General features: G+C 39.0%; 1 protein-coding gene and 1 pseudogene across 1 annotated transcript in view; one reads left to right on the top strand and one right to left on the bottom strand.

Moving 5' to 3' along the window:
• Positions 1 to 135,443: 135,443 nt before the first annotated feature.
• On the top strand, positions 135,444 to 136,124 carry LOC149242436 (protein DMR6-LIKE OXYGENASE 1 pseudogene; annotated as a pseudogene).
• Positions 136,125 to 142,842: 6,718 nt separating this feature from the next.
• LOC149242437 (abietadienol/abietadienal oxidase-like) overlaps positions 142,843 to 144,179 on the bottom strand; it is a 6,690-nt gene continuing 5,353 nt past the window's right edge. Inside the window, exons 2-3 of the mRNA XM_089370833.1 lie at positions 143,426 to 143,578; positions 142,843 to 143,094 (exon numbers count right to left, since the gene is read on the bottom strand). Coding sequence (XP_089226959.1) covers positions 142,843 to 143,094; positions 143,426 to 143,578 — 405 coding nt within the window. The remainder of the gene's footprint in view (positions 143,095 to 143,425; positions 143,579 to 144,179) is intronic.

The raw sequence follows: 144,179 nt of genomic DNA on the forward strand, positions 1-144,179 counted from the left end.
GTCTCATCAGCTGAAGGAACAAGTAACAAAGGCTCAAAAATCACCTAGAGGTATGCATGGAGAAATCTACATGCCCGCTTACGTTCTAGATGCAGTCTGTGCCCAACAAGAGTTCTCGGGTTTGGAGTGGGCATGGTCACTCGCGGAGATTATTGTGAACACATATTTCAAGGTGTTGTCCAAATGCAGCTTCAGAGGAGTAATCACACGACTGTCTGATAATTTTTCGCCCCTACGTAGAAGATGGTATTCTAATAGGATACGCCCTATGTGTCAAATGAATAGATGGAGGCATTGATAGGCATTGTAGATTGGTATGCCTCACCGTACAACGCCTTCATCTGAATGTTCAATGTGGAGAAGCCTCTACATGTTCTACCAAAGTTTTCCTTGGACGTACTTGTCATGGAGGAGGTAGCATATCACATATTGGTAATATTGATAGCTAAACTACACCAGAAGAAGAAGGCACCTTGGCCCGCTCTCCCATTGTAGATTGGGTTATATGAGATTCAAAGTATCAAGTAAGAGGATGTTGAAGAAAAACTGATGAAGAAGTACCCATTCGAGATTTGAAGCTACAATCAATATGACCCACATTGTGTTTTGAAGGATCCCTGCATGAGAGTTCAGTTCAAATGGATCCATGGGGCATGTCATTGGGTCGAGGAGGACCCATGGAGATATTACTATAGTTTCTCTGGACCCAATTAACCGGTCGACTTTGCTGTGGTGTGGTTAGTGAAGAAACATGAAGTAGTGTCATGGAGAGCACCGACAACACCTGTAGCAGAAGTGCCAGCAGAGGCAAGCATACTAGTGAGTGACAAAGGTAAGAGGAAGATTGTCGATCGCATGGAGGAGGAGCAAAGTTGCAAGTTTCGAGCAGATCCACTTGTAGATCAAGTAGCTATGGCTATAGAGGTAAAGAGGCACCAACGCGACAAGAAAATCATGAAAAGGAAGATGGATAAGAAGAGAATGGAAGAAGTGGAGAAGGAGTTGCATGAGCTGAGGGAGAAACTATGAAAGGAACAAGAGTTGTGCAAACAGGAGAGGGAAGCATAGAAACAACAGATACAACAGGGTGTGAAACATGTGAAAATAGATGAAGTAGCGCCTGTACAAGTAGTTGATTCATCAGAACAACTGGCATCAGGAAAATAGGGTGAACCATCATAGGGGAAAGACTTCACTCATGAGATAGAACAAGCACTTCAACACTTGGATGCAGACATGGAGCATCAAGATTTGGATCAAGAAACTGACCTCATGCCTCACCACAAAGAGGTCGACTCACCCATTTCAATACATCCAAATGATGAGCTAGTCTCGAATGACAAAGGAGGCACTAAGATCCTTGGCAATCATCCGGAAGAAGAGATGCACAACATCTCGTTCTATGAATCCCAACATAGAGTTATGTAGTCTCAGAGAGTGTCAACTCTGGAGGATCATACATCTCCTGTGCAAGTTGAGGAATGGGTGATTGTGATTGATGTGCACAAACATCTGGCTACCTTGGTTGATGCAACCAGAGTGTATGCAAAATCCACTAGCTCAAGTGTTTGCTCTCTAATAGATGGGAATGAGCGAATGGCAAAGGAACTACAAACAACCAGACAAGGAGGAGACTCGGTGACAATGTTCGCTTGAGTTGAACTGAAGAAGGCAATACTAGATGAAGTACTATCTCTTCACACAGTTATGCAAGAATTGTACTCTAAGATTGGTACCTTGCACAAGGCAGTCGTCCATATCAACGGATGGCAGTAGCAATGTGCTAGAAGAGCACGCATCTTGATGAAATTGCATGGTGTTGTTGATGACATGGAAAAATGGATGATGGAGTACAAGGGAGCCCCACTTCACTTTCCTAAGATGATCTGGAATTATGAAGATCTCTTGCAGTTCATTACTAGCATACAAGATTCCCATGCATGAGTATTCAAGAGTATGGATGTTGTGGTGCGCACACATGTGATCCCATCAGTTGGGACTCTCCCCCAGGTGAAGACAAAGAAACAGGTTTAGCTAGAGCTTCACTCATACTTCGACAAGTTGATGTGCTTTTCCACTAGCCCAGACTTGCCCATCAGTGCAGGAATCATGCACAAGTATGTTGCTGGTACGACCACATTGAAGACAATGATGCACATGCTTTCAGATGAGTTGGATAGAGACTGAGAAGTGTACCTGTATGCTATGGAGGCAAGAGTCAGGTTTTAGACGTATGACACCATGAAGCACATGTACACCATCAAGGACTATCGATCTTGGTATCAGTATGTTACTGTCAATCAACATGAAGATGTTGAGGAGTTGGACATCCATGGTTGTCTAATTCAAAGTGATATCTAGCATGGCTTGCTGAAGCCATTTTTTTTCACATGGGTACATGTGCACTGTAATGTAAAGTCATGTCAATTGTAATTCAAGTGTCAATATTTGGATGTAACAGTCATAGAGTAGGTGAAGATTCATGAGGGTAGTTGAGCTGTCATAAAGGGGAATGTCAAGGGTCACCCCACCCTTTTTTGTAAATAGTCCCTCATAAGTCATTGTAGAGGTTTTTGGTTAGCCAAGTTTTCGATAAGACTATACTAGAGAGAGCTTGGATAGTATTGTAACACACCTTGGCTTCTCCACTGCACGGAGCTAGTACATCTCTTTGGAGGAGCAGGTGGATGTGGCTGTAACGTTCCACTATTGGAGCTAGTGGTTGGACATGGATGTATTGTATGACTGGAACTTACACTTCTTTATATAATAAGAGCCATCACGTTTCATGCATATGTTGTACTGTATTCGAGGTATCTTTTTTACTCTATATGGCATATGTATTTTCTTTCTTATGCATGCATGTATGGAATATTTTGTATGAGTATGTATGAGTCTTTCTAAAATGTGTTGTTGGTTCAACCATCACTTTGGATTTCCAACTAACTTGCTTTCCATCTTGTGATGTATCTTCACTCGTGTGTTCCCTTCCCATCTGAGTACTATTACAGGTTTCCAAGGGGAGCACTCATCTCAACCCACATGTGTTAGAACCTCTCATGCACCTTCCTTGACTCACTGAAGTTGTCACACCCTTGCTACCAACAGAGTTATCTTACTTTCCTTTATGCGAAATTGTGGTCAAGGCATTACCATACAACACGGTGTTGGGACTCCTACACCAAATGGTTTGAGGTATAATTGGGACTTCTTACCAGGGAGATCCCATTGACATCTTGGCGGGTCCATCGTCATCAACATTTCTGGCCCTAGGAGGGCCAGATGACAAGCCGTGCCCTCTCATCCGGTTTTGAACCTTCGCATATCTTTCATGGATTCTTGCATACCTTTCACGGATTCCTACACTCTTCTCCCTCCATGATGTTTTTCGAATCATGAAGATGTCACCATCATGAGGGATTTTTTCGATCCCTTGTCCACTTACACATATGATGGTGAAGGTGAAGTGGCCTGGCATGAGTACTTACATGACTTTCATTCCATGCTTCCTGAAGAAAATGGGTTTTCTAACGAACAGGCTAGTTTGCTGCTTGCATACACACTTCACCAATCTCCACTTCTACGGTTTTGTTGCCTACTAGCTAACAACGTGCACTCACTTGAGCACTTTTGTGATATCATTGAAGACACTTTATATAATTTTGATCGAGACCATCTTGACCGAAAATTGTTACAACAATGGAAGGCTCCACATGAATCGATCATGGATTTTTTACAGCGCTTCCGTGACTTGCAGTTTCAAGCTCCGAGGAGATAGATGAAATTTTCCTATCTTTGGGACTGATTCGAGTATTTCCTTAAGAAATTTACTCGTCCCAAGAAGAATCTTGAAATCAAGCCTCACTCAACATTCTTCACTGATGGAGTTGCGCAATCTCATGTGGATGCGGTCACTGTCTCAACTAACTGTCCACCATCCCCTCATTCAATAGCTCCACCACTGTCGAGTGATGTTGAGGATCATGCTCACACACCTGTCCAGGTTTCACATCCTCCAAACATCACTTCACTTAATTTTTGAGCAATTTTGGTTGTGAGTCCTTCGAGTTCTCATATGCATTCTGTTCCACGACCTCCGTCTTCGCACTCGGTTGTTCCTCTGGATGATATTGTCTTGTGTTCTTCCATTTCAAACTCTTCACTTGTTGTGAATTAGGAACAAACCATTGACGGAGTTGGTGTTGCACAACCAACATGCGTTGTCATTCATGAAGAGTATGAGTGTGAGCTTGAGCATCAACACTCGGTGAAGGATGACTCCCTTCCATCCAAGCCCCCTCCATTCTCTCCTAACATCTTTGGTGAACCTTCCATCCATGATTTCGCATGTGTATCTTCATCCACGGATGCACCCATTATTGATCACTTGCAGGACTCACTGGATGTTGGTCTGTTATTCAACAATGGAGAGGACAAGTTATTCATTGAAAATCCACTGGATCTTTCATCTGTCTTTTCAGGAAACATGGTGGATGAGTTTGTTCAGTTTTCATCTACCCCTCTATTTGATTCATCTGTTCATGAGGATGCCGATGAAATCATTGATTTTTCTGATCGTGGTGGTCGTGATCCATTTACTTTCATATTTGATCACGATCATGACTCTACCATAGTTGATCTTTCGAAGCCACTAGTTTATGATGATCTATTGGATGATGAAGTTGAAACACCTAAGAATTTCAAGGAAATTCAGCTCGAGTTGATGGTTATGTCAAGTCCTCGTTCTCTTGGGGTTAGTCTCACTTCCGATCAGGAAACTGTTCAATCACCCAAGGCTCCTTATCACTCATCTGTATGCATTGAGGATCAATCTCACACACAGATCATACTTCCTCCACTCAAATTGCACAATCCCATCACTCATGCATTGGAGGAATCTTACTTTGCAAGCACTCATTCACGACGCAAGATATCTATGTTTCTTTCATTTTCTCGCATGTCAGAGTCAAGGGTGTGCTTATGCTTCAGAGTTCCAGGTAGTGCCACACAAAACTATGATAAGTCCAAAGACTGCTCGTCATGCACTTGCACTTAGTTATGTCTTGTGGACACTTTGAAACACGAAGTGTGGTTGTCTTCATTGTTACATCTTTCTTGCTTGCTGGTTTGCACAACTGGGTTTCTCACTGACCAAGCCTTCACCAACATGGGTCAACCAATGCGCCAGTGGCTGCATTGGAAATATCACTTCACGTGATCAGGCTCATGCATCGTTAGTGTAGGAGTAGGAGTGTGTTTTCTTTTAGTCAGTTTTCTTGTGTGCTTGTTTGCTTACATGCTTTGTTTGTTTATTTGTTTGCTTTCTTGTTTACTTACTTGCTTTGCCTTCGCTTTTTCTTCTACTCTTGCTTTGCTTTGTTGTTTGTTAGTTTTCTTGTTTCGTTCGTATAGTTCGCTTGTTTCGCTCGTAGGTTAGTTTTGCATGAAACAATGTATGATTCTTGAAATGAGTTGGGTAAAGTACAAGAGGGCTTGTACAACTATCACTACTTGGTTATCTATCATCTTTCCTCTATATGAATAACTTGTTACTTTTATTCCATGATACGTCAAAGGAAAATACGTATGGTTCAAAGTGAACCTTGGTGAAAACACAACGCTTGCGCGCTAACTTGTCTCATCTTCTCTAGTCGGTTGTTTTTTGGGTTAACCTTTTTCAGCTCAGTTAAGTAGAGTAAGGTGAGGGGGAAAACATTAAGAGGCACATCAGAGACATAATAAACTACTTCTTTGTTGGAACAACCTCTTCTACTCTCAATAAGTCGGGATCCATCTTCCACCTCTGAAATGAATAAGTGCTATACACAATTATGAAAAATGAAAAAAATGAAAAGTGAAAAAATTCAAATGGAAAATGAATAAGGTGAAAGAAGAGAAAGGCTTTCTACGTAGGGAGGTGATGCAAGTAACTCTGTCGGGGTACTGACCAGTCTCGCTGGTAGCGGAGCCATGCTTGTGTTCCTATGTGACTTCGTCGGGGTACTGTCCAAGACTGTTGGCAGCGGAGCAACACTAGAGATGAAACTAAGACTCTGACAACTATACTGCTTGTGCACCAATATACCCCTCAACCCCAATCGAAACAACTATATTTCCTTGGTTGGAAAGTGTGTCAATCGATGAAGATTTTTGTAGACGCTACATCTTACAATCAAGCTAGTGTGAAACCAAGATGAGCTGAGAACTGAACAATACTTCCGGAGGTGTTAGACTTGCTTTTCATGAACAAGTTCCATTCAGAAAGCTAGAGTTATACCAGTGTGTCGCCAAGTGTTGTAGCAGCTACAACCACCCTCCAAAATTTTTCCTTAGCTTGATTTTGGAGCCTCCCTACCAACCTTTCATCGCACCTTGTCTTGCTTTGTCAAGTACACAAGCTTTAGTGTTTTTCTTGCACAAAGGCACCCTGTCAATCATGGCTTGACGCATTCCCCTCATAGGGTGATCACCCGGACTTGGTCCAGCTGCAGGATGAGAAGCTCCCCCAAGAAATTGCACATTTATGGAGGGAAACCAACCTTCCCTCCAGAAATTTCACAATCCTATCTGGCAGCCTGCTCAGCTCCAGAATTGTGCAATTTTTCTAGTCAACACTCAGAGTGAAAATTGCACAATTTTCCCCAACATGAATGCTCAACCCAGAATTGCGAAATTCTGCCAGTCAACACTCACATTGAAAATTGAAAAATTTTCCCTAGCATGGATTCTCAACCTAGAATTTGCTCAAACATCCTAGGCAGCTAGCTTGGCTTTGAGCCAGAAATGTGCATTTCCTTCAAGCATTTGAGCAGTTGCATGCATGAGAAGTTTGGTTGACCAATTCCACCCGAGACCGAGGTGACTTGCATGCATAGCTTTCTTTTCCCCTGAATAGCAAAAGGAAACATGCAAAAGGAATCCCATGATTCAAGGAGTTATTTTTAGCAGTTGGAGGTTACATGCAAATTTGTTTTAGAAACTTTCCTGCAAATGTCACTTTTTCCTAGATTTGTGACTTGTGCGTCATGATCTCAAAACTTATTTATTCGACGCATCAGAGCTCATTCTTTCACATCAATCTTGGAGCTATGACATCCCACAGCACATCCAGGACTCTTCAACACATTCGACTCAACTATTCATGGGTAAGTGGCCTTAACTTGTCTTTTTTAGCATTTCTATCGCTTGTGTGAGTGTTGTTTGCTTGATTTCTTTGAACGATTGATGTCATTTACATGTACAATAGCTTGTCCTAGCTCTGTTTCAGTTTTCATTTCTATCTCAGTGTTGTCGCATGCATGAAACTGTTTTGCACGAGTGGTCGCAATTCAGCGACTCGCTTCACCCACATGGATGTTGATCTATTTACTGAATCTTTCATTAATGTTTGCATGCATTTTCAATCACTTCTACTTTCACTTAGTTTCACCATGAATGCATTGTCATATTTGATTTTAGTTGCTCGTCGGTGATTCAGGCCAACCTTGGCCCGAACTCTGCCTTCACTGAGAAAACATTGCGCAATCTGGAGAAGGAAGGCTTTGCCTTCCTCTCTAGAAATGTGCATTTTTGCCCAGCATTGTCCTCCATGATTTTTTTGTGCATTTATGAGGGACAATGACTGCTGGCCTAGAAAATTTCACAATGCAGTCCCGAAGTCGATTGTCACTCCTAGTTGGAATTCCGCATTGTGAAATACCAGTAGTCAGCAACCAGTTTGGATTGTGCATTGTGTAGATCCAACGGCTAGTCGTTTCTCCCAGACAACCCAGATTTCCTTTTGTGCAGTTCTGGCAGCCAGTCACCTAGCCTACCAGAAGAAATTGCACAATCTTTCCCATCAGCTTCCTAGGTATCTGCTATGTCATTCCCAAAATTTTCTTTAGTTTTCGCTAACATATTTCTTTCCATGCATGTTTCTTGTCACCAGATATTTTAGGTGTTCATCCATCTCTTAGCTATACCATATCAGTGGCTTCCAAGAGAACAGGATCACAGGACACTGATGGAAATTCAGCTGGAGTAGCAGCTGAGAGATTGTCCTCTAGTCTACCGATCTATGAAGACACAAAGTTGTATCTAGACAGGGGCATCAAACTGAAGTGGAAAGAGGTCAATGAAACATTTGCAGGCACTTTTGAGGAAGGTCTCGAAGACCGTCAGGTGTACGTGAACATTCAAAAGTCCGGCTTGTACCAGATTACATGTAGATACCCCACGTTCCCATGCACAGACACGATACACTAGATTGTCTCTCACACTGATCCCAAGACGATGAGCTTGAGTAGTGTCAGTGGGACGAAGCTTGCAACCTTCTGGGCACAAGATTAAAATGAGATGTATCAGATGTCTGAGCCCATGACTGTCATGAAGACTCCATTCAGCTTACCCAATAGAAGTGCTAACTCCAGAGACATTCTAAAGAACTGGGTAAAGGACTCAGCTCGATTCATGTTGACACCCAACCAGATCTATAAGACAAAGATGTTGAGGAAGGCCTACCAATACTTGATCATATTTCATTGTCGACTGTATGGTCAAGCAAGCACGTAAACCTTCCCACGAAGTTGAGTGATTGCACTGGACCAAGTGGCTAGAGAAGGAAAACCACGTAACTGGTCTGGCATATTGGCTCATCAGCTGAAGGAACAAGTAATGAAGGCTCGACAGTCACCCAAAGGTATGCATGTAGATATTTACATGTCTGCCCACATCCTAGATGCAGTTTGTGGTCGACGTGAGTTCCTGGGTTTGGAGTGGGCATGGTCACTCGCAGAGACAGTTGTGAACACATGTTTCAAGTTGTTGTCCAAATGTAGCTTCAGAGGAGTAATCACATGACTGACTGATCATTTTGTCACCCCTGTGTACAAGATGATATTCGAACAGGATCCACCCTGCATGTCAAAGGAAGCGATGGAGGCAATGATAGGAATTGTGGATTGGTATGCCTCATCGTTTGGCACCTTCATCCAAATGTTCATCACAGAGAAGCCTCTGCATGTTCTACAGAAGTTTTCCTTGGACGTACTTGTCATGTAGGAATTAGCATATCACATCTCGGCAGGATTGACATCTAGACTACACCAGAAGAGGAAGGCACCTTGGCCCGCTCTTTTCTTGTGGATTGGGTTATATGAGTTCAGAGTATCAAGCAAGCGGATGTCAAAGAAGAACTGATGAAGAAGTACCCATTTGAACTTTGAAGCTACAATATGTATGACCACATTGTATTGTGAAGGATCACTGCATGAGAGTTTAGTTCATCTGGATCCATGGGGCATGTCATTGGGTCAAAGAGGACCCATGGAGATATTGCTACAATTTCTCCAGGCCCAATGAACCAGTAGACTTCACTATGGAGTGGTTAGTGAAGCAACATGAAGCAGCATCACGGAGAGCACCAGCAACACTCATAGCAACAATAGCAACAGTGAAAGTAGAGGCAAGCATACTAGTGCGTGAAAAAGGTAAGAGGAAGATTGTCGATCGCATGGAGGAGGAGCAAAGCTGCAAGTTTCAAGCAGATACACTTGTAGAGAAAGCAACTATGGCTATAGAGGCAAAGAGGCACTAGTGCCACAAGAGAATCGCGTTAAGGCAGAGGTATAAGAAGAGAATGGAAGAAATAGAGAAGAAGTTTCATGAGATGAGGGAGAAACTCTAAAAGGAACAAGAGATGCACAGACAGGAGAGGGAAGTGCAACAACAGTAGATACATTAGGGCGTGCAACATGTGCAAACAAATGAAGCAGTGCCCATACAAGTAGTTGATTTATTAGAACAACTGGCATGAGGTGAACAGGGTGAACCATCATAAGGGCAAGACTTTGATCATGAGATAGAACAAGCACTTCAACAATTGGATGCAGACATGGAGTAACAGGAGTTGGAACAAGACACCGAACTCATGCCTCACCACAAAGAGGTTGACTCACCCCCTTCGATGCATCCAGATGATGAGAAAGTCTTGAATGACCAAGGAGACACTGAGATCCTTGGTGATAAACCCGAAGAATAGATGCAAAACATCTTGTTCGACGAATCCAAACATAGATTTGTGAAATCTCATAGATTGTCAGCTCCGGAGGATCATAAATATCCTACGCAAGTTGAGGAATGAGTGATCATGACTGATGTGTGCAAACATATATCGGCCTTGGCTAATGCAACCAGAGTGTATGTAGAAGCCACTAGCTCAAGTGTTAGCTCTCTAATAGCTGAGAATGTGTGAATGGAAAAGGAACTACAAACGACCAAAGAAGGATGAGACTTGGTGACAATGTCTGCCTGAGCTGAACTGAAGAAGGCAATACTATATGAAGTATTGTCTCTTGACACAGTTATGCGAGAATTGTACTCCAAGTTTGGTATAATGCACAAGGCAGTCATCCATCTCAATGGATGGCAGCAACGATGTGCTAGAAGAGCACGTATCTTGATGAACTTGCATGTTGCTATTGCTGACATGCAAACATGGACGATGAAGTATAAGGGAGCCCCACTTCACTTGCCTAGGATGATGAGGGCTAATGTGGTCGAGCTGAAGGCATGTATTCAGAGTCAGATATGGAATTATGAAGAGCTCTTGTAGTTCATCACTAGAATATAGGCTTCCCATGCACGAGTATTCAAGAGTATGGATGTTTTGGTGCGCACACATGTGATCCCATCACTTGGGACTCTCGCCTAGGTGAACAGAAAGAAACAAGTCCGACTAGAGCTTGACTCGTACTTCGACGAGTTGATGCGCTTTGCCACCAGCCGAGACTTGCCCATCAATGCAGACATCATGCAGAAGTATGTTGCTGGTCCGGAATATTGGCTCATCAGCTGAAGGAACAAGTAATGAAGGCTCAACAGTCACCCAAAGGTATGCAGGTAGATATTTACATGTCTGCCCACATCCTAGATGCAGTTTGTGGTCGACGTGAGTTCCTGGGTTTGGAGTGGGCATGGTCACTCGCGGAGACTGTTGTGAACACATGTTTCAAGTTGTTGTCCAAACGTAGCTTCAGAGGAGTAATCACGTGACTGTCTGATCATTTTTTCACCCCTGTGTACAAGATGATATTCGAACAGGATCCACCCTGCATGTCAAAGGAAGCGATGGAGGCATTGATAGGAATTGTGGATTGGTATGCCTCACTGTTTGGCACCTTCATCCAAATGTTCGTCACAAAGAAGCCTCTGCATGTTCTACAGAAGTTTTCCTTGGACGTACTTGTCATTTAGGAATTAGCATATCACATCTCGGCAGGATTGACATCTAGACTACACCAAAAGAGGAAGGCACCTTGGCTAGCTCTTTTCTTGCGGATTGGGTTATATGAGTTCGGAGTATCAAGAAAGCGGATGTCAAAGAAGAACTGATGAAGAAGTACCCATTTGAACCTCGAAGCTACAATATGTATGACCACATTGTATTGTGAAGGATCACTGCATGAGAGTTTAGTTCATCTGGATCCATGGGGCATGTCATTGGGTCAAGGAGGACCCATGGAGATATTGCTACAATTTCTCCAGGCCCAATGAACCAGTAGACTTCACTATGGAGTGGTTATGAAGCAACATGAAGCAGCATCATGGAGAGCACCAGCAACACTCGTAGCAACAATAGCAGCAGCGGAAGTAGAGGCAAGCATACTAGTGCGTGACAAAGGTAAGAGGAAGATTTTCGATCGCATGGAGGAGGAGCAAAGCTGCAAGTTTCAAGCAGATCCACTTGTAGAGAAAGCAACTATGGCTATAGAGGCAAAGAGGCACCAGTGCCACAAGAGAATCGCGTTAAGGCAAAGGTATAAGAAGAGAATGGAAGAAATAGAGAAGAAGTTGCACAGATGAGGGAGCAACTCTAAAAGGAACAAGAGATGCACAGACAGGAGAGGGAAGTGAAACAACAGTAGATACATTAGGGCGTGCAACATGTGCAAACAAATGAAGCAGTGCCCATACAAGTAGTTGATTCATTAGAACAACTGGCATCAGGTGAACAGGGTGATCCATCATAAGGGCAAGACTTTGATCATGAGATAGAACAAGCACTTCAACAATTGGATGCAGACATGGAGTAACAGGAGTTGGAACAAGACACCGAACTCATGCCTCACCACAAAGAGGTTGACTCACCCCCTTCAATGCATCCAGATGATGAGAAAGTCTTGAATGACCAAGGAGGCACTGAGATCCTTGGTGATCAACCGGAAGAATATATGCACAACATATTGTTCGATGAATCCAAACATAGATTTGCGCAATCTCATAGATTGTCAGCTCCGGAGGATCATAAATCTCCTACGAAAGTTGATGAATGAGTGATCATGATTGATGTGTGCAAACATATATCGGCCTTGGCTGATGGAACCAGAGTGTATGCAGAAGCCACTAGCTCAAGTGTTAGCTCTCTAATAGCTGAGAATGTGTGAATGGAAAAGGAACTACAAACGACCAAAGAAGGATGAGACTTGGTGACAATGTCTACCTAAGCTGAACTGAAGAAGGCAAGACTATATGAAGTATTGTCTCTTGACACAGTTATGCGAGAATTGTACTCCAAGTTTGGTACAGTGCACAAGGCAGTCATCCATCTCAATGGATGGCAGCAACGATGTGCTAGAAGAGCACGTATCTTGATGAACTTGCATGTTGCTATTGATGACATGCAAACATGGATGATGAAGTACAAGGGAGCCCCACTTCACTTGCCTAGGATGATGAGGGCTAATGCTGTCGAGCTGAAGACATGTATTCAGAGTCAGATATGGAATTATGAAGGGCTCTTGTAGTTCATCACTAGAATATAGGCTTCCCATGCACGAGTATTCAAGAGTATGGATGTTGTGCTACACACACATGTGATCCCATCACTTGGGACTCTCACCTAGGTGAATAGAAAGAAACAAGTCCGACTAGAGCTTAACTCATACTTTGACGAGTTGATGCGCTTTGCCACCAACCCAGACTTGCCCATCAATGCAGACATCATGCACAAGTATGTTGTTGGTCCGACCAAATTGAATACAATGATGCACATGCTTTAAGACGAGTTGGATAGAGGATCCCGATCAGTGTACCCAGATGTTATGGAGGCAAGAGTCAGGTTTCAGACGAATGACACCATGAAGCACATGGACTCCATCAAGGACTACCTATCTTGGCATCAGTATGTTAATGTCGATCAGCATGAAGATGTTGAGGAGTTGGACTTCCATGGTTGTCTAAGTCATAGTGATGTCTAACATGGCTTTCTCAAGCCATTTTGTTTCACATGGATACATGTGCATTGTAATGTAAAGTCATGTCAAGTGTAAGTCAATTGTCAATAGTTGGATGTAATAGTCTTAGAGTAGGTGAAGAGTCATGAGGGTAGTTGAACTGTCACAAAGTGGAATGTCAAGGGTCACCCCACCCTTTGCTATAAATAGTCTCTCATAACTCATTGTAGAGACTTTTGGTCGGCCAAGCTTCTGATAAGACTATCTTGGAGAGAGATTGGACAGTATTTTAACGTGCCTTGGCTTCTCCACTGCACGTAGCTAGTACATCTCTTTGGAGGAGCAGGCGAATGTCGCTGTAACGTTACACTATTGGAGCTAGTGGTTGGACATGAATGTATTGTATGAATGGAACTTACACTTATTTATATAATAAGAGCCAGCATGTGTCATTCATATGTTGTATTGTATTCGAGTTATCTTGTTTACTCTAAATGGCATATGTATTTTCCTTCTTATGCATGCATGTATGGACTATTCTGTATGACTATGTATGAATCCTCCTTAAATGTGTTGTTGGTTTAACCATCACTTTGGATTGCCAGCTAACTTGCTTTCCAGCTTGTGATGTATCTTTGGTCATGTGTTCCCTTCCCATCCGAGTACTATTACAGTTTTCCAAGGAACGCACTCGTCTCAAACCACATGTGTTAGAACGTCTCATGCACCTTCCTTGACTCATTACAGTTGTCACACCCTTGCTACCAACAGAGTTATCTTACTTTCCTCTGTGTGAAATCGTGGTCAAGGAATTACCATATGAACCACTACTGGGACTCCTACACCAAATGGTCTGAGGTCTAATTAGGATTTATCGGGGAGATCCCCTTGGCATGTTGGTGGGTCCAGCACTGTCAACACTTCCCAAGAGATATTGTATCCATTTAGCTAATGAGTCTATAACAACAAGGATTTCCTTGTTGTATGTAGACTTGAGACGTTATTTCTTATTGAGCTTCCTTCTTTCAAACATGATTGGGTGGCCATCCTGCATTAATACTACTCCTATGCCAAAAATTGAAGCATCACAGTCAATTACAAATGGTTTTGAGAAGTCTGGAGTTACCAATATAGGGGCATTAGGCATAACTTCCTTCAAGTCTTCAAAACACTTTTTTGCTACATCATTCCATCAAAATGATTTCTTCTTTAGAAGGTTCGTTATGGGTGCGGTTATATGGGCATAGTTTTTTATAAATCTTCGACAATACCCAGTCAATCCTAAGAATACTCTTAACATAGATATATTAACTGGTTTGGGTCATTCCCTTACAACCTTGATCTTATTAGGATCTACTTTAATGTAATGATTCAAAATTGTAAATACACATGATAAGAACAAATATTCTATACAACAAAATACAAAAACGAAATATTCATCAAGCACCCACACAAAAATTACAAATGAAGAACTTCTGAGCCATTTTATTATAATACTGCAAGCCAAATTCAATATATAATGGAATGGTGCACTTGGGCTTGTATTAATAGACAAGCAAGACCAAACCCAGGTAGGAAAATGGTTGAGCTAAAGGATACCCAGCTACTGCACCAATCTACATTGTGTTGCCCAGAAAACTACTACACTACTGAAATTTGACTAGCTAGAAAGTGCACTAAAACCACCCAGAAATTTGTGTGCTTTTAACCTCGAACTACTTGGCCAAAACCCAAAAAAACCCATATGGGAATTTGGCTGGTTTTGACGTCTATTTTTTGACCCTCTTGGAGCCTCACCCGAGCTATGGCTACCGAATTCGACCTGCTGGAAACAGCCTACAAGTCCCGCTGCAAACTCCTCCAAAATTTTGGATTTACCCCTTCTATCCAACTCCTAACTACCCGGATGACTCTTAGCCAACATCAGCTTCTCCCAAAACACCACGAGCTTCTATTGGGTGGCCTCTGTGCTATCCCTCTGCTTAGAAATGTGAATTGCTGGTATGTTGACTCAGCTAGCTGCAAACTCCAGCAAAAATGCCTTCACTATGTTGCTTCCTCAGCTTCCAAATCTCCCAAGAAGAAATGAGTCTCCTGTTGGTCTTCAACTCCCTCTTTGTGTTTTTTGGCTGCCCAGAAATACACACTTCCCTCTCTGCGCTAATGACTAAAGTGTTTTGCTGCCCTTGACTCCATGGTACTCCCATAGTACAACCTCCCTAGGGTGGGCACAGATGGTCCCCCGAAGTAGAGGTTGAATCTCCCATGTGAGAGATTCATGACTAAATAACCGGTAAACTTGCTAAACAGCAAAGCATACAAGTGAGTGTTTGTTTGCAAATGTAGAAGATGATCCAAAATGAGAGTTGCTCCCTACTCATATTCCATTAGGCATCCTTAGGCTCATGTGGGCCCCTCCATCCACACATTCAATTTCCCTCCAATTATATCGAATGGCAAGTTCAAATTCCCCTGTGTATGTGGCCCCCACATTCCACTAGCTGCTAAATAAAGTTGAATTCCCCAAAAGTTCCTAAGTTGAAGTGTGGAGTCCTCTTCCTAAGTAAGAAATGTGCCAAAACTATGTAGCTACACCCTGTTACTAATGTTTGTGAGAAGGGACAGGAAAATCCTCCCGTCCCAAATGTTGCTTTCCCTCAAGAAACCTCAAAGTTTGGTGCTCCAATATGTCCTCACCTTCCCAGTTGGCACCCTCATCCAACAAGTTCTTCCAGTGCCTTAATATCTCCATGATGGTCCTGCTCCTCAGCCTCCTTTCCCTGCTCTCCAAAATGGCCTCTAGTTCCAACACCAAGTGGCCCTCATTATCCAGTGGCGGTAGATCAGATACTACTGATCTGGATCTTGGGGGAGGCCCCAAAGGTCTAAAAGATTGAAATGGATTTCGGGGGAGAGGCCCCCAAGATCTGAAAAAATTGAAATGCCAGAAGAAAAAGAGGAGAATGTCCAATAAACAAAACCACAAATAATTTTTTTATTAAAATGGAGAATAACTGTAAAACCTACATTGTGGCAAACAACCTGTCCTTTTACAAAATGTGACTTGTTAGTTTAGTATTTTTCAGTTACAATACCATGGGTCAATTCCATGGGTGAATGAATACCATGGGTCGATGTCACAATACCGTGGGCTAATACCATGGGTGGATGTCACTTACAATACCATGGGTGGATTCCACTTACAATACCATGGGTAAATTCCATTGGTGAATGAATACGATGGGTTGATACCATTTTCCATTCGGATCATTCCTCCCTCCTTAAGAAGCAATGGTCCCCATTGTGGGAAGTTCCCTCCTGTGAAACCTTTGTTGAATATGAAGATCCACTGAAGAGAAGGTTTTTATGTGGTTAACCCATAACCATGATGAACAAAGATCCGAGGATAGAGATACCCTATAATGCTTGTGACCAACTATGATACTGAAAGTGTGTGGCCTAGCAAATGGACTTCGATGAAGTGTGGGTTTGTGGATGACCCATAACCATAATGAACGAAGATCCGAGAATAGAGATACCCTGTAATGCTTGTGACCAACTGTGATACTGAAAGTTTGCGGCCTAGAAAATGGACTTCGATGAGGCGTGGGTGTGTGGATGACCCATAACTATGACAAACGAAGATCCGAGGATAGAGATACCCTGTAATGCTTGTGACCAACTGTGATACTAACAATGTGCGGCCTAGTAAATGGACTTCGATGACAAGGATTTTGTGTGGTTGACCCATAACCATGATGTTGGTTGTTGATGAAGTAGCAAGTGCCTACATAGCTTGGGGTGGGAGGGCACGTCTCCAAAGGGAACCCACTCCGAATGCTGCTCCAAAATTAAAATGGACATAAATCAGTCAATATAACTCAGAATATTTATTATAACCTATTTTTGGAAACAGAAGCACCATTTTTCATCTTCCCATGTGTTGGAAATCCTTATCTGGACACTCTAGAATCTCAAATTCACGCTGCAACTTTTTCATTGTCACAAAAGTTCTGAAAAAGCAGTTAATTTTAAATCAGCCATATCTCCCACATCCGAACTCTGATTTGACCCATTTTTTTTTTTTGAAATTGAAATTTTTTTCAATAGGAGCTCAGATATACAATCACTTTTATGAAATTTTTTACCAAAATTACAAAAAAAAGATAGGGGAGTCGCAGTCCACGAATTGTGGTCAGAAACATTTCTGCAACATAGCTGATTTTAAATCCGCGATTCCCCCTCATCCGTACTCCGATTCGGCTGGGTTTTTTTTTTTTAATTTGGGTATTTTTTGGCAAGGAATTCAGATATGTTATTGTTTTTTTGTAAAATTTTCACCAAAAGTATCAGATCTGATCTGCAAAGTCTCCACCCAAAAACATTCCTGCAAAAAAATGAAAAAAGAAAAAATCTTCCTGCTTGGCCCAAGAAAATGCTCTATGGAGGACGTAGCACAGGCTTGGACTTTGTTGAATATTGCTACAAAATTTGAAATTGAAATATGCATCAAACCATCATTCCCATGGAATCATAACCTGGTCTGATACTGCTGATCCGAATCTTGGGGGGTGGCCCCCAATATCTAAAAGATTGAAATGGATTTTGGGGGGGAGGCCCCCAAGATCTGAAAAATTTAAATGCTAGAAGAAAATGAGGAGATGTCCAATAAACAAAAACACAAAGATTTTTTTTATTCAAACAAAGAATAATTGTAAAAGCTACATTGTGGTGGAAAAATTGTCCTTTTACAATATGCGACTTGTTACTTATAATACTTTTCAGTTACAATACCACGGGTCAACTCCATGGGTGAATGAATACCATGGGTGGATAAATACCGTGGGTGGATAAATACCATGGGTGGATGCCACTTACAATACCATGGGTAAATTCCATGGGTTGATGAATACCATGGGTTGATGCCATTTTCCATTCGGATCAGCTGCCGTCACCTGTTGTCCCAACACCTTCTTAAGGCATGAGACATGAAAAACATTGTGGATCCTACTCCCTTGAGGCATTTCTAGCTCATAAGCCACCTCCCCAAGTCATCTAGTCACCTAGTAGGGCCCCTAGAAGTGTGGTTGTAGCTTCTTGGCCCCCTTCTATTTCAGTGTAGACTTCCTGTAAGGTTGTAGCCGGAGGTATACCAAGTCCCCCTCCTCATGGTGTCTCTTTGTCTTATGCTAGTCTGTGTAAAGTTTTTCTGATTTTGGGTTGTCACCAAATTATCCTTGAGAGCCTTGAGGATATCTTGCCTCTCTTAGACCTAGTCTTTGGCCTTTGGGGCTCAAGTGTCTCTAAAAACAATATCAACAAAAGTTAGTGCATCATATCCATAAAGGGAACTAAAAGGAGTCATACTGATGCACATGTGGTGCATGGTTTTGTAGCAGTACTCGCCTAGATGCAACCACAGAATCCACGTCCTCTACAAACCTGTCACATAGTTCCTTGTGTACCAGTCCAACCATTGATTAACTCTCCCCATCTAGCCATCTATCTGAGGGTGATAACTGGTGTTAGGAGTGAGCTCCATCCCAACCAACCTGAAGAGTTCCTATTGAAATCCACCAATGAATCTATTGTCTTTGTCGCTCACTATGTTCTTGGGGAGCCCATGTAATTTGAAAACCTCTTGGAAGAAGAGCTCGACAACCTTTGCAATCGTGTACCTAGTGGGGATGATGAAGAAGTGGGAAAATTTGGTCAACCTTTCGACCACTACATATATGCAAACCTTCCCCTATATTGTGGGGAGCCCAGTGATGAAATACGTTGAAATACTTTTCCATTTCCCCTTCGGAATGGGAAGTGCCTGTAGCAATCTTGCAGGGTGGGTCAGCTCCCCCTTGTTCCACTGATAGGCCTCACACTACTGTATTGATATGAAATGATCATATTTTAAACTTAAGTAGAATTTATTAATGCCAACAATGAATTGAATGTTAACTTAAAGTGCTTTAACCATGAGAAATGTTTGAGAGGAAAGATTTTACGATAGATGAGAAACATAAGAAAGATGTAAACAAAAGTGAAAAGTAGCAAAAAAACAGTGATACTAGATAACAAATTGATTATGGAGTTCGTCCCTGATGGACTACGTCTCTGAGTCCGTTTTCAAGATGGGTGACAACTTTATTAGGATTGAATCCGAGGGGGTCAATTACACAACAAATTAACCAATTTGATTATTCATGCATTCACTTCTAGTCATTGTTACAAGAAAACTCTCTGAATTAGCTTTCCAATGTCTGTCACAGTTCCCAATTCCGACTCTTGATGCTCCTGTTACACTGAAAACAAAACTACCTATAACCTCCAGAATCTGCATACAAAACTCTAAAACCACTCTAATGTCTTCTTCATGACCAAAAGGATGAATTTAAAGGGTTCAAGGTTATGTTTCGAGCTTCCATGGCTAAACATAGCATTTGTTTAAGTATTAATCCTCATATGGTCTTAGTATTACCACTAGAGGACACCATAGGCTAATGGTCCATGGTGGTTGAATGAAAAATAGTAAAAAACGCAACTAAAAACCCAAAATGGACTTTATAATTACATTTAACCACTGGTGGTCACATTGACTATGCGGAGTTGGTTGACCACCCATATGAATAGGCTATAGTCTAGCCACAAAAGTCCACAATCACCTTTATCCCCGGTGGTTCCGGCTATTGACGTGGTTGTCTACTTCGCATGTGACAACGTGCTTCGTGGTTAGTCTAACCACCTCTCCACTTCATGGTCCCGATGATGTTTAAACATTTGTTTACATGTCAGAGCTAACCCTGACAGTTATCCCCTGCCTGACCGTGACTATCCACCCAAACAGCGGAGATGACACCCCTGACTGTGGTCTTTTGCCTTGTTCACATGACCTTCTCCACGTGGTTTAGCTCCAAGGTTAAATCCTCATGGTTTAGGACTATTTTTCAATGTTTACAAAGGGTCGAGAGGGTTTTAGACTTAGGAAACAACACTTTTAATGCATTTTTTTCACCATAGAATTGTAGACTAGGTGTTAGGCTTAGGTTTAGTATAATGTTTGAATGCAAGTCTTTTAGACTTGGTACATCAAATTTAAAAAACCCTTTTTACAATAAATTGTCACAATGTGACATCAACCCAAAGACCACATCACTGAACCACACATTACTGACGACGACTGAATGATGCCCATGAACTGCATGTTGATGATGAACTGAACCTATGCAACTGATATGATGATATCCTCCTGGATCAATCCTCTCCACTTGAAATCTTCTGGACCAAAAAGTTTTGATTTTAGGCAGATACTAGGTGAGGTTACAGTTCCCTCATTTTTCTATCTCCATCCACCTTTCCTTCCTCGGATTCATTCCCTTGAGTCCTACTCAATGATATTCAACATCTCCACACCTTGAAGATCGAATCTTCCTGTCCAAGATGATATCTTCCTGCAACTCATTCATATACTCAGGTGCCAAATCATCAATATTCAGAATCTGTGTATTTTCCTCAGGATCCATGATCATTAGAGGTTCATACAATTTCATATTTTCCACATTTACAACTGAGTAAATTCACATGTAAGGAGGTAAATTTAATCGAAATGCATTATTTCAAATCTTTTCCACAATCTTGAAAGGGACATACCTGATAGGTTTCAGTTTCTTACCTTCTCCTTTCAAGCTGTCTTTATTGATATACAACCATACTTGATCGCCGACCTGAAAATGATGATCGACTCGATGCTTGTCATGGCACATTTTATACTTGGCCTGACTCTTCTTTAATTGATCCTGCACTTCTACATGTATTTGTTTTATCCATTAAATGAACATAACCGCTTTGTTTGCATCATTATGTTCACCGACTTTATCCTCTTCATCAAACATGAAATCCATTGGTGACTTCGGTAGATACCCAAAACATGTTTCGAATGGCGATCAATTAGTTGACGAATGTAAGGCTCGATTGTAAGCATGTTGCATGTAAGGTAAAGATTTATCCCACAACTTAGGATGTTTACCGCAATAACATTGGAGAATATGTATGACTATCCTATTCACCACTTCGGTCTATCCGTCGTTCTGTGGATGAAAAGCTGTGCTCTTTTTCAGCTCTGTGTTCATGAGTTCCCATAAAGTGGACCAAAATTCTCCTACAAAACGAGTGTCTCAATCAGAAATAATGGAAGTAGGTAACCAAAAATGAACCCATACCTGATCGAAGAACATATTTGTAGTCTATTTAGTTGTCACTTTCTTTTTGCATCGAACAAGAATACACATCTTGCTGAATCTGTCAACCACAACATACAGGTAATCATGTCGTCTCCTGGACATAGGAAGCTCTCCGACAAATCCATGGAAATATTGTTGCATGGTCATAAAGGAACTGGAAGTGGCATGTACAAACCAATATTTTGATTGCTTGGTTTGCTGGTCAAACACATCACACATCCTTTAATGTATTTAGTAACAGTTTCATACATACGAGGCCAGTAACAATACCTTTGAACTTGTGTCATTATTTTGCTTACTCCAAAATGTCCTGAAATGTGAGAAGAATGTGCTTCTTGGACAACATGCGCCCTTTCTGTCTGCGGTATGCATAACTTACCCAGATGATATAACAACTTGTTATGAACATGATAATTGATTTCTTCCACCTGAGCACCATGAGTTAGTGATTCATAAATATCTTTGAAATCAACATCTGTACTATATTGTTCTATATAGCTTTCATGCTTTAAAGAACTACTATGTACCACTACTGAAGCATTCAAATATGGTCTAGACAACATATCAGCTACTTTGTTTGTGACACCTCTCTTGTACTTAATTACTAAGTGAAATTGTTGAAGAAATCTCATCCATCTGTAGTGACGAGATTGTTGCAACTTAGTTTGAGACTGAAGGTACTGAAGTGGATGATGATATGTGTGAATCATTGTTTCCTTACCCATTAAATAATGTTTACACTTCTTAACACTTTCAACCAAAGAAAACATTTTTTTATCATATGTCGGATATTTCTTTACTTCCTTAGAAAAAGTTTCTGAATGAAAACAAATTGGTTTCCCTTTTTTAAGTAAGACTGCACCCATTACATAACCACTATCATCTGTTTCAATTTTGAATGGCTATTGAATATCTGGTAAATCTAAGATTGGTGCCGTGATTATTTTCTGCTTAAGTGTATTAAATTTTTTGTTGTTTTTTACCTCCCCACTGAAAGGGAACTTTAGAACCTCTTAAAGCATGTAACAGTGAAGCAATCAAAGAAAACTGAGCAATAAATTTTCTCCAATACTGAATTGTGCATATAACACTTCTAACCTCAGTCACATTCTATGGTCTTGGCCACTTAACAATCACATCGATTTTAGCTGGATCTATTTTTAAACTTCCACCTCCAACTATGTAACCAAGATAATTCAGTGAAGTTTTCCCAAACTCACATTTGGAAAGTTTAAGGTACAACGTTTCTCTGTGAAATACTTCAAAAACTTGCTTAACATGCTTAACATACTCTTCTATACTAGAACTAAAAATCAGAATGTCATCTAAGTATATTTTGACAAATTTATCAATGTATGGGTGAAAAGCATCATTCATAACCTGCATGAAAGTTGTTGGTGCATTACACAAACGAAAAGGCATTACTAACCATTCAAAGAGTCCTTGCCTAGTTTTGAATGCAGTCTTCCAGATGTCATATTATGCTATGCAGATTTGATGATACCCACTTCTTAAACCCAATTTCTTAACTTAATCTTCAGATATTAAATTTCCCTGTGATCCACTGTCAAATAATATATCTATCTTCGTGTGCTTAGAAGTTATCCTTATGTGAAATAGTTCAACCCTTTTATCCTCATTTAGATGATTTCAGTTTGAAGAAGGTGCAAAAGTGCTAGAACTTGAACCAATATCATATGTTTTACCTATTGAAACCATTGCGTTTATTTTGCCGTCATCACCTGAGTCAGAGCACAAATCTTGTTGGATTGCTGCTATGGACTTATTTTCACCTTTCTTCTTCTGGAAATTCTTTGGTCTTAGTTCTGGGTGAAGGTTCCAACATTTGGACTTAACATGTCCAATCCTATGGCAATAGGTACAACTAGGTCTTTCACCTTCCTTCTGAGCCGTCGTTGATCTCTTTCCCTTCATATTTCCCTTCTTTTTGTTGTCTTTGCAATCCTTGATTTCCAATTCTCTAGATGGTTTCTATGAAAAGTTGAATGGTCTGCCACTTGATTCAACATGTATGACTTGAACACACACTTCATTAAAATCATTAGCAGTAAACATCAATAATGTACGCTGCAAATATGAATGTAAACTACTGATGTATTTTAATAAATTTTCATGTGTATCTAATGAAATACCAAGCACAAATTCTTTCTTTCTAAACTCCTGAACACTCTCCCCTTTACCTTGCCTCAAGTGCTTCCAATCAATAAAAACTTGTTGCATGTATCCTAAAGGATATAATTGCTTCCTAAGATCTTTTAAAAACTTAGACCATGAAGATATGACTTTACCTTTCCGCTTTACATCTATTTGAGTTTTACTTTCCCACCATATTAAAGTTGTTCCCCCCATTCTAAGTGTAACTAACTAAATTTTTGTTTTATCGTTAGAAATGTTCTGAATACGACAATACACTTCTAACTGCTTAATCCAGTTAATTAACTTTTCAGGATTCACTTCACCATCATAAATAGGTAACTCAAATTTTACATCAAGTTTCAAAAGAGATGTTTTCTTAGGTTTCTTTTCTATTTCATATTCTGAACTAGCAGAAGAAGAAGAAGAATATGATGATGGAGATGATGGATGTGAAGGAGGTTTATCATCATTGCCTTTACCTTTGTCCTTCTTCAATGTCTTTGAATAAAAAGCTTCATCTCTCGCCTTCTTCTCTTCATAAAGTTATCCCAACATCTGCTTCATACTCAAGAATTCTTGTTGAAACTGTTCCTCGCTCATCTTAGTTTCAGGGGTATCAAATGCATCAGATCCTCTCATGGTTGGCTTATGAGTGACTATTCGCTTTCCAATCTCTAGATCAATGTCGTCAAGGATTCATTATCCATGTTGCGACTTTAACCTGGTTAACATTCACTAAAAATTCTACAAACACAACCTGCTCTGATACCAATTTATATGATCTGAAATGATCATAACTGAAGTAGAATTTATTAATGCCAACAGTGAACTGAATGTTAACTTAAAGTGCTTTAACCATGAGAATTGTTTGGGAGGAAATAATTTACGACATATGAGAAACATAAGAAAGATGTAAATAGAAGTTAAAAGAAGAAAAAACATAGTGATACCATACAACAAGATTGATTACAGAGTTCATACCTGATGGACTACGTCTCCGGGTCCGCTTTCAAGTTGGGTGACTACTTTATTAGGATTGAATCTGAGGAGGTCGATTACACAGAAAATTAACTAGTATGATTATGCATGCAGGCACTTCTGGTCACTGTTACAAGAAATCTCTCTGAATTATCTTTCCAATGCCTATCACGGTTCCCAATTCCGACTCCCGATGCTCCTGTTACACTGAAAACAAAACTGCCTATAACCTCCAGAATCTGCACACAAAAATCTAAGACCACTCTAACGCCTTCTTCATGAACAAAAGGATGAATTTAAAGGGTTCAAGGTTTTTTTTCGAGCCTCCATGGCTAAACATAGCATCTAGTTAAGCATTAATCCTCATATGGTCATGGTCTTACCACTAGAGGACACCTTAGGCTAATGGTTCATGGTGGTTGAATTAAAAATAGTAAAAAATGCAACTAAAAACCCAAAATGGACTTTATAATTACATTTAACCGCTGGCAGTCAGGTTGACTACGCAGAGTTGGTTGACCACCCATGTGAATAGGTTGTGGTCTAGCCACAAGAGGCTACAATGACCTTTAGCCTCAGCGGTTTAGGCTATCGATGTGGTTGTTTACTCCGCATGTCACAACTTGCTCCGTGGTTAGTCTGACTGCCTCCCCACTTCGCGGTCCTGACGATGTTTAAACATTTTTTCACATGTCAGAGCTAACCCTAATGGCTATCCACCACCTAACTGTGACTGTCCACCCAAACAACGGAGATGACACCCCTAAATGCAGTCTTTTGCTTTGTTCACATGACCTTCTCTGCGCGATTTAGCTCCAAGGTTAAGTCCTCACGGTTTAGGACTATTTTGCAATGTTTACAAAGGGCTGAGAGGGTTTTAGACTTAGGAAACAACACTTTTAATGCATTTTTTTAACCATAGGATTGTAGACTAGGTGTTAGGCTTAGGTTTAGTACAATGTTTGAATACAAGTCTTTTAGATTTGGTACATCAAATTTAAAAAACCCTTTTTACAATAAATTGTCACAATGTGACATCAATCCAAAGACCACGTCACTGAACCACACATTGTTGACGACGACTGAATGATGCCCATGAACTACATGCTGGCGATGAACCGGACCTGTGCAACTAATCTAACAAGATTCTCCTAGATCACATATGTGACGCACCACATCCTCCTTGAGGCCCTTCCATGTGAATCTCTTTGGAACAGTCATATAGGTTTTTTGGAACCGTTGGTTTCGGACAGTGGTAAATCATGAGCTTCCTGGAGTATGCTATCCATCAACTATGATTTGGTCACTAAGTAAATGTGCCCCTTGCAATATATGATCTCATTCGTCACACGGTAATGCTCATCTGCATGTGTACCCTCCAATAACTCGCATGCCCTCCTATCCTTGGAGTAGTCCACCAACAATCGAGCCTTCCAATCATGGGAGATTCTCATGAGAGATAACTCAGATGGTCTCTGAGATAGAGCATCGGGCACCACATTGTGCTTCCCCCACACATACTCTATGTTGAAGTCCTAGGCCTACACCTTGTTGACCTATCTTTGTTGCCCCATGAAATGTCGAAGACTGTTGTGATCAGTCTTCAGTCGGAACTAGTTTCCCACCAAGTACAGGTGGAACTTGGCCAATGCATGCATAATAGTGAGCATCTCCTTGTCATATATGGAATATGATAGCTCATGAGGTAGGATATTGCGACTCTCAAAAGCTATGGGATGCCCCTGCTATGACAATACTACTCCAAATCCTACCTCGGATGCATCACACTCCACCGTGAATGGCTGGGAAAATTCTGGAAGTTCTAAAATAGGGAAACTACACTTCACCTCCTTGAGGTGATCAAAGGCGACCTATGCTCCATCAGTCCATGCAAAGGCCCCCTTCTTGGTCAAGTCAGTCAAAGGCATTGCCAACTGTGAGAATCCTTTGACAAACTTCCAGTAGTAGGTGCAAATTCCCAAGACGCCCCTCAGCATAGTCATGTCTCGGGATACTGACCAATCTCGGATGGACTGAATCTTCTCCTCGCATACTTTCACCCCATCTGCTCTAATGATATGCCCTAGGTAGAGCATCTTTGTCAACCAAAACTCGCACTTGGAGAGCTTGGCATAAAATTGTTGCTCCTTTGCGCAATACCTCCTCTAAGTGTTGGAGGTTCTCCTCCCATGTCCGACTGTAGATCAAAATGTCATCGAAGGAAACTAGCACGAATCTCCTCAATTGTCACTAGAAGACATGGTTCATGCATGAGTGGAATGTGGCCGAAGCATTGGTCAGCCCAAATGGCATGACCAGAAACTCAAAGTGCCCATAGTGGCACCAAAAAGCTGTCTTAGGGATATCCTGATCCCTCACCTTAATTTGGTGGTACCCTGAATGTAGATCAATCATAGAAAAGTACTTAGCTCCTCTAAGCTCATCCATCAACTCATTAATGTGGGGAATAGGGTACCGATTCTTTAGAGTCTTCCGGTGAGGGCTCAGTAGTCAATGCACATCTGAAGGGTTCCATCCTTCTTCTTCACTAGCACCACTGAAGAAGCGAATGGACCAGAACTTGGACTGATATGGCCCAATGCAAGCATCTCTCGAATGGCCTTCTCTATTGTTGGTTTGTGGGGGGCTGACCCAGGTTCAATTTTAATTAGCCAAAAAAATCCCTACACTATTGGCCCTTTCGGCATCAGCCGCAGAGCACGGACTGAAGTCTCACCTGAAGTAGTATGGGGGGATGCTGGAACCAAGTTTCCGCACCCTGAGATGGTTGTGATGTCGGTTGATTCCCTCTATTCCTTCCTTCATGTAGGTCACTTAGCACTATGGCTTGCCAAACTAGCCCTTTATTCTGCCCTTTAACACCTCTGCAAAATGGAATTATTGAACTTCGCACAACCCTAACCTGTGGCTCAGGTACTTTTGCGTTGCTATGGCAACATATCGTACAGATTCCCAATCTAGTGTAAGTTTTTTACTTATCTTATTAGACAATCATAGTTAGCACCGTGTAATCAAATGTTATTAATTGCATTCACTTAACTTAAATGTAGATACATATATTCGTGCATCATATAAGCATTATAAATGAAATTCATACATAACATGTCAAGATGCAGTAACTGAAAACAAAGACACATAATTGCAAAATAATTATCTTTATTGATATTTTCAAGTAATTACATACTCTATCCGCCCTGCACACACAGCTGCAAGGGTCCTCGCACTCAGCTGCGGACTTCCACCCTAGGCCTCTATGCACTCAATTGTAAAGCCTTTACCTATGTTATGACCCGACACTTAGAATTCTTACTTCATAACTATGACGAACTTCTTCATCCCGTGACTCTAAAACTACTTAGAGCTTAGATATTTTTATACAATCCCATGGTTCGCGTACGATGGGTAGATATTTTACAGTCGACTTTACTTTACAAAACTAAGGGAAGACAACTCTTTATGACTTATGACACCTTCGTGCTCCACGAGCACAAAATGTAGAGACTTTACAAGCTTATTACAAAATTTGACCAAAACATGGGCTTTTTGCCCCAAAATTGTCATTGGGGGATCTCGTTCCCAACAGGCCCCCAACACAAACATCGTGACTCGCCCTTGAGTCACTCAACAGGCATGGAGATCTTTGCGTGAATCCCTTCCAGCATAACCCGTATGATGGAAACCTTGGCCGTGTACTGAGCTTCCACCTGCTATGCATCTTCGACCATCTACTTGGTCACTACTCCTGTGCTGGTGGCCTGAAGCTTTTGTTGCATTGCTTGCAGAGTCGCAAGCTTGCCTTCGATAGATCCTGTTACTATGTAAGCCTCATCTGGCCAACGCTTTGGTCTCGCCTTCAAAACTGCTTCCTGTGTAGAACTGCATCCATCTATTCCTTTAGTTGCTTGGCCTCCTGCAACTTTGCTAGTCTCTGTGTCAGCACGATAGTTCACGTTGTGCCCTTAACCTCATCATAGCATTGTTGTAGCTTGTGTGCTTTCATCTCTAGCCGTTGGACATTGGGGTCCTCCTGCAAGCTTGTCAGGACCTCAAATTACTGCTCAAAAAGTTGCGTGTAGTCTGCTATTGCACTATCCACCGCCGCTACTGCTTCTATAATAGTGGTCATCCGTTGCTCCTTTAATTCTGGCAGAGTCAAAGGCTAGACCCTCAACTGTAACTTCGTGATTTGTAGGTTCAACTCCAACTGCACCCAAGCCATCTCAATATGAGTGTCACGCACCCCTGTGGCTAGTTTGCGGATGCGTACCTCGACTGCATCCTCCTCTGGAATGGCCAACTCTAGGACCATTCGGCATGCCTCTTCAATGACCTTCATAATGCACTTTCTCTGATTGGTCACCTCAGTCTCAGCGGCAATGGCATCATCTCTCTATAATGCCATCTACAAGTTTATGATCCGATGTTCACTGATCACCTAGAGGGCGCGGTGCTCATGGGACCTCAACTCTGCAATCACTCCATCCTGCAAGAGGTGGAGCGCTTCATGCAGGAGCGTTGCTAGGTTCAAACCTACTCCCTTTAGGGCACTGATAGTGGGCCTATCAGCCTCATTCTCTATGGTCAGTGCTCCATCAGGCATCAATATTACATTGAAGGCCTTCACGCACAGCTTATCAGTAGCCTCTGAAGTGCCGATAGTTAGGTTGGTAGACACCGTGCCAACCTGCGATGTGCGGGACTGCAGCTCCTGCAACCTTGTTTGGATAGCCCCTAGGATGATCTACTATTGCTGCTCAAATTGTTGCAAGGCCTTCGCAGTGACATCCCTCACTATGTCACTGATATCATGTAAGTCACCCTTTGTTAGTGTGATGGGGTCCAGTGATGTCTTGGTTGCCTTTGATTTCTTCCTAAGCCTCCTTTGTCCTACTCCCTTGGGTGATTGATGCGGGCGGACATCTCCTGAGGGTTCATGCCGTGCTATTCTATCTCCTCCTCTGTCTCAAGTGAAGGTGACCTCGCACCTTTTTCAGAGCGCTACTCTATCCCACCTATCTATTTCATTGTCTTTTGCGCAGCCTCGCGGTTTTCCTGGGCCTTATTAGTGGCCTCCTTTTTCCTCTTTTCCGCCAACTGTGTCATCTTAAGCTTGGCCTCCTCCTTCTTTTTTCTGCGTGGTGGACTTGCTTCCGCCCACCACCAAGTCGGTGGTAGCGCGCCACTCTGCCGACCATTAATCAAGCATCGCATCAATGGCATCATCCGTTGCCAAATAAGGCAAGTTGTACCATTTCTGCGCAGGGTTCTTCTGGGCCTTGATAGATACACAATGGAAGTCTACTTTAAATTCTACGTAGCCCTATAGGTTGGTATACACCATAGGCAAAAATCATGGTTTGCAATTGATAGCCATGCAGATATTCATGTCCATGAAGATCCAGAAGATCTTGCTATCCTTAACTCGCTGTGTGTCCTTGGTCGTCCATAGCGAAGAGTACTTTGCTGCTTTTGGGAGGTATGGCATGATCGAAGGGAACAGGTTGTCCTCTGGTAGATCCCACACTACCAGCCCAATTGATAGCAAGAGCCATGTGTAGTGGAACGTCTTGCTGAGCTCCTGTGCTTTGTGACAGTTTTTCAGGAACTCCCCACAAAGGTAGTCCAACCAGTTGAACTAGACTCCTTCAGCACATTGGGCTGCTAGCGTGACGACAGGCATTGAAACCTCATCCGCGTGACACTTCCTCATCACCTTCCCTACTAGGATTTGCATGGCTACCTTCACAGCAGGGTCACAGATGCTGGATATAAAATACCCACGTGACTTCTTCACCAGTTTAAATGTTTCTTTCATGGATTCTGTGAGAGCCTACTCGCCACCTTTTTTGCTAAATATCATGGATAGATTCTCTCCTGTATACGACAATCACGTTATCCGGTGAATGAATATATCCATGATGGGTATCGACTCCTCCAGCCACAAACACCGATCATGCACCAAGCACAACAGCTACTTGATGACTAATACTATCACCATGGTGCAGTTGTAGTGCGGCACCCAAAGCAAGTTGAGCAATCATGCGTTGTCTACTCCCTTGAGCCACCTCCACGACTCCAATGCAGCCATTTTGGTATTGGTATAAATGATGCGATGCATCAGTTGCTCAGTCACTACATATGGGAACTTCTCGTGGTCAACCAATTCCAAGTCTTCAAGTTTCAGCAGCGGCACTCATGCCAAGCGCGGTCCGTCGAAAACAATTTTGTTTGGTAGCAGAGGGGTTTGCAAGGGGGTCTTGCTCTCATCGATGTCCTTTGGGACCTTGGTCTTGGGCTTGCATGGAGGAACACTCTGATAACTGAGTAATAGGGTCCGCACCCTGGGCTTCAGCCTCCTCCACTTCAACTCCCACATCCTCATCATCCATCGGGATGTCTTCAATGTATTCCTCCTCCGGCTCCAAATTTATGGCCTTGCCTTTCTACTATGTGGTTGGTTTTGGTGGGTTTCTCCATGGCGATGTGCGCACCGGTATGGCAAGATGCTTGCCCTTTTTATCTCTGGTGGTCTCATTGGTGGGGGTCGGCTTTGGTATCGGCATCCTCGATGATTTAGGGACTTCGGCTAGCACTTCAGCAACTTCTGGAGCAGCTACTTCTGCCTCCATCTCAACTTCTGGCACTGATTCTTCTACTTCGGTATCTTTGGCTTCTATGGGTGCCAACATAATGCTTTCTAACAGTGGTCGTGACATCTTTGGCAAGTTTACGAATGCTGGAGTTTCTTTCAAAGCCTTGAAGAATTCTTGGTTCATGGGCGCCTAAGAGCTCAACAACTCAATTCTCAAATTGCCAAGTGTTTTTACCTGGGGATCCACTTATAATTTATAGGGCATTTTGAATTCAAATACAACCATTCCCCCTAAGTTTGGTTCATAAATTCCAGATTGGGGGCAAATTTTCAAGGATCTGAGCCATAAATTTCATCTTAAATGCTAGTCGTCCGCTCCATTTGGCTGCATTTAAATCATCAAATCATGAACAGTGACCTTAACGGTCACTTTTCGGCCGAACTGCGCAATTTTTCCGTGGGTAGCGCAGCTCCCTTCACGCTGTTGCAAACCCTGTGACACTTACTTGCTTCGCGTAATCCTCCAATCGCGCAGCTCCCCAACCTGGGCAGAGTAGTTTATAGTCTCGCACCTCCTTTTAGCTGCTTGGAGTGCTAATACTTGCTACGTTCATCTAGTCACATGGTTGGATCACCGGTGTATGGCTTCATCCGATTGCCATTCACCTTTTCGGGGAAGGGTTCTCCATTAAATTTGACCAGTTGTACTGCTCCTCCATTAGTAATTTTCTTAATGACATAAGACCCTAACCAGTGCATCCTAAAGGTGCGCAACTTAATGTGTTGATCATTCCATGCATTTTCGCACTACTTTTGGACCTATTGGTGAAATCCATCTAGAAATCTCACTTCCACAAGCTCATCCAACTGTGCGAGCCTTTCCTCCATGGCTGTGTGATCCATCATACCTGTGAGCGCTGCTATGCACAGAATAGGCACAATATATTCCATAAGCATTACCGCTTCAACACCATAGACAAGCCTAAAGGGGGTTTCTCCAGTCAACTTCTTGCATGTCATTCGATAAGCCCATAGTACTGCAGGTATGCGTAGGTCCCAATCACTTCGCTGAGCATTGAAAACCTTGTTCAGCTCATTCTCCAACACTTTATTGAATGCTTCCACCATCCCGTTATCCTGCGGGTGATAAGGCGTGCTCTTCTGGTGATATACCTGAAATTCTTCTGTTAGTGCGCCGATCGTCTCATTCAGAAAGTGCGTACCGAGATCACTCATCAAGATCTTTTGACAGCCAATTCACATTAGTACATACTCAAAAAGGAACTTTGCAGCAGTCATGCATGTGCAATCCTTCACAAGATGTCCCTCCATGCAACGAGTCAAATACTCCATATCAGTGATAATGTACCTCGCTCTCGTTAGAGGCATCTCAAAATGGACTCCTAGCAAGTAGTGCCTAAACTTTTGGAGTGCATACACCATGGCTAATCCTTCGCGCTCAGTGGTGGAATAGTTCCTCTCCACCTTGGATAACCTTCTGCTTGCAAACGTGATAGGATGGTCCAAGTCTCCTCATCCGGCCTATGTCAGCACTGCTCCCAACGCTATACATGATGCATCGACATGTACATGAAACTCCTTCTTCCAATCCGGGAAGACTAAAATTGGTGTGGTGACCATCTTTTCTTTCAACACATCCAAAATCCTCTTACAGTCCTCATTCCAGAAGAATGTGACATCCTTCTTCAATAATTTCTCCATAGGCGTGGTGATCTAGGCATAGCCTTTTATAAACTTTTTGTAATATCCATTATGTCCTAAGTTAGTGCATAGTTGTTTCACACTCCTCGATGCTTCTAATTTCAATATCACCATGATCTTCATGGGATCTACCATTAGTCCCTACCTGCAAACCACATGACCCTACAGGGTCCCAAAAGGAACACAAAAGAGACACTTCTTCAGATTGGGCACGATTTGGTATCTTCGACAAGTGTCCTGCATTAGGCGTAAACTGGTGGCATGGCATTTCACCAGCCCAAACACGATTCAGTCATCAAAGTATACTTCCAAGAAATTATGAATAAATTCCTTGAACGCAAAAATGATTGCGTGCGAGAAAATCGCAGGCGCATTCTTCAATTCAAATGGCATTACAGTGTACTAGAAACAACCCCACTTAGTCGCAAAGGTTGTCTTGATCCTATCCTCTGGTGAGATTTTGATCTAGTGGTACCCAGAGAACCCATTAGTGAAGGGATATGCTTCCTAGCCACCTACATTGTCCAACACTTCATTAGTGAATGAATTCGGGAAAGGATCATGTACACAAGCGTCATTAAGCTTTCTGAGATCCACACATATCCTTATTTCATCCTTCTGCTTCTTCTTCTGTACCACCATTGGGCATATTGAGCCAGATTCTTCCACAAGTTCAATGATGCCAGCCGTGAACATCTTATCTAGCTCTAAGCGGACCTTCTCCTAATACTTCGGATTGAGAGGGTAAGGTCTTTGCTTAACTATATTCGCGTCGGGTTTCAATGTGATCTTCATAACGCCTAGGTCTCTAGTTATACCTTTTAGATCCATAAAATTGGTAGGGAATAAATCTTGGTATTCACGGAGTAATTTAGTGACCTTATCCACTATTGCGTCATCCCAGTAATCTACAATATCTGTGAATTTGGGTTCAGCCACCGTACCGATGTTTACTTGTTTTGTTTTCAGCGGTGCAGTTATATCAAGATTCTCAATCTGTGGTCCTTCAACCTTGCGGTGACCTTCTGTTTTAGGGATGTTAATCTTTTGTGGAGACTGATATTTTTCTTTAGTGGTCATGTTATAGGATTCTAGCGCATGACTCAGCTGAGTAGCCCACTCCAGTTGAATCAGGTCCAAAGGATCATGCGGTATCCTAAAGATTGCAACTTTCACCTCTTGTAGCACCTCATCAATATAATCAAACCTGTCTTTAAAACTGAATGTCATTATGAATCCCTCACACAGAATATCCCATTCGCATGTACCATGGTGAAGCTTTATTTATATGTACCAATTCATTGAGACGATATCCAGGGTATGACAGAACAAGTGCACCCATTCAGGTTAGGGCTTCTCTCCATAAGCCTGAGCCCATTTGGCCAAATGCGCGTGGGATCATCCTTCCCATCATAATTTTCTATCATTTTCATCTTCAGCTTACCAAAGCATGTTCTCATCATCGTCATACATTCGTACCGATCATCAAAGCTTCCCTTATGTGTACCAGACCATCTTCCGGGTGTAGTGCACAGTGCCCAGTCCAATGCTTGGAAGCGCTGCTTTTTTGGTACCTCCGTCTCAAATGCATCCAAAATGATATCTACATTATTAAAGCCATAAAAAGTAGGTAGATTTCTTACCTCTGACGACGCACAGTGCAATGACCAGGTCATCATGTTACAACTCAGTGTAGTCACTTCATGTAACTGATTCTGCTAGCACTCTAACTCTTCATCAAAGTCCAAGGTGCAGGAACTCTCGGAATCCCATGTAATTCATCCATCCACTATTGGATTCACCCAATCTTGGTCTCACATTACTATCATATAGATATAGTCCAGATCATCATCACTCTCATAATCGCGAACTGGTTTATTGTAGCGCAATCCTTTAGCAGGATCTAAGGTACTATTACACGTATCGATTTGTTCTCACATATCATCTTTCATTTCTTTATATTGATTACCCCATTGATATCAGTAGCCCAATCAATTCTAAGGAGCGCAGGATAGGGGTTGTTGTCATCCACTATATCTATTACTTCAAAGTCAACTAGCACACTCGCACCTTTGATATCTATAATCACCCCCTGCAGCCACCCCATGGGGATGATCTTTTGCTGGTTTGCCATCCTTAGCTAAATCGGAGACCATTACAGTGTGGGTCTCCCTATTCGTTCCGAAGTCTGCTTCGATAGGACGTTCACATCTAACCCCATGTCCAAAATAACCTAATCCATTTCATACTCTCCTATCTGCGTGGTCAGTCTCATATCCCATCTTGTCCTTGTTTTATGCTTGCTAATCTTTCATACTATGCGTGGCTCACACAGAGTGTTTTTGGCGCATCTGTTTATGAGCTCTTGTAACCGCTTCACAGCCTTACTATCGCGCAGTAACTTCATGCAAGTCTCCAAGAATGTTGTGAGCATAGAAGGGCCCAATTCCTGATTAGGCTTATCCTTTCTTCCCAGGGTGGAGGCCTCAGCAAAGCTCTTCTTAGCTTCCATGAATTTTTCACATGCACGCTCTATATCGAACTTAGCCTCCTTCGCCGGAGCCTTGCAAACCGTTGTACTGTCTTCGGGTTGTTTCCCTTTGTCATCTCCTGTTGTGATTCCACTCTAGAGAACAATATTCATGTTCAGGTCCTCTTCGTGTGGCTCAGACCTCATCATCTGCAGGTTCTTAGTCGGCGGAGGTGGTAGCACCCCTTTGTCACATATCCTTGCTATCAGCATGTGACAATCTTCCATTTCATGATCAAACAGAGTGAAATACTTGCACCACAGATGTGTTGGGTTAGTGCAATCACGGGCGTAGTGTCCTGGTCCTCTGCAATTGTAGAAAATCAACTGTCCTCGACCTCTGCCAGGTCCTCCTCTGCCTCGGCCTCATCCACGCCCCTGAAATCCTGTCCACACCATCCCTGCGCCCTAGTCAGGGGGATGCATTTCTGTCTGAACCCTATAGGCAGGATTTCTATCCATCATCAATTGATAACTTTTGTAGTTACGCTCATCATGACCTACTGACCTACAAAAGTTGCAGAACAGTTTTTGCGATGTCTGTACAAACTCTTGCAACAAATGACAATTACCCGTGGCATTTTTTCCTGCTACCTGACATATAGCACACCACAAGGTAGGCCTCGTGCTCAGTGCTGCTTGAGCTTCTAGCCTCAAAGGCATCGGTCCTCCTCCTGCAATATAGTTCACAAAGACTTGTCAATAGTCTTTGTCATGCCCCTGACCCTTGCATTTTAGGCAACATACCTCTTTGTGCACCTCTGGTCGAACTGTCCTGTCTTGCTTCAAATTTTGCATCTCTAGGCAAATATTTTTCAACTGCGCATGGATATAATAAACCCCCAGATTTGGATCTTGCATCGGGGTTTCATGCAGTCTCATTGCAAATTCCAAGGCCTCTGCCTGAGTGGTTATCCTCTGTTGTGACAACGCAACCCTTAAGTGTGCAGTAGTGAAGCCACAAACCACTCGTGATCTTGCTCATCTATCAAGTTCATATTAGCTTCATGGATTTTACATTTCAACCTCTGATCTAATTTCCAAGGTGTCTCACCTGGTTGCATTACGATTTCTTTGAACCCCACAATAGACTGTGCTTCAGATTTAGGCCTACTGAATTCTTTGTTCAACACTGTCTAGATGTCTGTCACTCCAGCATTCATGTTATCATTATAGTACTTGATATACCAAGTTAGCACGTGATCCTGTAGAGCACTAACCAATGTCACCTTCTTCATGTGATAATCTGTAATGCCCTGAGCTTCCCATACAACTTTCACAATGAACCAGAAATTGTCCAGGTCCTCATTTCCAAAGCCCTTGAACAAAGGCATCTTCACTGAATTTTTCATATTGAACTACGGTGGAGGTGGAGGCGGTACAGGTGAAGTAGCAAGTGATGGTGGTGAAGTTGGAGGTGGTGTGGGTGGAGGTGGAAGTCACAGGAATCCTTGTCTTATTAACAAAATAACACTTCGCGGAGATGCATGTGCTACTCCCTCTTTTTTACCTCGTGGAGGTGAAATCAATGGACTGTATTCAAGACCATTTTTTCCATCACTCCTGTAAGTTTTTCCGCTTCGCATAGCTCCAAACATCAAGGTAGTTGCATAACTTGCTTTTCACACAATAACATTTTAATCCAGGTATTCAAAGATTTCAAGTACTTACCTCGCAGTCCTTTGAAAAAGATTCACTTAACCTCATTTTAGCTGACTGAAGTGTCGACCGTGAATTGAGTCACGAATCCTCCTATGATGCAATCGAGCCAGTGATCAACAACGCGGGTGATCTTATCCTTATATGCTTCCAATTTTTGTACTAGCTTCCAGTTGTAAACAATAGGACCGTCAATTTTCCACCTTCCTTGGCTATCTGCTAGCTTTGTGATCCACTCATATAGCTCATCTGAAAAGGAAAAAAAAGGATATCTCATGGATTTCTATATACAGGTACCTGTCCAGCCATTATTCCTTTGTCAGTCGTGGGTTTTTGTTCTCCTGCACAGCGAATTCTTGGATATTCTTATCCAACCAGTCTCTAATCTCTTTCTTAGTTGGATTCCAGTGATATGACATCACACATCTCTTATGCAGATTCTGGTCTCTGTAACAAAACCATTTGTTCGCTTGTGTGTTATAGGCATACTTGGGCACTGTAACCCCAATTGCATATGTCCATAAACCAAGGGCTTCTAAGTCCCTAAAAGTGTTGTTTCATACCCTAAAGGAGCAAGGTGAGCTGATTACATCATCTCCCAGAAGTTATCCCTGAAAAACTACTCAGAACTGGTCAAAATAGGACCATACAGACTGCTCAGTGTTAAGGGTGCGATGCATCTCACCTGCCACATGCAAAAGTGCAATGCATACTAAAAATCCCTTATGTACGGTGTGATGATCGAGAGCAGACAAATGGCAGAGGCAGTTGGCTAGGTGGAAACCCAAAGAATCTTCTAGAAACTGTCCATTTCACACTTGCCTCTCTGAATTCGCCCAGGGATGAGTAAGAGATCATGAAATCTCCAAGTGGAACCAAGAACTATCAGAGAGATGACACTAATCAAAATCCTAGAAGCTGACTCACCCACCTGCAAACATCTATATATGGATCCCTCATCCTAGAGATCTAGAGGCTGGAATCTTGTATTTTGTAAGGAAGTGTTGTTGGTTTCTTTGTGTAACATTGTATTGTTGGGTGATCTAAGCTTTTGATGAGTTGAAGAGGGCTTTCATGCTGGGAGGATGGCGCTGAGTCAGACCAATGGGTTGTAATCCTATCTTCTACTACTTCTATCAATAAAGCTATTTGATTTTTCCTCCATATTTTTGTGTATCTCTGAATCTTGTCTTGATATATGCATTTGTATGGTTAATATATATCTGATCCTATATTGTTTATAGTCATAGATCTCTATGCTTTGATGGTATCCTGCTACTTTGACTCCACAGGTGTTCTTTGAAGTAGGACAAGTGAGGAAAGAGTGGTGGATTTCTGTCAAAGGGGAAAGGAAACAAGAAAAGAGCCAAGTGAAAGACTAAGGTTGGTACTCTCTACTTCTTTCTCATCTATATCTCATAAAGGAAAACGCAAGTAACTTTAGTTTTTTTGTTTCTAAGATAGCTACCCGGCTTAGTGGGACTAGTAGCTATGAATGGACACTAGTTTTCCCGTTAACAAAATGGCGACTTCGTTGGGGAGCGAATAGTTTGATTGCCTGTCTCTATTTGTTTGCTTCGTAAACTACAGACGGAACCTGAAGTTAAGCTAGCTAGCCTTCGAACTGCATTTGTTATGCAAGTGCAAAGTAGATCAATGCTGCTTCAGTCAATCTCTGGGTTTGTTTATGAACTGAACAACTGACTTGCAAACATCCTAAGTGCCCTGGTGGTAGCTCAAGTAACCTCATTAGATCAGCCCCTATGCTTTGTGTTTATTACCTATCATTAGGTCAGCCTAAACCCCTGAACTTCGCTGCAAAGTGTGAGAAAAAACCAAGCTCAGTCTCATTCCTAGATGATCGCACTATCTCTCATTGGCAGTCTGGATGCATCGCACCTCCCATGTGCTATAGGTGAGATGCATCCATGTTTGCCTATGTTACAAGTGCGATGATCAGATAAGACTATTTTTACCTCCAGATTTTGGTTTTTCTTCATTTTCTTCAGCTTTATTCAGTAGTTTTGCTATCTATGATTAGTATACCACTGTTGAAACTCCCTTCGTTTGCATTATTTAGCCTCCATTGATAAAGAATTGTGAATGTTTCTATGTACTTTTCGCCATTTACAGTTCTCCTTTGCAAACAGTAGCTTAATCGAACTGTCGTCTTTTGATTTGAAAGTGTCGCAAGTGTCATTTTCAGTGAAAGAAAAGAACCCTCCTCTTTTTGACAGTTGATTACATTTTTTCTCTTGTGTTTGATTTGAATTAATAGTATTTCAAGTGTCGAAAGCAATTTTCAATTCAAAATCGCAAAGTGTCGTCTTAGTCTTCCTTTCGTTTTTTGAAAAGAAAATTGTTAGTACTGTCGCTTTGAAAGAAGAATAGTTCAGATCTGTACTTAGCATTCTTTTTGTCATTCACACATTAAGAAAGTAGAAAACAAATACAGGCATGTGAATTTGCTTTTAGATTACTTGTTGATATTGATTTAGGAAAAGTGCATCTAGTGTGTGCTCTCTGCTCTATGTTGAAAGAATTTTTCTTCTCTTTCCTTAGTAGCTAGGATTTTCATTGCAAAAAGAAAGTAAACGACTGTTTATCATCTTAGATTGCATATTTAGGATTTGTATATCTACATCACGCAGTGAACCTTAAAGGAAAACTTCTTAAGAAAGATCAACTGTAAAATAAATTTCAATGAACATAAAAACGCTTTGGAACCTAACGCACAACATTTAGAAGTCTAGGCTAGAGATGTATTCTGGCGTCATAAAGCCTGGTAACTATCACTTTCATCGTAGGTTGGGTGATTCCTCCTCTTTGAGATGACAAGTGCCAGTACATACTTGTGCTACCATGTACCGTCAAATATATATTGGGAGACCAAAATAGGCTATATCCTATATCCTTAGGAAGCCATGTCTGCCGCCCTATCAATCGCAATGCGTTGAACACAACGTTCGGGAAGATTGACTGCCATACCGTAAAAAGTATTCTACAGTTTCGTGATTGGTTTGGTAATCCCTCTGTCTAGATTTCCAGAGTAGCCACTTTCGTTCCTTTTCAGACTCCTTAAAAGAAAAGGTCCATCTGAGCACTTGTCACTTCAGGCTCATTAAAAATCGAAGGCGACTAGAGTCATCTTTAGCTTTTTCTCGACTCTTAAAAATTGAAAAAGCAAGTTGTGTCAAAGCGTCATAAAATTCATTTAATTCGGAATAACATTTTCCCCTTTTTTATTTTTAGTTGATCAAGTAATCCGCAATTGTGGAAGAAAGTCAATCAAAACCCCGTCGTTCGCGGAGACTAACGAGTCAACCATCTTTGACTCCGGAAATGAAACCATTCTGGGCCAAGCGATCTTGTTTAACTGGGTCAAAGTCTCCTGGTTTGTTTGAAACTTGTGTTTCAACATCCTCAGAAACTCTAGTTACTCCAACTATTTCTGGTATCCCTGCCTCTACAGAAGAAGTTCCACAGTTACAAGAGGACACTAGAACTGATCCTACTGTAACGGTAAACACATCTATTCCTAAACTAGCTCCATCTAGAACTGATTCGGAAAGTGTTAACCCTCCAACATTTGTCGCTGCAGAGTGTGTACCTTCTTCGGCACCAGAAATATTATACGGACTTGAAGGTCTGCCTCTTCCACCTGGACTGATTGCAATAGAAGAGATTGTGGAGGATATTCCATCCAGTACTCCACTGCATTTTGGAACTGGGATCCACCTATATCCTTCTAATTCAAAAGATATTCAACCTTCATCGCAAGTTCCTGTAGAATTGCTAGGAAGTCTTTTAGATAGGCTCAATATGTCTGAACAACCATCGACATCTAGGACTGTGTCATCCCACACAGTAGTAGCAGAACCTCCTGTTGCTACTCCAACAATGTTCGCTGGTGTACCATCTGTTTTGTTGCTACTCTAGAAATGTTCGCTGGTGTACCATCTGTCCCAACTAGTTCTCAACCACTAGATGGAGTCCACCTGGGGACTGTTTCGACAGTATGGTCTGTTCTCGTTTGTTCATCTAGAATAATATTTGGAATTTCTTATGTTGAGTCTCAGCAAATTGATCCTTCGCAACAGTATCAATTTGGGCAGTCCCGTCTCTAGAGGCCAATCTTTCCTTTGAACACTGGATTGTCGCCATATGGGGGGCAGTATGCCTTTTCATTGATCCCTACATGAGAACAACCATATGAGAGTTCACAACAGAATGCGGGTCAAGTTGGAATTGCATCCAGTGGTTGGGTGCCAACATTGCCTCAACAGCCAAGAGTTGTATATTCAATGCAACCAACTCTACCTGTGTCGAATATTCCCACTACACCAGCCATTGTAACAGTGTCGCAAGTACAAGTGTTGCCTGTTGTATGTCAACCTCCAGTCTCTCAGGTCGTAATACAACAACCTCTTGCCTCAATGACTCAACTACAATCATCGATTAGTGGCTCCTTAACTGAAGTGACTCAGGCTCAAATGGGTACTATCACCACTTATCTTGGTCAAACATCCCGTATTGGACAACAACAAATGGTTTCACAACCATGGCTGGTGCACTATCAACAACCACATTTCCAGTAAGCTTATCGAGGACCTGAGCAACAAAGTTTTGTGGGTAATGGGCAACTGTATATTCAAAATGGTCACCATCAATCATATCATAATGGTTATGCCCATTAACCTTATCAAAGTTATCAGCATCAAATACATTATGCTGGTATGCAAAGACCCACTGCTCAAGCGATCCCATCTTATCCTGGGTACACTTCACCAAACCTAAATCAGCAGTTTCCTTTCATCGCAATGTTGGAATTACTAGATCTGAATCGGCTAATAAATGATCCAATTACTTACGCCCCTTGGTGGTCAACGATTCCTCATAAACTTCCGTTAGATATTCCCAAATTCAATGGGAATCCAGGTGAAGATCCGTCGAGTCATGTGATGACCTTCCATCTGTGGTGTTCATCCAACACTCTCAATGATGATTCGATTAGGCTTCGCCTCTTTCATCAAACGTTAATTGGCCCTCGTCATGACCTTTTTAACCCATTTTCAGTTACCCATAAGGTACGAAATAGGAACGAAGCTTCTTACCAATTTTAAGCAAACGACAACCACTCATATATCTGATCATATTCATGAGCGGCGACGCCGTCACCGAATGGTAAAAACATATGTTCCTGATCAGCTGCTAGCTAAATGGTTTATTAAGTCATTGTTACCTTCTATTACAGAAGATGTGGCTAAGGGGGGCGGTTGTCACTAAATAGCAAGTCATTGCTCATGCGCAATATCTAGACTTGATTTATACTCAGTCTGGCATGCTCTACGACAAAATACCTGACACTCCTAGACCAGAGTTTTCCGTTCCTCCTCCTCCTAAATCAAACAAAGACTCTCATGCTGGTGATGGCGTGATAGGTATGACTAGCACGAAAACCACAAAGGCTACATATAAGAAAGCCCGTACAGTGTTTGGTCAAAATACAAATGAAGAACTTCTTTCCTCAGAGGTTAATGCTGTGTCGACCGACAAAGGCAAAGAATCGAAGCAACCAGGGGGAAAGAAGAAAGGGGAAAGAAAAAAGAAGAAACAAGATGATTTGTCTCTTGAAAAATCTTCTGCAAACCCTTCTGGACAAAAGAAACCTCCTTCGGCATGTCACATATGTGATGAAGACCATTGGATGAAGGACTGTCCATATAAAGTTGAGATTAAGAAATTCTTTAAGAGTTCAAAAACCTCAGCAGTATTGACCGATCTGTTTCCAAATCCAGAAACCAATATGATTTCTAGCAACAATTCTTCCCCATCCCAAGTTCTTATGTTGTCCATTTCGAAACAACAAAATGATGCTTTGATATTGACAAGGAATAAAGATTACGGGAATCCACAACTGTCGAACAACAACGCTGCAGATCAACCTAGTAGTTTGACAACAACTTCAACTGAAGTTGTGGCACCCATCATTCCTGATCTAACAATAAAGCCACCAAAGGGAGTAATACACAAATCGACATTTAATCTGCATGCCCGAGCAACACAGAATTATAATATAGTAGAGGATCTGACCCAATCGTCGTCCGCTATGTTGACACTTGAAGTGCTGCAAAATTACCCCTCCCAAAAGCAGGCTCTATTTTCAGCAATAGGTGGGATTGACCCAGCAGATTCCAATCTTGTGGCCTTTAATCATAAAGGATATGAGACTTAGTTACCAGCTCAACTCGCTTTCCTCATTCAAGTGAAAGCCCTCAACAAAATTGTTCATCGAACAATTATTGATGAGGGGGGATCTACATGCATTAGGTCAATGAGTTGCTGGAAAAATATAGGCTCACCACCCTTGTCGCGATTGTCAATGACATTAAAAGCATTCGATGGATGAACATACACCCCATATGGTATTTTAAGTAACTTGAGAGTTGAACTAGGGTGCAAAACAATAGAAATTGATGTCGAAGTTATTGATGGAAACCTCGATTACAACATCCTACTAGGAAGGCCCTGGATTTATGCTATGGAAGCTGTTGTGACAACATACTTTAGAAATATTGCATTTCCTTCTCAAGGAGGAATTACAATCATTGACCAACAAACCTTCCTCCCCAACAGTTCACAAGTTACGTGAAGCATTCCAATGATCCATGGAAGCTCTCATTCGCTTCAAAATATCGCAGTAGGCCTCCTAAAAGACCCTACTTTAATGGGTACTTTTACCCTACCGCCTCCGAGTAATCTGGCGGAACTGGCCATGGTGGAAACCTGCAATATGATATCTTCTATATTTAAAAAATTCAGAAGATTCCTGAACATTTTTCAGCATGGATCGTCGCTAGGTATTTCCCCCAAGCCCAATAGAAATATTGTAGCAATCAATTTTCTTGGCCTGGGGGGCAAACCCAAATCAACGCTCATCAAGTGTTTGGATAGATAAGTCTAAGGAATATGGCACCTCTTCAGATCATTGGTCGCATGTACATTCTACAGACGAAGGAATCATTCAGTAAATGATGATAAGAGAGGCACCATGGGAAGATTACCACCATCGTTCCCATCTTCCAGATTTCCACGAAGATTATTCTAGTGACCTTAATCATCCTTTAGTTTTTTATTTTCTATCAAATACTGTAAATATGGTGGATTCTGAGGATGGTTCCTATCCCGTGTCAACCTCATTAAAAAATGAATCAAATCCCTTTCCAAATCTAGTCTTTGATTACAATATTGTAAAATCCAAGTCGAGACTTACAAAGATCTCGAAGGTAAACCTTCATTCCAACCACCACATTGAATGCAATGAAGCTTGGGGGGCATGCACCTCATTTTGTGTCATTATGCTGGGGGTATGCGAACTTATAACAAGCATATTTTTTTGTTTTAAGCTTGTATAAACATGAAATAGAACACGAGTAGTTTTACGCAAAGTTCAAGCTCATTAAAAAATAAACCTCGCCATGAGTAGTTTTATGCGAAGTTCAAGCTCATCAAAAAATAAACCTAGCAATGAGCAAATGTTTCCATAGAGTTCAAGCTCATTAAAAAAAATGAACCCCACCTCTGGTAAATAACCATTTTGATCGCACGACTATCAACTTTTGAACCTTGGTCGTGTTCTTACCATCACCTCCACTCTTTTTTAGCCAATCATATGCCTCCATTTTATTTTTTACCCTTTTGAGGAACAGTTGTGATGAGTGATTCTATTAGCCACCCTCTTTCCACTGCCATGATTGGAATGTTCCAAACCTTACCTGGAACTAGTTGCTATCCAAAAACATCACTCATTCCTCAAAAAAAGAGTCTCGTTTAAGCTCTTTTCATCTGAGTTGTAAAATATGAAAAGATTGTCGAGCAATTGGCCTCTCCAGCTCGTTAAAGCGACTGGAAGTGTCATCCCTCTTCTAGATTTTAATATTTTTGGACCTAAGGAATTATTACACAAAAAGATCGAGCGCTTGTCTTGTTCGGCTCGTTAAAACTATCGAAAAGTCATCCCTTTCGTATTATTTCACACTTTTTCAGACTTAAGGGATTACATTATGAAAAAGGACCATTGGAGTTGCCTTTCCGTCCCTTTTAGACTCTCTAAAATTGAAAAGGACTGAGTTATCTTTGTCATTAAACTTGTTAAAACAATACTGACAAACTTTTCCATGTAGAGAAGAGCAAGTTTCACCGTCGCTAAGTTCATTAAAACATAGCGACGGGTTTGCCTGAAGGGAAAATTATAAAACAAGAATATGTTATCCTCCTCAAGCTTGACAAAAATAAAGAGGTACTGATCATCAATCACTGGGGAAAAATTGAGAAGAAAACTTGAAGAAACTTTATTGGTAGCAGGTCGCTCTTGGACATGACACTTTCACTCCATCACCATGATTGAGTCAGGTTGGGTTATTCCGTTCACCGGTCATATCACCATGGGTCCTCCATACCATCCATTTTTGGGATTAATACTACCAATCCATTTCGGTGTTGCCGATATGTTCAAGAGAAGTCGCTCATAGAATTCACCAACCCATCTTATGTCTCATCCGCTGCAATACCTTCACGCTTCGTTCTTTCATGACCACCACCTTGAACCTTGTATCATCAGATCGTTTTCACCTCCACAAGATCATTTGCTCCATTCTGTATCGTAGATGTGGGATTCATTAAGGCCCTCCTACGACGGGTTGCTTCTTGTCGACATCAGCTCATTATCCAAGAAGTTGACTTAGGAACAACCTTTTTAGTACTTTGAAGCTTGCATGCCTCAATGGCAAGTTTCTCACTTCCAGCGACAGGTTTACATCAATGGCCTTCGACCGAAAGATTTTACGTGGTGTTCGACATCAATTGATGTATTCGCACCACGTGAATTGTACTGCAGTACCTTGAGGGTCATCATCATTATCAGTGATTCCTCTCGCGCCTAACTACTTGCATCATTGGCTGGTAATCAGGTGATGTCTTTCCATGTTCGACATCAAACATCTCTACACATGGATCGACTTGTACCTCAGGCGAAGATTGAATGAGTTTGAAGACCCTGGATCTAGTTTCATCCATCTGGGCTGTGATATATTCAGGAAAATAAAGACATCAAATGTACATCATAGCTCTACAGATAATCATCCAAACTAAGGGATGATGTCTCTACTAGAATCATCAGTCTGCCATACAAACGATTGTCTGTCCTATGTACATGAAAATGAATTTATAAAGCTGAGCATGGGAATGCCTGCCTCAACTAGATCATGAAAATATTATGAAGATAATGTATTGTATTGTATCTTATTATAGGTCACCTTCCAATTCGAAAGACCTCAGATCCTCATGATAAAGCATTTCACCTGACATCAAAAGATTTACGACTTCATGCTTTAGGGGGCAACTATTATAGACACATTTGGGCACTGCAAACCCAATCGAATATGTCCATAAACCAAGGGCTTCTAAGTCCCTAAAAGTGTTGTTCCATACCCCAAAGGATCGAGGTCAGCTGATTACATCATCTCCCAGAAGTTCTCCCTAAAAAACTACTCAGAACTGGTCAAAACAGGACCATACAGACTGCTCAGTGCTAAGGGTGCGATGCATCTCACCCGCCACATGCAAAAAGTGTGATGCATACTGAAAATCCCTTCTGTATGGTGCGATGAGCAAGAACAGACAAATCGCAGAGGCAGTTGGCTAGGTGGAAACCCAGAGAATCTTCTAGAAACTGCCCATTTGACACTTTCCTCTCTAAATTCTCTTAGGGATGAGTAAGATATCATGAAATCTCCAAGTGGAACTAAGAACTATCAAAGAGATGACACTAATCAAAATCCCAGAAGTTTACTCACCCACCTGCAAACATCTATATATGGATCCCTCATCCTATAGATCCAGAGGCTGGAATCTTGTATTTTGTAAGGAAGTGCTATTGGTTTCTCTGTGTAACATTGTATGGTTGGGTGATCTAAGCTTTTGATGAGGTGAAGAGGGCTTTCATGCTGGGAGGATGGCGTTGGGTCAGACCAATGGGTTTTAATCCTCTCTTCTACTATTTCTATCAATAAAGCTATTTGAGTTTTCCTCCATATGTTTGTGTATCTCTGAATCTTGTCTTGATATATGCATTTGTATGGTTAATATATATCTGATCCTATATTGTTTATAGTTATAGATCTCTATGCTTTGATGGTATCATGCTACTTTGACTCCATAGGTGTTCTTTGAAGCGGGACAAGTGAGGAAAGAGTGGTGGATTTCTGTCAAAGGGGAAAGGAAACAAACAAAGAGCCAAGCGAAAGACTGAGGTTGGTACTCTCTGCTTCTTTCTCATCTATCTCTCATAAAGGAAAATGCAAGTAATTTTAGTTTGTTTGTTTCTAAGATAGATACCCGTCTTAGTGGGACTAGCAGCTCTGAATGGACACTAGTTTTCCTTATAACATTGTGGGGGCCTGACCCAGGTTCAACATTAATTAGCCAAACAAATCCCTACACTACTGGCCCTTTTGGCATCAGCCCACGGAGTGCAGACCAAAGTCTCACCGGAAGTAGTATGGGGGGATGATGGAACCAAGTTTTCGCACCCTGATATGTTTGTGATGTCAGTTGATTCCCTCTATTCCTTCCTTCTTGCAGGTCACTTAGCTCTAGGGCTTGCCAGACTAGCCCTTTATTCCACCCTTCAATACCTCCATGAAAGGGTACAATTGACCTTCACGTAACCCTAAACTACAACTCAAGTACTTTTGCGCTGATATGGCAACGTATCATACAGATTCCCAATCTAGTGTAAGTGTCTTACTTATCTTATTATACAATTGCAAGGTGCATGAGATTGCATGCAGGATTTCCTTTACAGTTTTGGGTAGATTTTGTAGATACTGCTATTTATCTAATAAATAGAGGGCCTTCAAGTTCCTTGGATGGTGGTGTTCCAGAGAATCATGGACAGGTAAAAAGTTAAACCACTCTTTTTTAAAGCCTTTTGGTTGTGAGGCCTTTGTCCATATTGATAAAGAAAATAGAACAAAGCTTGAGGCAAAGTCAAAGAAATGTACCTTTATTGGATATGGTGTCAATGATTTTGGTTATCGCTTATATGATTACAAAAATCACAAAATCATTAGGAGAAGAGATGTAATATTCAATGAAAAGGTCTTGTATAAGAATCAGTTGCAGGAAAAGAAACAAGAAAAATAAAACAATGAATATGCAGTTCTTGATGAAATCACTAAAAAAGTAAAGGTGCCTGAAAATAATAATAATCAACAACCACAACAACATCAACCACCACAACAGTAAAAGGCACCCCAAACACCTGAGAGTGTTGTTAGAAGATCTACCAGGATAAGTAGACCCCCTGAACGATACTCTCCTTCATTATATTATTTATTGTTGACTGATTCTGGTGAACGCGAATGTTATGAAGAAGCAATGCAGGTTGAAAGCAAGAAGAAGTGGGAGGTAGCCATGGAAGAAGAGATGGACTCCTTAATGCATAACCAGACTTGGGACTTAGTCAGGTTGCCTGCAGGTAAAACTACATTACAGAATAAATGGGTTTACAGGCTGAAGGAAGAAGATGGAGGAAAACAAAGGTACAAAGCTAGACTTGTGGTGAAGGGGTTTTCACAGAAGAAAGGTATTGATTTTGATGAAATATTTTCTCATGTTGTTAAAATTACTTCAATCAGAACTATTTTAAGTCTAGTGGCAGTTGAAGATTTGCATCTTGAGCAGTTAGATGTAAAGACAACCTTTCTCCATGGGGATTTGGAGGAAGAGATATATATGCAGTAGCCACAAGGATATGAGGTAAAAGGGAAGGAGAAACTAGTGTGCAGGTTGAAGAAGAGCTTGTATGGTTTAAAATGGGCTCCAAGGGAGTGGTATCTAAAATTTGAATATTGTTAGGTAAACTTGACTCAAGATAGAGTCAAAGTTGACGAGGTTAAATAGTGATGGTTTTGCGGCACATGGTATTGTGCACCCATGGTATTCTGCCCGTGGTATTATATGTAATGGAGCTTATAAAAGGCTAGAAGGAATTCATTGTAATGCAAGACCCGGAGGTGAGCGATGAAGGCTCACTTGGTTGGATTGGATAGGGTTTTGGCCAATGCTAATTGGATATTATTAGGTTGGGTTTTTCCCCGAATTTGGGGTTTTCCCAGATAAACATTTGTGTTTATGTGTTTATGGTTGTTGCTAGTTACTTTTATATTTGTTTCTCTCAGTAACTCTCTGTAATTAATTTGTGTTCTCGGGTAAATTTCTTAACAACTGGTATCAGAGCCAGATACTAGTTTCAAAGGGATTCTTTGATGCCTGGGGTTTATAGTGCCTGATGAGATCAATGCAACCTTTTTTACAGATCTGGGTCTGGAAAATATTGGTGGAACAATCGTACGCAGAAGAACTTCGAGGAGAATGTGCAAAAAATAGTGTCGTAACTGCCAGGGATCACAGTGCATTTGTGATATTTACCAGTTTGGAACATGCTGACGAATTGTTCAGGATTCATGCGGCTATTTAAAGAAGGTCAGCAAAAGAAAATTGTTCATGCGGCTTTGAAAATTGTTCGCTTTCTGCTACATGAGGCCATTGGTGCTGGAATCTACGAGGTTCTCGTCGGGCTCGCAGTTGGAGTGGTTTGATAGAAGTTTTTGAGAAAATCAAATTGAGAGAGGATGGATCAGAATCGCAGCAGCAATAAACAAAAAAAAAAATTAATGAAGTCAAAATTATTGCATGTAAATGGGCATACTATTGTAAGACCTGGTAAGGCATGTGTACCCCTCAGTGATCACTGGTAAATTCTGGGTTAGACCTAGGTGATAGGGGGATGTCGGGTTAACAATACCCTAAGTAAAAACTTTGAGGGGGATAAGAGCTAGAGTGAGCGGGATTGTCTCACTTAGCATGTTCGGCTGGAGTTAGTCAAGGAACCCCAAGTCAAGTTTAAGGGGGCAATTGTTATGTAAACTTGACTCGGGATAGAGTCAAAGTTGACCAGGTTAAACAGTGATGGTTTTGGTGCACATGGTATTGTGTACCTATAGTATTTTTCACGTGGTACTATATGTAATGGAACTTATAAAAGGCTGGAAGGACTTCATTATAATGCAAGACCTGGAGGTGAGCGGTGAAGGCTCACTTGGTCGGATTAGCCAGGGTTTTGGCAAATGCTAATGAGATCTTATTAGGTTGGGTTTTCCCCCAGATTTGGGGTTTTCCTGGATAAACATTTGCGTTTATGTGTTTATGGTTCTTGCTGGTTATTTCCTTGTATATATTTCTCTCGTAATTATTTATGTTATGTAGTAAATTTTTTAACAATTATACAATCATATTTAGCATCGCATAATTAGATGTTCTTACTTGCCTTCACTTATCCAATGTAATTACATATATTCGCGCATCATATAAGCATTATAAATGAAATTCATACATAACATGTCAAGATGCAGTAACTAGAAATAAAGACATAGAATTGCAAAATACTTCTCTTTATTGATATTTTTAAGTAATTACAGACTCTATCCACCCTGCACACACAGCTGCAGGGGTCCATGCACTCAGCTGCAGATTTCCACCCTAGGCCTCTACGCACTCAGCTACAGAGCCTCTACCTATGCTACAACCTGAGACTTAGACTTCTTACTTCAAAACTATGACTATCTTCTTCATCCCATGACTCTAAAACTACTTAGAGTTTAGCTCTTTTTATACAATCCCATGGTTTGCGGACCATGGGTAGATATTTTACAGCCGACTTTACTTTACAAAACTAAGGGTGGACAAACCTTTATGTCTTATGACACCTTCGAACTTTGCGACCACAAAATGCGGAGTATTTACAATTTTATTACAAAATTTGACCAAAACATGGGCTTTTAGCCCCAAAAATGTCCTTTGGGTATCCCATTCCCAACATCTATCTCATCCTTATAGGCTTTTGGATGCCTATAAGGAGTAGTGATCATTTCCTGTACACCCAGCTCCAACTCAATGGTGTGCTCAAATCCTCCATCTGGTGGCTGCATTGGTGGAATGTCCCCAAACACTACTGCATACTTGTCCAACAAATCCTATACGTCTTCTAGTGGTGGTTGCACTTGTCCCCCGACCTCTGAGATCCTCAGCTCAAATTCCCATGCAATGTCCCCATGGTGTAAGTTTGCCTCCATCCTGTGGTCCAAAACTATCTGAGGTGGATGAGACTGCATGCCTTTCAAGACTACTAGTTTTCCATCTGGCCCATTGAACTCCATCTCTGGTTTCCTCCAATCCATCGTCACTCACCCAAGGTAATACAACCACTGGACACCCATCACCACGTTGGTGTTCGACACATCAACCACAAAGAAGTGGCCCATCATCGAGTAGTTCCCCATAACTATTGTCAAGGAGGGCACATATCTAGTGCATTGGATGGTATAGTCACCTGGAACTAGGACTGATGAGCCCTCGAACACTGCTGTGGTGAGGCCCCTCCTCTGAACCAATTGGGCATCTATGAAATTGTGGGTAGCCCCACTGTCCACCAACAATGACACCCTCTGTCTTTGTACAGTGCCTCTGATCCTTAGTGTAAAAAATTAAGGAATCTCGCATAAATAAGAAACAACTCCTCCTGTTGGGGCAAGAGATGCCCCTCCCTGTGGAGGTGGTGGTGGTGGCCCTTTGTTTGTCAGACTCTCTGCATCTGTCCCACCGTAATCCTGGTCCACCTCATCCTCTCGGACACTGTCAAAAAAGACCTCAATATAGTGTGCTCTACCTAGAGTGCACGAATGGCCAGGTTCCTAGGGCTCTCTGGATGTGAAGCATGACTTCCTCCTCCAGAGGTCCTTATGTGTCTCCTCATCTAATTGCCCCCTCCCCTGTGTTTCCCTTTGTGATGGGGGTCTAGTCGCATGTCCTTTCTGTGGGAAAGGGGTCTATGTAGGAAATGGTGCTCTAGTCTTGGGGATGGCCCCTTGTAGATCTCTAATGCACAAGACTACTTCATGCAACATAGAGGGTTTGCATGACTTCACCAGTCCATGCAGGGGCTCAAGAAAGCCCTCAATGAAGGTATACACCCTCCTTGCGTCGGATAGATTCGGGACCATCAATGACACCTGCAGAAATTTGAAATGTACTGCTCTGGGTTTCTTGTTTGGCGCAGTTGGGTCATCCCTCTGAAATAATCCTCTCGATTCCTATGATCAAATGGCTCCACCACCCTCTGGGTGAAGTCCTCATAAGAAACTATATGGTCATGCCCTAGGGTGGTCAAGCCATGAAACCACCAATCATGGGTTTCCCCCTCCATGTGTAGCGTGGCCATTTTAATGGCTTCCTGCTCTATCATCCAGTTGAGTTGGAAGTAGGTGTCCATCTTTTCAACCCAAGCCCTAGTTGTTCACTTGACAGTGCCATCAAAAGTAGGAAATACATCCTCCCTATGGTTCTCTGCAACTCATAGTTTTGGGTCCTTTGTCCTCCGTACCCCTTGTTCTTCTCACTCTACTTGAGCTTGCAGTAATCTATGAAGGAGACAGCTTCTTTAAAGTCTCCATCCATAGACTTCCACTCTCTGAGGTAATCTCCCATGTGAGGAGGATCTTCCTCCCTTGCAGGCTCGAGTTGTGCCACAGGCATGAAGGAAGGTAGTGTAGCCCGAGTCGGCACATTGACTGAAGGGCATTGCATGCTAGTGAGAGATGATCGAATGGATGAGAGGCCCCAGAAGTTTCCCCACATAGAAATACTCTAGGCATGGTTATCTCACTGTTCTATGACTTGATCTCCTCCAGCATGTCTTTCTGCCCCTTGGCTAAGTCACTCAAGGCCCTCAAGAGGCTATCAAAAGCCATCTACTCCCCGCTCTTGGGCTCCGTCATTTCCTCCTCTTCTACTACTGCTTTCCCCTATCCTTCATGTCCGGAGTAGTCTCTAACTCTGTTTCTTTGCTCCTGTGTCTCTGTCTACTGTAGGTGATGTTCTCATGGTCCCCTTATCTCATAGGAGACAATCCCCACAGATGAGCCAAGAAATAGGCTCTGATACCACTATAATGATCCTAAATTGAAATACACATGATAACAATAATTATTCTATACAACGAAATACAAAAACGAAATATTCATCAAGCACCCATAGAAAAACTGCAAATGAAGAACTTCTGAGCCATTTTATGATAATTCTGCAAGCCAAATACAATATATATTAGAATGCTGCACTTGGGCTTGTCTCAATGGACAAGAAATACCAAACCTAGGTAGGAAAATGGTTGAGATGAAGGATGCCTAGCTATTGCACCAATCTACATTGTGTTGCCTAGAAACCTATTACACTATTTAACTTCGAATGGATGGACAGTGCACTAAAACCATCGAGAAATTTGTGTGATTTTAAAAACGGACTCATTGGCCAAAACCCAGAAAAGCCCAGACGAGAATTTGGCTGGTTTTAACTTCTGTTTTTTGATAACCTTGGAGCCTCACCCCAGTTATGGCTGCCAAATTTGGACTGCTGGAAACTGCCTTGCAAATCCCTCTGCAAACTCCTCCAAAATGTTGTATTTACCCTTGCTATCCAACTCCTAACTACCCGGATGACTCTTGGCCAAGATCAGTTGCTCCCCAAACACCACGAATTTCTACTGGGTGGCCTCTGTGTTGTCCCTCTGCTCAGAAATGAGAATTTCTGGTATGTTGGCTCATCTAGCTGCAAAATCCAGCGAAAGTGCCTACATTATGCTGCTTCCTCAGCTCCAGGATCTCCCAACAAGCAACGCGTCCCCCACTGGTCTTCAACTCCTCTGCGTGTTTTCTGGCTGCCCAAAAATTCACACTTCCCTCTCTGCACTAATGAAAAAAGTGTGTTGTTGCCCCTGACTCCTTGAAACTCTTGTAGAACAACTTCCCTAGGGCAGGCACGGATGTTCCCTCGAAGTAGAGGTTTAATCTCTCGTGTGAGAGATTCGTGGCTAAATAGCTGGTAGAATTGCGAAGTATCAAAGCGTACAACTGAGTGTTTGTTTGCAAATGTATAAGATGATCCAAAACGAGAGCCGATCCCTCCTTATATTCCCTTGGGCCTCCTTAGCCTCATGTGGGCCCATCCATCAACCCATTCGATTTCCCTCCAAGCATATCGAACGGCCAAGTTCAAATTCCCCCATGTGGGTGGCCCCCACATTACACTAGCTACTAAATAAAGTCGAATTTTCCCCAAAATTCCTAAGTAGAAGTGTGGGGTCCTCTTCCTAAGTAAAAAATATGCCAAAATTGTGTAGCTGCACCCTGTTACTAATGTCTGTGAGAAGGGGCATGACATTTAACTCCTTCTTTCAATATTATATGTCCGAGACACTCTACTTCTTTCCCAAAAGTGCATTTGGACTTCTTGGCATAGAATTGATGCTCTTATAATATAGTAAGGACTTTCTCCAAATGTTGTAGGTGCTCCTTCCATGTTTTAATATAAATTAGAATCGCATCAAAGAACACTAACACAAACTTCCTTAGATATGGATGGAATAACTCATTGATAGTAGCTTGGAATATTGTCAGTGCATTGGTTAAACCAAACAACATTACTTTAAACTCATAATGACCTTCATGTGTTTGGAATGGAGTTTTTTCTATGTCTTCTAACCTTATTCTGAGTTGGTAATACCCTAACCTTAAGTCCAATTTTGAGAAGTATTTAGCTCCATGTAGTTCATCCAACATTTCATCTATGAAAGGGATTGGAAAATTGTTTTCATTTTTATTTTGTTTAGTCCTCAATAGTCGACGCATAATCTAAACATTCCATATTTCTTTTGACTAATACAACTGGAGCCACATACAAACTTCTACTTTTTGTGATAATACCACATTTTAAAAGATCCTGGACTAATATTTCAATTTCTATTTTTTGATGATGTGGATATCGATATAGATTGATGTTGATGGGATTTGATCCTGATTCGACTTCGCTTGTATGCTCGATTTCTCTTTTAGGAGGAAATTTCATTGGAAGATCTTGTAATACTTTTTTGTTCATTTCAATTAGCTCTTGGATTTCCAGTGTTTCTTCGTTGACCAGATTTGAAGTTAAACATTTCTAATTGATGACACTGTACTAAATAAGTTGGTGCTCCCTTCCGAATCATTTTCATCATCTGGGATGATGATACAATTTGATTCTTAGAGGGCTGGAACCCATATAAATTATATTTCTACCCCTCCCATTTAAATTTTATAAATTTCTTTTGATGGTTGGCAGAGTAAGTACTTAGGGTTTGAAGCCATTAGATACCTAGGACCACATCCACTCCTCCTAATGGTATAGTGTAGAACAGATATTCTAGATTATAGTCTTGAATATGTAATTTGACTTTAAGGCATTTCCCTACCTTTTCAATTTTCTTACTGTCAACAACCATAACGTTCATGTTGGGCATGGGAAACATAAAAATGTTGAGTCTTTTCACCATAGTCAAGTCCAAAAAGTTGTTGGTGCTTCTGGTATTGATAAAAACCATTGCATTTCTTTTTTTGATGTGCCTTTTAACTTTAATGTCTGAGGTTCAGATATACCTGTCACGGCCGATAATGACACTTGCAGAATATTCTTGTTATTGGGCTCTAGAGAAAATTCTCGAGAATCTTTGATTTCTTCTACATTTGATTCTTTAATGTCCAAATCATTAGTTGCATCACATTTATACAAGTTCTTGGTTCCTTTCCCTTTAGCACATCTATGTTTAGGGTCCCATTTTTCACCACAACCTTTGCACTTGCCTTCTTTCATTATTTGCATTTCCAAGTTAGTTTTTTCTCATTCACGAAGAAGTGGTGGAACATATTTTGTGTTCTTTGTGTTCATAGCTTGGGGAAACCATCGTCTCAAATATAATCTTTCAACTTTCGACCACTGCATCTTTTCGTGCTACTTTTCAACATATTTTACCTCCTATCTGGCTACTTCTATAGAAGTGAGGCCATGAAGCTCAAGCTCAGCCTAAAGATGGCATTTAAGTCCTGTGGTGTATGATTAAATGAGACACGTTTATGATAATATAGGTACTTGTGTAGCTAAAGTCTTTGATTCTTAGGTGCATTCGTCCACATATCCTTTTTATTGTGGTCTGGTGAGTGTCGAGAAGAACTCTTCTTCCTTGACACCTTGAAACCTTTTAAAGAATGCATTTTCGAACCTCCTCCAACTAATAACAAGTGTCATCTTTTTCCACCACATATATCAATTATATGCCTCGCCTTCCATTTGCATGGATGCATGCCTGATCTTCTCATCATCATTTTCAATACCATAAATCTCGAAATATTCTTCTGCTTTATTGAATGATGCAACACTACAGTTCTCATTATGTCGGGTTGTGTTATATTCTTTCCATGACTAGCCTATGTAGTGAATCAGGGGGTTAGAGGGGGGCCAGAGCCACCCCTTCGTTGCATCGATTGCGTAGCGGGGGGGTCACAGGGGGGCGGTATCCCTCCCTATCCATGGGGTTTGAGGGGGCAGGGAGCCCCCCTCTATGGGGTTCGGGGTAGCGCCCTGGGGAATTTTTTTTTGGACCCTATATTAGGTTGGGCGGACCTACCTATGGTTTTGTGAAAGGTTTTCGCACATGGTTTTGGACGTGATGGTTTTCGGTCCATGGTTTTGGACACGATGGTTTTCGGTCGATGGTATTGTATGCTTTTGCATGTATAAATATGTATTGTAACATTGAAAGGAATATAATGAAAAATCAAGCTAGTAGTCCCAGTATTGGGATCCAGGGGAAAAACTCCATGTATATGTGTTTTATGTGTTATGCTCTCGCATTGTTTATTTTCTATGTTTTAGAATTCGTATGTAGGTAATTTCTGTATGGGGTTAAAACCTACATTTGGTCTCAGATTTTTTTTGGCTTCAAGGGGACGCCTTTGTTGCTTAGGGGTTTGTTATAGACATATTTGGGCACTGCAACCCCAATAACATATGTCCATAAACCAAGGGCTTCTAAGTCCCTAAAAGTGTTGTTTCATACCCTAAAGATGCAAGGTCTACTGATTACATCATCTCCCAGAAGTTTTCCATGAAAAACCACTCAGAATTGGTCAAAGCAGGACCATACAGACTGGCCAGTGCAAAGGGTGCGATGCATCTCACCTGTCACATGAAAAAAGTGCGATGCCTACTAGAAAGCCCTTCTATAGGGTGCAATGAGCGAGAGCAGACAAATGGAACAAGCAGTTTGTTAGGTGGAGACCCTGAGAATCTTCTAGAAGCTGCTCATTTGACACTTGCCTCCCTGAATTCGCCCAAGGATGAGTAAGAGATCATGAAATCTCTAAGTGGAACCAAGAACTATCAAAGAGATGACACTAATCAAAATCCAGAAGTTGACTCATCCCCTTGCAAATATCTATAAATGGATCCCTCATCCCAGAGATCCAAAGGTTGGAATTTGGTAATTTGCAAAGAAGTGTTGTTGGTTTCTCTTTGAAGACATTGTTGGGTGATCTTGCTTTGTATGAGGTGAAGAGAGCTTTCAAGCTGGGAGGATGGCGTTGTGTCAGACCAAGTGGTTGTAATCCTCTCTTCTACTACTTTTACTAATAAAGCTATTTGAGTTTTCCTCCATATTCTTGTGTATCTCTGAATATTGTGTTGATATATGCATTTGTATGGTCAATATATATTTGATCCCATATTGTTTACAGTGTTAGATCTCTATGCTTTAATGGTATTATGCTGCTGTGAATCTATAGGTGCTCTTTGAAGCAAGACAAGTAAGGAAGCAGTGGCGAGATTCTGTCAAAGGGGAAAGGAAACAAGCAAGGAGCCAAGCAGAAGACTGAGGTTGGTACTCTCTGCTTCTTTCTCATCTCTCTCTCGTAAAGGAAAAACAAGTGACTTTAATCTGTTTGTTTCTAAGATAGCTACCCGTCTTAGTGGGACTAGCAATTCTAAATAGACACTAGATTTCCTGATAACAAAATGGCGACTCCGTTGAGGAGCGATTAGTTTGATTGCTTGTCTCTATTTGTTTGATTCATAAACCACAGACAGAGCCTAAAGTTAAGCCAGATAGCCTTCGAATTTCATTTTCTATGCAAGTGCAAAGTAGATCAATTCTACTTCAGTCAATCTCCGAGTATGTTTATGAATTGAACAATTGACTTGCAAACATCCTAAGTGCCCTAGAGGTCGCTTGAGTAACCTCATTAGATCAGCCCCTGTACTTTGTAGTTACTGACTATCATTTTCTTGGCCTAAATCCCTGAACTAAGCTGCAAACTATGACCAAAAACCAAGTTAAAGTCTCATCACTAGACCATCGCACCTTCTCTTCTTAGCAATTTGGATGCATCGCACCTCTCGTGTGTAGTAGGTGGGATGCATCCTTGTTTCCCTATGTTACAGGTGCGGTGATCAGACAACTAATTCTGCCTCCAGATTATGTTTTTTCTTCACTCTCTTCAACTTTATTCAGGAGTTTTGTTGTCTGCGATCATCATACCACTGTTGAAACCCGCTTCCTTTGCATCATCCAACCTCCATTGTGCAAATATTTGTGAATGTTTTTATGTATTTTTTGCCATTCACAATTCTCATTTACAAAATGGTAGCTTAATTGAACTGTCGTCTTTGGATTTGAAAGTGTCGCAAGTGTCATTTTCAGTCAAGGAAAAGAATCCTTCTCTTTTTGATAGTCGATTACAATGTTACTCTTGTATTTGATCTGAATTAATAGTACTTCAAGTGTCGAAAGCAGTTTTCAATTAAAAATCGCAAAGAGTCGTCTTGTCTCCCTTTTTTTTTTTGAAAAGAAAATCGTTAGTATTTTCGCTTTGAAAGAATATATAGTTCAGATTTGTGCTTAGCATTCCTTTTGTCATTCACACATTAAGAAAGTAGAAAACAAATACATGCATGTGCATTTGCATTTAGACTACTTGTTGATTTTGATTTAGGACAGTGCATCTAGTGTGTTCTCTCTGCTCTATGTTGAATGGATTTTGTTTCTCTTTCCTTAGTAGCTAAGACTTTCATTGCAGAAAGAAGATTAAATGACTATTTATCATCTTAGATTTCATTTTAGGAATTGTATATCTACATCACACGGTGAACCTTAAAGGAAAACTTCTTAAGAAAGATCAACTATAAAATAAATTCAATGAACATAAAAACACTTTGGAACCTAACACACAACATCTAGAAGTCTAGGCTAGAGACATATTCCGGCATCTAAAGCCTGGTAACTATATCTTTCATCGTAGGTTGGGTGATTCCTCCTCTTTGAGACGACAAGTGCCAATATGGACTTGTGCTCCCACGTATGATCGAGTATATATTGGGAGACCACAATAGGCTATATCCTTTATCCTTGGGAAGCTGTGTCTGCCACCCTATCGATCGCAATGCACTGAACACAAATTCAGGAAGATTGATTGTCGTACCATAAAAAGTATTCTGCAGTTTTGCGATTGGTTTGGTAATCCCTCTGTCTAGATTTCTAGAGTAGTCTCTTTCATTCCTTTTCAGACTCCTTAAAAGAAAAGGTCCATCTAAGCACGTGTCAATTCAGGCTCATTAAAAATCGAAGGCGACTAGAGTCATGTTTAGCTTTTTCTCGACTCTTAAAAATTGAAAAAGGAAGTTGTGTCAAAGTGTCTAAAATTTATTTTAATCGGAATAAAATCATTGTTCCCTCATTGGGCTTAGGTTGAGAAAATGGAGTCCACCAACCAAGGATTTCCCCTCGAGGGAAATCCTAGTCCTTTCTCCTCTTGGGGAGATGTTGGTGCACCTCATATGGCCACATTGTCCCTTCCAGGACTGATAATTGGCTTGCCAGTATGGATTTTCTCAACCGCTGTCGTTCAAAGCACCATGATTCCTGAACAATCGAATCATCAACTAAATGATACTAGAGTTACCCCCCAACCTTCTACTTTGTTTGTCTCTCCCTATCCTTCTTCTTCTTTGCTTGGTGAAGATAGTAAAACTAAAAACCAAGTAACTGAGAAGAAGAAGAAAGGGAAGGAGAAGAAGAAGAAGGAGCCAACGGCAAAAAGGGGCAACTGTGCATTGTCTAGCGAAAATCCACACACTGCATCGTGCAAACCTGAATCTCCATGTGTCATCTACAAAGGAGACCACTATCATCGAGATTGTCCTTGCATCCCACAGATCTTAAGGGATTGGTCTCCCCGCTTACACAATCTAGTGTCGTCAATCGCTGACGATCATGTTGAAAGTACACCGTCAACTAGTGAAAACGAAGTCAACGGACAGAAAGGAAAATCTAAATTTCCTTGCAGATTATGTGAAGGTGATCATGCCCTCCACCATTGTCCCTTCCTGGATGAAGCTAAAAGAGTCTTGGATAATCGTCCTGCATTGCCGCAGCGACTCCCTCCTGGATACAAGAAATTCTTGCCGAATCCATTGCTAGTTGAAAATCTGACTAACCCACCTTTGTTGTCGGTCAAAGCACCTATCATTGAAGATAAATCCTCTGAGTCCACATTAGACCAAAATCAATAGGTCGAGATGGCAGTCGATCCCATCTTGGCTTCAAAATATTTACCTTCAGATGATACAGTCACCAAAGAGAATGAGAACAACATCGTTCAAATTCTTTTCGTAAACACAGACTTCGATGAACATGGGGGAAATCTACCCATTCCTTTACCACAGGAAGTAAATTCATTAGAGCTGTATCCGGCTGTTTATTCAGTCTCACCTCCAAGCAACCTAGTTGTTTCCTTTGATTGGAACATACTTGGCAGACCTCGTTTACCATCTAATGTACCATTCCGAATCATAGTGCAAACTTACAAAATGGTCATGGTTGGTACCATCATAGATGAAGGGGCTTCTGTGAGTATCCTTTCCTCGACTGCTTGGAAAGTGCTTGGTTCACCATCGCTTTTGCCTAAGATGAGAAATCTGACAAGCTTCGATAAAGGAACCAATCGACCATTAGGGATCCTTCCAAGTTTGCCTATAACTTTGAGAAGGAAAACCGTTTATCTGAACGTAATCGTAGTCCAAGTACCTTTAGATTAGAATCTACTCCTTGGGCGTGACTACATTCATAGCATGAGAGCTATTGTTTCCTCACTCTTTCAAGTAATGTGTTTTCCGCATGAAGGCAGAGTGGTCGAGCTCGTAGACCAGCTTTCATTCCCCGGTTCACACATAGCTAATAGTCAAATGCCATCCCTAACAGGTCTTTTTGCACATGGAATGTCTCATCAATCTCCATTCCGTCCACCTGATGAATGTAAGTGATTCGGTGGTTGTGACTGAAACCCAGGGGGCATGCAACCTGGTCTGCTTCAACAGGAAAACTTCAGGTATAGGGTAGGTTTCCGCAGAGGATATATGACTGGTCTGACACATCCGTCCATTTAGGAAAATGTGATTAGATCGGAATAATATACCTCTATTAGAAGGTAGGCCTTTCCCGATAGAACAAATGTTTTGTCTGCAAATTGAAGGGTAACCTGGAAAAGATAGGCCTTTCCCGATAGAACAAATGTTTTGTCTGCAAATTGAGGGGTAACCTGGGAAACTCTACTTCGCTATACCTGGGGGCATGCAAACCTTTTTTCATGAAAGTGAAAAGTGACCATTTATTTTCCTATTTTATAGATTCTTAACCCTTTAAACTCGTAGGATCGTTCGTTCCTAGCTTACATAATAAAAGGAGTCGGAGCATAATTTCGAATGGTGCAAGCTCCCTAAAAAATGAACCTATCGATGAGACATCCTTATTATATGACTGGAACGAGCAGTTTTACGTGAAGTTTAAGCTCGTTAAAAATTAAACCTAGCAATGAGCATATGTTCCACCAAAGTTTAAGCTCATTAAAAAATGAACCCACCTGTGGCAAATAACCATTATGAATGATTATCATCAGCTTTTGAGCCTTGGTCGTGTTCTTACCATCACCTCCACTCTGTTTTAGCTGATCATTCACCTCCATTTGATTGTTTACCCCTTTTGAGGAATAGCTGTGATGAGTGATCCTATTAGCCACCTTCTTTACACTGCCGTGATTTGGAAAGTTCCAAACCTTACCTGGAACCAACTGCTATCTGAAAACATCACTCGTTCCTCAAAAAATGAGTCTCCTTTAAGCTCTTTTCATCTAACTCGTAAAATATGAAAATATTGCCAACAAATTGGCCTCTCCAGCTCGTTAAATTGATCGGAAGTGCTATCCCTCCTCTAGATTTTAATCTTTTTGGACCTGAGGGATCATTACACAAAAAGATCGAGCATTTGTCTTGTTCGGCTCATTAAAACTATCAAAAAGTCATCTCTTTCACATTCTTTTATACTTTTTCGGACTTAGGGGATTATATTACGAAAAAGGAATATTGGAGTTTCCTTTCCGTCTCTTTTCAGACTCTCTAAAATTGAAAAGGACCGAGTTATCCTTGTTGTTAAACTCGTTAAAACAATAGCAACAAACTTGTCCATTTAGACAAGAGTGAGTTTCATTGTCGCTAGAGTCATTAAAACATAGTGATGGGTTTTCCCAAAGGGAAAATTATAGAACAAGCATATGTTATCCTCCTCAAGCTTGACAAAAATAAAGAGGTACTGGTCATAAATGACTGGGGAAAATTGGGAAGAAAACTCGAAGAAACTTTATTGGTAGCAGGTCGCTCTTGAACATGACACTTTCACTCCATCACCATGATTGAGCTGGGTTGGGTTATTCGATTCACCTGTCATATCCATTGGTCCACCGTACCATCCACTTTTGGGGTTAACACTACCAATCCATTTCAGTGTCGCTGATATGTTCAAGACAATTTGCTCAGAGAATTCACCTACCCAGTTTGTGTCTCATCCACTACAATACCTTCACGCTTCATTCTTTCATGACCACCACCCTGAACCTTGTATCATCAGATCATTTTCACCTTTACAAAATCATTTTCTCCATTCTGTGTCATAGATGTGGGATCCATTAATGCCCTCCTACGGCGGGTCACTTCTTGTCAACATTAGCTCATTATCCAAGAAGTTGACCTAGGGACAACCCTTCTAGTACTTTGAAGCTTGCATGCCTCAATGGCAAGTTTCTCACTTACGGCAACAGGTTTTCATTAATGGCCTTCAACTGAAAGATTTTGCGCGGTGTTCAACATCGACTCATGTATTCACACCATGCGAATTGTACTGTAGTACCTTGAGGATCATCATCATCATCGGTGATTCCTCTCGCATCTATTAACAACTTACATCATTGGCTAGTAATCAGGCAATGTCTTTCCATGTTCGACATCATAACATCTTTTCACATGGATCGACTTGTACTTTCAAGCGAAGATTGAGCGAGTTTTGAAGACCCCAGATCTAGTTTCATCCATCCGGGTTGCGATATATTTAGGAAAATAAAGACATCAAATGTACATCATTGCTACATAGATAATCATCCAAAGTAAGGGATGATGGCTCTACCAGAATCATCAGTCTGCACACAGACGGTTGTCTGTCCTATGTACATGAAAATGAATTTATCAAGCTAAGCATGGGAATGCCCGCCTCAGCTAGATCATGAAAATATTATGAAGATAATGTATAGTATTGTATCTTATTACAGGTCACCTTCCAGTGCAAAAAACCTCGGATCCTCATTATAAAGCATTTCACCCGACATCAAAAGATTTACGACCTCATGCTTTAAGGGGCAACTGTTATAGACATATTTGGGCACTGCAACCCCAATAACATATGTCCATAAACCAAGGGCTTCTAAGTCCCTAAAAGTGTTGTTTCATAGCCTAAAGAAGCAAGGTCAGCTGATTACATAATCTCCCAGAAGTTTTCCATGAAAAACCACTCAGAACTGGTCAAAGTAGGACCATATAGACTACCCAGTGCAAAGGGTGCGATGCATTTGAGCTGCCACATGCAGAAAGTGTGATGCATACTAGAAATCCCTTCTGTAGGGTGCGATGAGCGAGAGCAGACAAATGGCACAAGCAGTTTTCTAGGTGGAGACCCTGAGAATCTTCTAGAAGCTGCTCATTTGACACTTGCCTCCCTGAATTCGCCCAAGGATGAGTAAGATATCATGAAATATCCAAGTGGAACCAAGAAATATCAGAGAGATGACACTAATCAAAATTCCAGAAGCTGACTCACCCCCTTGCAAATATCTATAAATGGATCCCTCATCCCAGAGATCCAAAGGTTGGGATTTGGTAATTTGCAAAGAAGTGTTGTTGGTTTCTCTTTGAAGACATTGTTGGGTGATCTTGCTTTGTATGAGGTGAAGAGGGCTTTCAAGCTGGGAGGATGGCACTGGGTCAGACCAAGTGGTTATAATCCTCTCTTCTACTACTTTTACTAATAAAGCTATTTGAGTTTTCCTCCATATTCTTGTGTACCTCTGAATATTGTGTTGATATATGCATTTGTATGGTCAATATATATATGATCCTATATTGTTTACAGTGATAGATATCTATGCTTTGATGGTATTATGCTGTTGTGAATCTATAGGCACTCTTTGAAGCGAGACAAGTAAGGAAGCAGTGGTGAGATTCTATCAAAGGGGAAAGGAAACAAGCAAGGAGCCAAGCAAAAGACTGAGGTTGGTACTCTCTGCTTCTTTCTCATCTCTCTCTCGTAAAGGAAAAACAAGTGACTTTAATCTGTTTGTTTCTAAGATAGCTACTCATCTTAGTATTGCTGAATGTATCAAGGGAAGCTACAACTAAGGCTTTGTGGGACAAGTTATGGACTTTATACCAATCTAAGTCTCTAGTGAATAAATTGTTCCTACAGAAAAAGTTGTATAACATGAGGATGAAAGATGGAGACTCGGTGACAGAGCATCTGAGTGCATTTAATACTATGGTAAGTCAGTTATTATCTGTTGATATTAAAATTTCAGATGAAGATAAGTGCATTAGTTTGTTGTGTTCTCTACCAGATTCGTGGGATAGTTTGGTTATTGCAATAGGTAGCAATGCAACTCCCTTACAGTTTCATGAAATAGTCTCATTCCTGCTGATGGAGGAGACGAGACGAAAAATATGGAGAGCCAGAATGGTGATGCCTTGTCTGTACAAAGATGGTACCAGAACAGAAAAAAAAAATAAGTCATCGAGTGGAAGATCTAAATCTCTAGGAAAACTTGTAAAGGTGGTTTGTTGGAAATGCGGAAAGGAAGGGCACTACAAAATGGACTATAAATCTAAAGCTCCTAACAAAGGAAAGGGATTTGATCATGCTCCTTCTGTAGAGGTGAAGTCCACCTCAAATGAAGGTGGTGATGTGTACTTGGCTTATTCAAGAACACATGTAGATCATGAGGCATGGTTGATTGACTCAGCTGCATACTTTCACTTCACTCTCCATAGAGAGTGGTTCTTCGAGTATGAGAAATATGATGGTGGTGATGTCTTCTTGGGGGATGACAGGAAGGCTAGAATCATTGGTCACGGAAAAGTAAAGTTGAAGTTGCAAGGTGGAAGGGTTAGAACACTTTTGGGTGTTTTACATATTTCTGCATTGGCTAGAAATCTAATTTCTATAAGCAAGATGGATGATGCAGGTGTAAAAACACTGTTCGAGAAGGATACCTGCAAGATGGTTCAGGGAGCACTAGTATTGATGCGGGGAGTTTGGATTGGAACTCTATACAAGCTGCAAGGTAGCACTGTTGTTGATGGGTGCAACAGTTATGTGGTTCTTGTAAGTGGAGTAGAAAATCTAATGGTCTCTGGAAAGAAGACCATGTTATGGCATCAAAGGCTTGGACATATTGGAGAGAAGGGCCTTTGAATACTCCATGGTAAAGGTATGGTAGAAGGTATGAGTAATAGCTCTCTAGATTTTGATTTCTATGAAAATTCTGTATATGGGAAGCAGAATCGAGTAAGTTTCCCCTCTGGTGGTAAGAGGGCGAAACAGATATTAGAGCTTGTGCACAATGATGTGTTTGGACTTGTGAAGGTTCCATCACTGGGTAAGTCTCTGTACTATGTATCATTTATAGATGACTTCTCAAGGAATACATGGATATATTTCCTTAAGAATAAATCTGAAGTCTTTGACAGGTTTAAAGAATTTAAGGCTCTAGTGGAAAACCATACAGAGAAGAAGATAAAGGTGTTGAGGACAGATAATGGTGGAGAGTTTTGCAGTAAGGAATTTGAAGAATTTTGTAAGAAGTGTGGTATAGCACGACAAAATACTACTCCATATACACCTGAGCAAAATGGAGTTGCATAAAGAATGAACAAGACGTTGATGGAAAGGGCAAGAATCATGCTCAGTGGTGTCAGGTTAGGACAAGAATTCTGGCAGAGGTGGTGGAGACAGCATGTTACCTGGTCAACAGATCACCTTCATCAGCGTTGGAGAATAAGACTCCACAAGAGGTATGGATTGGTAAGAAACCCTCTCTTTCACATCTGAGGATATTTGGATGTGATGCATATGTACATGTTCCAAAGGAGAAACGAACCAAGTTGGATAGTAAATCTGAAAAGTGCATCTTTATTGGGTATAAGGATGGTTTAAAGGGTTATAAGCTTTGGAACCCAGTAACAAGGAAGGTTGTGTACATCTTAGATGTGGTGTTCAGAGAGGTGAAAGATGTTATTAAACATGAAGTCCCATCAAAGGAACCTCAGAAGATAGAGTTTGAGCTCAAGGAGGAAGAATTAGACTCTACAGCAGAGGAGGAATCAAAAAGATGAAGAGCCACAAACTCCGGGTGTGAGAAGATTAGTTCGAGAAAGAAGGCAGCCAGAAAAGTATAGTCCATATGCTTTCTGTTCAAATTTTGCTTTATCTATTACTGATTATGATCCTAGAACTATGAAGGAAGCAGTGTATTCAGAGGATAGAAAACTCTGGAAAGAGGTCATGGTTGATGAAATGGCATCTTTGCACAAAAATGAGGCTTGAGATCTGGTGGAGTTTCCAGCTAGAAGGAAATCCATTGGCAGCAAATGGGTGTTCAAGAAGAAGACAAATGAAGAAGGAAAGGTGGAGAAATACAAAGATCGGTTGGTAGCAAAAGGTTATTCCTAGGTGTAGGGAATTGATTTTGGTGATATTTTTTCTCCTGTTGCCAAGGTAGCTTCTATTAAATTACTATTATCTGTTGCTGCTGCTTTTGATTTTGAGGTAGAACAGATGGATGTGAAGACAACATTTCTTCATGGGGATCTAGAAGAGGAGATCTACATGAAGCAACCTGAAGGTTTTACGGTGAAGGGTAAGAAAGAACTGGTATGCAAGTTAAAGAAGTCTTTGTATGGGTTAAAACAGTCACCAAGGATGTGGTATCAGAAATTTGATACATTTATACGGCGATTTGGCTTCACCAGAAGCAAAGCAGATCACTGTGTGTATTTTAAATTAATTGGTGACCGTGTTATTTATCTGGTCTTGTATGTGGATGATATGTTGCTGGTTGGAAATGACAAAGAAATTATCCAGGATTTGAAGACCCAATTGTCCTCCAAGTTCAACATGAAAGATCTTGGTGCTGCAAACTATATTTTGCGCATGGAATTTAAAAGAGATCAAGCAAATAGGAAGCTCTGGTTAAACCAGAGGAAGTATGTTGAGACAATACTGCAGAGGTTTAATATGCAGGATAGTAAACCGGTGAAGGTTCCTATTCGTATAGGTGTGAAGTTATCTGTTGAACAATGTCCTAAGACACAAGAAGAGGAAGAGGACATGTCCCGTGTTCCATATGCAAGTGCAGTTGGTAGCCTAATGTATGCGATGGTCTATACTAGACCAGACATTGCACATGCAGTGGGAGTATTGAGCAGGCTTATGTCAAAACCAGGGAAAGAGCATTGGACAACAATGAAGCAAGTTTTCAGGTATTTGCGTGGCACTAGTGATTATGGTTTGTGCTACCAAGGAAGACCAGGATTAGACAGAGTGTTGGATATTTGTGGATTTGTTGATGCAGATTGGGCTGGAGATCTAGATCAAAGAAGATCTAAAAGTTGGTATGTGTTTAACCTATTTGGAGGTGCAGTTAGTTGGATGAGTAAGAAACAATCTGTAGTGGCACTACCAACTACAGAGGCAGAATACATGGAAGCCACTCATGCAAGCAAGGAAGCAGTTTGGTTGCAAAGATTGTGTTCAAGTATGGGGTTAGTACAGGGAGCTATAAGGATAGACTGTGACAGTCAAAATGAAATTTTCTTGGCAAAGAACCCTGCTTATCATTCAAAGACAAAGCACATTGATGTTTAGTATCACTTTGTGAGGGATATGATAGAAGACAAAAAGGTGTTGCTAGTAAAGGTGGACACCTTAAAGAATACTGCAGATGCATTGACAAAATCTATGAGCTCTAAGAAGTTCTCTTGGTGTAGGGAAACAATGGGCATTGCAGGGCTAGATAAATGATTAAGCTCTCCTGTGGCCCCCCGTGGAAAGAAAACAACAAGTGGGAGAATGTTCGGTTGTGTTATATTCTTTCCATGACTATCCTACGTAGTGAACTGGGGGGTTAGAGGGGGGCCAAAGCCACCCCTTCGTTGCGCCAATGGTGGGGTCACAGGGGGTTTGAGGGGGGTGGGTAGCCCCCCTCTACGGGGTCCGGGGCAACTCCCTGGGGAGAATTTTTTTGGACCCTATATTAGGTTGGGTGGACTTACCTATGGTTTTGTGCATGGTTTTGGACGTGATGGTTTTCGGTCCATGGTATTGGATGCTTCGACATGTATAAATATGTATTGTAACATTGAAAGGAATATAATGAAAAATAAAGCTAGTAGTCCCGGTTTTGGGATCTAGGGGAAAATCTTTGTGTGAATGTATTTTATGTGTTATGTTCTCGCATTGTTTATTTTCTGTGTTTTAGAATTTGTATGCAGGTAATTTCTGTACGGGATTAAAACCTACACGTTACCATCAAATTTCGAGAGTTCAAGTTTTCTCTTCATTGATATGTCACAACTGTAGGACTAAAGGCAATGTATTGATTCATAAGCTACATAATTGAAAATTGATTCCAGAGTTGCATATTTTAAAAATTCGTGTTACGATTTTGTTGATGGGTTATGGACAATGCTTTTTGAGACTTGAGTTTCTCATGTGATTTTGATGAGTTTTAAAAATCCGGAGAATTGAGATGTGGAGTATCTTCATTATGATGGAGTATTTGATCGGGTGTAATCTTTAACTTGTCACAAATATAGGTCAACATTATCATTGCTCAACTATGATTTAGATTCACCGTATTTGAAAGGATTTCATGATCCCTTTTAAATTCATTATGGTTCTGCCCGAGCTGATTTTTTACTCTCCTTGTTGTATCCTAGAGCTCCTTGATTTCATTGGAATGCCTGGTAACCTTATTCTCAAGATCAATCAATTTTTTACTAAAATTGGCCATTTACATTGACGATGACATTGATCTGGTATGTGGTGGCATATATTTATCTAGCTTAATTTTTTTATTTTATTTTTATTTTTTTAATATTAAATAATATTTTTATTTTTATTTATTTTTAAATAATATTATATATGGCTATATAATTAAATTATATTAATTAACTATATAACTAATTATAATTAACCATGTAATTAATTATAATGTTGATTATATAATGTTATATATTATATTATATAATATATAATAAGAGTGATACCAAATGGAGTGATATGTTGATTATATAAATGGGGAAGGAGGGAGGAAATTAACAATGACAAGAAGAAGTAGATGGGTCGGTGGGCAGAAGATGTGGTGAATCGGTGGACGATAATGCTTTTAAGTGAACCAAAAAAGTGAAGAAAAATGGTGAGAGGGGTAGTGGACGAAGGGATTACATCGGTAAGAGAATGAGACGAAACAAGACGTAGGCAACGAAACAATGTTGTGCAGCAGTGAAGCGCTCCGAAGATTGACCTTGCTCTGATACCAAGTAGAGTGGAAACTATGATTTTTACTATATATATATATATATATATATATATATTATTAATTAATTGAATGATGCATTTTTACAAGAAGGGCCTTGGTTTAAATAAGCCCTTGGCACCTTTTTGAGGAGGGGAATGATCTTTCATCATGCCCCAATTACATTCTTAATTAATTATATAACATCGAGCTGCCTAATTAGCAAAATAATTCTCATTCTGTTAATAGGAAAAAACTAAAATAATTTCACATATCCATAACCTCCCTAATCATCAAAAGTATGACCAAAACCAAATGGTTATTTTTAAAACACTGAAAAGGAAAACAACCTTGAACCAAAAGAAAGATGGATGCAATGCTACTCATTTGTCTCTTCGACCTCTTTAACCCAAATCCTAACTACATTTTAAAAAGGACACAAACAACAAAAAGTTAGTAAAAATGTTTCTTTTATGAAGCACTAGATATGTGGGCACGCCACATTAAAATATCGTTCAGAATTTTCCCAAAATAGAAGTTACCATAATAGGTTAGGCACCTATTGTAGCGGCTGCAACACGCTCCAAAATTTTGGCCTGTATCCAAATTTTTTAGCCTTCCTTGGTTTTGACCTTGATTGTTATGAAACCAACTTGCAAAAATATAAAAAAGATAGATCAACGCCTTAAAATTCAGCCTCTTCAAGGGGGCAACCTCCTTTACATTACACAAATGAATGATTCTTTGATGATTCAAATGACGAAACCTCCTTTCTATATATAGGAGTCTAAGGAGTCACAATATAACCCAGCCGGCCTAACTATAATAATATAAAGGCACAAAAATAACAATAGCGGGATTCTATGGGGCACAGTAACAACAATATGGGGACAACAGGGGCACAACAATATTAATAAGGGATACAACTACAATAGTAATGGGGTAATCACTAGTATTATAGGGACCTAACATGCCCCTCTCCTTCAAAAAATTGTTGTACTCAACGCTTAAGTAGTTATGGATTCTTCTGTATAAAATTCTCATCTTCCCATGTTGAATCTTCAGCAGATAAGTTCTTCCACTTGATGAGATACTCCAAAATTGATCGATTTCGTAGCTGTTGAGTTCTTGTTTCTGTGACTACTTCCAGTTCCAATATAATTTTTCCTTCCTCATCAAGTTTTGGCAATATTGTTTGAACTGGGAGCTTGTTTCCTATAACCTTCTTTAAACATGAAACATGGAAAATTGGGTGCACTCGAGAAGCTGCAGGAAGCTCCAATTTGTATGCAATAGTACCAATCTTTTGCAACACCTTGTACAAAACAAAATACTTTGGTGATAATTTACTATCCTTCTTAGCTTGCTTGAGGTACATTCGTTTATATCGTTGTAGCCATAGCAATACCCAATCACTTACATCAAAAATTCTTTCGCTGTGATGTTGATCTGCCTGTTTTTTCATTCTATTATGTGCCAACACGAGGTTATCTTGATATGATGTTCCACTACTTGAATCTTAGAATTCTCTCTTAAATATGATTTGATGGATGGTGGCTGATATCCATAAAGTGTCGTAATTGGGGTCATTTTTGTTGTTGTATGGAAGGAAGTGTTATACCACCATTCCACTAGAGGCAACCATTTGACCCATTGTGTCTATTTATCAGATACAAAGAAACAAAGATATCCTTCCAAACATTTTTTTACTATCTCAGTTTGCCCATCAGATTGAGGATTATAAGATGAGCTATGAGCTAATTGAGTACCAAGACAAGAAAATAATTCTATCCAAAAATTTCCAGTGAAAATGGGATCTCTATCACTTACAATAATATTTGGCTTTCCATGTAGCTTTTGAATTGTTTCCATAAATGCAGTAGAAACTGTACTGGCTTTAAATGGATGTGATAATGCACAAAAGTGTGCATACTTGGTAAGTCTGTCAACTATCACCATGATGACATTATTTCCCTCAGAGTTAGGTAAACCTGTGATAAAATCCATTGAAACCTCCTCCCAACATTGGCTTGGAACAAATAAAGGTTGTAATAGACCAGGGGTCTTAATTGTTTCAACTTTCTTTTGTCGGCAAACCAAACATTCTGCCACAAAATTTTGAATATCCGATTTAAGGCCATCCCAAAAAAATTCCTTCTTAATCCTATGGTAAGTTTTTAAAAATCATATGTTCCTCCTATGGGAGAAGTGTGCAATTCCATAGGAATATTTTGTTTGAGTTGGGAATTCTTACATAGGTATAAGCGATCTTTCTACCATAACAAATCATTTTTCTAGCTAAATGTATCAGATGTACTGGAATCTTGTTGTAACTTTCGAATAAGTGCTCACACTTCTTCATCATTCTTCCATTCCTCCCTTGGTTCGTTTATCCAATCTAGTTGGATAATAGAAATGGCACACAACAATGCTTCCACATCGTCATCCTTTCTTGAGAGTGCATCTACCACCACATTTTGCTTCCCTTTTTTGTAGATAATTTCAAAGTCATAGCCCAAAATCTTTGTGACCCACTTTTGTTGCTCTTCAGAGGATAATATTTTTTTCTAAAAAGTATTTAAGGCTATCATGATTCGTTTTTACCTTGAAGTGTCTTTCCATTAGGTAGGGTTTCCATTTCTTAAGTGCATGTAGTATTGCCAACATTTCCTTCTCATAAATAGCTTTGTGTAAAAACTTTCCCTTGATTGGACGACTTTTAAAAGCAATGGGTCTTTCATCTTGCATTAAAACAACACCAATTCCATTTCTTGAAGCATCACATTCCACAATAAAGGTTTTTGTGAAGTCCGGTGTAGCTAAGACTAGTGCTTGGCACATTGCCTATTTAAGATGTTCGAAGGCCTTTGTTGCTTCTGGAGTCCATGAAATTGCATCTTTCTTCAATAATGATGTTAGAGGTGCTCCTATTCTCCCATAATTCTTAACAAACTTGTGATAATACCCTGTCAACCCGAGAAATCCTCGTAGATGCTTTATGGATGTGGGGATTTTCCATTCCTTAATGGCTTTAATTTTACTAGGGTCTACCTTAACTCCTTCATGAGATACAATATGACCCAGATATTCCACCTCTTGTACTCCAAAGAAAAATTTGGATCTTTTTGCATATAATTATTTCTCCTCCAATATTTGTAGCACCTTGTCAACATGTTCAACATGATCCTTCCAAGACTTGATATAGATTAGTATATCATAAAAAAATACTAACACAAATTTTCTAAGGAAGGGTTTGAAAATGGAATTCATCAAACCTTTAAATGTAGAAAGTGCATTGGTAAGGCCAAAAGGCATGACCAAAAATTCATAATGACCGTCATGAGTTCTAAATGTTGTTTTCGGAATGTCTTCAGTCTTCATTCTAATTTGATGATATCCTAAACGAACATCCAACTTGGTGAAGTAAATTGATCCATGCAATTCCTCTAGTAATTCATCAATGACAAGAATGGGAAACTTATCTTTAATAGTGAGATTGTTGAGCTCCCTATAATCTGGACACATGCACCATGATCCATCCTTCTTGTGCACCAATACTACTGGAGCAGAGAAAGAACTTTGACTAGGTTGAATTATACCGGACTCTAGCATTTCTACAACCATATGTTCAATTTCACTCTTTTGGGCATAGGGATATATGTACGGATTGATGTTTGGAGGAACACTTCCTGGAATCAGATGAATAGCATGATCATGATCACGAATAGGTGGGAGACCTTTGGGAGTCTCAAATACCTTGGAATGATTGTCCAAGACTTTTTGGAGATCTGGAGAAATAGATGATTTCGATGTTGAAGCATCTAGCAAACATAATTGTGCAATTACACCTCTTTGTTCCTTTTTTAGAAGCTTTGTCGTACCGTTAGAACCGATTACCTTTCCTGGTTTCCCTACAATACCCCTTAGTTCAAATTCCTTTCCTTCCGCAGAAAATTTCATGAAAATTAAAAGCTATTGTACCCAAGGATTGTAGCCATTAGACTCCTAGTACAAAATCAGCACCTCCCATTGGAATGGAAAGCATTGGGCTAGTCAATACATATTCTGCGATGGATAGCTTGATATTATGGCACTTTCTAGAGCAATTTATCGTTCCTCCATTTGCAACCATTACTTGACACTCTGGTGCTGGATATAGGAAGCAATTCAATTATTTTGCTATCTTGCAATGAAGAAAATAGTGGGTACTTCCTGAATCAATCAACACTATTACCTTTTTCTTCTTGATTTGTACTTCTATCTTGATGGTTTGAAGAGTGGTAATTCTAGCCAATGCATTACAAGATATGTTCGGATTCATTTCTTCTTTATCTAGGCTTTGTTCTTGGAGTAGATCCTCTTCTTTTGACCTTTCTTGCTCCTTTTCTTCTTCTTCTTAACAATCTATGTAGAATAATTTCTTCTCAGCACACTTATGACCCTTAGTTTATTTGCTATCACAACTGTAACAAAGCCCTTTTGCTCTTTTTTATTCCAATTGTTGTGGTGTCAACCTTATAGGTTATGGATGACTAGGGGAAACAACACTTCCATCTTTATAGTTGTGAGTGGTATGCTTCCTGGTTGCCATAATTTTGCTTTCCATTTTTCTTGCTAACTTGAATGCCTTCTCTAATGAATCAAGTTCCCAAAGGCGAACATGATGTTGGATATTATCCTTTAAAGTCCCTATGAAGACATAAATCCTATGCTCCTCTGGAATATTTTTTACCCTTATGTTCAATTTTTGGAACTCCTCAATGTGCTCCATTATTGAACCCTTTTGTTTGAGACTTATCAATTGGCTAAAAAAGTGTTGCTTTTTGTATCCTCATAATGTGCTGTCAATTCTTCCATAAAAATTGCCCAAGTGATAATTTGTTTACGAGAGCAAATCCATTGATACCATACAAACTGATTTGGTTCCAAATATAAAGTTGCAATATGTACCTTTTGTGTGTTTTGCACATTATTGAGATCGAAAAATTGCTCCATCTGTAATATCTATGTTGCGGGATCCTTGCCATCAAACTTCCTCATATCGATTTTTGGAATATGGTGGGTCTTCGATCCAACATTAGAGTCTATGAAATCATGATTAACATTTCTTTTGCTTGCATCATGAGTTTCTTTTACTACCCTTTCACCATTAATAAGTATTTCTTGTAGAAAATTTGTCAAATTTGTCTTCAAGTCTGCCATGCTTGTCTTCAAATCTGTCTTCAAATCTATCTTCAAATCGTCCATCTTAGCTTCCACATCATTCATCTTAGCTTCTACATCTTTCTTTAAACCATCCATCTTAAATTTTGTTACTTTTTGTGCGAATGACATTTGTTGCACTTGGTCTCGTAATTTTGATATATCATGTTGCATTTCTTCCTCTTCTTCATAAGTCATGCTAGAGCTTTTAGGTTGCTTACTAGGTGTTTGCATTTCCTTTCCTTGGGGCATCAGTTACCAATAATAATGCTCTACTATGCCCTTTGAATTCCTTCAAAATAATTTTTCAAACCAAGCTTAAGCAAAAATTTTAAAAAATCTACACACCTTTTTTCACTTTGTAGGAGCTCGATATTGCCTTTGATGTATCTCTGTAATTTTAGGTCATCCAGTTCTGAAATTGCGATCTGTAGTATCCCTCTGTGTCCTCTTTCCAATGATGCCAGTCTGATCCAAATTGGATTCTCCAAGGAAGAGTTATGCCAAATCTCCCACAGTGACCTAATTATATACTAGTTCAGTAGAGCCAACTTGTATGACGTGCCATGTATCCCTGTTTCGACCTCTGGCTTTGAAAAATATATACAAGAAACTAAAATTCGTCCTCTTTCCGTAACTTCTTACGAAATTTCAATCTGATGCTCAGAGAGAAAGTTATGACTATTTTCCCCAGGTCACCTGTTTGGAATGTAATTCAGGAGTCTGCAAAAAGATCAACTTCCTCAAATCATATCTCCGCAAACATAGCGCCAAAAGCTCTGAAATTCAGACCCGAGGTTCAGTACGATTTCATCTCAAATGGGTTTCTTTTTGCTTCTGAAACTTCACAGAAAAAAAAAGTTATAGCGAAAATTCCATGATGACCTATTTGGAGCAGTGAAACCCTAGAATCCAAAGCTCTGATACCAAATGTTATGAAACCAGCTCACAAAAAGATAGAAAAGATAGATCAATGCCTTAGAATTCAGCCTCTTCAAGGGAGCAACCTCCTTTACATTAAACAAATGAATGATTCTTTGATGATTCAAATGACAAAACCTCCTTTGTATATATAGGAGTCTAAGGAGTCACAATATAACCTAGCCTAATAATATAAAGGCACAAAAATAACAATAGAGGGATTCTATGGGGCACAATAATAACAATATGGGGAAAATAGGGGCACAACAATATTAATAAGGGATACAACTACAATAGTAATGGGGTAATCACTAGTATTATAGGGACCTAACATTGATGGTTGCAAACGCTTCGGCTCATTCCATGAGCTCTTGTCGAGTCTTTACACACTTTTTGCTTGATCGACCACTGGTCATCTTTTGGCATGTTGATTGCTATGTCATGCTTGAGATCTTGTTCTGGAAATTTTGAAGGTTTGTCTTTGTGTACATGATTTGTTTCTACTCTGTGAACATCGGTTGTACTTACACACAAAGTTGCAAGCACTATTGCGTAAGTGTTGTCACGGTCATTCGAAGATCTATCTCAAGTGTCACACTTGTCACTCTTAACATTTAAGATAATCTCACTAAGCACATGTTTGTCTTGTTTGTTTGAGGTGTCTTATCTTCAAGTCATGCTAAGTGTGTGACCACAATGTCATGTATCCACAAGTTAATTTTCTCTCACACTTAGCCATTTTTCCTGAAAATATTTCGACTAGACAACCCTCCTTAAACTGAACCCCGACTGAGTTGCACTCTAAAGTATCAGCTATCAGTGACCTTGGTCTACTGCCCATAATTACACAGAGCTTGAGGTTGTCCTCTGGGGAAGCCTGCACTGCAAAATCCTGGAAGTGAGCAAACTGACTATCTCCCAAAACTGTGCAAAAGTTGTCCCCAAGTCTGATCCAATATGTGCTTCCTGCAAGATCACTCATCAAGCCTTTCTCTGGTCTACTGGAAACCTAAACTTCATTGTGACCCCACGATGTACTACTCTCCAAAATTGCACAAACATGCCCAACTACCTACCTGTAGCTTCTTGGCACTGCACTATTCCAAGAAATTGTGTAGATCTGACTTGTAGGTCCCCCTATTAGCTTTCTCTGCTTCATCCTGGAAAATTGCACAGTTTTGACTAACACTCTCCTTTCTCCCTTGCTCTGCACTCATCCTAGACACTGTGCAGTTGTGTTGGGAAGGCCCCTACTACATGTCTGACATTGTCCCTTAAAACTGTGCAGTTGTGACCAGTAGCTCCTCGCAGCTTGATCTAGCCTTGCTCTGGAAAACTACGCAGAAATGTCTTCTAGTTCCTCTCATTGCCCACTCTGTCATCCTTAGAGAAACTACGTAGATTCCCGGCTAGACCTCCAGATGACTTGCCCAACCCTCATCCTGAAAACTCCACAAAATTTCCCAGCAGTTCCTCCATACACCTTGCCTTGTCTTCCTCCCAGGAACTGCACATTTCTTCCTAGTTGGGTTCTACCTTGCAGCTATCATTGCTGTCCCAGATTGCCTAAATCTGCCTCCCAATGACATCTGCACATTTTTTCTCGATAGTTCTTCGGAGCCTGTCATCTCGGCCTTAGCTATGCTCTACGCAATTTCAATTCCTTGTCCTCCCTCCCGGTCACTTGCACCCGAAATGGAAAAAAACGCATCATGCTAGACTAGGATATTTTCAGATTTGATGTTGTCTAGTAATGAGTGATTACAAGAACATGTACATTGATGAAATATGGTGTGATGATGAATGGGATGAAGAAGGAGCGCATGCTAAAAGACTTGCTCACAGTTGAACGAACATACGAAGCACATCGAGTAGCAAGCTAATCAAGAAAAGACCAAGACCATCGAAGGCCTTGTACACTATTCCATGCAGAGGTGAATACATGATACATCGAGAGCACACCCATCACTCAGCAACATAGCAGCTGGACACGGACACCACACTCTACCAATCATGTGAGAAGTGTCTTGTTGAGTTGTGCCATGAGTTCTCTCGACCACATCACTGCGATGGGTCATACTTGTTGTAATCAAATGTAATGTAATGTGAAAGTCCAAGAGATGAACATATGAAGTTGAAGAGTTATATAATTCAAAAAGTCATAGGAAGTCAAAGAGTCACAAGGGTTAAGTATCCCCCTTAGCTATATATACCCCCTCATTGTATGAGCAAAGGAATTTTCACCTTGGCTCCTCCCACATATCCTTGAGAGTCTGTAGTGTGTTATTTGAGGAGCGAGGAGTGGCTCTAGTGTCCCACTACTAGGGCTAGTGATGTATGGTGTACATATGTGTCTTAGAACTTTTGCTTAATTTAGAAGCCTATCTTAGGCCAACACTTTTTCATGCATGCTTTGTATCTGTTTGTAAGACTATTCTTTAAACGTTTGTAATGTATGTTTTCTTAACCTATACTAAGATAGTTGAACTACTTCTATTATTTTAGTACTTACATTTTTGAAGATGTGGCTTGTTTATCACTGTTGTCTCATCTGTATGGACTACTTTGCAGGACATTAGACAAACCATTCTTGTTTTCCTTGGTTATAATGACAGTCACCCCTATGTGGACTACTCCGCTGGATGATGTACGTGTTTTACCTTGCACTTTGGTTTTAACGACTACTGCATCTGCTATGGACTATTCTGCTAGATGCTAGATAAACCCTTGTTGTTTTCGCATGTGTCTCTCCCTTGGTGGTACTACTACCGCTCATCTAGAGGCTCACTTTTACCCTCTCCAGTACAGTAAGAGAATGCAAACACAAAGTTACATTACACACTCACTAGGCATACACACCTCACTTTATTGAAGTTACAAACATAACATTCTCATGTGCTGAACAACAAGAGCTAAGGAAAATCTCTAAGATAATGGCAATTGGACCATTGTACCAGACGCGACTCCTACACCAAATGGTGTGAGGTCTAATTGGGACTTCATACCATGGAGATCCCCTTTGTTGGTGGGTTCAGCACTGTCAAAAACACCTTTACTCGTACCATCATTCTATTCCCTATTTCTAGAAACATTGATGTGAAAACACTCTGACTACTCCAGCTAGTTTCACCAACTTCAATTCCAAGATATTCCCATTGATTTCAGAAGAAAAAAGCCAAGGGTCACCTACAAATATCTACTGAGGCATTGAGGATATTTGAGGCATTGAGTGAATTATGCTATGATGGAAGCATAGTATGCTAAAAATATCATTTTGTAATCGAAGTTTCTCCTTTGGAAAATTTTATAGGAAATTAAATGTTAGTGTCGAGTAAACCATCACCTGTTTTGATTTAGATGAGGGACAACATCCTATAATACTTTAGGGTTAGATTTGATTTCTACAAATAATTATTAGAGGTTCATCACTAATATAGAGAGGACATAATTTGCAGATTGTAGTAACTTGCACGAACAATTAAAGGATAGAACCCGCAAACTGGACTATTTTGAAAGAAATGCATGATGCAACATTCAAGTTCTTTCAACATACAAGGTTTTCGCAGAATGTTAGGTAGTGAATGTTACAGTAGTGGTGACAAGTGTGGTGTTGGAAAGAGGTGGTCAACATTGCATTGGAAAATTATCACAGGCAATGGAGAATGGTGTAACCACTTAAAGGGTGGTTACAAGTGTTGCGTTCAAAATGGCTGAATACATGAGATGTAAATATAATATCACAACATGCTTATGCTAACCTCATTACTCATGCATTAAGTGTAAGAAAATAATTATCAAGTATGTCAAAATAAAACCCCACATTACTATGGCCCTTCTCGCACACACACACACATTTGTATAAGACAAATCACTAGAACTGTCAAAAAAATCCTTTAAAGGAAACTAACACATCGTGCATTCGAGTTACTTAAACTTTAACAAAAGAGCTAGTCCTTCAACTATTACTTTTGGTTCATGCAAATAAGTAAAGGAATTTAACAAAATGAATATTATTCCTATGCATGTAAATACATATACTTTCAAAAATGATATTTTCCAATGTAGGCTTAACACAACATGTTGTTGTTTCCTACTTGCAAATGTATATTACTTCAAAATGAATGCTAACATAAGCCTTGAATGCATGTATGTCCTATTCCAAAAGAAACTAAGATAATAGTTATGATAGCTTAAAAGTAACCACATATATTTTTTCTAAAGAAATATAGGTCAACTTCTGTCCATGCAAAGAAGATATCTTTATAACACCATGGATATTCTTTGTGCATGCAAGAGCTTATCATAATAACCCTTCTTTAGCGTACTCAACACATATTCCCTTATCTATAATTCTACCATCATTAGCTATTATTTTCATGTAAACAATTACATACTTCTTCTCCAAAAGGAAGTCAATATAACCTAGTTTCTCTATATTTCTACATGCAAGTTTCTCATGCTTCATTTTCAAGAGATTACCATAGATAACCATCATTTATGCATAAAAAAAGGCAACAATGTTTTAGGATATTCCAACACATAAGAAATAGTTAAGTATAACTTGGTCTAGTGTAGAGTTAGGTAAATTGTGTTTCTTTACTATGTACTTTTGTAACTTACAATCTGACGGTCACGATATGTTCTAGACATGAAGTGATCTGACAGTTCATTCTCTCCTCAGTATTACGGACACTTGATCCGTGGCTTAACATCCGATTGGTCCATGATCTCTATTTAAAGAGCATGGAGGATCATTTGTAAGGTGATCATTCAGGAGAGAAGCTTATGTAAATTTTATTTCTTTTATTAAAAAATTTCCTGAAGTGGTCGCATTGGCTCAGGTTGTGCACTGTTTCCCTCTTTGAGGGTTTTAACCACGTCAAGAATATTGTTCTATTGATCTATGATCTATTTGAGAGTGGTTTCCTTTGGTGTTCTATCTGAGGAACTTTCCTACATGGTATCAGAGCTATTTGAGGGTTGCATCTGTTGGTGACCCAAATCCAAAGCCGGTACAACTGCATCCAACTATTGTTTCCTAGATCTACTATTTCTGACTGCTTTAGGGCCAAGAGGACTACTCTATTGTGTTAGGAGCATCTATTCTAGTGAGGAATCCCTTTTGTTTCACACGAAAAGGTTTCTGGTAGCCCTATCTACGTCATTTTTAAGATCTGGAGGTATACAGTCTTTATTTGCAGTTTTAGTTATTCATATCTCTATTTATTTTAGTTTATTTAACTCTCTATTTTTTATTACCGGATCTATACCTTTCATTTCTGTGTATGCTCTTTGCCCCACGACTCTATGCGATCTAGGTAAATCAGAAACAGAAAGGAAGGATTTTTCTCATGCATATGCTCTTTTCTGTCGCACCTTAGTGTGATCTCGGATAATCGTAAAAATTGAGTAAATTATTTAGTTTTTGGCGAAAGCTAACTTCAAGCCATAAGGTTTAGTTTTTCTTGCATTTCCATGTTAGGTTGTGTATGTTTTTGTTTTGTAAGCAAAAAGAGTTTTCTCAAGTAAGCATGCACTACAAAGCTTCAATGACTTAAAAAAAGAGAACCCTCCTCTTTTCCAAAAATTACTAATGTTTTAAACTAGCTCACTTGGTCCAAAGTTATTTTATGAGAATAGAGGTCTTGGGTTCAAGTCTTTCTTTTTGTTGAGTTACCTTTTCAAAAAACACATGTAACTTATGTTTTAAAGTTATTTTATTTAAAAGTGTTCTCACCCATTATAAAAAGTGAGTCACTTTTAATTCTAAAGCCTCTTTATCTTTTATTTAAGTTACAATTTAGTGGGTAGCTCATAAAGTACCAATGTAAAAGTAAATTTCACTTATTTATAAAAGTGGGTCACATAATTTTTTTTTGTGAGCTAATTAGATTAGGTTTGGAAAGGGTTTTTTTTTTTAAATATAACATTATCATTCACTTCCACACATTCACGTATTTCGTCAGCATCTTCAACAACTTTTCTTAAAAAATAAATAACTTCTTCATCCAGAAGCCATTTCCAGATCTATTTTTTTTAATCGGCCTAATTTTTCAAGATCTTTCCATTGGAACACTTAGTTTCAGTATCTAGAGCTTCATTTTCTGCTAAAATGGAAAGTTCATGCCAAGTTATTCTTGACAACACCAAATACTTCCAATGGTTATCCTACATTGTGGATTTACTTAGAAGTAAAGGTATTTATAGAATAGTCTCGGGCCAAGAATCTAAACCTAAAGATGAAGATAAGGTAGCCAAATGAGAAAATATTCAATATCAAGCATGTGGGTTGATAGGGATGTCTATTTCTCTAGACCTTATATTCCATATCGCAAAATTAATATCCCTGATGAAGCAATGAAACAACTCAATAGATTTTTTGGAATTAAAAATGAAATTAGAGCCCATAAACTTGAAAATGGGTTGCTTACATTAGACCCCGATAATTTTTCTTCCATTGAAGATTTTTTGTCCAAGTTCAAAACCTTTATACTTCTCTTGGAAGGTGTTAAGGTTAAGAAAGAACATGGTAGCCTTATCTATTACATTCAGACAAAGTTAGGACCAGCCTACTCTGTGTTTGTTTCCACCTTCCATTCTACTAGAGAAGCCTTTATTTCTCCAGGACAAGGCTACACGCCCCCCTCTTTTGATGTCTTTTGTGATTCTTTAATAAGAGAACAAGAAAAACTCTTACATCTTGGTCTTCTTAATCTTTGAAACTCTTCTAAGAAATTCTTAGCCACCCAGCAGCAACCAAGTTCAAAGAATCCTAAGAAGCAGCATCCTAAAAAGAATGGTCTTAAACCAACCTAGGGTCCTAAGCACTTTCAGTCTCAAAATGAAAAATCAATTCAACAAAATGATAAGGAAAATAAAAACAAAGGGAAGAAGACTGATAGACATTGTAACTTTTGTAATCGAGATGACCACCTAGAATCCAAATTCTTTAAGAAGATGGTAGCCTTCATCTTCGGAAATAACAATTTATGCATGTTCTTTTCAAGCATCTCGGTCTGGTTATGCACTAAATGTATCTTGCTCTTGTCATTCTCATGAGTGGATCATTGATTCTGGAGATTCTTATCACATGGACAAAAACAAAGCCATGTTTTCTTCTATAAATGATTGTAACACCAAAAATATATGTGTTGGTGATGATAGATCTCTTAGTGTTGTAGGGACTGGAACTATTCATCTAGAAAATGGTCAATTTAATGATGTATTATGTGTTCCAACCTTATCCTGCAACCTTCTAACTGTATATCAGATAACTCATTCAGGTGAAGGTAAAATCGTTGAATTTTCACCTCATGATGTTGTAATTAAGGACCTAAGAGATCCTAGACAAATTTTATCTACTGACATTGCTGATGATTCTACAAGGTTGTATAAGTTTAACAAATTTGGCTCATAATGATGAAGTGAGCAAACTTTGGCATGATCGATTTGGTCACTTAAACTATCGCTCCCTTCAAAATCTATGTAAAGAAAATATGGTGATAGGTCTTCCTATGTTATCTTGCAGCGATGGTGTTTGTTCCATATGTGTACTTGGAAAACATCATCGAGATAGTTGTGAAAAATGTGCCTCTTAGCATGCCTCAGCCCCTTTACAGCTTGTGCATAGTGATTAATGTGGTCCACTTCCAATTCTTTCATTCTCTGGCTACAAGTATTTCTTAACTTTCATTGGTGATTTCTCCAGATGTACTTGGGTATACTTCTTAAAACTCAAGAGTGAAGTATTTAAAATGTTCTTGGCCTTTAATTCCTTTTTTGAGAAACAATCTAGACATGAAATTCTTAAGATAAGATCTATATAATGGCAGAGAATATGTTAGCAACAAATTCATCAACTTCTACACTGAGCATGGAATTCGAATGCAACATACTATTCCATATAATCCACAACAAGATGGTGTAGTTGAAAGGAAGAATCGCACCTTAAAGGAAATTGCTAATTGAAGCATCAATCTAAAAGACTTAGTCTTAATTTTTGGGTAGAAGCAATTAACTGTGCAAATTACATAGTAAATCACATTCCTACTAAGGTTTTAAAGAATATCACTCCAGAAGATGCAAAGAACTCAATTAAACCAGATGTAAGTCACTTTCATGTTTTTGGAAGTGAAGCATGGGCCCATATTCCCGATGAGAAACATAAAGCCTTAGAACCTAAGAGTGAAAAATGTATTTTTTTTGGATATTCTGAAGATGTCAAAGGATATAGACTTCTTTCACATAAATCCAAAAATGTTATCATTAGAAGAGATGTAAAGTTTGTTGAAAAGATATCGGCCTACGAGGCTAGTTCGGCAGATGTGCCACCTCTCTCTATCCCTTCTTCTGAAAATATTTCTTCCTCAGATGATGACAACGAGGATGACAATCCTCCCCCACCTTCTCAGGATCCTCCTTGAGCTCCTCAGCTTCTAAAATGGGTCTGTGCTACTCGAGATGCAGTAGGTTCTCTTGCAAGTGGTCCTATAGATCAGTGACATACACGTTCTCAATTCAATAGAGCCTCTTCTTTACTGGCTCAAGCTTCAACGAATTATGATCCTGACACCTTTGCAGAAGCTTTAGTCCATCAAGATTGGGATGCAGCTATGAATGAATAATATCGTTTATTATTGGAAAATGATACATGGAATCATGTTCCTCTTCCAAAGGGAATAAAGCTTGTTAGATGTAAATGGGTTTACAGAACCAAGTTTTGACCAAATGGAAAAGTTGATAAACATAAAGATCGTCTTGTTTCTAAGGGATTTTCACAAGTTGAAGGCATTTACTATACTGAAAACTTTTCCCCTGTTGCCAAAATGAACTCTATCTACCTTGTTCTTTCCCTTGCTGCCTCTTTCAAATGGGAAGTCCAATAGATGGATGTTAAATTTCCCTTCTTGGATGGGGACTTGCAAGAAGAAATCTATATGGAACAACCTCCTGGCTTTATAAAAACAGACTCTAGCCTTATATGTCGGGTTATGAAATCTCTTTATTATCTCAAGCAAGCCCCTCAGGCTTGTATGCTAAAATGGATAGCTTTCTTTTAGATACCGGCCTTTCTAGGTGTCATTCTGACAATACTGTCTACACCAAGAAAATGGGTAAGTCTCTTATCATTCTTGTTCTTTATGTTGATGATATTATCCTTGCTGGTATTGATCCCAACCTTATAAACCATGTGAAGTCTGGCCTTAAAAGGAAATTTGAAATGACAGACTTACGACACTTGCATTTTTTTTTTGGTCTTCAAGTCTTGTAATCTAAGGAAGGTATTTCCCTTTCCTAGTCCAAGTATGTATGTGATCTTCTACACCACTTTCACATGAAAGACTATAATCCAGCCCCTTCTCCCTTTCAGTCTGGAGCCAAATTTTCAGTCATTTGTACTTGTCCTGAAGTTGATGCTACCTTATACCATCAGCTTGTAGGAGAACTTTTGTATTTGACCCATACCCTTCCTGACCTTTCCTTTGTTGTTGGCCTTATTGCTCGGTTTATGCAAAACCCACATGAAAGTCATTGGAAATAAGCTAAGAGAATACTTCGTTATGTTCGAGGTACAGTTTAGTTTGGGATTCATTATAGTGCAGAAGCATCTCCTCTATTGCTTGGTTTCACTGATTCTCATTGGGCTGGTGACCCTGATGATCGAAAGTCTATTGCAGGTTATGTCTTCACTCTTGGTTTTGGACCTATTACATGGGATTGAAAGAAACAAAGTGCCATTTATCTTTCTTCAGTAGAAGCAGAGAATTCTGGTGCCGTAGAAGTTAATAAGGAAGCCCTGTGGCTTCGTCAGATCTCGTCAGAGTTTGGCTTTCAGTAGCAACATCCGACTACACTTTGGTGTGATAATCAAAGTGCCATTAAAATATGCAAAGATCCAGTCCAACATCAGCGCAGAAAACAAATTGAATTACACATGCACTTCATCAGAAAGCTCATTTATGACCATGTTCTTGAAGTGCAATATTGTTCAACTGATGATCAAGTTGTAGACATCTTTACAAAGTCTCTCACAGAGGTGAAGTTTACTAAACTTCGATTTATGGTTGGAGTTTAGCAAGTTGTCACTAAGGGGGGATAGGCTCTAATGCCTCCTTTCTTCTCCTATTGTGTCACATGTCTACATCCTTCAATCCTATCCCAAGTTGTTCTTAAGGGGGGATGTTAGGATATTCCAACACATAGGAAATAGTTAGGTATAACTTGGTCTAATGTAGAGTTAGGTAAAGTGTGTTTTTTTACTATGTACTTATGTAACTTACAATCCGATGGCCATGATATGTTCTAAACATGAAGTGATCCGACAGTTCATTCTCTCCTCGGTATTACCGATACTTGATCCATGGCTTAACACCCGATTGGTCCATGATCTCTATTTAAAGAGCATGGAGAGTTATTTGTAAGGCGACCATTCATGAGAGAAGCTTATGTAAATTTTCTTTCTTTTATTAATAAATTTCCTGAAGTAGTCGCGTTGGCTGAGGCCATGGACTGTTTGCCTCTTTGAAGGTTTTAACCACATCAAGAATACTGGTGTATTGATCTGTGATCTATTTGTGAGCAATATCCTTTGGTGTTCTATCTAAGGAACTTACCTTGTAAATTCCTACAAACAATAACAAGGTTTACTTAACCTTTTATGCACCTAAATCAAGAAATTAAAACAATTCATTTGGCCTTTTAATAACTTTCTTTATATACACTCAAAAACATATTTTATATATCACAATAACTATCCTTTGTGCATGCAAACACGTTTTTTTTTTTTTTTTCATTTAACACAATCACCCTTCAATGCACATAATCCTTTCAAGAAATAAACATGCATTCTTATTCTTGTATGGACAAGATTCATATACATATTTTAAAAGAAATAATCTTTATTTTCATTTATTCATGCAAAAAATTCCTATGCAATATTTATGACTAGAATCCTTGTAGTTTTTAAATAAATAACAAAGATAATCTATGCATACAAATTCACCTTCCAAGAAAATTAACCTAATTAACTTTTTTATTTTTCACCATTGAACCAAGAAAATATTTCACAAACTACCCTCTTTAACTTTTTTTTCAAAAACATATCGTAAATAACATAGTTCTTATTTTTAAAAAATATAATGTGTGATCCTTCCAAGAAACTAACAAATTAATCATTCATTTCTTTCCTACCATATTTTTTTCCAAAAAAATTCAATCCCAATTAGTGTCATTTGTGTGCATTAAACACATATTCAACCAAAATTTAGGAATTTAAAAAAAAAAAAAATACTAATCTTTACACATTAGCATTTTAGCTTCTCTCTTATACATGGTGCGGCACTGTCATTCCCCATTGGACGATTAACTGTCATTGTTCGGTCTGTGGAACGTTAATTAAAATGGGCGACCTGCACAAGTCTAGTGATTTGCCTGTGTTTCCCAATCATATCATTTCCACATCACTCGCTTCAATCACAAATATCTCATGTTCAACTTGTTAATATTAATCCTTAATACCTTAAAAGGGATGCTTGGAACTTTGAATTTGGAGTTTTGAGCAGTGATTTATTTTAGGTTGATGCAGATTGTTTATGATCACCAAGCTCTGTTTTTTTGTCTAAGATTTCAATCAAATACCTTCAAACGGATTTGCAGGCCATAACAGAAAAAGAAAGATGACAAAGCTAAACCCAATTCCTCTGGGGTGGAAGTAAAACAAAGCAGCAGTATATAGAAAAATTCATTCAGTAACCCTCCTCTGGAAAAGTATTAAAAACACAGATTATCTCATTTGTCTGTTTCTTCTCCATATCTTCCTGTGACATGGGCTCTATACTGTCATGTTTTTTTGCATGCGTTGCCCACTTAGACCCACGTGTTCCAGCATATTCGACACTGGGAACACCGAAATAAAAAAAAAAAAAATAGAAAACAAGTTCTACGCTCGCAACACAATTTAAAAAAAAAAAATAGAAACAAATTTGTGTAGATATATTTTAGTAGAATAAAAAAAATGTGCTTGCCTACTTCTTGTTATAGATGCATTATTCTGAGGATGTTACTTTTTATTTTTTTATAATTCTTTTTGGGTTTGATTTTGTTTTTCTCAATTATTGGTAGTTAGTTTTAATTTTTTTTAGGTTGTTGTTTAATTATTTTATGTTTTAAAGTTTTTAGTTTAAATTTTTTGAAATAATTTTTGGGGAGACTGTTTTTTTAGTATTATTTTTGAATGTTGAAATAGATTCATCATCTTGAAAAATTCTTGGATACTGGAATTGTGCAGCGTTTATAGGTTAAAGCTAGTAATTCCAATTAAAAAAAAAAAAAAAAACAACTGACTGGAAAATATAGAATAGTTAGGCTATATTTCTTTTTAATAAAAAAAGAAAGAAATCATATTTAATTTCTTTTCGACTTTGTATAATTAAAAATGGTAAAATTGTTAATTTTAAGCTATTTAGTTTCTTTTGGGATGACTTTTAAGTTGTTTGTATTTGATTTTTTTAAGTGAGATTTTATGGTTTTTCCCCACCAAATTACAAATGGATAGATCATAGTTTTTAGTTATTTAGTCTATGTAATTTTGGTTTCTTACGAGTTCCAAGGTTATGAATCCATTTATATATTAAAAATATAACTTAAAGAATGAAATGTTGAGATTTATCCAACAATCAAGTGCTACGATAGAAAAAACCAAAAAAATCATCTCATTATATAGCTCTCTTATAACTAGTGTGATAAAAGAGACATTGCAAAGCACAACAAAGATGTGGGATATATTTTCTATATGAACAACCATTGAAGTAGGTAAAGGGGATAAGTGTAGCAAGATGACCTTTCACATTAGTGTGATCACAATACAAGAATTAAACACTTGAGTGAATACAAATAAGGTCATACATAACAAAAACCCAATGATTTTGAGATGTAACCACATGATACATTCCACCAATCAAAGTCATTATTTGTTAAATTGTATGTTTTTTTGTCAATGTCTTTCAAATGTTGTGCATTCCATGAAGTAACTTTCATTTCGAATTCATTATATTTTTCCTTATCTCCTCCAAACCAATGAGAGTAGTGAAAGGGTTGCAAACTTTAATCGGTTTATTTGGTAATAAACAATTATCACAAATATCAAAAGTAATAGGTGGGTGTTATTTTAGATGGCCATGCAATAAGTATTTTGATTAAGAATTTAATAATGAGGGAGGAGAATGAGCTTGACGGAACCCCCTCCTTGTTGAGTAAGCCTTGAGACCTATTGAAGTATTGACCTATTAATTGGTGGAGTGAAAGGCCAACTGGGGCTAGATGCTTTTGGGATCTTCTTGATGGGGTATTTTGAGGCCCATTGTTCTATTCTTTTGCAAAAATTGGACCCAATATCCTTAATATAATTATTAGTTTGAGTACTTAATTGAGACTATGATTCACTAAAGAGGAGGGCCATCATAGAGTCAAATTTAACCATTAGCAAGAAGTCATGCACACAATGACCCAAGCTTTGGCACTCAAATTAAGTGTTAAGTAGGTTGATGAAATTGTTAATTTAACATTTCATTTTTTCTCTTTCAAATCCATGTACCTACCTCTTGGGGTTGAGACAAACCTTACTTTATAAATAAGAATTAAAAAACAATCAAATTCACAACACATAAATCCATGTATAAAAATCAACAATCAACATATAAATCCATGTATAAAAATCAACAATCAGCATATGTTCTTGTAGCATATGTTTTAAAAATAACCAAAATTGTATAAGAAGTATAAGGCAATATGATCGAGCTAAAACCAAAACAATTTTACACACCCATCAACCTCAAGTAATAATTTTACATACCCATCAACCTCAAGTTTGACTTCCTGAAGCATTACATATATGGCCACACCACATGAAAATATTGTTCGGAATTTTTCTGAAATAGGAGTTACCATGAAAATATGAGGCGAATTTGGCCATACCATTATCATATCCCATAGATGTGACAACACACTGACCACTCAAGCCAGTAGCACCAACCTCACTTCCAAAAGATTCCCATTTCTTTCAGGAAAAACAAGGGCCACCTACAAATACTGCAATGTTTCATGAACCTATTTGACACATTGAGTGAAGTATGAATAGATATGATGGAAGCATAGTATGCTCAAAATATCATATTGTCGTCAAAGTTTCTCCTTGGAAATTTTTTTAGCAAAATAAATTTTAGTGTGGAGTTAACGATCATCCATTTTGATTCAAATGAGGGACAACATCCTATAATTCTTTGGTTAGATTTTCCCAAATAATGATTAGAGGTTTATCACGAATAACTTGACAGAACTCGAAGACTTGACTATTTTGAAAGACATGCAACATTCTGTTGGAACTACTACACACCTACATGCGGACTCTTAGTTAGAGCATGGGACTACATGCAAGATTCCTTCTACATGATTTACTCATTGATTTTCTCCTTCTTTAACTCCGCAACTGGTTAGTTCTTCTACATGATTTACTCCATGATTTTCTCCTTCTTTCACTCTGCAACTGGCTAGTTCTAAGTCTACAGGGAAAAAGAAGCAGTACCTGATGATGAAAGCAAAGAGAAGGACATGGTATTTTCTAAAGATGAAGAAGAAAGTATTAAAACCAGTTTTCAGCAATGGATTCAAGAAGAGATCAGATTCTTCTATCAAGAAATATGGCAGAAAGAAAATCAAGAATATGAAGTACAAGAAGCAGAGCAAAGAAATTAGTTTGAAGATGAAGAGTTGTGGCAATAGTCGATGAGTGAAATAATATTTGAAGAGGAAGTTGTAGAAGACAAGATAAGAACAAGTACAAGAGAAGACAAAGGGAAATTGCAACAACAACAATAAGTGAAGAAACATGAAACTCAAAAAAAGAAAGCACAAAAGAGAATGAAGCAGTTTCGAGGGTATAAAATTTGGAAGAAATGTAAAAGAAAAAGTAAAATTGTCAAACTTTTGAGTCATTGCAAGCCTAGCTGAGACTTAGACTAGTAGGCATGTTTGAGTGATAATTGAGTCAATTTCTATGTAAGCCTAGTAGGTGTAGTTGAGTTATGTTGAGTCATACGATCGTAATTAAGGGGGAGTGTTGGAAATTGTAATTACTCCCACATGTAGAGTTGTCTAAATTTAGAGTATGAGTTAACTGAGTCAAGTGTGTGTGAGTTCGAGTTCAGTCTTATATGTGGTAAATTCAAATTTAGTGTGTGTTTCATGTTGAAGATATTTTGAGTGAGTCTCTAGTCGAAAAAGTATAAATACCCCTCACTAGGTTCATTGTAATAATCAAGTTTTGTGTGATCAATAAAAGAGAAACAATTTTTTAAAAGGTGAAGAATATAGGAGGGAAAGTTTAAATGTTTCAAAAAAATAAAATTTGAACGAGTTATTTTTGTTAAAGGTTCGAAGATAAATTTTTGTTTTTTTAAGTTTTTTTTTTTTATTGAGAAAAGAAACAAAGGTGCTCAGGTTTTATTTGAGTCAAGATTGTTAGAGTCGGTCTGGTCAGTCCTCCGTCAGAGATCAAAACTCTTTATGCATTTCATTTTTAGGAGTCCCGCTCCATTCACCCAGCTGCATTCCACTAGGAGCATGCCATAATCTGACGGAAAAAGTCATGCTAGTCATTCCCCTCATGTCTGGCTCCTGCTGGCTTAGCTCTTTTGTCAATGATCACCAAAGTCCATAATAGTCAAGGTCGGGTCCTTTAATGGACAAAAGTCATTTTCGATCATTAGGTCTAGGGATTAATCAATTTGGTCTTTAAATATGTCCAGTAAAGCCATGCAAGCCAGAGTGAGGCCCTTACAAAGTAATGATTCAGAGAGTTTCATCGTCATATTGATAAACTTCGACTGTTCTTCAAAACACTATTTTGAAGAAAAGTCAAACAGTGCCATTTGTGATCAAATATTCAAAACAGTCGTCAGTTGATGTCTTCAGATGCAGACATGGGTTCCATGGCCAAATGTCCTATCGTACAATGCCTGCAAAGAGTGCCGAAAATTTCATCATTTGAGCTAAAATTTCAAAGGGAAAGTGAAAATTAGTGTTGCTTTAAATCAGTGAAAAAGTGTCAAAACATAACATTAGAAAAATGGGCTTTTGGAGAAGCAAAAATTTAACCCATGACTTCCAAGTACTTGTATACAAGTTTCCACCAAAATCAAAGACATTGTCCAAATCAAGGCATAGGGAAACATTGCAAAGTGTTTGAGTGTGCATCGTGTGTGTTTGGAGCAAGGTTGGAGGCAGTTTTCAGGGCACGACGCATATACACAGGGGCGCGGCGCACGCAGAGGGCACGGCACACACAGAGCCAGTACTCAGTGTATTTTTCCAACGAGCGCGGCGCACACCCAGGGAGCGGCGCACTGGGTTTTTTGCGCAACACACATAGACAAAGCACCAAAACAGTGCCAAACTTCCCCAAATTTTTGTGAAGCCCCTCAAATTGACAGATATCAAAACAACACCTAGTTTCACCATCATCAAAGGGCAGTCCAAGCACAGTACATAAACAACAGTCATGGCATCTGAGCTTTCATCAGAGTATGAGGTGGAGACTCAAAGTGATACATCCCCAGAAGAACAGGCTCCAAGGAGACATCACAAGAGTGGAAAACATGTTAGGGACAAGCCAAACACCCTCACTGAATTGCAGGCATGCCCTCTTGCTATGTCATGTTTCGAACACCTAGCATGTTTTGAATTTTGTCAAAGGGTGGCTAATGTTAGATTTCATCATGATTTGGCCCATATTTTTGTGCTTCACCTCCATGGAGGTCAGTCTATCTTGGCCGGGGTCACCTTCACATTGACACCCAAAACTAGCTCGGCCGCAACAGGCATACCAAATGTTGGAGAATAGTGGCATAAGAAGAAAAAGGTGGATAGGCAGCATTATGAGCCTTACATTAAGGCCAGTTGTTTGAGGCAGCTCACAAGAGTCTTTCCATTTCGATATCTGAGAAATGAGTATGCTTCACTCATGAGGTTGATCATGAAGTACTTCAGCTGTGAGGGGAAGTTCTCTCGTCTATATGCCTATCACATCAGGTTGCTCATGCACTTTACCAGGGTGCGGATGATGAACCTCCCATTTTTCATTTGCAGGAACATAGAGAGGATGAACACTTTCACGCAACATAAGACCCCTCAGCAGCAACTTAACAATGTTTATCACTTTGCTCTTATCCGGATTTTGGTGGATCATCAGTTGGGATTGCAGGGCATTGCTTGGGAGGACTTCATCTCCTGTGACTTCTTCAGCACTCAACAGGTATTATCAGAGGTAGAGCATGAGATAGGTGGTCCTTCTCACCAGTATGAGAACCATGAGGCCACTACTATGCCAGTATTCGTCACCTATCAGAGAGGAAGTATACATTTGTTTGCAGTGGAAAAGCAGTGTTATCTCCACCCATGGTGGAAGGGGCCTCGCTTCTGGCATCGATGACACAGGAACAGGACAGAGGTAAGGAGCCAATGCATGATGAGGGGCCTTCAGGTGAATGAGAGACAGAATTCATTCTCCTTCATTATGATGAGACAGATACAGAACCGACAAATGCAGAGCTTAGAGAGATCATCCAGGAGCAGCAATCAGAGATTGAAGCCTTGTCCCTTGATTTAGAAAGAGGTAAAAGAGGCAAAAGAGCAATATCGGCTTCGAATCTTGGATGAAGCTTCTTTGGCATAGCATAGCACTTCATAGAGAACCTCCAGCCCAAATTGCAAGAAATTTGGGGCAATTTTGGTCACATGGTAATTTTTTGGTCAAAACACAGGTTTTTTCTCCCTGTGCGCCGCGCCAGTGAATTGGGAGCTCCAAATTGGAAATGGCTTGAATTTTTGGATTCAGCATGAAAAATCACGACTACTAGTGCTTGGACGAGAAATTTTGGCATGATTTGAGTCTCCAGGAGGTCAAAAACACTCAAAAAATGACCTCTTTGCCCCTATTTTGACACACAGGAAGCAGTCTTGGGAGAATAAAGATTTGGAGGGGAAATTAGCACCAAATTCAAAAATTCCACTTGAGTTGGAAAGTAGACAGGCCAGGCTTTCCAACAAGCACACTTGGGCACAATTTGGACTCTAGAAGGTACCTCAAAATCTCCTCCAAAGTGGCACGGCGCATATAGAGAAAAAGGCCAAAATCGCGCCCGTTTCGCGAAATTTCGATTCGCGATTTTCTCCAAGTGGACCCGCTCATCTACATTTCACTTTTTCGGCACCTGAGGCAGCATTTAAATTATTTTCACTCTAGATTGGCTTCTATCGAAGTGGCAAAGGAAGGCAAACAGTCACCCAAGCCATTTGTCATGTTTGTAACGCTACACCTGTAGCTAATGGTTGGCTTTCCACCTCCATTTTGTAATAATTCGAGTAACTCCCCAACCCTTGGGTGTTCTATCTCTTCATGGCACATTCTATATATTGTATGCAAACTATTTGCAAAGGGTTGGTTGGCTTGTAATTTCTAGGAGACTGTGGGAGATAAACTCAGTTCTTCATTGTATATTTTGACAGAGGATTAATGAAAGGTAGCAGCTCTGTTTCATGAGATTCATGTGGTCGTGAGTGTAGAAAATGTGTCTCTTATGTTTCATATGTATTTCGTAATGTTTCACAGTTCATTTCATATTCATTTCCAGTGAAATTTTCTAAGTTAGATAAGGTAGAATTCATTTTTATTACTCTACCTATGGGAAAATTTCATGTTCAATGTTCTTCTTCTGTTGAAAAGGATTCATGTACTTATGCCCTTTCACCCTCCTAAGCAATTCCTCCATTCCACATTATTTCAAACTAAATTGCTATACTTTCCGCCTAACTTGCCTCACGAAATAATCTGTGCCTTTGTATTAAATTCTCTGCTCATTGTTGTCCATTGGTCCCATACCATCCGAGAAACTCAGTCATTCATAAAAATTGCTTCTTGTATCCATATTTACTTACTAGCCTAAGATAAATATTTCACTGTTAGTCATCTCAGACCAATCCATTTACTTATTTGTTGAGCGTGACTCGGAGAGAACCCTCTCTTGTTCTGGTAGGGCTAGCTACCAGACTGAGCGTGGTTTGTGGTTACCCTGAATTTTGCCTTCCTTCAGCCTAAAGTAGATTTAGGTGCTAACATAGTGGTGACCATACTGGGGACGAAATTAATCCCCCTACATCTTGATAATTCTAAGCTTCCGGATGATAAAAGATTTGATAGGCTGATTAAGTTGTTCATGTCCTTCTAATTTTTTCGAAAATAGCACGTTGGCTTTGAGACGATATACCAGAGCCAATCCAGATCCGGATCCACCTCATATTTACAAAAACCCCAACTTGATTCCAAGACTCCTTCGTTAAGAGAGCACTATAACCCCCGTGTTCAAATCCCATTCATGTCCTGACATTTTTGAGTATCTTGAAGAGCTTTAGTTTGATGAGTAGTTTGAACTATCGTTGTTCGAAACCAAATCCGAAAGGGTTGTTGACTATACTGTCCCCGATCCAAAATTTCTTGTAGACTTAGAAAGTGAAAGGGCTAACCGGTCAAATGATAATTATATTGCGACACAGCTTCAAAGTCCAATTTCTAGCCCCTTACAAACTGTGCACACTCCTACAACACCTCCAAGGACAAATCCCCCAAGAGTGATGGCTGCCCGTTTTGCACCCCTGGTTCTGCCTCAAGTTCTAGATGATATGCCCGCAGATTATCAAAGAAAAATCCCGTTTGTTGATGGTACTCCTAACAGCATTACTGCTCAGCAACATGTGGAAAGAATGGCAGATTCCTATGAACTTCATGAGATCGATGCGGAGAATATGGCAATGAGACTCTTTGTACAGACATTTGTAGGTGAAGTGAGGAAATGGTTCAGAGGTTTTCTGGCGGCAAGTATCGCTACCTTGGCCGACCTACAAAGACATTTCATAAACTGATGGGAAGTGAAAAAGAATCCTCTTCAAATTCTAGTTGAATATGAGCAAATCAAACGAAATGCTGGTGAGTCGGTCGAAGACTATTGCGTTAGATTCAATTCAGTTTATAACGAAATTCCAGATCATCTAAGGCCACCTGTGGGACTAGCCATGGTGAAGTTCCCGAATGGTTTTGATGCTGACATGGCTTATCAATTAAGAGAGAGAGAACCGGCCACAATGGAAGACATGCAGAAGATAGCGGTCAGTGTTGAAGCAAATATGTTGTCCAAAAGAGCTAGAGCGAAAGCAGAAAAGAAGGTCACAGTCAAGGAAGCGTCTTCCTCAATGGATCAATTACTAAAGAAGGTAGAGTAGATGCTAGAAAGGGTGAAACTTGACAAACCGGAGCCACAAGTTAGAAATCCTAACTTTCGTGGTCAGCAAAAACCACAATATAGAATAAGACAGAGAGATCAGCGAGCCCAAGAGCAGACAGCACAACAGCCAGTACAAACACCTTTGCAGCAAAATTTTGTGCATGGACCAGAGCCATATGAGGAAGGGAATATAATAGGTGAGGAAAACCACCTCTTTACTCCTGATGATTTACCTATTTATCTCACTGAGGAGGAGGAGTATGCAGAAAGTTCGGCTGCACACAAAGATGTAGATTTCATTCTTGCCAACAACACCGTCTTGGAGGAAGAATCAGATGAGTACCAAAGAGGCTATATGAATGCTCTATCCGCCCAGCAGCAGCGATATTCACTTAGAAACAGAGATGTGCCGGTCAAACCAATTCATAAAAGGAAGGATGTTGAGGCATCAAAGAATGATTCATCAGTTACACAAAGGAAAGGAAAGGAGGCGGTTGGTCTGGAGAGCAGCAAATCACCATCAACAAAACAATCACATCAACAAGTTGCATCGAAAGAAAAGGAAAAGAAAGAAATCCCAGTCAAAGAGGTAGAAAATATTCCCGCTTTTAATTTGAATGAGATTTCTAAATTAAACGTATCCATCCCCTTGACTGAAATAATGAGGAACATCAGTTACAGAGGGCAAGTATCTAAAATACTGAATTTGGACCCAATGTCCGACATGGTGAATGTTGAAGATGATCAGCCTGAAATGATTTTTGGGCCAGCATTGAATGGTGAGTCTCCTGATAGTGATGTACCACCTTTTTATATCAGTTTAAGATTGCATGATTTTGTGTTACATAACGCCATGTTCAATTTCGAAGCTTCTCACAATCTCATGCCCAAGGATATCATGGATAAACTGGGTCTGGACATCACTCGGCAATACCATGATCTCTATTCATTTGATTCCAATAGAGTAAGATGTATAGGACTCATCAAAGACTTGGTTGTGAGTCTGGATCAGCTCCCAATGAAGAATGCTTTGATGGATGTTGTTGTAGCAGATATTCCTCCCAGGTTTGCCATGCTTCTTTCCAGGTCTTGGGTAGTGGAATTGAAAGGGACAATACAACTAGATTTCTCCTATGCAACGATTCTGGTGTTTGGACAAATGAAGAAATTGTATCGGGAACAAAAAATGAAATACATGATCACAAGCAAGGAGAAACCAATAAATCATCCAATTAACTATGTACATACAGATTTAGAGTCTTTTGTTTTGTATTCATATAGTTTCAATCATATAGATAGTCAATTACTTGAAGCAGATGATATTCTGGAAATAACAGAAAATTTCAGAGAAATTTTAAAGAAAAAAGGACAAGAACAGCAGAACACTGTTCGGAAATCAGCTGAAAGTAATGGATAGCAAGCAGACAAGGCACAATAAATAGATTTCCAGCACTTGCAAAAGGAGGAATAAGGTTTGTGGACCATGGATTTCGATGGAGCAGTGGGAAATGATGGCACTGGAATTGGAATTTGGGTACGCAATCCTTTCTCCGCCCCGAACAAAGTGCCTAGTAATGTGCGGGTATGCTCTTACAAGTTGGCTTTTGAGTGTTCAAACAATGAAGCTGAGTATGAAGCTCTGATTGCTAGCCTAAAGATTCTAAGAAAGTTGAATGCTAAGAGAATTTCAGTATATGGTGACTTTGAATTGGTAATTAAGCAAGTCAAAGGCGAGTATCAAGCAAAGCATCCTAGGATGCAGGCTTACCGTAATGCAGTTCTAGACATCCTAAAGTTATTTTCAGAATACACCTTGACATGCGTGCCTCGTATACAAAATAGTATTGCTGATGCTCTTGCCAAGGCAGCAAGTAGTTTGAATATCCCAATGAACTCTAACAATAAATTCGAAATCCATGTCAAGCATCATCTAACCATTCCAGACAATCAGAGATATTGGCAAGTGTTCCAAGATGATGAGGAGATTGATGATTTTCTGCAAAACAAAGGAAAGTTCAAAGAGACCTCAATTGATTTAGAAAATGACGATGGTAAAGGTAATGGTACAGATGATATGCAGATCAATCAAATGGATGTGTTGTAGCTGAAGAATAACGTTATTCCTAAAGGCTTGATACCTTTAGAAGAACTTTTTGATCAAGATGATGTAGCCCGCAAACCAACATTGTAGCCAACAGAGAAGGGTGTAGAAGAGGTCACTATCGGAACAGCTGCTAATCCTAAGTTGGTAAAATTGTCCAAAGCATTGCCACCAAATATCAAGGACAAATATATCAGTTTGTTGTCTTCATTTGCAGATGTGTTTGCTTGGGACTATTCTGACTTAAAGACATATGATACCAACATAATTCAGCACACTATACCCATCAAACCCAATCAAAAACCATTCAGACAAAAGTTAAGGAGGCTAAATCCAAAGTTGTTGCCATCTATTGAAAAGGAGGTAAACAGGTTGTACAAATCAGGGATCATTGTGCCCATCAGATTTTCGGATTGGATCTCTAACTTGGTGCACGTACAAAAGAAGACAGGTGAAATCCGCTTATGCATTGATTTTAGAAATCTCAGTAAAGTTTCATTGAAGGAAAACTATCCACTGCCCAAAATGGACCATATACTTCAGCGAGTAGTGGGAGCATCGCGTATGTCACTACTTGATGGTTATTCTAGATATAACCAAGTTTTTGTCCATGAAGATGACCGAGACAAGACAACGTTCACCACTCCATGGGGAACCTTCCATTACGCTAAAATTCCTTTCGGTTTAAATAATACGGGTGCCACATTTCAGCGTGCAATGGACTTGGCTTTTGCAATGAGAAGGATGTCTTTTTGGTGGTGTACCTGGATGATTTGACAGTGTTTTCCAAATCTGATGAAGAGCACATGTACCATCTAAAAACTGTCTTCCAAAAGTGCAGAAAATATGGTTTGTCGTTGAATCTGAAGAAGAGCTTGTTCACCATGGAGGAAGGCAAACTACTCGGGCACATTATCTCAAAAGATGGCATTCGTATTGACCCAGCACGTGTGCAAGCAATTCAGCAAATCGATCTGCCCCGGAATAAAAAAGAGATACAATCGTTCAATGGTAAGATGAATTTTCTACGCCGCTTTGTACCTAATCTTGCTAAGCACCTAAGAGAGATAACAAACATGCTTAAGAAGGACAGCCAAGTGAAGTGGATGAAGGAGGCTGTAAAATCTTTCAATTTAGTCAAATTGGCTCTTTCTTCAGCTCCCGTTCTAGTCAGCCCGGACTACACTCAGGATTTCATATTGTTTTCATTTGCTTCGGAACACACTATGGCAGCCATGTTATTGCAGAAAAGAGATGATCATGAAAGACCCATTTCATTCTTCAGCAGAGCTATACGAGATGCAACCTTAAAATACAACATCATTGAGAAGCAAGCCCTTGCACTTGTGAAGGCATTGAAAGATTTTCAGGTATATATTTTACATTCTCATATTTTGGCCTATGTTCCTAACATTGCTGTCAAAGATGTTTTAGTGTAGACCGATCCGGAAGGAAGACGAGGCAAATGGATTGCAGTCTTGCTGGAATATGATGTGGAAATAAAGCCCACAAAGCTGGTTAAAGGACAGGGATTGGCAAAGTTAATGGCCGAATCAAACTTGCATGCCTTGGACATAAATCTGATCGCCGCTATGTCCGATGAGAATGAGCAAGCATCATCAATTTAGGTATCGGAAATGTTTGCTCTTTCTCCGTGGTATTTAGACATCATATATGTGCTTAAAAATTTGTCACCACCTCCCGACATGACTAGAAACAAAGCAAGAACACTCAAATTGAAAACTGCCAAGTTTTGCATTCTTAATTCTGCACTTTATTGGAAAGATCCCGGTGGCGTTCTTTTGAATTGTTTGGTGGAAGAAGAAGCAAAGCAGGTCATGGAGGACTGCCACCAAGGAGACTGTGGTGGTCACCTTTTTTGGAAGTCAACAGCAAATAAAATTCTGAGAGCAGGGTACTATTGGCTGACATTGTTCGTTGATGTATATAAGATGGTCAAGCACTGTCATAAGTGTCAGATTTTTGAGGGAAAGCAGAAGTTATAGCCTTTGCCACTCAAGCCTATAGAGGTGAGTGCCCCTTTTCAGCAATGGGGATTGGATTTCATTGGTGAAATGCATCCCGCTTCTTCCGGTTAGCATATATGGATCCTCACAGCGACAGATTATTTCACGAAATGGATCGAGGCAATTCCCACCAGGCAAGCTACTGATGTAGTAATCATTTCATTCCTTGAAAATAACATCTTGTCTCGCTTTGGTTGCCCGAATAAGTTAATCACTGATAACGCAGTAGCTTTCAAATCAAAAAGGATGGTAGAGTTTTGTCATAAATATAACATCATTTTTGGTCACTCAACTACCTATCATCCACAAGGCAATGGACTGGTGGAGTCTTCGAACAAATCATTGGTCAACATCATCAAGAAGTTGCTGGAAACAAATAAGAAGAGCTGGCATAAGAGGTTGGTCAATGCACTTTGGGTAGATCGGGTTAGCCAGAAGAAATCCATTGGTACGTCACCATTTGTGCTTGTTTATGGAGTTGATACAGTACTTCCTACCTCTCTCGCCACCCTGGTAGTCAAACTTCTTTAGGAGGCCGGCAGTGAAGAAGATCCCATGCAGAGAAGGTTGAATCAAATGGTCCACTTGCAGTAGACCAGAGAAGAATTTTTCAAGAACACATCCAAATTGCAGGAGAAGATCAAGAATATTTATGACAGAAAAGCAAAGGCAGATAAATTTCAGTTGGATGATGTGGTGCTGAAGTTGGATGCAAGGAATGAGGAAAAAGGTAAGCACGGTAAGTTCGAGAATCTTTGGGAAGGTCCTTTCAAAATTGCAGCATATCGGGGTCAGAATGCCTTTCTTCTAAAGGAAATGAATGGGGAAGATTGTCCAGGAGGGACGATCAATGGTCGGCTGCTCAAGCGGTACCATTTCTAAGTTATCAATGCTGCTTCCACTGTCATTGTAAATACCATTTTTTATTTCAGTTTGGTTTGAGTTTTTCAAGTTAGTCTTCAAGTCATTTCAATGTCAAGTTTGAGTCAATTTTTTGGTCATTTTAGTTTCATAAATGAGCCAGAGTCCTGTGTTGTTTGTCAAAATGATGAGTCCATAGCCCAATGGAGGAAGGCACTGTCTAGCTCTTCCAGAGATCTGATGTTCTTGGCACCTCCAAGGAGCTACCATCGCCCATTGGAGCCAATGTTAGAGGCGGTCTGGTCAGTCCTCCATCAGAGATCAAAACTCTTTATGCATTTCATTTTTAGGAGTCCCGCTCCATTCACCCAGCTGCATTCCGCTAGGAGCACGCCATAATCTGAATGAAAAAGTCATGCTAGTCATTTCCCCTCATGTCTGGCTCCTGCTGGCTTAGCTCTTTTGTCAAGGATCACCAAAGTCCATGACAGTCAAGGTTTGGTCCTTTAAGGGACAAAAGTCATTTTCGATAATTAGGTCTAAGGATTAATCAATTTGGTCTTTAAATATGTCCCGTAAATCCATGCTGGCCAGAGTGAGGCCCTTACAAAGTAATGATTCAGAGAGTTTCATCATCATATTGATAAACTTCGACTGTTCTTCAAAACTCCGTTTTGAAGAAAAGTCAAACAATGTCATTGGTGATAAAATTTTCAAAAAAGTCGTCAGATGATTTCTTCATATGCAGACATGGGTTCCGTGGCCAAATGTCCTGTCGTACAATCCCTGCAAAGAGTGCCGAAAATTTCATCATTTAAGCTAAAATTTCAAAGGGAAAGTGAAAATCAGTGTTGCTTTAAATTAGTGAAAAAGTGTCAAAACATAACATTAGAAAAATGGGTTTTTGGAGAAGCAAAAATTTAACCCATGACTTCCAAGTCTTTGTATACATGTTTCCACCAAAATCAAAGCCATTGTGCAAATCAAGGGATAGGGAAACATTGCAAAGTGTTTGAGTGTGCATCGTGCGTGTTTGGAGCAAGGTTGGAGGCAGTTTTCAGGGCGCGGCGCATATACACAGGGGCACGGCACACACAGAGCCAGCCCTCAATGTATTTTTCCAACGAGCGCAGTGCACACCCAGGGCATGACGCACTGGGTTTTGCACGTGGTGCACATAGACAAAGCACCAAAACAGTGCCAAACTTCCCCAAACTTTTTGTGAAGCCCCTCAAATTGACAAATATCACAACAACACCTAGTTTCACCATCAACAAAGGGCAGTCCAAGCACTGTACATAAACAACAGTCATGGCATCTGAGGGTTCATCAGAGTATGAGGCGGAGACTCAAAGTGATACATCCCTAGAAGAACAAGCTCCCATGAGACATCACAAGAGTGGAAATCATGTTAGGGACCAGCCAAACACCCTCACTGAATTGCAGGCATGCCCTCTTGCTATGTCATGTTTCCAGCACCTAGCATGTTTTGAATATTGTCAAAGGGTGGTTAATGTTAGAGTTCATCATGAGTTGGCTCGTCTTTTTGTGTTTCACCTCCATGGAGGTCAGTCTATCTTGGCTGGGGTCACCTTCACATTGACACCCGAAACTATCTCGGTGGAAACAGGCATACCAAATGTTGGAGAACAGTGGCATAAGAAGAAAAAGGTGGATAGGCGGCATTATGAGCCTTACATTAAGGCCAATTGTTTGAGGCAACTCATAAGAGTCTTTCCATTCCGATATCTGAGAAATGAGTATGCTTCACTCATGAGGTTGATCATGAAGTACTTTAGCTGTGAGGGGAGGTTCTCTCGTCTATATGCCTATCACATCAGGTTGCTCATGCACTTTACCAGGGTGCGGATGATGAACCTCCCATTTTTCATTTGCAGGAACATAGAGAGAATGAACACTTTCATGCAGCATAAGACCCCTCAGCAGCAACTTAACAGTGTTTATCACTTTTCTCTTATCCGGATTTTGGTGGATCATCAGTTGGGATTGCATGGCATTGTTGGGGAGGACTTCATCTCCCGTGACTTCTTCAGCACTCCATAGGTATTATCAGAGGTAGAGCATGAGATAGGTGGTCCTTCTCACTATTATGAGTGCCATGAGGCCGCTACTATGCTAGTATCCATCACCTATCAGAGAGGCAGTAGACATTTGTTTGCAGCGGCAAAGCGAGTGTTATCTCCACCAGGGGTGGAAGGGGCCTCGCTTCTGACATTGACGACACAGGAACAAGACAGAGGTAAGGAGCCAATGCATGATTAGGGGCCTTCAGATAAGCCATCAGGTGAACAAGAGACCGAATTCGTTCTCCTCCCTGATGATGAGACAGATATAGAACCGACAAATGCAGAGCTTAGAGAGATCATCCAGGAGTAGAAATCAGAGATTGAAGGCTTGTCCCTTGATTTAGAAAGAGCCAAATGGAACATGAAATATATGGAGCAAAAGAACAAACAGCTTGAGGATCAGCAAGCGATCATGGAGCTACAAAACATTCATGAGCATCGCCAAGTTGCACAAAGGAGAAGAGTTGAGCTCACGTCATTGGAGCAAGAGATCAATGAGGACTGGGAGGCCAATCTTGAGAGAGTTAACATGCACCTGGAGAGGTTGCTAGACAGGGCTGACAAGGACCATGCCTTACTGAGACACATGGCTTTCCATTACAGGGCACGAAATATGAGTGCAAAGGCCCAGATAAAGAGCTTGAAGGCAAAATTGAGCAAAGCAACAAAAGAGGCAAAAGAGGCAAAAGAGCAAGATCGGCTTCGAATCTTGGTTGAAGCTTCTTTGGCACAGCATAGAACTTCATAGAGAACCTCCAACCCAAATATCAAGAAATTTGGGGCAGTTTTAGTCACATGGTAATTTTTTGGTCAAAATACAGGTTTTTTCTCCCTGTGCGCTGCGCCACTGGCACGGCGCTTAGAATTGGGAGCTCCAAATTGGAAATGGCTTGCATTTTTGGATTCAGCATGCAAAATCACGACTACTGGTTCTTGGACAAGAAATTTTGGCATGATTTGACTCTCCAGGAGGTCAAAAACACTCAAAAAATGACCTCTCTGCCCCTATTTTGACACACAGGAAGCAGTCTTGGGAGAATGAAGATTTGGAGGGGCAAATGAGCACCAAATTCATAAATTCCACTTGTGTTGGAAAGTAGACAAGCCAGGCTTTCCAACAAGAACACTTGGGTACAATTTGGACTCTAGCAGGTACCTCCAAATCGCCTCCAAAGTGGCGTGGCGCATATAGAATTAGGTGTGGCACATATAGAGAAAAAGGCCAAAATCGCGCCCGTTTCGCGAAATTTCGATTCGCGACTTTCTCCAAGTGGGCTTTCATCTACATTTCACTTTTTTGGCACCTAAGGCGGCATTTAAAGTATTTTGACACTAGATTGGCTTCTATCCAAGTGGCAAAGGAAGGCAAACAGTCACCCAAGCCATTTGTCATGTTTGTAACGCTGCACCTGTAGCTAATGGTTGGCTTTCCACCTCCATTTTGTAATAATTCGAGTAACTCCCCAACCCTTGGGCGTTCTATCTCTTCATGACACATTCTATATATTGTATGCAAACTATTTGCAAAGGGTTGGTTGGCTTGTAATTTCTGGGAGACTGTGGGAGAGAAGCTCAGTTCTTCATTGTATATTTTGACAGAGGATTAATGAAAGGCAGCAGCTCTGTTTCATGAGATTCATGTGGTCGTGATTTTAGCAAATGTGTCTCTTATGTTTCATATGTATTTCGTAATGTTTCACAGTTCATTTCATATTCATTTCTAGTGAAATTTTCTAAGTTAAATAAGTTAGAATTCATTTTTATTGCTCTGCCTGTAGGAAAATTTCATGTTCAGTGTTCTTCTTCTGTTGAAAAGGATTCATGTACTTATGCACTTTTCACCCTCCTAAGAAATTCCTCCATTTCACGTTATTTCAAACTAAATTGCTATACTTTCCGCCTATCTTGCCTCATGAAATAATCTGTGCCTTTGTATTAAATTCTCTGCTCATTGCTATCCGTTGGTCCCATACCATCCGAGAAACTCAGTCATTCATAAAAATTGCTTCTTGTATCCATATTTACTTACTAGCCTAAGATCAATATTTCACTGTTAGTCATCTCAGACCATTCCATTTACTTTTTCACTGAGCGTGACTCGAAGAGAGCCCTCTCCTGTTCTGGTAGGGCTAGCTACCAAACTGATCGTGGTTTGTGGTTACCCTGAATTTTTCCTTCCTTTAGCCTAAGGTAGATTTAGGTGCTAACAAATATTTTTTGGGGTTTTGGGAGTTTTTATTGGTAAGAGAATTTAGGGCCTTATAATAGTGTGGTTTTTTGCAAAGGTTTTTGTTTTGTCAAGCATGACAATGTTTTTGGTTGAAGATTGTGCCTGATGGGGTGCATATTAAAAATCATATTTTTTTGGGGGGCTATGTGGTGAGAATCCTCATGCAATAGGGGAAGCAACTATAAGGAAAAAGAAAGACAACAGTTATGGGTCACAACGTGCGACTGAAGCAAATCAAGAAAAGGAATCAAAAGGAAGAGGCAAATATTGTTTCCATGTTTAAAGAGGTTCAGAAAACTACTGAGGAATTGAGAAGTCTAGCATTAGACAAATAAGAGATCGAGGGTGATTGGTGTAGCTTGGATCTGCTACCACCTCCTATGTTTATTAGTAAATATTTTGATTCTTAGGTTATCAAAATTCTAAGTTTTCTTCAAGGTAAAGAGTTAATTGAGTACCAGTCTAATAACCCATATGATGAAGTATGTGATGCTATAGTATTGGATTTTATAAAACAAGCATTGGATGAGAAATTTTTGTGCATTGTAGAAAAAGCTACATCTTCTAAAGAAGTGTGGAATATCTTGGAAGAATAATTTGGTGCAAGGGGGAGTGACATGCAGCAACAAGATGTGTCACAGTCTGTTGATTCAACCATAGATCTAAGAGTAGATGAGCAAGACTATGGGAGGAGAACAAAGCTTGGAAAATCCCACTAAAAAGTTGATGATGGTCATAAAGTCTACAAAAGTGAAACCCATTATGCAGAGATGCATATGGATGAATTTGTAGCAAATATTAGAAAGAGATAAATTGAACCTTTTGTGTGTGAAGTAGAGCAAGACCATATGAATGCTCAAGGACTCCACTGTAATGTGGATGGTGCAGATAATGGTGAATCCGACTATGATGAGACACATGTGGATGATGACTACAAAGTAAGATGTGCATTGGTGAATCAACCGCAACTGATGAATTTGGTGAAGTTGAATTTGTCAATGAGCAGTAGCACATGCATGCTCGCATAACCCACCATAGGGTGGATGAAAATTATGTTGATGATATGTTTGGTTTCTTTTTTGAAACAAGGATTGATTGTGGAAATGTGGTAAGCACCCTATTTGATGAAGAGTTGAAGGTTTAAGCTTCCATTGTATCAACAAGATATGAAGAAGTTAGAACTACACATGAAGCAATATGTGATTTAGCAATAATTGATGATCAAGAAGAGGATAAAGTGATTGAAGTGTTTTTTATGAGAATATCCACTGATAGCATAACAATGGAAGATAGCCTCGATGTAGTGGAAAATAAGGTATAGAAGGAAGAGGTAGAGAAGGAAGTTGTCACTGAAGAGCATAACAAATACATTTTTAACATTGTTTTTTAATATGAAGGTTTTCAAAATAGCATGGGAGTAGAAGTTAAAAACAAATTTATTAATAAGTTTGATGCAGATTTGAAGTTCATTGAAGAATGGATTCAGAAGCCAATTAAATAAATTGATGAGATTCATTAAGCAACGACTGGAATAAAATAACTAAATGAAGTGGTGAATGAGAAAAAGGAGCATGATTATGATTTTACATGTAATCCTAGTGATAATCTTGGGTGTGCAAACTATAGGAAAAAAGAAGTAGTACTTGATGATGAAAGTGAAGAGAAGGGCATCGAAGTTTCTGAAGACGAAGAAGAAAATATTAAAACCATTTTTCAGCAATGGAGTCAAGAAGATATCAGATTTTGCTATTAAAAAATATGACAGAAACAAAATCAAGAATATGAAGTGCAAGAAGCAGAGAAAATAACACAATTTTAAGATGAAGAGTAGTGGACTGTAGAAATTAATGTGTAGATTCAATACTGCTCATGAAATTTACTAAATCACAAGACTTGAAGCTACTCTATTGATCTGCAGAAGTTAATTCACCATATAGAACACAAATCATAGACATGCAAAAGGAAACATCACACATGCACAAATATTTATCTAGGGGAAAGAAACTACTCAAAACCCCTTACTATCTATATTGCATTAATCAAAGAATAGAGATTAAATACATATGCTTGCTCAAACCTGAGCACACCCTGCAAGTGTATAGTCTATCCCTCTACCTAACTGGATGACTCTAGCCAACACTTAGCCAATTTTCAAGCCCTCCAAGCTCCTATTTCCTTGCATTGTTCCCTTGGAAAATTGGCCCCTATTATTTAGGAATTTCCCACTATTGAATTGTGCAATTCCTTTAGGGCCTTTCTCTGACTACATGCACCACCTGTACACATTGGAATATGCTACAAATGATAGTACACTACTTTGGAATCTCCGTCTTAACTCGGTAACTAAAATTCTCTGCATGCAACAATTATTTTTGGCTGATTAATCAATTAACTGGTTGATCATTGAGTGTGGTTGAAGTTCCACTTCCACGACTTAACCTCCACTAGCTCTTCTGATAGTTAAAACTAGTTAAAATGACAATAACTAACATTAACATAAATAGATTGCTACAAATTATCCATAAAACATATTGAATCAAACTCAAGCTTCCCCAACTCGAATTAACTGAGTTAACTAAGTGACAAGTCCTATGTCACCTCAGTTAACTACCTCTAATATTTTTGTTGAAATAGAAATTCAAATTTTCTCTAGTTTGACCAACAAAAAGTCAAACTAAGATTTTTGTGCTGCATTTTCAACATGGCAACAATCCATGAGTGAAACAATATTTGAAGTGGAATCTGTAGAAGACAAGATTAGAACAGGTATAAGAGAAGTCAAAGAAAAATTGTAGCAGCAATAAGTGAAGAAACATGAAGCTTATAGCAAGAAAGTGCAACAAAGAATGAATCAGTTTCAAGGGTATAAAATTTGGAAGAAAACTAATAGAAAATGAAAAATTGTCAAACTTTTGAGTCATTGCAAGCCTAGCTAAGACTTAGACTAGTAGCCGTGTTTGAGTGATGATTGAGTCAATTTATATTAGAAGCCTACCATGTGTAATAGAGCTATGTTGAGTCATGATTGAGTAATGTTGATTCATATGATCATAATTAAGGGGGAGTGTTGGAAATTGTAATTACTTTCACATGCAGAGTTGTCTAAATTTAGAGTGTCAGTTAACTAAGTCAACTGTGAGTGAGTTCGAGTTTAGCGTTATATGTGGTAAATTTGAATTTAGTGTGTGTTGCATGTTGAAAATATTTTGGGTGAGTTGTTAGTCGAAAAAGTATAAATACCCCTCACCGGGTTCATTGTAATCATCAAGTTTTGTGTGATCAATAGAAGAGAAGCAACTCATGTTGTTTTTGTGTGTGTGAATTTTGTGTTATTTTTGTTCCTTTCCTCCTCTTCCATTCCAACAGGCTTGTTCTTAAACACATGCAGAGTTGTCTAAATTTAGAGTGCCAGTTAATTGTCAAGTGTGAGTGAGATCGGTTTTAGTGTGTGTTGCATGTTGAAGAAATTTTGAGTGAGTAGCTAGACGAAAAAGTATAAATTCCCCTCACCGAGGTCATTGTAATCATCAAGTTTTTTATGATCAATAGAAGAGCAGTAGCTCATGTTGTTTTTTTGTGTGTAAATTTTGTGTTATTTTTTTTCTTTCCAACAAATTGGTATATGAGACGAGTGAAGAAAGAGTCCAGAGTTTAAAAAATATAGCATATTCGAGAGTCTATAGTTGTAAATCCAAATTGTATTAGCAATAAGTCACTGGGAATATTTTTTCGCGAGGGTCTAAAGGACATGTTACTATAGCATGATAGAAATTCAACAGTCATGTTCAATCTCACAGAACTCTAGGTGTGACAACAAAAAGGGAACCTACAACCTCCAATTTAAAATTACCATTTGGAGTCAAAGACGAGAAAGCCATATGGAGGAGAGGACGATAAAATTCAAGATATCTCATGGTGCGTTAGCCTAGCAAGGCAAGGTTTTGAAATTTTTTTTTAAAAAGGTCATGCATTGTTTTAAAAATTCAAAATAAAATTACATTCCAAAGTTTCTTTTCAAATGGAGATATTAAAGGGTATGAAAAATATTTTCCAAAGGTATATTTTTAAAAGATCAAGAAAATATGAGGGAAAGTTTAAATGTTTTGAAAAAAAACTTTTTGAAAGGGTTATTTTTGTTAAGGGATCGAAGATAAAAAAAAATTAAGGTGCTAAGGGTTTTATTTGAGTCAATATTTTTTGGGGTTTTGAGAGTTTTTACTAGAAAGAGAATTTAGGGCTTTACAATAATCCATTCGCCTGCAAAGGTTTTTATTTCTTCAAGCATGACAGTGTTTTTGGTTGAAGATTGTACCTTAATGGGCACATATTAAAAACCATATTTTCTTTCAGGGGCGGCATGGAGAGAAGCCTCATGCAATAGGGAAAGAAGATATAAGGAAAAAAAACAATGGTCATGGGCCGCAAAGCTCGAATGAAGTAGACTAAGAAAAGGAATCGAAAAGAAGAAGTAGAGATCATTGCCATGTTCAAAGAGGTCTAGGCCACAGTCGAGGAATTGAGAAGTCTAGCAGAAGATAGCGAAGAGGCAGAGGGTGATTGGTGTAGCTTGGATCTTCTACCACCTCCTATGTTTACTGGTAAATATTTTGATTCTTGGGTTATCAAAATGCTAACTTTTCTTCGAGGTAAAGAGTTAATTGAATACTAGTCTAATAACCCATATGATGAAGTATGTGATGCTCTAGTATTGGATTTTATAAAACAAGCATTGGATGAGATTTTTTTGTGCATTGTAGTGAAAGCTACATCTTCCAAAGAAGTGTGGAAGATCCTAGAAGAAGAATTTGGTGCAAGGGGGAGTGACACACGGGAGCAAGATGTGTCACAATTTGTTGATTCAACCACATATATGAGAGTAGATGAGAAAGACTCTGGGAGCACAACAGAGGTTGGAAAATCCCACTCAAAAGTGGATGATGGTCATGAAGACTATAAAAGTTAAACCCATTATGCAGACATGCATATGGATGAAGAAGTTGCAACAACTATTACAAGGAGATAAGTTGAAGCCTTTGTGTGTGAAGTAGAGCAAGAGCATATGGATGCTCAAGGACTCCACTGTAAGGTGGATGGTGAAGATGATGGAAAATCCCACTGTGATGAGACACATGTGGATGATGACTACAAAGTGATACGTGTATCAGTGAATCCAGCCACAACTGATAAATTTGGTAAAGTTGAATTTGTTATTAAGCACATGCATGCTCACATAACCCACCACATGGTGGATGACCATTATGTTGATGATATGTTTGGTTTCTTTTTGGAAATAGTGATTGATTATGGAAATATGGTATGTTCCATGTTTGATGTGGAAGCTACCACTTTAGTAGTAAGATATGAAGCAGTTGGAACTACTCATGAAGAGGTATGTGATTCAGAAGCAATTAATGATCAAGAAGAGGATAAAGTGATTGAAGAGTTTTTTATGAGAATATCAACTAATACCATAAAAGTGGAAGACAACCTCCATGTAGTGGAAAAGAAGGTAGAGAAGGAAGAGGTAGAGAAGGAAGCTCTCACTGAAGATCATAACAATGATGTTTTTAACATTGCTTTTGAATATTTATGTGTTCAAAATAGCATGGGAGAAGAGGTTAAAAACAAATTTATTGGTAAGTTTGATGAAAATTTTGAGCTCATTAAAGAATGGATTCAGAAGCTAATTGAACAAATTGATGAGAGACATAAACTAGAAGCTGGAATAAAATAATTAAATGAAGTGGTGAACGAGAAAAAAGAGCATGATTACGATTTTACATGTAATCCTACTAATAATCTTGATTGTGTATACTACAGGAATAAAGAATCAGTACCTAATGAAGAAAGTGAAGAGAAGGACATGGAAGTTTCTGAAGACGAAGAATAAAGTATTAAATCCATTTTTCAGCAATGGGGTCAAGAAGAGATTAGATTTCACTATTAAGAAATATGGCATAATGAAAATCAAGAATATGAAGTGAAAGAAGAAGAGAAAATATCAGAATTTGAAGATTAAGAGTTATCGCAACAATCCATGAGGGAAAGAATATTTGAAGAGGAATGTTATGTGGAATTTACAATTGTAGACAAAGGTAAATTCCCTAGACCTAGTGGACCGGTATAAAACAACAGAAGACAAAAAACTTAAAGTTTTCCTTAGAGAAGTTAGAGAATGGGAAAGAGGCATTCTTAGAATCTGTAGCAAGCTTTGCTTTTTCTCCTCGATTGTAAGCTCCAATTGTAGCTCCAAATGCTATAATTAGAACCTGCACACATGACTAAAATAAGCAAAGGTTTTATGACAACCAAGTAGCATAATATAACATCTCTATTCAATGAATCAACAAGGCATTGAAATACATGAGTGAAAACATAACAAAACAAATATAGGAATAGAACGTACTCTTTGTATTGATAAATATAGGAGAGAGTTTACAACCATAAATAGAAGTTGATCTTGTAGTTGTCTCCCCGAGTTGACTTGTCTTTCTTTGTCACAAAGCACAACTCAACACCAACCTTAATGCATAAAGGTGATGACTCCTTTAGGTTCAAAACAACAACATGAGGGCACTAGCAATGTCCAAAATCCAATCCTGATTCTATGGATGGAAGTAAATTTATAGGAGAATGATGGTAGTTTAGGATTTATCATTATGGTCTTGAGATCCACACATGATGGGAGGATGAGCTCAAGAGATAAGAGTTGAAGTATCCAAGGTAGGATCATATAGGGTTCAAGCTCTTATCCATGGTAAATAGTTAAAACAATTTTTAGAAGCTTTTGGAAGAGGAAGCTTCAAAATATTTTTTAATTTTCCCAAATTTCTAGAATCAACGCACCTAGAGAAGGGAGCAACTAGTGCTAGCTAGCATTGTTTCTTAAAGGAGGAACATGCACTGAATGTAGGTGACTAAGAGGGAAGGAAGTGTTGTGGCTAAAAACATTGATTTTGAGATATTTCTTCCAAAAACTTGGACTTTTTGCAAGATTCATGCTTAGGTGTTTTTGAAGGGATGATGACAACATGTTCACAAATATTGATTGCCTGGTTTGTAGGCCTATTGACAAGATGTGACAAAACGTCCTATAAAATATTGCCCCCTAAAGTACAAAGTTAAAAGTGGAAGTTGATGATTGAAGTACTTTACCTTGTGACAAGTTCGGATCAAGAGTCACGATCATCATTTTTTACAAAACATTTTGAGCATGATATCTTTGTTGAGGGAGGCATACACATGCTTAGCACATAAGCTAACATTGTATGTACAATGATAAAAAATTCATGTCCACTGATGATAGAGTGTTGACCCATTCTTGTATGATTTTCTGTATGATCATAGCCATCATAATTTGTAATCTTGTATAATCTTGAAATCACAGTTCAAATGGATGGAACTAGATCTGGTGTCTTCTATCTCATCCACTCGATCGTCCAATATATGAGTCTAAACATGCGAATAAATAAGTTGGAGTCGAACATGGTAGACACCATCTCATTACTAGCCAATGATGTAAGTTGACAACAAATGTGAGAGAAACCACTGATGATATTCATGACTCTCAAGGTACCATAGTACAATCTATATGGTGTGTATGAATGATTTGAAGTCGAACAACATATAGAATCTTCCAGTCAAATTTCAGTGATGAAAACTTGTTGCCAAGAGTGAGTAAACTTGCCATTGATATATGGAAGCTCCAAGGTACCAAAGGGAGTTTCTAAGTCAACTTCCTACATAATGAGTTGATGTTGACAAGAAGTGACCCGTTGTGGGAGGGCCATGATGTATCCCCCATCAACGACTCGAAACGAGTATCGGAATTTGAGATAGAATGATGTTGATGTAGAGCTTGTTTAGGAACAACAAACATGAAAGAAGGCTTAGGAGTATCGTAGTAGATATCAACTTATGGGCTTCTCTTGAACATATCGATGATACTTTATGGAGTTGGAACATTGAATCAAAACTGATTACGAAGGGCTTTAATCTGGTGTGATGAACCAAAGAGGAAAGCATATTTACCAACTTAAAAGCCATGAAGATGAAGTGGAAGAGTGTCATGTCCAAGAGTGACTCACTGCCATTAATATGTCAAGTACCTTGTTTTCCTAATTTACCCAACCATTTCTAATTAGTACCTCTTTATTTTTTACAAGCTTGAGGAAGATAACATATGCTTTATTTATAAATTCATCCTTCGGATGAATCCTTCTAAGTATATTTAATGAACCCTGAGAAGGCATTGTTCATCCCTGTCATGTTCAACAATTCCATCATTGTTTGATACTTTTACGATTCCAACAAAGGTGTAAATCAACTTCTTTTTCATGTTTAGAGAGTTTGAAAAAGAGGTGAAAAAGAAAAATCCAAAGGATCCTTTTCGCAAAACTATCTCTTGAGTTTGAAAAGGAAAAAAACGATACTCAGGAGAACCTCTTAGCCATGTTCGACTAAGGTATTCCTTCCGTTTAAATTTTTATCCCACTTTGGAAAATGGTTAAACTTATACTAGGTATATGTCTTTTCATTTACTTTAAGAAGTTTGAAAATACAAGTGCTCGACAATCTTTTCATGTTTAGGGAGTTTGAAAAGAGATGAAAGAGGAATCCTCCTGGAGGAACGAGTGGTATCAAGGGTAGCAATTAGTTCCAGTCATGATGGAACTACTCAAAACATATAGAGGTTAAGAGGTTGGCTAATAATACAACTCATCGCAATTGTTCCTCAGGAAAGGGTAAACAATCAGGCTGATAAAAAATGGAAATCATGAGAATAGGATGAGAATGGTTTCATTTTTACACAAGCTTGAAACATGTGGAAAACTTTGCTTGATAATACTTTAAGATGGTTTCATTTTTTCACAAGCATGAAACATGAGAAAAACTATGCTTGAGAGTGGTTTCATTTTTACACAAGCTTGAAACAGAGAAAAACTATGCTTGAGAGTGGTTTCATTTTTACACAAGCTTGAAATAGAGAAAAACTATGCTTGAAATAAGTTTGCATGCCCTAAGCATAACGACACAATTCTAGGCACATGGCCGCCAAGCTTCATTTCATTCACCTAAGTAGACTATTGGTTACTAACAAGTGGTTGGAATGAAGGTTCATTTACGAGATCAAGTGAAACACTTGACTGGGAATTTAAAATATCTAATCAAAGACTCGAATTGGAAGGGCACCTATTTCATTTTTTAACAATATTGACATAGTAAAAGAACTATGCTCAAGGGAATTTGTTTCATCTTTTAATGATCTTGACACAAGAAAAGGAACTCTATTATGGGAACCATTGTTTCATTTTTTAACGGGCTTGACACAAGAAAAATAACTCTACTCCGGGAATTAAATCATGGCCACCAAAAGGCCATGGCTTACAAGAAGTCCTCCTCATATGGGAGAACAATTCTCTAGAAGGTATCAAAGGATCCAATGGAAATATTAGACTCCAATGCCCCCATTAAATGATTTACCATATCACCTATTGGATCTGGGTCGAAAGAAGATGAGAAAGCAACGAAAGGCTCATATTCATAAGTAGGTATGGGCATGGGAAGGTTGCTACATAATTAATCTGTGGTGAGGGAGTTACCACTTGCATATAAGGACCATTTAGGGAGGCTAGTTGATTGGGATTCAAATTAGGACCAACGAACAAAATGTTGTCAATATCCATGATTCTTCCTTCATGTGTAAACACATCACATGAAAAAGTTAATAGACAAGAGATCCCATGTCAGAGGCATAGTCACGTTCAATGAGTAAATTAAAATACAAAGGGCCTTATACTACCATCACATTGATATAGATAGTCTTTAATAGGAAATTGAGGAAGGATCCCTAACAGTTGGATGGTTCCTCTGTTAGAAGCAAACAAATTCTAGGTAACGAGCACAAGCTGTGGAGAACATAATTCTTGCCAAGTAGTTGACGACATAATACTAATAAACGCACCTTCATCTATGACTATGCCAAGTATGGGCATATTATAAGCATGTAGTATGATTTGGAAGGGCAGGTAAGGAGGAAGTCGATATCCTCCCAGTCGACTCTAATCAAAGGAAGTGACCATACTACTTGGAGGTGATTTCGTAGGAACGAAAGAATTTCCCCCTTGTGCCATGGGAACATGATAAATACTCCCTTGTGCTATGGGAATGGGAGGATTTCCCCCCTGTGTTGTGGGAACGAAAGGATTTCCCCCTAGTTCATTGGAACCTAAAGAAATGAGAAGAACCTGAGCGATATGAATTTCACTCTCTACCAAAAAGGTACAATCAGCTGAAGTTGGAGTCAAGTCAACCATTTTCTCAAGCGATGGTTGGTCAGGACCGAACTCATGGGATTCACATTCAAAGAGAGTGGAATTGACTAGAGACAAATTCTAATCAATCACTTCATCAGCTAGTGAAGGATTGGGAGAAAGCTTCTGGTAACCAGCCAGAAGTTATGGCTGAGAAGTTTTGAGGTTTTCCAACACTCTTGAGGCTTCATCCATATAAGGACAAAGGTGAATGGGATGATTCCCTTCTCATATACCTACAAGGAACCCTTATTCTCATGGGCCTTACTATCAGTGGTTGATGGTTTATCACCAACATGATCTCCAGAGGCCAATGAAAAAGACTGATGTGAGCCTCTGGACCACACTTCTAACACCTATGGAATACTAGGACAATCTCTTAGAAGGTGATAACCCTTACAAATCATGCATGGGAATTTCACTTCATGGGGCTTTAAATGTTTCTTAACATCATTTGAATTGGTAGCAATGGTTGCTTGGCTGCCAATTTGCTTATTTTGTTTCTTCTTAATCTTCCATTTCTTCTTCTTCTTATCCACCTGGTTACTAACTTTGAGGCTTTCACTAGATGAAGAGGAAGAAGACCAAATAAGCGAAGAAGGCAAAAGGTCAACATTAGGATCAACTTGTTTAGGGGGAGGACAACTTGGTTGAGAAGAAATTTGGACATTCGGAACCAAGGAGGTTGAAAATAACCAAACTGGTAAACCAATGGTAAGTCCGGGAAGGGACAACGTTGCCATACAAGGAGCACCAATGTTTCCAAAAGAAGGAAAAGTGCCAAGATTCACATCAAAGGGGTTTCCTTGATCGGTAGATTCAGGAACTGTTGCCATTAATATCAACCTAAAATCCACTAAGGAGTTGTTCCACGAGGAGGATGTTATTCCACAATTAATTAATTGATTTTAGAAATTAAAGAGACAAAATAAAAAAAATGGGTAACTAGGCAGATAAGGATCACCAAGTCACCATGAACTGCAATATACCACCTTGGTAAACCAAGAATTTATGTATGTGCAAATAATCTCCCCAAATGTTGTGTTCGGTGTATCACAATGTGCAAGGTTCTCGACTCAGTTACCTATGGGTGGATAGCAACCTAGTAGGGACTTCCAAAATATACCTACAGGTATGTGGAAGAGAAGTCCATAGTAGTGTTGTCTAATTCGTAACCATACAATGAGATCGTTCCCATATACTTTTCATGCATGGAGCACCATCTGATATACGTGAAGGTACGTGGAGAACGATCTGATACACCTACATACATGGAACGAGATATCACCCCCGGAATGTAACGCTAACAAAGAACGAAAAAATCCTACATTTAAAGATGTTGGAACACGTCTCTAGCATAAACCTATACGTGTGTCATTAAGTTTCAAATACTCCTTAGGTTAATTGAGGTGAATTTTAGAGTTTATCTTGAATTATGTTTCGATTTCAAGGCTAAAAATTCGATGTCACCTGAACACACGTATAATTCAACTAATATGAAAAAAGAACTCTTTTCATTTTCCTTTTAACAATGAAAGGCCTAACTAAGTAGGGGAAGATTAAATTAATAAACAATGCAACAAACAAGTGATGCAATAATCAATTTCATCAACTTCACTATTCCAATCAAAATGAAAGCTCTATATGCAATGCAAATAATTGTTTTTTGTTTCTTTTAATATTTCAAATGAAATGAAAACAAAGATGCAACAAGGTTATTGATGAAAGAAATCACACAGAATATGATTGTAATATAAATTTCTTCAATTCAATCAATAATCAATCTGAATGTTTACAAATGACCTAATTGATAAGAAAAAAGAAAAAACAAAAGAGATTCTTACCAAAGGGAAATAAAACCAAATCAAAACATTAAGATGGCTTTTAAGAGGCACTAACAAACTCAAGAAAACATTCTAGACCAAAGTAGATCAAAGAACAAGGCAAGGAATGCAATTTTTTTCATCCTACTAGATCAACGCAGGTGTAAAACAAGAGACACTACATTGGAGTGTAGGTGTAGAACAAGAGAAAGTGTAGTGTAGTGCAGAAACACAGGATCAACGTGGGTGAAAAAAAAAATAAGGTGCGCTGCAGTGCAGATAACACTGGATAAACATAGTTGTATAACTAGAGAAAGTGTGTTGCAACATAGGTACAAAGAAGGCTCAAGTGCTTTGGGGCATTTTGTTGCAGAAAAAATAGATGCCTTAGGGAAGTTTCGTTCAAAACACAACTCAAGAAGCCCAACCAAGCTCAAACATATATTTTCTTAAGATCAACCAATTTTTGAATGAGTCAAACAAGGTCGCTTTAAGAGGTGAAAAGGATGCTAAGGTCAAGGAAACCACTAATGGAAGAAATTATCCCCAGTATGGTCGCTAATTTGTTATGTGGAATTTACAATTGTGGAAAAAGGTGAATTCCCTAGACCTAGTGTAGTGGTCTAAAACAACAGAAGACAAAAAGCTTAACATTTTCCTTAGAGAAGTTAGAGAATGGGAAAGAGGCCTACCTCGAATCTGTAGCAAGATTTCGTTTTCCTCCTCACTTGTGTTGTACCTCCAAATGTTATTAGTAGAACCTAGACACACTGCTAAAACAATGAATTAAATTAGGAATAAAATTGTAATTCCACATCACAAGACAACTTGTACGAGTTAACTAAGTTAAATTGACTTAGTTGGCTAAGTTAATTCAAGTTGAGGGTCTAACTTGAGTCATGTAGAGAGTCTCCTACATTATAGGAGCCCTGGTTGAGTTTATTTTGAGTTGTAATTAATTAATTCATTTTAATTGAGTTAAAGTCAGTTATACTAGTTCCAACCGTTGGAGGAACTAGTAGGAAGTCTAACAATGGGGTGTTGCTTCATGTGTTAAACCAATTAATTGATGATTAACTCATAAATAGCTCATGCATGTCATATCTGAGAGTTAGCCAGTTGAGATTGGAGTTCAGGGACAATGTATTATTAGTTGTATAATCATCTGAATTGTATAGATGGTGCATGGAGTCAGAGGAAGGCCTATGAGGATTGTGCTATTCATATTGAGGAATTTCCCTAATTAATAGGGGGCTAACTCCGAAGGAAACAACGCAAGGAAATAGGGACTTGGGAAAGCCAAAATGTGGTTAAGTATTGGCATGGGATTGTTTAGGAAGCAATAAGATAGATAAAGATAGTGTAGAGGTTCCTCAGGCTTGAGAAAAGCATTGTAATCTTCTCATATTTCCTCACTAATGAAATATAAAGATAGCAAGGATTTTTAGCTATGGCTTTCCCCAGGAAATCATTGTGTAATGTGTTGATTAAATTCTTCCTCTTATGTGCTTCGTGATTTCACGATCGTTTAAATGTTTCCATTGATGAAGAGAGTAGATTCAAGTCGATTGTTATAGTAAATTACAATTAGCAGTTTGAATCTACAAGGAATTTCTACATTGTATCATAGTAGAAATCACTCTAGAAGAGGAGAATACAATTTTGTCTTTTGCATACGAAAGCAAATTTGTAGTATCACTCTTCAAAGCCAACAAGATGTCGTTCTATGGATTGAGACTTGAATATGCCCTTGAGGGTAGATTGAACCATATTACTTGGAAGGAAAGGATACAGGTATTGTTGGAAGACAACATGCTGAAGGAATTCATAAGAAAAGATATTCCTAAGCCTCCAGAAATTGATTCTCAAGATCTGGTAGAGTGGAGGAAATGTGTTACAAAGGCGAGAAGGATCATACTAGAAGGAGTCAAACCTCCATGGAAAGGAGACACCATATGCAATGTGGAAGGCCTTGACATACTTGTTTCAGAACATTAGTGACCACAAGAAGTCGGCACTGAAGGATAAGCTCAAGAAAATCAAGATAGAGAAGGGAGACACAATACCAAAGTACTTGACCAAGTTTACCCAATGCCAGGATGAGCTTGGAAGTTTCGGTGTTAGAGTTTCTGAAGATGATCTGGTCAGCCCAACACTTCTAGGCCTTCTCAAGAGCTGGAACAATTACCAGGATTTGGTAAATGGGAGGGAGAATCTACTAGAGTGGGAGTGTTTGTGGCCCAACATGGTGCAAGAAGAGATTCGGTGGAACACCAGAAGTGGAACCTCATCCAAACATGATGATGAGGGGAACTATGCCTTGGTAGGAAAGGCAAAGAAAACAAAAGGGAATTCATGCCATTCCAAACTAGATTCTAGTTAGGCACATAAGAAGAAGGACTTGTCTAAGATTAAATGTTTTCATTGTCATGAGATAGGACACTATGCCACGAAGTTTTTGCACAAGAAGGTCGACAGGTGAAGCTCTTGATTCACAATTCGAGTTGGATTTCACCCTTATTTCTTGCATGGTGACATTTGTTATGGGTAGCATGTGGTATTTGGACAATGGAGACTCATTCCATATAACCAAAAACAAAGAAGTCTTCAGTGACTTGGATGACAAGGATCTCTATACGCACATTGAAATGGGAGATGATGGAATGTATAGTGCGACTGACATATGTACTGTTACTTTTCAGAGGGATTCTAGTTCTCCTCTCACATTGAAATATGTCATGTATGTTCTGGGTCTGAAGAAGAATTTGGCTTTAGTTGCTATGTTGGAGGACCATGGCTACGATGTGATATTTAGCAAAAGAAAGGCTTTCCTTCATCACATAGCCTCGGGGCAAGTGAAGTGGATTAGGGTTCAGGTGAAGAACCTCTACAAATTGGATGTAGAATATTGTGCAACACTAAGCACAAAAGTGGAGAAGGTGCAAAGTCAAGACATCGATGAATTGTGGCGTAGAAGATTGTGCCACTTGCAACACAAATATTTGAAGATCATGCATCATATTTCTACAGGACTTCCCAAGGGTGCACTAGATTTGAGAGATACATGTAAAGGGTGTACATTAGGGAATTACACCAAGGCCACCTTTCTTGATAAGGACAATCAAGCACAAGTGATCCTTGAAAGAGTTCACTCAGATGTGTGTGGATCATTCTCGACAGCCTCCACAACCAAGCATAAGTATTATGTAATATTTGTAGATGAGTTATTACATAAGTGTTCGATTTTCTTCATGCAGAAGATAGATTAGATGCTCTCTAAATTTTGTGAATTTAAAGAACTTGTTGAGAAATACATTGGTAGGAGCGTGAGGGCTCTCAGGAGCAATAACTGTCGATAATATGTGTCGAATGAATTCAAGAACTTATGTCCATTAGAAGGCATTTTACGAGAGTTAATAGCACCCCATAACCCATAACAAAATGGGGTGTCTAAAAGGAAGAACACAAGTATTGTGGGAGTTGCAAGGACAACGTTACATGATCAGGGCCTACCGTTGCACTTGTGGGTTGAAGCATGCAACACAAGTGTATATGTGTAGAACAAGAATCCTCATCAGATTCTCAGATGAGTACACCAGAAGAAGATTTTCAAGGTAAGAAACTAGATGTGGCACACTTCAGGATGCTTGGTTCATCATTTTACTCTCATGTTACCAAGGATGCAAGGAAAAAACTAGAACCAACAATTGAGCTGGGCATATTTATGGGGTTTACTGATACACTTCACAACTATTGGGTTGTACCTTCCATATCATAGGATGACAATGGTTCGTAGAGATGTGAAGTTCGATGAAGGGAAGGCCATGAGATGTTCCCTTAAGAGGGAGCTTCAATTGGATGTAGATGAGGAGCTTTTAGCTCCAAAGAAAGAACCTCAAGATGATGTGGAGCAACCACATGCAAAGGAGTAGTGGAAGTGCCAACTCATGAAGAGACTTCCAAAGATGGAAGGAAGTGCACTAGAGAAGCTGACAAATTGATGCATGATGCTAGAGAGAATGTGGGAGAACCCACATCACAATGCAGGAAGAGGAGGTCATCAGATTGGTACACTGGCTACATGGCTCTGATCAGCGAGAGTGTAGAGATTGCGCCATCCTCATTCGTGGAAGAAATGCAGAAACCAGTATGGGTTGATGCCATGGTAGAGGAGTATGACTCCATTATCAAAAACAGTGTTTGGGAAGTGGTCCCAAGGCTAGTACACAAGTCAGTGGTGACTTACATATGGCTTTACAAGGTAAAGACAGTAGCATATGGGAGTGTGGAAAAACACAAGGCTAGATTTGTGGCCAAAGGATTCTCTCCAGTGGAGGGAATTTATTACGAGGAGACCTTTTCTCTAGTAGAAAAGTACTCTTCCATCAGATCTATTCTAGCACTTTCAATCCATATGGGATGGAAGATACATCAAATGGATGTGAATACAACATTTCTCAATCATGTGATTGAGGAAGAGGTGTACATTGAGCAGTTGAAACGATTTGAGACCTTCAATAGAGATTCACATGTCTGCAAACTCAAGCAAGCATTGTATGGATTGAAACAAACACCTCGTTCTTGGTACACTATGATTAACAACTATTTCACCAGGTTGGGATTCACCAAAAGTGAAGCAGATGTAAACCTTTAAGGTATTGTGGTTGAATGAAAATTGTTGAATATAATATTATATGTCAGTGATATAATTCTAACAAGTGATGAGAAGCAAGTAAAATCTTGCAAAGAGGATCTTGGAAGAGAATTCAAGATGAAGGACCTGGGCTCATGCATTATTTCCTTGCTATGGAGGTATGGCAAGGAGATGAGTAATTGTTTGTCTCTCAGGGAAAGTATGCCAACGAGATACTAAAGAAGCTCCACATGGAGAGAAAAAAACTCATGGAGATGCCTCTAGTAGGGAATTGGAGAAAGGAAGATGCTACTTCAGGTGAAGTAGTGGAGGCTACTATTTACAAGCAGCTTGTGAGTTCACTTATATATTTGGTGAAAACATGATCAAATATATGTTTTTCAGTTAACAAGCTTAGTCAAGAAATGGTTATTCCAACTAAACTTTATTGGAAGGAAATTAAAAATGTGTTGAGATACCTCATAGGCACCACTTAGTTTGGTCTTTGGTATAGACGAACAAATGAAGTGAAGTTGCAAGGCTTCATAGATGCAAGTTGGGCAGGGATTCCACTCGATAGGAAGAGCACATCAACGAGAATCTTCAGTATTGGGTCAGCAACAATTTCTTGGTATAACAGAAAGCATAGATCAGTCGCACTCAGTTCGGCAGAAGCAAAGTACATGGTTTCTAGTCAAGCATCTTGTGAGGCTATATGGATGACTGAGATCCTTGTTGGTTTATTTGGTTAGTAGATGGATTCTACAATGATTTACTATGACAATCAGAGCTGTATCAAACTCTCTGAGAATCTAATTTTTCATGATCGGTCCAAGCATATCGACGTCTGGTATCACCATCTACACGATTGTGTGCCACGGAGAATCATGTTGCTGGAGTACATTCCTACAGAGGAACATGATGTAGACATCTTGACTAAGGCACTGTGAAGAGGAAAATTTGAGTTCCATAGAGGTACGATTGGGGTATTTGATAATCCATTTGTTGTTGAGAGGGCATATTGAAAATGCTACAAGAAAATCCTAATTTAATTTTGTCCTTGAATTAAATTAGGAATAAAATTGTAATTCCACACCACAAGACAACTTGTACGAGTTAACTAAGTTAAATTGACTTAGTTGGTTTAGTTAATCCGAGTTGAGGGTCTAACTTGAGTCATGTAGAGTGTCTCCTACATTATAGGAGCCCTAGTTGAGTTTATTTTTAGTTGTAATTAATTAATTCAATTTAACTAAGTTAAAGTCGGTTAAACTAGTCCCAATTATTGGAGGAACTAGTGGGAGGTCTAATAGTGGGGCGTTGCTTCTAATGATGCATGTCAGATTTGAGAGTTACCCAGCTGATATTAGAGTTTAGGGATAGTGTACTATCAATTGTATAATCATCTGAATTGTATAGGTGGTGCATGTAGTCAGAGGAAGGCCTATAAGGATTGCACAATTCATATTGAGGAATTTCCCTAACTAATAGGGGGGAAATTCCCAAGAAACAACATAAGGAAACAGGGACTAGAGCAAGCCAAAATTTGGTTAAGTATTTTCCTTGGCTTGTATGGGAAGTAGTGAGACATATAGAGATAGTGCGGAGGTTGCTCGGGCTTGAGCAAAGCATTGTAATCTTCTCATATTTTTTACTAATGCAATCTACAGATAGAAGGGGTTTTAAGTTGTGGCTTTCCCCAAGAAATCATTGTGTATTCAGTTGATTGAATTCTTTCTCTTGTATGCTTCGTGATTTCACAATTGTTTAAATTTTTCCACTGATGAGTAGAGTAGATTAGAGTATATTGTTTTAGTAAATTACAATTAGCAGTTTGAATATACAAGGAATTTCTACATCTCCGACAACCAAGTAGCATAATCTAACATCTCTATGCAGTGAATTATCAAGGCATTGAAATACATGAGTGCAAACATAATGCAACAAATATATGAAAACAAGATACTCTTTGTATTGATAAATATAGGAGAGAGTCTATAACCATAAATAGAAGTTGATCTTGTAGATGTCTCCCCAAGTTGAATTTTTCTTCCTTGTCACAAAGCACACCTCAACACCAACCCTAATGCATGAGTGTGATGACTCCTTTACATTCAAAACATCAACATGAAGGCACTACAAGATAGGATAAGGATGTCAATTTATAGGAGAAGGATGGTACTTTAGGATTTACCATTATGGGCTTGAGATCCACATATGATGGAAGGATGAGCTCAAGGGATAAGAGGTGAAATCTCTAAGGTAGGTTCAGATAGGATTCAAGATCTTATCCATGGTAAATAGTTAAAACAACCTTTAGAAGCTTCTCGAAGAGGAAGCTTCATAATATTTTTTAATTTTCCTGAATTTCTCAGAATCAATGCACTTGCAGAAGGGAGTAACTAGTGTTGGATAGCACTAGTGCCTAAAGGAGAAACATGCGTTGAATGCAGGTGACCAAGAGGACATGGAGCGTTGGGGCTAAAAAATGTGATTTTGAGAAATTTCTTCCAGAAACTCATATTTTTTGGAAGATTCATGCTTAGGGCTTTGTGAAGGGATGATGACAACATGTTCACGAATGTTGATTCATCCGGTTTGCATTCCTATTGACTAAATGTGATAAAACATCCTATAACAATGAATATGTAGAAGACAAGATCAAAACAAGTACAAGAGAAGTCAAATAAAAATTGTAGCAACAAAAAGTGAAGAAACATGAAACTTACAGTAAGAAAGCGCAACAGAGAATGAAGCAGTTTCAAGGGTATAGAATTTGGAAGAAACGTAAAAGAAAATGCAAAATTGAGAATTTTTCAGTCATTGTAAGCCTAATTGAGACTTTGACTAGAAGGCATGTTTGAGTGATGATTGAGTAATTTCTATTGTAATCCTAGTAGGTGTAATTGAGTTATGTTGACTCATGATTAAGTTATGTTGAGTCATATGGTCGTAATTAAGTGGAATTGTTGGAAATTGTAATTACTCCTGCATGTAGAGTTGTCTAAATGTAGAGTCTCAGTTAACTAAGTCAAGTGTGAGTGAGTTAGAGTTCAGTCTTATATGTGGTAAAATCAAATTTAGTGTGTATTTCATGTTGAAGATATTTTTAGTGAGTTTCTAGTCGAAAAAGTTTAAATACCCCTCATCGGGTTCATTGTAATCATCAATTTTTGTGTGATCAATAAAAGATCAACAACTTGTGTTGTTTTTGTGTGTGTGAATTTTGTGTTATTTGTGTTCCTTTCCTCCTCTACCGTTTCAATAGGATTGTTCTTAAACACACTTGATCCTTATCCATATCCATATCTATGATTTTTTGTTTCCAATCCCCTCACATGACTGCCCTTAAAACTGAACTCCATGTCATCCATAACGATCTTTAGTGTTGGAGGCATCGTGGAAGGGAAGGGTGGTAGTATAGGGACATACAAAGTGGTGGTGGTTGGTGAGGATAGCCATGAAGCGGAGACAGTGGAAATATATGATTCTACATTCAAATCATGGAGAATTGTAGGATGCCTGACACTTGATGTGCATATTGATAAGAAATACATGGTTTTTTGTGCAGCTTCTTTCTACTATTTTGCAGATATTAATGACCAATCAAGCGTTATGGATTTCAGCATCGAACAAGTGACTTCCATATTTGTTCCACTACCAAAATGGTTGATAGTGACTACATGTCACCTTACCTTCTCACCTATGGGTCATGGTTCTGGTACATTTTTGGTCATACAGAGGAGATTTTGCAAGTTATTGTATGGGAATTTGAGAAAGAGAAGGTGAACTCTTATTCCTCCACCTCTTCATCCTCATCATGATGGAAGGAGATTGCAAGAATGCCTTCATCCCTGTCTGAATATTTCAAGAGGATTTCTATCAATTGCAGTAAGTGGTGCATTGGAGTAGGGGATTGCACATGTTTCATAGCCATTGGACATAGGAATAGGAAATTTAGGAAGGTGGTAGAGGTGGTAGTTTACAGTGTCACTGAAAATGCATGGAGTTGGCTTCCCAACCATTCTGTAGACACCACAACAAGTACGTTGGAATGCTATGAGCTTGTAATGGCCTTTCCACCTATGCTTGATATGAAGGTTGGATGAACCCTGGTATTTATGCCTTTGATTTCACATCCACCACATTGGACATTTTAAACATTATAACTTTCGTATTTGGGTCTTTAAGTTTCTCTTTACAAGTTATCTTGTCTTGTAATGTTCTTTGACTTTGACATCCTTTTAAACATTAGGATTTCCTTATTCAGAGCTTATGTTTCTCTTTACAAGTTGTGTTTTTTTGTAATGTTCTTTGACTCAAATTAGAGACCTGTCGAAACTCCAAACTGCAAACAAACACAACTTTGAGAAAAGACACCTTCAGGCCTTCTAATCTCAGATATGTTTTCGAAGATGTACTAAGAAACTGGAGAATCATACTTTGCTAACATGGTGTGGATGGGATTTGGAAAAGTGGTTTAGATTAATCCATTTCTCTTCAAGCATTCAAACAGTAACAAAGATGTTACCAAACATTTATGTGCTTGGTATGAAAGCACCAATCATGTCATTTCAACATCGCTGCCTTCAAACACAATTTAGTGCAAGATCTCATGTTTAACTTTTTAATTTTCATCCTTAATTCCTTAAGGGGATGCTCAGAGTTTTGAACTGGACCTGGAAATATAATAGGTTTTTTGATGAAATGAAATGATTTCTTTTAGGTTGATGTAGATTGTTTATGATCACCAAGTTATTTTTTTCCTAAAAAAATATGTAATAGAGTAATTTGTGGTTGAATTACACAAATTTGTAATGAAATATTTTGGATTTCATTCAAATACCTTCCAAGGGATTGATAGACCATAACAAAACTAGAAAAGTAACGAAGCTAACCCAAGTCCTCTTAACTTGAACTAAAACAAAATAACAGAAGATAACAAAATGCACTCCACAACTAGCCCATGGAAAAGTCTTAAAAAACAAAGTATCTCATTTGTCTACTTCTTTTCCTTGTCTTCCTAACCCAACCATATGTCCACCCCTAAAACAAAATAAATGAAGAAATAACTTATCTTAATTTTGTTGGCATAATAGAGTATGGGGTATTAAATCCAATCACCCAAAGTTTCAACTAAGCTCCTAGAATTAATTCAAGGAGGTGGCATGAGAAGCGAGGAAGAATTTTTGTAGTGGGGAGGGATTCTTTTGTTTTTCTTGTGGAAATTACCAGATGAAGATGCATTTAATTTCATTGTACTGATATCGGGGGCTTGGATCTAAATGTGTTTGCCTTCGATAAATCTAACATGTGAACACGCAGGTCATATCCACGTGACATTTTCCCTATGCTGACGTGTACTTTACATGTGTTAGACACTTATACCCATATGTTCTACACTTGCAACACCAATGTTTAAAAAAAATTAGAAAACATTTTTTACACTGGTAACACCATTTTTTTGAAAATTTAGAAAATAAAAATTGTATAGATATGTTTTAGTTGAATAAAAAATGTGGTTGCCTATGAGCACATCAATTTTCTTGCTATAAATTCATTATCCTAAATAGACTATTTTTTTTGAGGGGGTGGGGGGGAGGGGTGATTTTTTTGCGGGGGGAAGGAGGGGTGATTTTTTTGCGTGGGGTTTTTGCTTGACAAAATTAGAAATTGGAGGATTGTTAATTTTAAGTTATTTAGTTTTTTAATATATCGTTTAATTATTTTATGTTTTGGATATTTTAGTTGGTTGGCAAAATATTTTTGGGTCAGATCAATTTTTTATATATTTAAAATTTGTTTTTGAATGGGTATTTAGATTGTACAAAGTTGACAAGTTGATACTTAAAATTTGTTTTTGAATGGGTATTTTGACTGTGCGCTATTCATATGTGATTTCAATGAATTCACGTCGGATTTAGGGAAATTTAATTGGAAAATATAATAGTGAAACTGCCAAAATGTAGAACAATTATATTTCTTTTCTTTTTTTAATTTGAAATGGGGAAATTGTTGTTTTTTTTTTCAATTTGAATTGAAGAAATTGTTAGTCTTAAGTTATTTAATTTTAATTTTAATTATTATACATTTTTAAGCTATTTAGTTTGTATTTAACTTTTTGGGATAAATTTTATGGTTGATTTTCCCCCCTAACTTAGAAATGAGGAAATTAAAGTTTTAATTTATTTAGTCTATAATTTTCCTTATAGCTTTCAAGGTTTAGAGTCCATTTATACATTAAACATATAATTTCAACAATGAAACTTTGAGATGTCAGCAAGAATCAAGTGATCTCGTTAATGAGATTTCTCCCTTATAAACATGGTAGTAAAAGAGGCATTACAAAGAAACATATGTTGCATAGTGTAAACATGCAATGATTTAATGTCAAAAATAATGGTTTTTCTAACACGATTTTGATGAAATATGCCAGAATGTTTTGGAAATCCAGGTTAGAGCAGTCAAGTTTTAGAATTTTAGGTGCTTTGGTAGTTCTTGAGGGTGTTGGATCCATTTCCATGATTAAAAAAATGACTCAAATACTCCCAGTTCCAGATTTTTTGAAAAAAAAAATCGTCAGGTTTGAACGAGAAAATCCTTGTCCAAGCTAAATTGTCACTTGCTTAGACAAGTCCAAAAGATGTGGGATATATTTTCCGTAATGATATGGATATGCGAATGGATATGGATATGAGAATGCAAGGGGGCTATGTACGGATCATAACTCGAGGGCAAGGGGGGAGATAATGGGAAAAATATAATATAATGGTCAAGTATGGTTGAACAATTTTAGCCATATTCAAACATGGTCAAAGATTGTCAACAAGTTCAATCATAGTCATCCTTGTTCAACCATGCTCAAACAAGTTCAACTATGGTTAACCATATTCATTCATGGTCGACCAAAATCAATAATATTTAACCATTGATAACATGACCAATCCCATTGACCATGGCCAAACATGGTCAACCATGGTCATCCATGATTAACATGGTCAAACCCTGGACATGCCCTCACTGTATTCCCGATATTGGTGTAGTCTCACTCTCTCCAATTGATAGCCATCATAACCACTTACAAAATATATGTTATGTGAGTTCCCTCCTGCAAGACCCCCCCACAAGCCCCCACTCCCCCTAAAAAAAAAAAAAAATACAAAATACTTATTCCTTTCAAGCAGATCACTTCTAAGTCCTGTGAATTCGTGCAACTAGTCACCTCTAAGTTGTGCAAATATATGTAATTGTACTCTTTAGAATCACATAAAGGATCATCCAACTGCATCATGCATAGGTGCACAAATCCACATGGCCGATTTTCTACAGTTTGCATAAATTCACACTGTTGAGTTACTAAAATTTGCATGGGAAATCCTTCTTTAAAATTTATTTTCACACTGGATCCAAAGAAATAATGTTGTGATTTGTAGGTACTAATCATAGAAATAATTTAAGATTAGTTAACATATTATTTGTATGCTCATTTTGACTGCTGACACACTATATTTTGTTAGATTTGTCTTTTCGTTACCCAGTGTCACAAAACATGTCCATGACACCAACCACCTATACCACCATTTGAAAAGGGGAATGTGACTAGAAACACTACTAAACTCTAAACTTGCTCAATTAACTATTAACCTAGCCATAATAGGATATTTAACCATTGTGGTAGCTCACCACATGTATTGGATTCCTCCCTATTCACACCTAGCTATTGACCATGTATTGCCCATTATTTCCATATACCCCACCTTCATATATATTGTTGGCACCCATTTATAATATTTTTTCCATTTTTTCTTTCCACTAGCCCGTTCCTTCTCTCAAAATTTGTGACCATTATCTCTGCCACAACTGCTCATAATATTTTTCCCATTATTTCCCCTTACCCATTATTTTTCCCACCTTTCACATGATATTTTTTCCACTATTTCACTACACCCTCAAATACGAAATTGAGATATTAATTCAATTCTAACGTAAACTGCACAGGCTGAAAGTGTCATATTGTCATAGAGGATTAATCTGCAAAAACGTTTATAGAAAATTAGATGTTGGCTTGGGGTTAGCAATCACCAATTTTGATTCACTTTAGGGGCATCATCATACAATTATTTTATTAATTTAATAAAATCTATGATTATTTTTTAGAATCATCACCAGTAATTATAGAACTTGCAGCTTGTGGTTGTGTACAATATTTTACAACACTTTTTCCGTCTCGTGGTGGCCGTAGATTCTCTCGGAAGGTTAGGCAGCGGATATGATATATTTTATAAATAGTTACACCATGGAAAGTAATCTCATGGCGGTGGTGAGGATAGGATTGTTACTTTAGAAGGTGACACTAACTAGCATTTACACCAGATGTTGCAAAGGAAACGCCGTAAGGCATAAATTGAAGAATGCAAATACAACAAAATAATACTTTCATGAAGAATAAAAATACTTATAATGAATTTATTATTAGATATTCATATATATTGCACTATATATTAGCCCCACTAATTTTTTCCTCTATTAATGTAACCTTTCACCACTATGGTCACTATAATATCAAATACAATGTGTCTTAACCAAAAACCATTATGAAAGTCAAAATACTTATATGTCCCATATCCCATATAAACCATAATATACTTTGATCACTCTTGGAGAATTGCAAACCCTTCCAAAATGCAACTTCTAACCACTATTACCATTAAGAAAAAATGGCATTTATTACCTTATAATCCTTAAGGGAATAACTCTATTATTAAGTAAACCATAGTGCAATATGATTTTTAACACAATGAATTCTAAAAATTATGACCCCTAGTACACTCTCATCATAAACACATTGTAACTCCTAAAATGTTACAAGACATAAACTTTAATACCTAACACATTAACTCTAACATTAAAACTATAACCTATATGTACTTAAATTGTCTTAAAGAATCAAGTGTGGCTCTTCAAATTCAATCCCATGAGAAGCGGATATAAATTTTTTTGATTATTATGTAGATGATATTTTCACTATTGACATTGACCCCAAAACCATTTTATGGGAGAAACCTATGGTAATGATGTTGATGGGTACTCATTATTCTCCCATTAAATGGTATAATGGTGGCCTACATTTTGTAAATAATTTAAGGTCTTAATGTTTGTATGCCTCTGGCTCTTTTGAGGCCATGTTGGATTGAAAGTCTGAGTTCAAGATTTGGGTAATTGCTAAAGATGGTGTCAACTAGATTTGTTGAATCAGAGAGGTGAACAAGAGCATGGATGCCATTGACAGAGTTTTCTTACCCACATCCTTGAAATGTTGTTTTTGTGCTGTGCATATATCAACTGAGAAATACCTAGGTTTTTGAAGGTGATCTAAAAGGTGTTGAAGTTGTGGGTTATTGAATCGGGTGTACATTCACTGACAGAGTATGAATGTTTTATGCGATTGAAGGTGGGCTTGTAATTGAAAATGGAGAGGAAAGAGAATGACTTAAAAGAGCTAACGCAGTAGGAACTGAGTGGCATTTTAACTGGGGGTGGAGAAAGACTCAGAATGCTCTTGATGGTTGCTTGCTGAGGCTTGAGCTTGAGTTGCCATGAGATACTGGAGATGGGTCTAATCACAAAACCGCTTAGATAGCCTAAAATTCCAATCTTTGCACATTTAAACCTACTCTCAACCATAAAAAAACCACTAGTCTAGCCTAAATTACAACACAAAACAGCACCGACCTATCTACTGTTAGGCAACTAATTGGCCAAGTGAACACATTTAGTGCTCAAACAGCAGAACCAACCCAACGTTACAGAAGTATCGATTCAAAACAGAACATGCAGAAACCCATTACACAACATTAATGACAAGTATGGCAGTCGCAGAACAAACCCGATGATACAGAGACCTGACATAAAAACCCAACCCCCTTATGCAGGGGACCATTACAGAATAGTTGAACCAAAAAAAAGTGTCTATGTGACATCAGAAACCAAAACTATTTCGTGAAACGTGTCATTTTTAAAAACACTTACGGAAGAAACCATAATGATGAGATAGTAAAACCGTATAGTGCATATTCAGATTGCAATTAAAGAGATCAACGAAGAGCTAATCGAGAGCAACAGAGATCCAGATCAAAAAGCAGACTAGTTTACAGAACATCGAATACCAAGCCCAAAAAGCGGACTAGTTTACAGAACATCAAATACCAAGCCCAGGGACAGTTACCAGCATATAGCTCTACATCAACAGGATTATTACATGGTCTTTGAAGAAATCCAAAGAAGAAAATAAACAAAAATAAAATCCACCGAAACCCCTCAAAAACCCTAACAAAACCACTGATATAGCCTAAAATTCCGAACTTTGTACATTATGGGGATGGCCCAGACCTTGTAAGGATTCTCATTTTCCACTCTGACTTGTCTTTCAAAGCCTACAACTCTTGTGAAAGCTTCACTACTTGGGCTAACTTGTGCACCACTACAACCATGCATAGCACATTCAGAAAATCGAAAATGATGCCAATTGGCTCTTGCTGTGAATTTGAACAGCATAACCAGAATTTATAATTCTTCTTTTAAATTCTTTTGCTATTTATTAAACGTAATTCATCCTCTCTTTCGATTCTGAAAATTAAAAGAAAGAGTAAAAAATAGTATTAAAACTGTATAGTGTATATTGAAAACTTTAACATGGGGATGTCTTTTCAATTCATTTGCAGAGATCTACACGCATGCACTTAAATGTTCACTCTTCTTTTGCCCATCATCTGATATCCTATTTCTGGTGTGCGAATCGAAGCTTAGTTTTGCACTGCAATAGGTAGGTGCCACTGCCAATTTTACAGCACTCGAGAAAGAAATATGCCGTCTACAATGGAATATGTCCTGACCCAGGATGTGAATGTTGTCGAAAAGATACTGTCCAATGGAATAAATCATCTTCAAGTTCAAGATAAATATATCATGCCTCCCAATGAACTCCCCCACCTGTCTGAGGTGTCTTACTCTGAGAGCATTCCGGTGGTGGATCTCCAGGACCTGGATGGACCTAACAGAACAAGGGTAGTTGAAGAAATCGACCATGCGTCGCCTTCATTGCCCCTACACCATCCTTGGTTGATGAACAACATCCGGCTCGGTACAAAGGATATAAGTTTGAAGAATTCATGAGAATTTTCTGGAGCCAAGAATTAAAGAATAAGACAGTGTTGGACCATTTCAAAATCGAATATGCAGAGAACAACGGTGAATGAAATTTGTTGTTGAATTTGATTTAAGGGATCCATTATCAACATTATCACTATCACTAGACCATCCAATAAAATCGTTGCCCTCTGGATGAATAAAAGACGATTACATAGTTTTAACTATTGAACATAATTTTATTTTCAATTCCAATCTTTGCACATTTAAACCTACTCTCAACCATCAAAAAACCACTGGTCTAGCCTAAATTACAACACAAAATAGCACCAACCTATCTACCGTTAGGCAACTAATTGGCCAATTGTGTGTATGAGAGCATTGACATGCTTTGACATGTGCCTTATGTGAACGTATTTAGTGCTCAAATAGCATAACCAGCCCAATGTTACAGAAGTATCGATTCAAAATAAAACATGCAGAAACCCATTACACAACATTAATGACAAGTATGGCAGTGGCAAAACAAACACTATGATACACAGACCTGACATAAAAACCCAACCCCCTTATGCAGGGGACCATTACAGAATAGTTGAACCAAAAAAAAGTGTCTATGTGACATCAAGTGCTCTTGCTGTGAATTTGAACAACATAACCAGAATTTATAATTCTTCTTTTAAATTCTTTTGCTATTCATTAAATGTAATTCATCCTCTCTTTCGATTTTGAAAATTAAAAGAAAGAGAGTAAAAAATAGTAGTAAAACTGTATAGTGTATATTGAAAACTTTAACATGGGGATGTCTTTTCAATTCATTTGCAGAGATCTACACGCACGCACTTAAATGTTCACTCTTCTTTTGCCCATCATCCGATATCCTATTTCTGGTGTGCGAATCGAAGTTTAGTTTTGCACAGCAATAGGTAGGTGCCACTGCCAATTTTACAGCACTCGAGAAAGAAATATGCCATCTACAATGGAAGAAGTCCTGACCCAGGATGTGAATGCTGTCGAAAAGCTGCTGTCCAATGGAATAAATCATCTTCAAGTTCAAGATAAATATATCCTGCCTCCCAGTGAACGCCCCCACCTTTCTGAGGTGTCTTACTCTGAGAGCATTCTGGTGGTGGATCTCCAGGACCTGGATGGCCCCAACAGAACAAGGGTAGTTGAAGAAATCCGCCATGCGTGCGAGGAAGATGGATTTTTCCAGGTACATCATACTTCGATCCCCCTTCTCTTGCCAGTGCTTTTCTTTTAATATCTCTGGATTATCCTCTACGCACACCAAAAAGGCCCTATGTTACAAACTAAGCTTGCCATGGATATTCTAGAATATTTCTTATCAATTTTCTATTCCTGAAGTTTTTGAGGCTATTACTTTCAGAGTTGTAGCATTATTTAATCTATATTTTTAATGTCAGTCTGATGTGTTAATAAGATTCTAGTCACTGGTTCAAGTTTCATATCTGAGGGTATGTACTATTCTTTTTTATGGCCACATATCTTCTGGTTGATCTAAGTGAGTGCAGATAGTGAAACATGGCGTACCAAAAGGAACCATGAAAAGCATGATGGAAATTGCGAAATAATTCTTCGAAATTCCCGTGGAAGACTGAGCATGCCAGATTCAATAGAGGGTAAATAAAAGAAGTCCAAACTCTGGAGGAACGATATTGCAACAACAAGAAGTACTTATCTTGCATATGCTTTTATATAGAGAGATCGCAAACAACTACGCTATGAAGGTGAGAGCTCTGATTTTAAGGCTGCTGGCTGCCATTTTTGAAGCTCTAGGGCTCGATTCTAGTTACTTGGACAGAATCTTCAGAAAACACACCCAACTCATGGATATAATGTACTATCCTCCATGTCCGAAACCGGATATTACTCTTGGCACACCACGCCATTCAGATGGACATGGCATCACTGTTTTAATGCAAGGCGAGGTCAGTGGTCTGCAAGTACTCAGAAATGGAAAGTGAGTTGCTATAGAACCCATACCCAATGCTTTCGTTGTTAATATGGGAGATCAACTTCAGGTATTGAACAAGAGCAAGAGCAGATCCAATACTTTATTTCCTCCTGAAAATTTGACAATGTTATTGTTAATGCTAATGCTAATGCTAATAATTTATCAGGTTGTGAACAATGGGAATTTGACAATGTTATTATTAATGCTAATAATTTTTCAGGTTGTGAGCAATGGTAGATTCAGAAGTGTGGAACATCGAGCAGTAACAAATGCATCTGCTGCACGTATATCAATTCCTACGTTTTATGGCCCCTCGGATGATGCCTTCATTGCCCCTGCAGCGTCCCTGGTTGGAGAAATCATGAGAATTTTCTGGAACCAGGAATTAAAGAATAAGACAGTGTTGGACCATTTCAAAATCGAATATACAGAGAACAACGGTGAATGAAATTTGTTGTTGAATTTGATTTAAGGAAGCCATTATCAACATTATCACTATCACTTGACCATCCAATAACCTCGTTGCCCTTTGGATGAATAATCAGTTCCAATCTTTGCACATTTAAACCTACACTCAACCATAAAAAAACCACTGGTCTAGCCTAAATTACAACACAAAACAACACCGACCTATCTACCGCTAGGAAACTAATTGGCCAATTGCGTGTACGAGAGCATTGACATGCTTTGACATGTGCCTTATGTGAAGGCATTTAGTGCTCAAACAGTAGAACCAGCCCAATGTTACCAAAGTATCGATTCGAAACAGAACATGCAGAAACCCATTACACAACATTAATGACAAGTACGGTAGTCGTAGAACAAACCCTACGATACAGAGACCTGACGTAAAACCAAACCCCCTTATGCAGGGGACCATTACAGAATAGTTGAACCAAAAAAAGTGTCTATGTGACACCAGAAACCAAAACTATTTCGTGAAACGTGTCATTTTTAAAAACACTTACGGAAGAAACCATAACAATTAGATAGTAAAACCGTATAGTGCATATTCAGATTGCAATTACAGAGATCAACAGAGAGCTCATCGAGAGCAACAGAGATCCAGATCAAAAAGCAGACAAGTTTACAGAACATCAAATACCAAGCCCAGGGACAGTTACCAGCATATAGTTCTACCATCAACATGATTATTACATGGTCTTTGAAGAAACCCAAAGAAGAAAATAAACAAAAATAAAATCCACCGAAACCCCTCAAAAACCCTAACAAAACCATTGATATAGCCTAAAATTCGAACTTTGTACATTATGGGGATGGCCCAGACCTTGTAAGGATTCTCATTTTCCACTCTGACTTGTCTTCCAAAGCCTGCAACTCTTGTGAAATCTTCACTGCTTGGGCTAACTTGTGCACCACTACAGCCATGCGTAGCACATTCAGAAAATTGAAAACGATGCCAATTGGCTCTTGCCGTGAATTTGAACGACATAATCAGAATTTATAATTCTTCTTTTAAATTATTTTGCTATTTATTAAACGCAATCCATCCTCTCTTTCGATTCTGAAACTTAAAAGAAAGAGAGTAAAAAATAGTAGTAAAATTGTATAGTGTATATTGAAAACTTTAACATGGGGATGTCTTTTCAATTCATTTGCAGAGATCTACACGCACGCACTTAAATGTTCACTCTTCTTTTGCCCATCATCCGATATCCTATTTCTGCTGTGCGAGTCGAAGCTTAGTTTTTCACAGCAATAGGTAGGTGCCACTGCCAATTTTACAGCACTCGAGAAAGAAATACGTCGTCTACAATGGAAGAAGTCCTGACCCAGGATATGAATGCTGTCGAAAAGCTGCTGTCCAATGGAATAAATCATCTTCAAGTTCAAGATAGATATATCCTGCCTCCCAGTGAATGCCCCCACTTGTCTGAGGTGTCTTACTCTGAGAGCATTCCGGTGGTGGATCTCCAAGACCTGGATGGCCCCAACAGAACAAGGGTAGTTGAAGAAATCCGCCATGCATGCGTGGAAGATGGCCTTTTCCAGGTACATCATACTTTAATCCCCCTTCTCTTGCCAGTGCTTTTATTTTAATGTATCTGGATTCTCCTCTACGCACACCAAAAAGGCCCTATGTTACAAATTAATCTTGCCATGGATATTCTAGAATATTTCTTATCAGTTTTCTATTCCTGAAGTTTTTGAAGCTATTACTTTTGGAGTTGTAGGATTATTTAATCTATATTTTGAATGTCAGTCTAATGTGTTAATAAGATCTAGTGACTGGTTCAAGTTTCATATCTGAGGGTATGTACTATTCTTTTTTATGGCCACATATCTTCTGGTTGATCTAAGTGAGTGCAGATAGTGAACCATGGCGTACCAGAAGGAACCATGAAAAGCATGATGGAAATTGCCAAAGAATACTTCGAAATGCCGCATGTCAGATTCAATAGAGGGTAACTAAAAGAAGTCCAAACTCTGGAGGAATGATATTGCAACAACAACAAGTACTTATCTTGCATATGCTTTTATATAGAGAGATCGCAGGAAACTAAGATATGAAGGTGAGAGCTCTGATTTTAAGGCTGCTGGCTGCTGTTTCTGAAGCTCTAGGGCTCGATTCTAGTTACTTGGATAGAATCTTCGGAAAACACACCCAACTCATGGATATAATGTACTATCCTCCATGCCTGAAACCGGATATTACTCTTAGCACACCACACCATTCAGATGCGTGGCATCACTATTTTAATGCAAGGCGAGGTCAGTGGTCTGCAAGTACTCAGAAATGGAAAGTGGGTTGTTGTAGAACCCATACCCAACGCTTTCGTTGTTAATATGGGAGATCAACTGCAGGTATTTAACAAGAGCAAGAGAAGATCCAATACTTTATTTCCTCCTGAAAATTTGACAATGTTATTGTTAATGCTAATAATTTATCAGGTTGTGAGCAATGGGAATTTGACAATGTTATTATTAATGCTAATAATTTGTCAGGTTGTGAGCAATGGTAGATTTAGAAGTGTGGAACATCGAGCAGTAAGAATGCATCTGCTGCACGTATATCAATTCCTATGTTTTATGGTCCCTCGGAGGATGCCTTCATTGCCCCTACAGCGTCCCTGGTTGATGAATAGCATCCAACTTGGTACAAAGGATATAAGTTTGGAGAATTCATGAGAATTTTCTGGAGCCAGGAATTAAAGAATAAGACAGTGTTGGACCATTTCAAAATTGAATATGCAGAGAACAACGGTGAATGAAATTTGTTGTTGAATTTGATTTAAGGGAGCCATTATCAACATTATCACTATCATTGGACCATCCAATAACCCCGTTGCCCTCTGGATGAATAAAATATGATTACATAGTTTTAACTATTGAACATAATTTTATTTTCAATTCCAATCTTTGCACATTTAAACCTACTCTCAACTATCAAAAAACCATTGGTCTAGCCTAAATTAGAACTCAAAACAGCACCAACCTATCTACCGTTAGGTAACTAATTGGCCAATTGTGTGTACGAGAGCATTGACATGCTTTGACATGTGCCTTATGTGAACGCATTTAGTGCTCAAACAGCAGAACCAGCCCAATGTTACAGAAGTATCGATTCGAAACAGAACATGCAGAAACCCATTACACAACATTAATGACAAGTATGGCAGTCGCAGAACAAACCCTATGATACAGAGACCTGACATAAAAACCCAACCCCCTTATGCAGGGGACCATTACAGAATAGTTGAACCAAAAAAAAGTGTCTATGTGACATCAGAAACCAAAACTATTTCGTGAAACTGCTATCGATCTAACAGAAGTTATGCTTGCGTTGATTCTAGTGGTTATGTTGCTGGATCTCTAACTGCTCGTGCTATATGCTGCGTATGAAAAAAACAATTATATGGTTATTGCAAAGATTAGTTCGCCCTCAAATCTTCAGACAACAGTAGCAAATATTATACCATGAACTAACCTTATAAATCTCAAACACAAGAAGCAAATATTATAGCAGGATAAACCCCAGAATGTTGCTCAAGAAACCACTTACTGTAGTCCCAGTTGTTATTTCTGTAGCGAAATAGTTAAAACATGTATTAAATTTTGAGGGAAAGGATCTACACAAGCCTTCTAAAATAAATTGTAAGATATACAAACGAAAACAAACCCTGATGAGTATGTCTCAGATTCTTAGAAATTCTTTTGTAAGAAAGAGAAACAGAGAATTAAGGGGAAACCAAAACAAACCCTCATGAGGAATTGATCACCTGTTGAATATTTTAAAAAAGAGAATGATAACCCGAAAAGGCTAGGGTATCTCGTAGAATCTGATCGCCCTAGACTCCGCTTCACACAGTTAACCAAGGTCCAAGCATACCTGAACCTCCTCTTCAAAAAACAGTGGAAACCTCGAAGAAATTAAAAATCCCCTTTCAGTTGAAGAAACAGTAGCATAAATGTTTGCTGGAGTTTGATTTAGCCATAGTAGTTCCTAAAATAAAGGAACCCATGTTGTTGCAGTTGGGGTATTGATTGTTACTCTAGACTGTTGGAGTAATATCGATAATATTTGTGCTTCTGGGAAATACTCTTGACGCTGAAGCTTTTGAGTGTTTACTAAACTTCCTTGTAGTGATCTGATTATGCACGATTTTTCTTAGGTACGCTCTATAAACAACAATCATATAAAGTGAGCGATTTTTTTCCATTTAAATGGATTAGTAGGAAATCGAAAGAGGGATTTTATGTGACATCAATGGCAACTGTTGGAAATCAATGGGGTGTGGTTATGTGAAGGAATGTAGGGTTTTCAAATCAGGTGATCTTTTTGTTCTGAAAAATTAGATAGCATTATTTTTATTCTTCACAGAAGTTCAGGTTGCATTTTCCATGCAAGCTGAAAAGTTCAGTGACAAAAAGATGAAGAGTCCGAGGACAGGGGATAGTGGAATATGTTTCAAGATATTTCTTAAAGATCACCAAAGCACCAAGGCATAAAAAGTAGCCGACTCTTCCATATATGCCTCAATAAAATGGGGTGCCTAAATGAAATAATAGAACCATGATGGTAATTGCTAGGAACATGTTGAAGATAAAGGCCTGCCTAACAGGTTCATGGCAGAAGCAACCAACACTTCTGTTTCCTTATTGAATTGAAATCCAAGTAAAGTTGTTGAGCTTGATTTTCTCTATCCAAGTGAAGGTATTCACAGACGTTGGGACAATGGGTATCGAATAACTTCTATTGCTGCAACTCCTGATCAAGTTGCATTCATCTTGAGCATGCTGAAAAAGAATTTGTCAAGTGAAGTACAGGAAACGCTTCGAACATCTGCTTTTCCCAGCACTCATGTAAGGGTTTGATTTATACTACTAAATTTGATTCATCAAAGTCTTTTAGGTTACTATAACTGCTGGAAACTAATCTGCTATTTTTTTATTCTTTATTTTTAGGAAAAGTGGTTTAGGAATCTTTACATTTCTTTGGTGTGGGACTGTATTCATGGTCTCAACAATCAGTTTTTAATTTTAAACAACCATTCTTCGATAGAACCTGGGAAGGGATGTTTTTAGCTATGTTAGTCATTGTTGTGACCATGAAGGGTGGTGTCACAGTGTTATGGCATTATAGCAATGGTCACATTATGTAAATTGTTTACGTAATACATTAGCATGTGTCAAAGAGAGAACATGGAATGAAATTTTATTAGGCAAGTAAATGGTAATAGGAATTGGAAGTTAAGTGTGAAAGTCTTAGTTATATCTTCATATACTTCCATATCCAATTTGCTTTTGCGTCATCCTCTTAATAATATTGTTTCTCTTCATCTCATTTCATGATCCTCAGTGATGTGATTGCCCTCTCTCTTAACAGTGTTCTTCTACGAGAAAAGTATGCCGTTATGTTTTGATGCAGACACCTCCAATCTGCACAGCACTTTGGTCCTCAGGTTTCCACAGGGCTAGACTTACACCACCCATTTAAACCTAACATAAATGTCAAAGAATTCTTCCCGTGATCTGAAAAGGGGTTAGTAACTATAATAGAGAATAGGTTGTGCAAGCTTTAGCAGAGGGATCAATGAAGATTTCCAATCTCAAAACCTGCAAACAAGTTTACAACAGAAGAGATTTAGTGAAGAATTACGTGATGCTCTGTTCCTTAATGCTTTTCAATTACTATGATATAATAATCACTTCTTACATCTGGCCTCTTACTCTTACATGCTAAACAGAACAAATATCAATGTTTATGAAAATCAAACCTTCATCTTCTCAAATTCAAAAAATGTCTCCCAACAGCTGAATGATTCCTCGCCTTCTACAGTTTAACATCGCTCTGCAGAGAAAATTTAAGTTACCTTAACTGGACTTGGATATATCAACCATAAAAAGAAATCAAGAATATGCTCATCTCAGCAATTGTAGAAGATTCAAGTACAAGAAATTTGCACAATCTCGAAGTAATAATTCAGTCCTAGGCAAAGTAGTCCAATACGTCTTCATCAATCTCAAATTTGAATTTTAGAAGTATCCATTTACTAACGAAGTTCCATTCAGGATAAATCCATCTTAACTCTTTATTTGGAAAAGAAACCATTACACTAGCAGCTCAACGTAACTTATATAAAAACTTGTGCTCTTTTGTTGTGAGGTCCAACAGAGATATCAGTGTCAAATCTTAATTTTGAAATAAGTACTCATTCACTTACCAATTTAAGATGTTCCAAGTACCATAAATCTAACTTAAACCTGAATACAGGGATCAAAAGGCAATTAAACAACAATTAATAGATCCAGGGTTTATATATATCCTATTTGTTTTTGTACGGATAGGACCATTATGAACACAAAGACATGAAGAAATGACATCTTCCCCATCAGGGCATTAAAGCACCTCATTTCTCTTTGATACTGGCATCACTAACAATGTCAGTGTCATATTTTGTAGGTTCTTTCTAGTTTGTAGTTTTATTTATGTGGGATGGTTTGTTCTTTCTAGTGTGTAGTTATATTTACTATTTATGTCGGATGGTTAAACCAATTGAAGTAACTCTCAAAGTTATGATTGTTATCTATGTGATATTAGAAGATATTATTACAGTGGCATATCCATATAATGAAATTTCATTCAAAATTCATTAGAAGATAGATACGCATTTCATATGATATACCCATTTACAAAGACTTCGTTATCCCTCTTTAGGGAAAGATCCTGAAAGACCAACCCTCCAACCCTTCATTGCGATGGAAGTGGTATCATATCCTGCCAAGAGAAGTGCAAAGAGGAAATCGACGATGACAAGATCGCTAAACTCCTCGTCGTCATGATCTGCTTGATACTCCAGCACTTTATCCAGGAAGTCCGTGTTGACAGACCTACTTCCCAGCCTTTTTCTCTTAGAAATAATATTTGTTAGAGTCTTGGTCACATGATCTCGGCCCTGCAATATTACTTGAAGTATTAAAACTGCAATTTTTTTAGATAACTATAAATATTGTTAGATATTCATAATATAGTGATGGCCAAATAGATATTTATTTACTTGCAACTAAATTGTATTTCTTATTTCAGTAGTAACATGTTAGAAATAAATGAAAGCAGAACTGTAACTATAGGTTTGATTTTTCAAATACTATTTCTTATTTCAATAGGAATATGTTAGATATAAATGAAATCAGAACTGTAAATATAGTTTTGATTTTTCAAATCATTTATAGATTTTTTACATTATTTAACTTCCTTTTCGAACTGGTTTGGGTTGTGGGTGTGACCTTCAAACACTTCGTGTAAGTAGTGCCAGGAAGCTTAATTGGCAGCGCGCAGAGTCCTGACATAAAATCTGCAAACCTCTGCATGAGTATCTTCGATTCTGTAGTCTCCGAGTCAAAACCAATGAGCCGATTCATCAACATGATAAATGTCATCTGCCCAAAAAAGTGAAATCCAGAATGAGCTATGGTATTATCTAAGCACTAGGAATTCAAGAACAATAGAAACTGAAAGTATTCTATATGTTTATTGCAGATTTCAGAAATATCTCAAAATCAAAATCAGATGGTTAGTCTTCAAAAAACAGTGGAAACCTCGAAGAAATTAAAAATCCCCTTCAGTTGAAGAAACAGTAGAAACCTCGAAGAAATTAAAAAGCCAGAGGAGCTGGTTGCAAGCACGGCTAAATCGCCTGCTGAAGTCGGTGGTAATCTAACGAAGGAGCTGGTTTGGTTGAATTTATTGGTGAAGAAAAAGAACTCGGACGGTTGAAGAAGAAGTTGAAAAGCAAAGGAATACCGAGTCGGTTTACGATTAAGTAGGAGGAGTCGGTGGTGATCTAACGCCCAATATTGTTTTAATCGTCTAACATTTCATCGAACGTTGCAAAACTGTACACGGTGGCAGTTAGGTGAGTTCGTTTCAAAGAGGAACGCCTTACGGCGTAAAAATCATCTCAGAGCGATGGAAATTGTTGCGCTAGAAGGTGTTTCTCTATTCAAATTTTATGTTTCTCTAAAAATTATAGAAGTTGTG

This window comes from Pinus tabuliformis, chromosome 8, assembly GCF_031772625.1.
Source record: "Pinus tabuliformis cultivar Carrire ecotype Pingquan chromosome 8, CPIR1, whole genome shotgun sequence".
In the NCBI taxonomy this organism is placed as follows: domain Eukaryota; kingdom Viridiplantae; phylum Streptophyta; class Pinopsida; order Pinales; family Pinaceae; genus Pinus; species Pinus tabuliformis.